The 144,179-nt window shown below is 41.0% G+C and overlaps 1 protein-coding gene and 2 pseudogenes across 3 annotated transcripts; 2 read left to right on the forward strand and 1 right to left on the reverse strand.

The window, feature by feature from the left end:
- Positions 1-8,819: 8,819 nt before the first annotated feature.
- On the reverse strand, positions 8,820-9,796 carry LOC100355554 (folate receptor alpha-like; annotated as a pseudogene).
- A 49,898-nt stretch (positions 9,797-59,694) lies between these two features.
- On the forward strand, positions 59,695-120,962 carry GPR63 (G protein-coupled receptor 63). Of its 3 annotated transcripts, XM_051855448.2 has the most exons (3): positions 59,877-60,072; positions 85,602-85,713; positions 115,982-120,817. In XM_051855448.2, the coding sequence occupies exon 3, from the start codon at positions 116,129-116,131 to the stop codon at positions 117,386-117,388; it is 1,260 nt and encodes a 419-aa protein (XP_051711408.1). In that variant the 5' UTR covers positions 59,877-60,072; positions 85,602-85,713; positions 115,982-116,128; the 3' UTR covers positions 117,389-120,817. The 3 variants fall into 3 exon arrangements, with proteins under 3 accessions (XP_008261512.2, XP_017200779.1, XP_051711408.1); XM_008263290.4 differs by lacking the exon at positions 85,602-85,713 and having other exon boundaries at positions 59,695-60,072; positions 115,982-120,962; XM_017345290.3 differs by lacking the exon at positions 85,602-85,713 and having other exon boundaries at positions 59,812-60,102.
- Positions 120,963-137,683: 16,721 nt separating this feature from the next.
- On the forward strand, positions 137,684-139,377 carry LOC100355299 (vasculin-like protein 1 pseudogene; annotated as a pseudogene).
- Positions 139,378-144,179: the final 4,802 nt, after the last annotated feature.

A 144,179-nucleotide genomic window follows, 5' to 3' on the forward strand; every position in this document is an offset into this window, starting at 1 on the left:
ACTCCCCTTTGAAAGTGAATTAAAGCCTGGGACACGGTGTGCCTGTCCCTCCTTTCCTTGGCCTTTTGCCAGGAGGGGGCTTGCTGTAGCCCTGTGCCTCCAGGGTGCATGGCCTTCAGGCCACCAGCCCAAGGCTTCCTGGCCTAGATGCTCCTCCATGTGGCTGGTTCCTGGTGCTCAGTATGAACCCAGATTTACCTCTCTCTCTTTGACAGGCAGAGTTAGACAGTGGGGGAGAGAGAGAGAGAGAGAGAGAGAGAGAGAGGTCTTCCTTCCATTGGTTCACCCCCCAAATGGCCACCACGGCCGGCGCGCTGAGCCGATCCAATCCGAAGCCAGGAGCCAGGTACTTCCTCCTGGTCTCCCATGCTGGTGCAGGGCCCAATTACTTGAGCCATCCACCACTGCACTCCTGGGCCATAGCAGAGAGCTGGTCTGGAAAAGGAGCAACCGGGACAGAATCCGGCACCCCAACCAGGACTACAACCTGGAGTACTGGTGCTGCAGGTGGAGGAATTAGCCAAGTGAGCCACGGCACAGGCTCTCTCTCTCCCTCCCTCCCTCTCTCTCTCTCTCCTTCTCTCCCTCTCTCTCTTTCCCTCCCTCCCTCCCTCTCTGTCTCCCTCTTCCTCCCCGCCCCCCCGGCTTAAATAAAGCTCTCACCCTCCTATGCATCTTTCTCACTATATAAAAGCCTAAAATGTACCATGCTGCCTTATTTATTTATGCCAGTGTATTTAGAATTCTTCTCTAAATATTAGGCAAGAACCCTCTCAGGCTTATTAATATTGGGGATTTATTAATAAGTATATGGTGATATCATATGGCACCCCAAATTCCGGTAGCATATGTGGCACCCCAGATGGGATTTCTGGGGAACTTTAAGGGGCCACATTTTGATATATATTTTAGGGGGTCATCTCCGATATCAGTTCCTGGTACTCGGTATGAACCCAGATTTGCCTCTCTCCTATAGATAAAGCCCTCACTCTCCTATGCATTTCTCTCACTGAATAAAAGCTTAAAATTGTACCATGCTGCCTTGTTTATCTATGCCAGTATTTAGAATTCTTCTCTAATATTAGGCAAGAACCCACACAGGCTAATTAATATTGGGAATTTATTAATAAACACACGGTGGTATCATATGGCACCCCATATTCCAATTTCAATAGCAGAGAGCTGGATCATAAGAGGAGCAGCCGGGACACGAACCGGTGACCATATGAAATGCTGGTGCCCCTCCTGATATTTTATAGATTGGAAGTGCTAAAGGATTTGTGAAGTTCTTTCCATTCGATTCTGTGCATACAAGCAAGTGAATTGCTGAACTTTCTAGGAAGGCTGTGAATTCTGCAGCTTTAAGAGATGGAGACTACTGAGATGTTTTATGACAATCTCCTCCAAACATTATTTTCTGGGTAGATTCAGCAAGTAATTTAGTTACATTTGCAATAGCTCATTTTCAACTTCAATTTTGCTAAACTTGTGCTGGCGCCGCGGCTCACTAGGCTAATCCTTTGCCTTGCGGCGCCAGCACACCAGGTTCTAGTCCCGGTCGGGGTGCCGGATTCTGTCCCGGTTGCCCCTCTTCCAGGCCAGCTCTCTGCTGTGGCCAGGGAGTGCAGTGGGGGATGGCCCAAGTACTTGGGCCCTGCACCCCATGGGAGATCAGGATAAGTACCTGGCTCCTGCCATGGGATCAGCGCAGTGTGCCGGCCATAGCGCGCTGGCCGCGGTGGCTTTGGAGGGTGAACCAACGGCAAAGGAAGACCTTTCTCTCTGTCTCTCTCTCTCTCATTGTCCACTTTGCCTGTCCAAAAAAAAAAAAAAAATTTGCTAAACTTAAAACAGATAATTTCATTCCATGTTTAGGTAGTGAGAAGCTAGTGATGGAAGAAAACTTTTGCTGAATTTACAAAGTAAAAATATGTGTTCTGTAAAGTCTTGAATATACCAAATTATACCCCTGATATTAATATGAGATATAGTTTTAAAATATGAACATTTAGTGATTTTATAAAACCTCCCATAGAAACATGGTTACAGAAAATAAATAAGCATACAAATAGTGACCTGTGACTTGGGTCTCTGTTCCATACGATAAATTAATATGAATAAATATTTGGTATACAATGTACCTTCAAAATTATTTTTAAAAAATTTAGAAAAAAATAATGTGAATGACTCATGGGCATTTTACTTGAATGCATAATGTATGTTTTCAATGTGAAATATTTACTATTTAATATGAATAAAAATACATCCTAAACCCAAATTTTTCTTGCAATCAAAGTGCAGTGTCAGGTGTTGGAAAGGATGCTTCCTTCTTTATAATTGTCTCCCAAGAGTTTTCCATGAGAGGGAGGACCTGGTCAAATCCTCTGACAAGCCAGAGTATCTCTGGAACACGGACATACACCTTTCCTGCTCTATCACTTCTCTCAGTGTTATAATGTTCAGGCTGTACAATTTGGTGGCAGTGGAGCTACTGAACAGCCAAAGCAGGACTCACTCTTGGATAAAGAATGCTAAGCCTGAGCATCACCACTGACCCCTTCCAGGGCAAGAGGATTCTTCTTTCCCCTTTTCTGTCTCAACTCCCCATGAGATGATCAGTCCCTAGTAAGGAGAATTCAGTTTCTGAGTTTCATCAGGGTGTGAGGAGTCAGATGTGTGAAGAGGTAGTCAGGGTGGTTCCAATAGAATTTGGGATGTAAAATATTTGCTTCCTCCCCTAAACCATTATCTTTAGCAAGAGCAAATAGACTGCTCTCCTTCTTTTGCAATCTCCAAATTTACCATGAAAATAGCAAGGGAGCTCTTCCTGAGCCCACAGCTTATTGTGAAAACAGGTTACCTATCCCACTCTGGTGTTTTTTTCTTTTATCATAAGCAGGCCAGACAGAATGGAAAATCCTAAATCAGGTCTTTTGATGGGTTTTGTCCCTGCCTGGTAACTGAATGCCAATCTGATTGTCAAGTTTTTTTTTTTTTTTTTTTTTTTTTTACTTAAAAACCCCAGTGCAACAACGTTGTTTGGGTTTTTTCCTCTCTGTTGTTGGTAAATTTCTATATGTAAGCCATTTTAACCGGGGTGATGTAAAACCTCATTGTGGTTTTGATTTGTATTTCCCTGATGGCTAGTGATCCTGAACATTTTTTCATGTGCCTGTTGGCCATTTGGATTTCCTCTTTTGAACAATGTCTATGGAGGTCCTTGGCCCATCTCTGAAGTGGGTTGTTGGTTTTGTTGTTGTGGAGTTTCTTGATCTCTTTGTAGATTCTGGTTATTAAACCTTTATCTGTTGCATAGTTTGCAAATATTTTTTCCCATTCTGTTGGTTGCCTCTTCACTTTCCTGTTTCTTTTGCAGTACAGAAACTTCTCAATTTGAATAATACCAATTGTTAATTTTGGCTTTGACTGCCTGTGCCTCTGCCTTTTTTTCCAAAAAGTCTTTGCCTGTGCCTATATCTTGCAGGGTTTCCCCGATGTTTTCTAATAATGTGATGGTGTCAGGTCGTAGATTTAGATCTTTAATCCACGTTGAGTGGATTTTTGTGTAAGGTGTAAGGTAGGGGTCTTGCTTCATGCTTCTGCACATGGAAATCCAGTTTTCCCAGCACCATTTGTTGAATAGACTGTCCTTGCTCCAGGAATTGGTTTTAGATCCTTGATCAAATGTGAGTTGGCTGTAATGTTTGGATTGATTTCTGGTGTTTCTATTCTGTTCCATTGGTCTATCCATATTAAACAATGAACTTAATTTCCACGAGCAATTTCATATCAAAGCATTTAGTGGGGTTCAAACAACTTTACACAACATATATTCTAAGTAATTTGCTATTAAGAACAGAGCATTAAAATATATAATTTATATTCTAATCTGTGCTTTATGTAAGGAGATGAAACCTTTATGTTCCTTTTACCCTTTAAAATACAGCTCTTTAAAAACGTAACAGAATAGACACATTCTATTATTAATCGCCAATGTTCCCTTTTGTGTTAAAAGTATCAGATTTGTTGATCACTGCTTAGGAGACCTTGTTGGCCCCACGTGTCTTTAAAATGGCCAATTAGTGGCCCTGCCCAGATGCAGCTTATTACCAGCTACAAATGAGGAACGTTATTTAAAAACACGCCACTTATTTATTCAGTGATTGGGTTAAAAACACGTCAGTAGGACTACATGAAATGCAGGATGTGTTTGAGGTTGCATAAATCATTCTAACACCAAGAATCATAGCTGCAAGTTTTTAGTGTTGCTTCAGTACCTGTCCTCTGAGTACAAACACCCTGGAGACTGCAGGTGTTGTTTTGCTTCACTCAGTGCAAACTGCTTTGAGACTCTCTGACATCATTAAGTCAAATGTTAGTCCAGATGTTTTGTTCAGATCTGAATGACACTTGCCCAGTTGATTAAGAGAGATGCAAATGCCAAAGTGTGCAACTTGGGCTTTTGTTTCTGTGGATTTAAATATGTATGAATTTAATTATATATAACCTATATTGCATGTGACAAATCCAAGAAATGCATGAGCTCTTGATGTTTTGTACCCTGCTGTGAGGATGTTATTTTTTTCTCCTTCTTATACACCATGGCCTCGTGAAGGGTGTCTCAGGTTATTGCAAGATTTTTTGGGAAGTACGTATGTTGTTTTTCTTCTACATGTTCTCTCCCACTTCAACTTCCCATCTCCTTTTATCTCCAAAGAAATATTTGCTTTTTCATCTGTAATCTTTGATGTTCCATTATTTTCACAGTGTTTGTTGAGTATGAGCTTATATAAAAATTGTCAGCAGAAAATAGTACTGTCGCTCCCCCTCTTCGTGGAGGAGCAACACAGGACCCTGCGCTGTTCTCTCGTCTGCTCGGCCCTCCCCGGGTTTGCTGCTGGTTCTTCCCGGGTTGGCTACTATCCCTTCCACCTCCGTGGAAGGGCAGTTCCCCCTGGCCGCATTCCCCACTTCCGCAGGGGAGCGGCACACCGCCGGCCGGCTCTCTCGGGGGCTGCACGGGTTCCCTTAGATGTTCCCCATAGATGTTCCTGGTGCATGCCGTCTCTCTCCTCCTTTATAGTCCTCCTCCGCCAATCCCAACTCGGCTGAGTACGCTGCTCTCCAATCAGGAGCAAGTCCTACAGTTAATTGGTTGAACTGGAGGCAGCTGTGCGGAAGCTGTTTACTTCTCTCCCAGCGCCATATTGTGGGAGAGCAGATGCATAGAATAAGTCCTAATTCGAGCAACTTAGTCTAGTCCGGATTGCTCCCCACAGATCCCCCTTTCTTTTTATTTTTTGGCGTTGATACGCGCCTGTCTTCGGTGTCCCGCAGCACACACTCTGCTGTACTTGCTAGAGTTGCCACAGGCTCTTACAAGTCCTATCAATCAGGAAAACCGAATCCGGGTCCTCTCTTCGCCATTGTGAGGAGGTTTTTAGGCGCTGATGCGTGCCTGTGTTCGGTGCCCTGCAGCGCATGCTCTGCTCTGCTAGAACTGCCTGCAGGTGTTTACAAAACCTATCAGGCAAACCGAATCCAAGCCTTCTCATTGCCGTATTGTGGGGGAGACTTATTAGTGTTGGTTTGTGCCTATCTTCGGTGACCTGCAGCTCATACTCTGGTCGAGCTTTGCTGGCGCTTACCGCCTTAAATCAGGCAGACCGAATCCAAGCCTTCTAATTGGCATGTTGAGGGGAGGCCTTATTTCTCTCTATTTCTCTATCTCCGGGCATTCCTACCTCTCCCATTTTACTTCTATCTGCCAACATTCCCATTTCTCTCACTCCACTTCCAAACTTCTGTTGCTCTTATCCCCGCAGCTTCCCGCTCTCATTCCATTTCTAAACTTCTGTTTTCTCTTATCCCCGCGGCTTCCCGGCGCCTCGCCCTGCCGGCAGCTTCACGGCTCCGCGCAGCTTCCCGGCGCCTCGCCCCGCCAGCGGGCTCCGCCCCGAGGCTGCTTCTCCGCGCCTCGCCGGCTCTGAGCCGCTTCAGCCCGCGCCTCATCTGCGCGGCTTCCCGGCTTTGCGCGGTCCGCGGTCTCCACGCTTAACCCTTTCGCGTCTGAACCACGGCCTACGCCAGCGTTCCCTATCTATTCACGCCCCGTGCTCTCTCTGCACGCGGCGGCTTCCGCGAGTAACACAGCGTAGCTTGCGTCTCCGCCACTAGGATTCAATCTAAGTTCCCCGGGCTAGCCTGGCGAATTCAACCCAGCGTACGTCTCCGCCCCACGATTTGGCTTCCCGTCCTTTGCTCCCCGGGCTAATCAGACGGATCCCAATCTGGCTTACGTCTCAGCTTCTGGTTTCAACTTTTCGCCCCCTATTCCCGGGCTAACCTGAGAACCCCAAAGTGGCTTTCGTTTCCGCCTTGGCCTGCCCCCCGCGGCTTCAATTTCCCTAACAGTTTTCTCTACCTGGTATGTTTTCCCAAACTTTCCTCCAACGATACTCCTCCCTCATTTCTCCTGGCCTCTCCCCACAGTCCGCATCCGAGTCTGTTTGTTCTAGCTTTCACTTTCGCTTTCGACCTTAGAGATTTCTCCCAACTTCCCCCCGCAGTCCGTATCCGAGTCTATGCCTAGGCTTTCAATAGCTTCTTCCGGCACCCTTTTCGTCCGGCTTTTCCCTAGGCTGTTTGCTAATCTCTCTCTCCGGTAATTTCCCAGTTCTTCCCGTTTCTTCCCTCCTAAGTTTCATATCCGTCCTAGGTTTCCTATCCGAGTCAGGTTTCCTATCCGAGTCACGGCACCATTATGTCGCTCCCCCTCTTCGTGGAGGAGCAACACAGGACCCTGCGCTGTTCTCTCGTCTGCTCGGCCCTCCCCGGGTTTGCTGCTGGTTCTTCCCGGGTTGGCTACTATCCCTTCCACCTCCGTGGAAGGGCAGTTCCCCCTGGCCGCATTCCCCACTTCCGCAGGGGAGCGGCACACCGCCGGCCGGCTCTCTCGGGGGCTGCACGGGTTCCCTTAGATGTTCCCCATAGATGTTCCTGGTGCATGCCGTCTCTCTCCTCCTTTATAGTCCTCCTCCGCCAATCCCAACTCGGCTGAGTACGCTGCTCTCCAATCAGGAGCAAGTCCTACAGTTAATTGGTTGAACTGGAGGCAGCTGTGCGGAAGCTGTTTACTTCTCTCCCAGCGCCATATTGTGGGAGAGCAGATGCATAGAATAAGTCCTAATTCGAGCAACTTAGTCTAGTCCGGATTGCTCCCCACAAGTACAGAGCCAAATTTATAAAATATATAGATGAATGTATTTAGAAGTATTCTATATAGAATCTGATAAGGATAAGATCTAGTCACTACATTTAAGGAGCATATTGTGAGTAGTTCAAAAAGTTCATGGAAAAATGGAATCGTTTTGGTGCAAAAATCCATGCATATCAGTGGTCTTCAAAAGGTTAATTAGGGGCTAGCACTGTGGCATAACGGGCAAGGCCCCTGCCTACAGTGCCATTGTCCCATGTGGGCGCCAGTTTGAGTCCTGGCTGCTCTACTTCCAATCCAACTCTATGCAGTGGCCTGGGAAAGCAGTGGAGGATGGCTCAAGTCCTTGGGATCCTGTGCCCATGTGGGAGACCCAGAGGAAGCTCCTGGCTCCTGGCTTTGGATCAGCGCAGCTTTGGCCATTGCGGCCATCTGGGGAGTGAACCAGTGGATGGAAGACCTCTCTCTCTCTGCCTCTGCCTCTCTGTAACTCTGTCTTTCAAATAAGATCAATATTTGAAAAAAAAAAAGTTAATTAAAATACATATTATGATAAAGTACATGGCTTTCAAAAAATTTTTGCACTAAAATAAACTACTTGAATTTAAGTTTTGATGAACTTTTTGAAGTACTCTGCATTCTAATAGTAGAAATAATGTTAACAGTAACATGTTAATAATATTGCAATCTTATTTTGTTGCAGGCATCGTGTAAGGTACTTTGCATTTCTAACCTTGTAAGATAAATTCAAGTGCCTCCATTTTTCAGATAAAGAAATCAAGGCTCATAGAGGTTAAATAACTAGCCTAAGATTAAACAGGTTAAATGGGTAGGCAGCAACTTGGAGCAAAGCTGTGTAACTCAAAGCTGACATAAATGTATCATGCATTAAAATAACTGAGTGAGTGTTCAGGTGTACTGAAGAATGAAAGGAAAGGAACCCAATCCCAGACTAGGTGGTTAGGATAACTCTTATGGCCAAGGTGAGCACTCTTGGGAGTGGTAGGTTGAAATTATTGAGAAAAAGGTGGTTCTGAGATCTCTTGGGGGAAAACACACCCTGTGCAGATTTGTGCACATGGTCCATAACTGCCTGCGATCCCCACGTGTGCCAACATCGTCAGACAGTCTGTGCGCAGAGCACAAACTGCTCCGTTAACTGGGCCTCTGGTTGGTTTCTAATGTCCCAAATCCAGTGAGTTTGGCCTGTAGTATACTGTTGATTTAGGGGTTTTGGGGAAATGTCAGTAGTGGTTTCAATTAAGGAATCTTATACTTAATCAGAAACTTTATAGTTTACTTTTTTCATGAATATAATTTTTTCCTAACAAATGAATATGGACACTGTTATTCTCATTTTATTAGTGAAGAAACAAAAGCTCAGAAAGGTTTCATAAGAACAGTATCATATTACATATTTTTTGCAACTTTTCCCTTAACACTATGAGTATTATTATTATTATTATTATTATATTATTATCATTGAGTTTCTGATTTATTTGAACTGGCTGTCAGTGGCCCTGCCGTGGAGCAGGAACCCAATAGTTGGGAGCCATGGGGCTGAACAGGGGAGGGATATCCAAGTATGAGATACAAAAGGCACTCAGCTGAGCAGAAAGAACAGCACTGGGGCCAGGCTGGACAGGAGAGGCCAGGCCCCATGGAGCGCAGCCCTACTAATGGCCTCAGCATAGAACCTGGCCACCTCCTCACTGGGGCTGCCCTGGGCTGGGTTGAACCACATCTGAATGCAGTGGTCCTGCTCCCTCTGCTGTAGTAGCTAGCCTTGAAGGAATGACTTCAGATCTCTTCGCACAGAGCAGCAGGTGTAGGGAAGCAGAAATGAAAGGGTGGCAGGCAGCTCCCACTTGGGCACTAGTTAAATCCTGAGGTCCATTTCCAGCCCTTGTGCCAGTTGCTCTTGCAGGTGCTGGAGATGTGACAGTTCTCCTGCCAGCGCTGACAATCCTCTTTGCACAGGGACACATTCAGGACCTGCTCTTTGAGCCAGCTCTGGTCCACCTGCTGGATCCAGGGCCCCAGATCAGGGAAACCAGGTGTCCTGGATGAAGTGACGCTTGCAGGCGGGCTCCACCTTGCCACAGTGGTCCCATTGAATCTGTATAGGTAGGAAGTGTCCGTTTGGCTTCCTGGCTGGTGTTGATGGAGCAATAGGCCCTGTTTCTCCAGGGGCTACGCAGAAAGAATTTACCGAATGGAAGGAGTGGTGCAATTGGCCTAGGAAAATTCTCCAGTAATTAACATCTCAATGATCAGTATTGGTTCACAGGGTCTTGCTTCAGTGCAATTTTTGCCCAGGTGAGAAGGCAATAGCCAACTGCATGTGGCTGCCAGACTGACTGAAGCCCCCTTAGCCATCCTCAAATTCCCTGAAGAACACTGCATGGCTGACCAGAGGAAGGCCACGAGTGATGGAACAAGGACATATCCTCAGCCATTCTAGCTCCTACTCCTAATCCCTGTGTTCTTTCAGAGACATTCAGTCTCATACCCTGTGGTGGTCCCCGCCCCATCCTCTGCATTTTTTTCCAAGTTCAAAAGCTGGTGCCAAACATGCATGGTAGAATTCACCTCTTTCTTCGCCCCCCACCTTCCCTTTGGATCCCTAGCCCACCTAAGATGTAAAAAGGCCCAGCCTGCTGAGGTCTGGGCCCTAAGCCAGGTTCTCAGTATGTGTGCACACTGGCAGTTGATTATCCACATCTGAGAATAAATTTTGTTCTAGCTGCAAGTTCATATCCCATCTCCTTTCTATTCTGTGGCCCCTTCCCTACAATGGGCACCACTGACCAACCAGGAACCAGAACAGGAGTGGAACATGCACCTCTCAACCCCAACTTCATTCAATAAACACCTTTACCTCAACTCCTCAGGAGCCTGAGAATGAAACATTAACTTCCTGGCTCTTGTTCTGCACTTGGCACATAATTACCTACTATTTTCCACCACCCCAACCCAATGTCGGTGATTGGCTTTCTGCTCATTAGACAAGTGAACCCAGGTTTGGGGGGAAGGTGTATATAGCAGTTCCTCCAAATAGTCTTGTTTTGTTGTTGTTGTTGTTTTTTTTTTTTTTTTCCTGCAAGAAAACTTTAATTGAGCTTCTACTTACTCTAACCCAGGCACTGCACTGGGTGTAAGGAAAAGGGATGCAGATTGGTGCTGCCTTGCATGGAGCACCACATGTAAGGAAGAAGAGTGCAGAACAGAGAGGAAACAGAGCACGAACTCACAGCCAGACTGAATGTATTCAGAGAAAATAAACTTGCAGAGGTCGACCAACTGCCAGTGTGCACACAGACTGAACATGTGGCAGAGGTCCTGTGATCATTCTTTTACACAATAATTTTATTGAAGATATATTTTTATTATTTGAAAGGCAGAGTTACAGAGAGAGAGAGAGAGAGAGAGAGAGAGAGATCATCCATCCTCTGGTTCACTTCCCAAATGGCTGCATCGGCTGGGGATATGTCAGACTGAAGCCAGGAGGCAGAAGCCTCCTCTGGGTCTCCCATGAGGGTGCAGGAGTTCAAGGACTTGGGCCATCTTCTACTGCCTTCCCGGGTGCATTAGCAGCAAGCTGAATCAGAAGTGGAGTGGCTGGGACACGAGCAGGCACCCACATGGGATGCTGGCACTGCAGGCAGCAGCTTTACCTGCTACACCACAATGCTGGCTCCCTGCACTATCATTTTAAATAGCTGTGTGTATTTCCTCATATAGTTGTAGCATGCTTGCTTTGAGCAGTATTCTGCTGTTAGACATTTAAGTTAATGATCTTCAGTACAGCCAATGTGTGGGAATTGCTCTCCTAAATTGTGGGAAGGAAAATGAATTTGACAATATCTCAATTGCAATTAAAAATATGCATGCTCTAAGCAAATGACTCTATTGTAGAAATTCATCCATTAACAATATATCACATACACTCATATGTGTATTGTTTATATTTGAAGAAACAGTGATAACAATTTAAACATTCATAAATTAGAAATTAGTTATATTATGGTAATTCTTATAATGGTATACTTGTCTACATCCAGGAAAAGGATTGGAATTTGCTATAGTGAAAAGCTATCCAAAATAGATTTAAAATAAAGCATCGGATTTCAGAATAGTATGAGCCCATTTATTTTATGAGTACAAATTTACACCTTCATGAAACATGCTTGGAGTAATATAAACCAGACTATGAAAATTATCTTTGGAAATTTCATTGGGTAGGTATACATGTATGTTGGGCAATGAGTTGGAGGAGACTTTTGTTTTATATGTATCTGATTTTCCTTTATTTCATATTGCTTTTATTTAAACAAATAAGAATTTTCTTGTGGGAAAAAATAAACATGCGTCACAATTTCATGCACTCTATTTGGCTTCTGGCTCCTCGACATAGCTTGGTTCCAATATTAGCTGGGTTTCAGCCACTTTGTACAATCTCATTGCACTGCTGGCTCTTGGCTCAGTGAAGCAGCCCTTACTCTGAAGTACCTCTTTCTCCCCACAACTGCCCTCTTCCCACAGTGAAAGGAACCTTCCCTCCTCCTCCACACAACCATCTCATGGCCTGCTTTTGCCTTTACAACCTAAGAGTAATTTGTGGTATTTTTCCCCTTTAATCTTCTGAGAGATCATGCTTCCTTCCCAATATGATGCGTTGCATATCCAGACTGCCGTTCTTCAATGTGAACTTGCCTGCACTGTATCCAGCAGATATTTCTTGAACTTTCTGGTAATCCCATGGCTTGTTTTCAGTTCTGTTGTGTGCTTTGTCCCAATTTTGCATTTCCCTAATTGTTTTGTTCAGGATCAGAAAGAGGAGGATTATCTGTCTCCAGTCACACTTCTGTCATTACTGATACTGAGAACTCAAAGAGTGACTCAGCAGTGCAGCCAGGCTCAGGAGGGCATGCTGGGGGAGGAGCCAGCACAAGCCAAGGCTCAGAGAGTAGAAAAAAAGACAGGATTCATTGAAGAAACTGTGGGCGATCAGGCATAGCCTTCTGCCTTCTCCGTTGGTGCCTGTAGGCCATATCACTACCGTTCTGCCAAACATTCGCAGCCACCCTGTGCTCTTGGCAGGCATCATTGATACATTATGGAGGTGACCTCATAATTCCTCTCAGCAGCGTCTTCCAGCAGCCGTCAACTGTGGGCACTGCGTGAGAGGAAACTCATTCTCCATCTCATCTATAAGGTCTTCCCTCGGGTCCCAGGCACAGCTGCTCATTATCTTTGCAGTGTGACACTGCCAATTTCAATCATGACAATAACATACAGATCAAATCCAGGGGCTGGCTCTGTGGCATAGTGGGTAAAAGACGCCGCCTGCAATTCTAACAGCCCATGTGGGCGCTGGTTTGAGTCCTGGCTGCTCTACTTCCAATCCAGCTTTCTGCTGTGGCCTGGGAAAGCAGTGGAAGATGGCCCAAGTCTTTGGGACCCTGCACCAGTGTGTGAGACCTAGAAGAAGCTCTTGGTTCCTGACTTCAGATTGGTGCAGCTCTGGTGGTTGTGGCCATCTGAGGAGTGAACCAGTGGATGGAAGACCTCTCTCTGTCTCTGTCTCTCTCTCTGTCTCTCTTTCTCTCTCTGTGTAACTATTGCAGATAAATAATTTTAAAAAAATCCAATGGGTAAGATTTATTCTATTGTGATTAGTAATGTTTTCACTAATATTTGCATTCATTCCTAGCAAATAATGGCTGTATCAGGTGAAGATTGCTTGAGACTCTTCGCTGTGTGGATGAGGGGAAGCCCAGGGTGCCCAATTCTTCATTTGGATGGAAGAGACAGAGTTGGAGCCACATTTTTGTGCTGGTATATGATTTATTTGCTGAATGTTTCCCATGCTTTCCAGTGGATTGGTATTTCTTACATCTTGATGTATTCATTCTCAATGCTTATTTACTAAGATCAGCTTTGACTAATGATGTTGAAGTTTGGAGCATGTAGAATAGATGCTTCACACATTTCCACTGAGATCTGGTACCAGACAGGGATGCCACTCTCACCACTGCTATTCAATATTGTCCTGGAAGTTTTAGCCAGAGCCATTAGGCAAGAAAAAGAAATTAAAGGGATACAAATTGGGAAGGAAGAAGTTAAACTATCCCTCTTTGCAGATGATATGATTTTTTATTTAGGGGATTCAAAGAACTCTACTAAGAGACTATTGGAACTCATAGAAGATTTTGGCAAAGTAGCAGGGTATAAAATCAATGCACAAAAATCAACAGCCTTTGCATACACAGGCAATGCCCTGGCTAAGAAAGACTTCTAATATCAATCCCATTCACAATAGCAACAAAAACAATCAAATACCTTGGAATAAACTTAACCAAGGATGTCAAAGATCTCTACAATGAGAATTATAAGACCTTAAAGAAAGAAATAGAAGAGGATACCAAAAAATGGAAAACTCTTCCATGTTCATGGAATGGAAGAATCAATATCATCAAAATGTCCATTCTCCCAAAAGCAGTTATATATTCAAGGTGATGCCAATCACCAAAGGGACAAATACCACTTGTTCTCCTTGATAAGTGACAACTAACTGAGCACCAAAAAGGAAACCTGTTAAAGTGAAATGAACACTATGAGAAACGGTGACTTGATCAGCCCTCACCCTGACTGTTGATGAGCAACTTAATATGTTATCCCTCTTAGAATTTTTTTTGTTTGTTCTACTTAATACTTTTGGTTGAATACTGTAATCAATACACAATTCTTCTTAAGTGCTGAAACAACTGAAAAGTAATTGCTGTTAAATATAAGAGTGGGAATAAGAGAGGGAAGAGATGTGCAATTCGGGACATGCTCAAGCTGACTTACCTCAAACAGTAGAGTTAGAAACATACCAGGGTATTCGAATTCAATCCCATCGAGGTGGCATATACCAATGCCATCTCACTAGTCCCAGTGATCAATTTCTGTTCACAATTGATCATAATGATAGGACTAAGAACCAAAGGGATCACATAAACAAGAATAGTGTCTGCAAATACTAGCTGATAGAATAAAAAAGGGAGAGAATGGTCCAACATGGGAAGTGAGATACACAGCAGACCCATAGAATGGCAAATGTCCTAACAGCACTCTGGCCTCATAATCAGCCCTTAAGACATGCGGATCCGGCTGAAATGCCCATGAGAGTATTTCAGGCATGGAAAGCCAAGACACTCTGGAGGAAAAAAAAAAAAAAAAACCTAAATGAAAGATCTCCACGAGTGAGATCCCAGTGGAAAGAATGGGTCATCAAAGAAGGAGGTACCTTTCTCTGAAGGGAGGAGAGAACTTCCACTTTGACCATGGCCTTGTCTAAAAATGATCAGAGTCAGTGAACCCAGGGGGCTTCCATAGCCTTGGCAGCTCATGACAAGAGCCTCTGGTGATTACTGATGCCATAAACAAGAGTGTCGATTTGTTAAGTCAACAACAGGAGTCACTGTGCACTTACTCCTCATGTAGGATCTCTGTCCTTAGTGTGCTGTACATTGAGATTTAATGCTATAACCAGTACTCAAACAGTATTTTTCACTTTGTGTTTCTATGAGGGTGCAAACTGTTGAAATCTTTACTTAATGTATACTAAACTGATCTTCTGTATATAAAGAGAATTGAAAATGAATCTTGACATGAATGGAAGGGGAGAGGGAGTGGATAAGGGGAGGGTTACGGGTTGGAGGGACGTTATGGGGGGGAAGTTATTGTAATCAATATTCTGTACTTTGGAAATTAATATTCATTAAATAAAAGTTAAAAAAATAAAAAAAATAATAATCAGCAACAAAAGTCCTTAACTTTAAAAAAAAAAAGATACCAGACATTCTTATCAGATCTGGAAAAAATTATACTGAAATTCATATGAAGGCACAGGAGACCTCGCATAGCTAAAGTAATCTTGTACAATAAAAACAAACTGGAGGTATCACAATACCAGATTTCAAGACATACTACAGGGCAGTGATAATCAAAACAGCATAGTTCTGGTAAAGAAACAGATGGATAGACCAATGGAACAGAATTGAAACACCACAAGTCAATCAAAACATCTACAGTCAACTTATATTTGATCAAGGATCTAAAACCAATTCCTGGAGAAAGGACAGTCTATTCAACAAATGGTGCTGGGAAAACTGGATTTCCATGTGCAGAAGCATGAAGCAAGACCTCTACCTTACACCTTACACAAAAATCCACTCAACGTGGATTAAAGACCTAAATCTACATCCCGACACCATCAAATTATTAGAGAACATCGGAGAAACCCTGCAAGATATAGGCACAGGCAAAGGTTTCTTGGAACAGATCGCAGAGGCACAGGCAGTCAAAGCCAAAATTAACAATTGGGATTACATCAAATTGAGAAGTTTTTGTACTGCAAAGAAACAGTCAGGTAAGTGAAGAGGCAACCGACAGAATGGGAAAAAATGTTTGCAAATTTTGCAACTGATAAAGTTTTTTTTTTTTTTTTTTTTTTTTTTTTTTACAGGCAGAGTGGATAGTGAGAGAGACAGAGAGAAAGGTCTTCCTTTTCTGTTGGTTCACCCTCCAATGGCTGCCATGGCTGGCACGCTGCGGCCGGCGCACCGCGCTGATCCGAAGGCAGGAGCCAGGTAGTTATCCAGGTCTCCCATGGGGTGCAGGGCCCAAGCACTTGGGCCATCACTCCCTGGCCACAGCAGAGAGCTGGCCTGGAAGAGGGGCAACCGGGACAGAATCCGGCACCCGGACCGGGACTAGAACCTGGTGTGCCGGCGCCGCTATGTGGAGGATTAGTCTAGTGAGCTGCGGCGCCGGCCTGATAAAGGTTTAATAACCAGAATCTACAAAGAGATCATGAAACTACACAACAACAAAACAACCCACTTCAGAGATGGGCCAAGGACCTCCATAGACATTTTTTCAAGAGGAAATCCAAAGGGCCAACAGACACATGAAAAAATGTTCAAGATCACTAGCCATCAGGGAAATACAAATCAAAACCACAATGAGGTTTCACCTCACCCTGGCTAGAATGGCTCACATTCAGAAATCTACCAACAACAGATTCTGATGAGGACGTGGGGAAAAATGGACACTAACCCACTGTTAGTGGGAATACAAACTGGTAAAGCCACTATGGAAGTCAGTTTGTAGATTCCTCAGAAACCTAAATATAACCCTAGAATACAACCAGCCATCCCACTCCTAGGAATTTACCCAAAGGAAATGAAATTGGCAAACAACAAAGCTGTCTGCACCTTAAAGTTTATTGCAGCTCAATTCACAATAGCTAAGACTTGGAATCAACCTAAATGCCCATCAACAGAAGACTGGATAAAAAAGTTATGGGATATGTACTCTGTAGAATTCTATACAGCAGCAAAAACAAAACAAAACAAAACAAAAAATGAAATATGGTCATTTGCAACAAAGTGGAGAAATCTGGCAAGCATCATGCTGAGTGAAATAAGCCAGTCCCAAAGGGACAAATATCATATGTTCTTCCTGATCTGTGACAACTAACTGAGCACCTAAAAGGAAATCTGTAGAAGTGAAACAGATGCTATGAGAAACAATGACTTGATCAGCCCTTGTCCTGTCTGTCTAGGAACAACTTACTATTTTATTCCTTTTAGTATTTTTTTGTTCTACTTAATACTATTGGTTGAACTGTTTAATTGACACACAATTATTCTTAGGTGTTTACATTTAACTGAAAAGTGATCCCTGTTAAATATAAGAGTGGGAATAAGAGAGGGAGGAGATGTACAGTTCAGCACATGCTCACTCGGACTTACCACTAATGGTAGAGCTAAAAAGGTGTCAGGGGATTCCAATTCAATCCCATCAAGGTGGCATGTACCAATGCCATCTTACTAGTCAAAGTGATCAGTTTCAGTCCATAATTGATCATGATAGGATTAAGTGTCAAATGGTTCACATAAACAAGACTAGTGTCTGCTAATACTAACTGATAGAATTAAAAAGAAGAGAACAATCCAACATGGCAAGTGGGATACACAGCAGACTCATAAAATACCAGATGTCCTAAACAGCACTCTGGCCTCAGAATCAGCCCTTAAGGCATTCAGATCTGGCTAAAAAGCCCATGAGAGTTTCCCAGGCATGGAAAGCCAAGAAACTCTGGCAAACAAACAAACAATGACCTAAATGAAAAATCTCTGTGAGTGAGATCCTGGCGGAAAGAACAGGCCATCAAAGAAGGAGATACCTTTCTGTGAAGGGAGGAGAGAACTTCCACTTTGACTATTGCCTTGTCTAAATAAGATTGGAGTTGGTGAACTCAAGAGGCTTCCATAGCCTTGGCAGCGCATGACAAGAACCTCAGGTGATTACTGATGTCATAAATAAGATTGTCAATTGTTAAATCAACAACAGGTGTCACTGTGCACTTACTCCCCATGTAGGATCTTTGTCCTTAATGTGTTGTACTATGATAATTAACGGTAAAACTAGTACTCAAACAGTACTTTACACTTTGTGTTTTTGTGTGGGTGCAAACTGTAGAAATCTTTACTTAGTATATACTAAGTTGATCTTCTGTATATAAAATTAGTTGAAAATGAATCTTGATGAAGAATGGGATGGGAGAGGGAGTAGGAGATGGGATGGTTGCGGGTGGGAGGAAGGTTATGGGAGGAAAAGCCTCTATAATCCAAAAGTTGTACTTTGGAAATTTATATTTATTACATAAAAGTTTAAAAACATAAAATAAAAATTTAATTTTAGAACACAATATCATTAAAAACAAAAAACGAGACTGGAAGACACCTCTCCAAGATGTCCTCAGTTTTTGCTATTTCTAAAACTAATATTTACTGAGATATAACTCGTATACTTATATGAGATGTAATCAACCTTTAAGGTATACAATTCAGTCAATGGTTTTTAGTCCATCCGTAGAGTTGTGCAAACATCATCATTATCTCCTTTTAGAACATTTCCTCAACACAAAAAGAAACTGTGTGCCCTTTAGCTGTTACTCAACATCCCTATGCTCCCCTCATCCCTGCCCACCTTTAGTCTACTGTCTTTCCCTATGGATTTGCCTATTCCAGACATGTCCAAAATCATGCCACATGAGTATAATGTGTTGTCTTTTGTATCTTGTATTTTTCAGTCAGAACAATGATTTCAAGACCTATCTTTGTTGTAGCATGTATGAGTTTCATTCCCTTTCATGGTCAAATGATAGTCCATTGTATGGATGTACTATGTTTTGTTTATCCATTCAGCAGTTGCTGGACATTTGGATTATTTCCACTTTTTGGCTATTTTGCTGCTATCAATATTAGTGTTCAAGGGCATGGACATACATTTTCCATCATCTTGAGACGTAGGAATGGAAATGCTGTGTCATTTTGTAGCTCTATGCTTAATATTTTGAGGAACATCCAGACTGTTTTCCAGAGTGCCTTTGCTATCTCTATATTCTTAGAATTGTATCTTAAGCAATTAAGTTGCCCCCCCCCCCCTTTTTTTTTGACAGGCAGAGTGGACAGGGAGAGAGACAGAGAGAAAGGTCTTCCTTTTTGCCATTGGTTCACCCTCCAATGGCCGCCGCTGCAGCCGGCGCACCGCGCTGATCCGATGGCAGGAGCCCGGTACTTATCCTGGTCTCCCATGGGGTGCAGGGCCCAAGGACTTGGGCCATCCTCCACTGCACTCCCTGGCCACAGCAGAGAGCTGGCCTGGAAGAGAAGCAACCGGGACAGAATCCGGCGCCCCAACTGGAACTAGAACCTGGTGTGCTGGCGCCGCAAGGCGTAGGATTAGCCTAGTGAGCTGCGGCGCCGGCCACCCCTCTGTTTTTAATAGTACACATTTATTTCCTTTAATGAATAAGCTTTTGGAGGGACTTGTCTAAAGAGAAACTGAAATTATGGGGTAGATTTATGGGGGTACTTTCTGAACTCAGTACTTTTTCAAGTTCTCAGTTCTGTTTTCCTTTTTTTTTTTTTTAATTTTATTTTAGACAGGCAGAGTGGACAGTGAGAGAGAGAGACAGAGAGAGAAAGGTCTTCCTTTGCCGTTGGTTCACCCTCCAATGGCCGCCGCTGCAGCCGGCGCACCGCGCTGATCTGATGGCAGGAGCCAGGAGCCAGGTGCTTTTCCTGGTCTCCCATGGGGTGCAGGGCCCAAGCACCTGGGCCATCCTCCACTGCACTCCCTGGCCACAGCAGAGAGCTGGCCTGGAAGAGGGGCAACCGGGACAGAATCCGGCGCCCCGACCGGGACTAGAACCCGGTGTGCCGGCGCCGCAAGGTGGAGGATTAGCCTATTGAGCCACGGCGCCGGCCTTCAGTTCTGTTTTCAATTAGAAAGACTTTAATGATCATTGTTAAAATGTTTATAATTAAATTTTAATTTAATTCATTATAATGAAATACCTCTGGCAACATTATAATGAATAGAGAGGAAACCATACTTTCTTTTTTTAAAAAAGATTTATTTTATTTATTTGAAAGACTGAGTTACAGAGAGAGATGGAGAGAGGTCTTCCATCTGCTGGTTCACTCCCTAATTAGCCATGACAGCCGGAGCTGCGCTGATCCGAAGCCAGGAGCCAGGAGCTTCTTCTGGGTCTCCCACATGGGTGCTAGGGGCCCAAGCACCTGGGCCATCTTCTACTGCTATCCCAGGCCATAGCAGAGAGCTGGATCAGAAGAGGAGCAGCCGGGACTAGAACCAGTGCCTGTATAGGATGCTGGCATTTCAGGCCAGAGCTTTAACCTACTGTGCCACAGAGCCAGTCCCCAAAATCATATTTTCTGTTATATTTTTTAAACATTTGTTTATTTATTTATTTGAAAGGCAGAGTGACAGAGAGAGGGAGAGAAAGTCTGGAATGGGGGAGAGAGAGAGACATAGATCTTCCATCCCTTGGTTCATTCCCCAAATGGCCACACCAGCCAGGAGCCAGAAACTCTATTCTGGTCTCCCACATGGGTGGCAGAGCCCCAAGTATTTGGGGTATCTTCTACTGTCTTTCCAGGCAAATTAGCAGGAAGCGGAACTGAAAGCAAAGCAGCTATTTTATCCAGTGCTCCAGTATGAAATGTTGGCATCACTGGTGTCAGCTTAATACACTCCACCACAGCTGGCGCCGCAGCTCCATAGGCTAATCCTCCACCTTGCGGCGCTGGCACACTGGGTTCTAGTCCCGGTCGGGGCGCCGGATTCTGTCCCGGTTGCCCCTCTTCCAGGCCAGCTCTCTGCTGTGGCCCGGGAGTGCAGTGGAGGATGGCCCAAGTGCTTGGGCCCTGCACCCCATGGGAGACCAGGAGAAGCACCTGGCTCCTGCCTTTGGATCAGCGTGGTGCGCCGGCTGCGGCGGCCATTGGAGGGTGAACCAATGGCAAAGGAAGACCTTTCTCTCTGTCTCTCTCTCACTGTCCACTCTGCCTGTAAAAAAAAAAAAAAAAAAAAAAAAACACACCACACACTCCACCACAATGCTGGACTCAAATTTATGCTTTAAAAATTTATTGTCCAAATCAGATCAGATAAAATAAAAATACAGAAAAATGTCCTTTCATAATTTTACCCTCCTACATATCAATCTGTTTTAATTTTTCACTTCTTTTCTATACAAAATAAAAAAATTTTAAAATTGCATGAAATAAAACAATGTTCATTTTTAATATTCAGAATTACATATTAGATTTCACGAACAAAATGCAAATCTTTGTAAATACCATTTTCTTTCATGGTCTTATTTTTTTCATACTGAGCTTTCTTGTATTCTCTCCAGTTATTTTTTGGGTATTTTGTCTTTCTGAATTTACATATCACATAGACTCATAACTCATAAAAATATTCTTATTAATCCTGTAAAATAAATTGCAAGAGAGCGCTCAAATTTTGAATTTGTAAGCTTTTGGATAGCCAAGAGTAGTTGGAACTTCTTTTCTGATATGGTAACTTGATATTTACTGAATTTCTGCTTTGAAAACATGCTATTTATACTCTTGGAAGTCTAAAGTAATTGATACTGATGAAGTTGAAATGTTATAGACTATCAGAATAGCAGATGTGTGCTAGCTAGGAAGCGGGGGAAGAAGGCAGCCAGCTGAAGACCAGCTGCCGAAGGGGGTTACTCTTCCCGGGACCCAGGATAGCTGATGAAGGAGCAAGCTTTGTCTTGTCTTTCATGGCTACAAGAAATTGTGACCCTGGAAAGGCATGAAATCAAGGTTTGTTTTTCTAAAATATAATGTCCTTGCAAGCAGGACAGGAGTTGCTGCCTTCTTTAAGAAGGCCCCAAATGTGTCCAAATATTAATTTGACCAAGTTTGTTCTCCAGAGTAACTTGTGGAAGTCTATTTTTAGGGACCAGTGCTGTGTTGTAGCTGGTAAAGCCGCTGCCTACAGTGCTGGTATCCCATATAGGCACCTGTTTGAGTACTGGCTGCTCCACTTCCGATCCAGCTGTCTGCTATGGCCTGGGAAAGCAGTAGAAGATGGCCCAAGTGCTTGGGCTCCTGCACCCATGTTGGGGACCTGGAAGAAGCTCCTGGCTCCTGGCCTTGGATCAGCTCAGCTCTGGCCATTTTGGCTATCTAGGGAATGAACCAGGTGTTAGAAGACCTCTCTCTCTCTCTCTCTCTCTCTCTCTGACTCTCTGTAACTCTGCCTTTCAAACAATTTTTTTAAAAGTCTATTTTTAGTTTTAAAAATCAAGATTTAATTTTTTTAATAGCTTGAGAGGGAGATAGAAAGCTGCCATCCCCAAATGCCTGCAAAATGGGGTTCATGTATTCAATTCAGTTCTCCCAGGTGAGTGGCAGGGATCTAACCAGTTAGGTTGTTTCCTGCTACTTCCTAGAGTCCTCAATAACAGGAAGCTGGAATCAGCAGTGGAGCCAGTACTAGAACCCAGGCAATTTGCTATGGGACACAGTACTAGAACCCAGGCAATTTCCTAATCATTAGCAAAATGCCTGCTTCTAAAAGTTTTCTGTATCATCCAGGCTTTAGATTGTTCCCATGGATGTCAAGTTCCCAGTGATTTTAACAGATAAGTAACAGCAATGTCCAAGTCCATTGGTGCCTTACAATATGCTAGGCACTTGTCTAAAAATTTTTAAGTCACTTGATTGTCTTGTGAACTAGGCACTGGTATTGTTCCCACTTTTGAGATGACATGACTGTCACAAGAACAGATAACTTGTCCTGCTTATGTGGGGGAAATGAGGGGATGAATCAGGTGGCTATGTTACAGATCCTGCGGACCTAACCATTGGCTAAGCAGCCTCCCACATGCAACAGGGCAATGGGAGAGCTGTTTACATGTTGAGAAGCCTGTAAGTACTTGTTCTGGAAATCTTGGCTGCAGGAAAAGGAAATGGGCATTGATAGAAATATCTAATATGCATTGATTTAGAATGTTTTCGAAGCTGGAATTCTAAATTACTTGTGAATATAGCAAAGCTGTCCCTATTTCATAACCTTGCTGAAGATGCAAAAGAACTGCCTGACAACTTTCAACTTCAGTGGAAAAATGGGCACATCATGTGATGTGAAAGCCACTGTGGAGAGTTTGAGTGAAAGCCCTTCCTGGCTGAGTTTCAAACTCGGGTTCCATATCAGTCCTTTGGTCTTTTCAGGCAATGTCATGACCTAGATTCTTTCCCCTTGTCTTCTCTTTCCTACATAAATCATCTTACCTTGTCTGTCTCTCCAGTTAATGATCATGAGATAATGTGTTCCTCATTATCATGCTACGCATCAACACCTTTGCTTCAGGAGGCTAGCGAAAGCTGGCCCAAGAAGAGCTCATTAGGAAAGATAGGGGTGAATTTAAATTCCAGACCCCGAAGCAAATTTCAGGTTCTGAAGTAGTCGTGTGAAGAAACAACAAGGAACCTGGGAACAGTAGTTCAATATCAGGAAGAAAAATAATCTTCCTTAAGATTCTGCCCACTGCCCAGGCTGCCCCCTCCTGCTCCAGGCATCATCCTTCTCCTCACTTGGCACGGCTCAGAGGGAACCAGCTTGTTTTAATGGAGAATTGGCTTCCCTCTGATTCAGCTGTTTGGATCCCTTGAACTAATCAGAGATGCCAATGAAAGCTAGATTCCTTTTATCCAGCTGGGATCATTTCACTTCTTTATGCCCTTTTATAAAGGTGAGATTTGTCCTCTCTATTTAATCCACTGTGGAGTTAGCCTGAACAATCCTGTATTGTTTGCTTGGAATCCAGTAAAGGTGGAAGAAACAAATCCACAACTTTTGCTGTAGCATTTGAGGGTTTGCTTGTTTGTTTGTTTTTAGTTTTTATTTCAAAGATCTCAGTGAAAAGTGGAATAAATTATTTAAGATTCCACACTTGAACTCTTGGTTTAATAAATCAAATGCTTGTGAATAATGTGGAAGTTAAACAAGAATCTTTATACAAATAACCCATTATATTCTATTAGTAAAAACAATAGCAGCAGAAAACAGAAAAAAACCTCTTATGATTAGGAACTGCTCTATGAATGGAAGAATGAAAAACTCAGTCTGTACCAAAAGGCAGGTTCACAGATTGCCAAAGCCGAGAAGAGATTTTTGTGAGTGGTTGATGATTCTTGGCTTCTGTCCTGCCCCTGTGTTAGTTTCTGTTACTTGCAGCTACAGTAGTCTTAGTGTTATAACTAATGTGAAAAGCTACAAAATACTAAGCATGTAATCTATGATGCACCCTTTGCAGAAAGGCGTATATTGGAAACACCTAAATACTGAGATTTGTTTGCCTTTACAGTTGAACAGAGAGTGGCCTCAGGAGATGGAAAAGCTACTACTCAGCTGAAGGAGTGTTCTAAGGGGAGGGAGAGATCAACAGTCCTGGCAGGGTAACAGAAGGTGCATACCTGTGCTTGCCCACTGTTACTTGACCTCATGAGTACAATTAAGGCATCCTGGGGCACCTCAGGAAGAGCCTCTGGGTCTCAAATCCTGGCAAGGAGTGGCTGTCCCTACCAGATCTCTTATCCTGACAGCCCTTCCTAACCCCAGCAGATACTCAGAAGAAACCGGAAGCAAACATCATGTTATACACCACAAACGTAAGCAATGTTTACTTGTTAATTAAAATTCAATTATAAGTAAAGAATAGAAAGAAAATCAAGATTATAGAATGACTTAATAACTGCAGGACTTTAATGGCTAAAATATAAAAGGATGTACCTTCTTTAAGTTGCTTCAGCGGGTAAGCCAGTGAAGAAGCATGAAGGTGTGAATACTTTAGGTACCTGAAAATGGCTTGAAGAAAGAAAGAGTACGAGGGATAAGATCATCCTGTGGAACTGATATCGTGATTGACCCCCTAAATATGATACCGGAATATGGCCCCCTTAAAGTTTCCCAGAAGTCCCATCTGGGGTGCAATTAGAAATTGGAATTTGGGATGCCATAAGACATCACTGAATGCTTGTTAATAAATTCCCAATATTAATAAGCCCATGTGGGTTCTTGCCCAGTATCTAGAGAATTCTGAATACCAGCATAAATGAACAAGGCAGCATGGTACATTTTAAGCTTTTATTCAGTGTGAAAGATGCATAGGAGAGTAAGGGCCCTGTCTAAAGGAGAGAGGGAAATCTGGGTTCATACCAAGTACCAGGAACCAGCCACGTGGAGGAGCATCCAGGATAGGAAGCATGGGGCAGGGTGGCCCCAAAGGCCACGTGCTCTGGAGGCACAGGGCCACAGCGAGCCCCGTACTGGCAAGGGGCCTGGGAAAGGAAGGGAGGGCCGGACACACTGTGTCCCAGGCTTTTAATTCACTTTCAAAGGGGAGTGGTTTATTAACCTGATTGGCTGGTGAGTGCTCAGGTGTGGCCAGGTAGTGGCATGAGGTCACACAGGGGCGTGGTGAAGGCATGGTCTTCCAGCTCACAAACCTGATCAATTTTATTCTGTATGCCTGCCTACATCAGAACCAGTGTGCATGTGAGAAAATGAGATTTTTAAAATAAAGATTTATTTATTTGAGAGGTAGAATTACAGAGAGAGAGGGAGAGACAGAGAGAGAGGTTTTCCATCCGCTGGTTCAATCCCCAGATAGCTGCAATGACTGGAGCTGGGTCAATCTGAAGCCAGGAGCCAGGAGCTTCTTCCAGGTCTCCCATGTGGGCGCAGGGGCCCAAGCACTTGGGCCATCCTCCACTGCTTTCCCAGGCCATAGCAGAGAGCTGGATCAGAAGAGCAGCTGGGACAGGAGCCAGCGTCTATATGGGATTCTGACACCTCAGGCGGAGGCTTAGCCTACTACGCCACAGCACTGACCCCTGAGAAAATGAGATTTAAGAAATTAAAATGAATAGGGAAAGATGTGAATGTTGACTTCTTCAATTTAATACATCATGTTTTGCTTTGTCTTCTCTTGGCTACCTTAGAAATAATAATTGAAATAATTCCTTCACCATCCAGGAGAGTTTCATGAGTCAATCCTTACTGCGCACTAGGAAAGGGAAGCCTAGCTTTAAGATTTAGGTGCTGGATGTAATGGGCATTCACAACTGATTGTGAAAGAATGGGAGGTAATATAGGGTGGTGCAGGGAGGCATGGAGAAGTTGAGACAGAAAGAGAGTTCCCTGGCCTGGAATGAGATTCCCCGGGAGTAGGGGTTCAGAAGGGCTCCGAACATTTGGGATTTGCTGGCAGGAAATGGCTGTAAGGTGAGCCTGTGGAGCCTCCTGGAAGATCCCATGCAGGCAGAGAGCGTGAGAGACCAAGTCAGCTTGAGGAGTTAGGATGCCTGCAGCACCCGTGACCAGAGAGCTGCTAGAGGTCTTCCTCCTTCTCCAGACACCATGAATGCTCTTTGGTTTCTTTTATTTATTTATCTTCACTTTCCAGTTGAAAGGCAGAGAGACAGAGACAGAGATCTTCCAGCAACTGGTTCACTCCCCAAAGGCCCATAACAGCCAGAACTGGGCCAGGCGAAAACCATGAGCCGGGGCTTCCCATGTGGGTGACAGAGAGCCATCACTGCTGCCTCCCAGTGTGCACACATTAGCAGGAAGCTGGAATCAGGTGGAGCCTGCACATGAATCCAGGCATTCTGATGTGGGATGCAGGCATCCCAAGCTACACCCCTAACTACCGCACTAAATACCGGGCCCTCAAGTGGCTCTTAACCACCGGACCAAACTCCCGCCCCAGCCCTCTGATTTCTGATGCAGCTTGGGGATGGTATTAGAGCCTAGAAATGACCCTAATTTACCTCCAGTGGGACAGGACCTAGGGCAGAAACTGGGTTCAATTAATGAAAATTAAATAATGTTTCTTTTATAGTTGAGATTGTAGACTGAGTTTTCTTTAGCCAGCTTTATAGTTTTAACCAATATTGACCTCTGTCCAAACACAGACAATGTGCCTACTCTTCTTTTCTTGGAGAGTAATATAATTCAGGTACACCCTTCAAGTTATCTTCCTTTTGTAAGCTAACATCTGCTTTTTCTTCCTCATAGAATGTAGCTGAAATTATATTTTTTAAAAGATTTATTTATTTGAAAGTCAGAGTTACACAGAGAGAAGGAGGGGCAGAGAGAGAGAGAGAGAGAGAGAGAGAGAGAGAGAGGTCTTCTAACACCTGGTTCACTCCCCAATTGGCTGCAATGGCTGGAGCTGTGCCAATCCGAAGGCAGGAGCTTATTCTGGGTCTCCCACATGGGTACAGGGGCCCAAGGACTTGGGTCATCTTCTACTGCTTTCCCAGGCCATAGCAGAGAGCTGGATTGGAAGTGGAGCAGCCAGGACTCGAACAGGTGCCTATATGGGATGCCGGCACTGCAGGTGGCAGCTTTACCTGCTACACCACAACACCAGCCCCTGAAATTATCATAGTGAATAAGATCACCCTGGCTTTACAAGAGACGGTGTTTCCCCAAATAGATGAAAATATTTCCTACTTATCATTTCTTTATTTTAGTTTAAAAGGGCTTGGTATTGTTATATATGATGAGGGTCCATTTAATACAGTCAGACTTCAGTGTATTTGGTTACAAATTTTAGAAATCTTTTCTTCTAAGTAGCTTGGATATACAGAACTCAGATTTATAGAAACAACTGATTTGTTTTGTATAAATGAAAGATTAGAATTTAATGAGAGATTATAATTGAAAGAAAACATTTTGAGCAGAGATACTTCCTCACTAAAAAATGTTAATCTTTATGTTAATTCTCAGACAAAACGTCTAGAATGCAGAAGAATAAAGGCTTGAATCTGTGATAATAAATCATGGCTCTTGCCTGGGGAGAAATTTCTGTGACGTAGCAGCAGCAGAAGGCAGATTTGGATTTGATTTGGGCCAGTGCTACTGCAAAGTGCTACCTGCCTTGTAAAGGAAGAGCAAATGCGGGGGTGGGGGGGGACCAGTAATGCTGTATGTAGGTAGTGCTTCTTTTGAGTTTATTGGATCAGATGTGGAAGGACAAAGGAAAGAAAGTGACTAAGTGGGTTTGAAAATAATGATTTTCCTAATGATGAAAGTAGTATGTATTCAAGTGAAGAAGAGGCGGCATTATGCCCATTGGTTAAGATTCTGTACTGGGATTCCAGAGCTGACTCTAACCCCTACTTCAGTTTCCTGCTAATGCAGACCCTGGGAGGCAGTGGTGATGGCTCAAAGGTTTATGTTCCTGCTACCCACATGGGTGACCTAGATTGAGTTTGTTGCTCCTAGCTTCAGCCTGCCTGCATCCTGGCCATTATCAGCATTTGGGTAGTGAACCAAAAGATAAGCACTCATTGTCTCTCTCTTGTCTCTCTCTCTCTTCTAATAAGTATCATCTATTTCTGTATCTATCACCTATCTCTTTAAAAGATTTACTTATTTATTTTTTTATTTGAAAGTCAGAGAGAGAGAGAGAGAGAGAGAGGCAGAGAGAGAGAAAGGCAGAGAGAGAGATATATCTTTCATCCACTGGTTCACTCTTCAGGTGGCTGTAATGGCTGGGATTGGGCCAGGCCAAAGCCAGAAGCCAGGAGCTTCTTCCAGATGTCTCGGGTGGGTCTTGGGCCTATCTATTTGTCTTCTATCTTTCTCAAATAATTAAATACAAGTTTTAAAAAAGAAAAGAGCTAACTAATCCTTTAAAAATATGGAAAAATGAAACACTAAGAAGAAAAAGCAACCGCAGTTCTATCCAGAAATAACTAATAGAATAACTATTACAAGTATTTTAATGCATTTCTATAAACCTTTCCATATATACAAGTATACACACACATATATATCCAGATATATTCCAGATACATTCTTGAAAATGCTGTATGGGCTGGCGCTGTGGCTTAGTGGGTAAAGCCACAGCTGCAGTGCTGGCATCCCACATGGGCGCCAGTTTGAGTCTCAGTGCTGCACTTCAGACCCAGCTCTCTGCTATGGCCTGTGAAAGCAGTAGAAGATGGCCCAAGTTCCTGGGCTCCTGCACCCGCATAGGAGACCTGGAAGAGGCTCCTGGCTTCTGGCTTCAGATTGGTTCAGCTCTGGCCGTCACGGCCATTTGAGTAGTGAACCAGCAGATGGAAGACCTCTCTCTCTCTCTCTCTCTCTCTCTGTCTGCCTCTCTGTAACTCTGCCTTTCAAATAAAATAAATCTTAAAAAAAGAAAATGCTGTTGATACTATCTTGTATCTTGTTTTATTCACTCACTAGTGAATTATTAGCTTTCTCCCATTTCTAAAAATTCTTAACAAATTTCATGTTTGAAGACTGTATTTTTTTTTTTTTTTTGACAGGCAGAGTGGACAGTGAGAGAGAGAGAGACAGAGAGAAAGGTCTTCCTTTTGCCGTTGGTTCACCCCACAATGGCCGCTTCGGAGCCAGGTGCTTCTCCTGGTCTCCCATGTGGGTGCAGGGCCCAAACACTTGGGCCATCCTCCACTGCACTCTTGGGCTACAGCAGAGAGCTGGACTGGAAGAGGAGCAACCAGGACAGAATCTGGTGACCTAACCGGGACTAGAACCCAGGGTGCCGGCGCCGCAGGTGGAGGATTAGCCTATTGAGCCGCGGCGCTGGCCGAAGACTATATATTTCATCAAAGGAATCTATCATAACATTTAGCCAATCTGCTTTTTTCAAGAATATTTTTTTGCTGAAAATAATCTCACATAAAAATTACATGTACGTCAATTATTTCTTCATGACAAATTCCTAGTTGCAAAATTACTTTGGGAAACAAAGGTGATATTTTCTATTGCTCTTAATTTACAACATAAAATTATTTTCCAGAGGGGTTATGACAATTTATGGGGAAATAAACATTTTATTATATTTTGAAAGTCCTAAACAGTATCCTCTAGAAGTGTTTGTTATTTGAGATGGTTAAAAAATTGTAACTGTTGGCGCTGGAGCTGTGGTGTAGTGGGTAAAGCTGCTGCCTGCAGTGGCACATCCCATGTGGGCACTGATTCAAGTCCTGGCTACTCCACTTCTCATCCAGCTCCCTGCTAATGCACCTGGGAAAGCAGCAGAGGATGGCCCAAGTCCTTGGGCCCCTGCACCTGTGTGGAAGACCCACAGGAAGCTCCTGGCTCCTTGTTTCAGATTGGCCCAGCTCTGTCCATTGTGGCCATTTAGGAGTAAGCTAGCGGATAGAAGACTTATCTTTCTCTCTGCCTCTCTGTAATTTTAAAAATAATTATGCCTTTCAAATAAACGGATAAATCTTTAAAAAAATTGTAACTGTTGGAATTTGCATTTCTTTGATTACTAGTGAGCTTGAACATATTTCTTGTTTAGTGATCACATGCATTTCCTCTCCTGTAAGTGTGTGTCTTTTATTTGTTTTTATGTTGGGGATTTTAGTGTTTTGTTGTTGTTGTTGTTAAACTGTATAACCTTATCATATATTAAAGATATTAATCACTGTTACATTTGTGATATGTATTATGAACTATCTGGTTTATATATGCTTCCATATTAAGAATATTATCTTTTTACTTTATTTATTTATTTTTGGCCCACATTTGTATCCTCTTGTGATGGTCTTTTCAGTCTTCAAGGGACAGGTCAAATTTTCCTTCCTCTTACAAGCCTTCCATGCTTCTCCTCTCTTCACACAGCCACCATGTTTAGTTTTGTTACTCAATAGCACTTGCTTCCAACTGTTTCGGAAGAACATGTCCCTCTTTGGTAGGCAGCCATCCTGTTTTACTCAGTTTTATATCTCTTATAATGCTTGGCACAGTGCTTTGCACAAAACAAGTGCCTAATAAATGCTTGTGTGTTAGATGAAATTAAATAAAAATTATGATAGCTTAACTTCCAAAGACAACAGACCCCTATGACCTTGCAATCAGTTACATGATCAATCACATGAATCAGAAAAAACTCACAATGATTTTTTCCCTTCATAACTCAGTTTTTAATACAGGCTTTAGGGATTTATGACTCTTGCAGTAATTTGGTTGAAGTTAGTCACTCATATGAGCTTTTTCTAAACTATAACCTTGAGCTCATGTAATTAAATTTCACTGAGAGAAATATATCAGAAAATCCACTCTAAGTGACACAGTTATAAAAAAAAAGACACATAAAAGCTAGACAGGCACATTTAATCACAAATTCTAATGGAATTAGAAATATGAAAACAACAACCAAAATAACAAAACATCCAGGAATGCGAAGTTAAAATCACTAGCAGTGATTCTGAGTGGAATAATTTTGTTTTATTGGTGCCCAGGGCCTCTAAGGATACAGAATAGAATGAAAAAACAACCAATAAATAGGACAGTATCTGGTGTAACAGCAGACTATTCACTAGGAATGCATGTGGAAAAGGCTTTGACTACTCCGTTTTAAAACTCAGGCCCTTGATTTTCTTTGAGAAGAAAGGGTTGATGTCCTGGTTTTTAGGAAATACATATGAATGTTGGTCTGCTAGATGGGCCACAGGTGGAGCTGGGGTACCAACGTGCCAATTAACAGCAGAATAACTGATGCCCCCGTCCTTCCGGTGAAACAGGGATTCACCTTGTGCCTGGGTGTGCTTACCCAGACTGTCAGAATCTCCCCCGAGGCCGGCGCCATTGCTCTCGTGGTAGAAATGATTTCAGGATGTGTGGATATGGCAGAACTTGGAAGCAAAAAAGAAGGAACCCTTCATGTAGGGTGTGCTATTTTTGAAGCTTTGAAGTTCAAAGTGTATAATCTCAGCATGAAGTAGAAGAGGTCTTGAACAGGCCATGAGTTGTTCTGCCAACAAGATAAAAGGGTTCTCATCTTGAGTCATCGAGATGGAAGAGCAGGAGAGTTAATGCAGCATTCCACCTTGCCAGCCCTCGCTCCTGTCTGTCTCCACTCTCTCAGGAGCAAGCATTTTTGACAGGAGACACAACAGGGGCCACAGAGGACTGTTGCCTCATTTCTCTGGGGAGCCCCCAATGTAAAGGGGACTTTCTTCCAGTAGATATCCCAGAGCTACCAAGTGTGGAAGTCCAATAGAGACGGTGGCAAATGCACAGTGCACCCGAGTTGAGTCCTCACAAAGAGACAATAGAAATTATAATCAATAGCTAAACACTACTGAAGTTATTGTGGAAATTTTGAATTTTAGGACTAGAATGCACTTTATGATGAGCTATTCAGACTGCAAATGAGGTGGTCTCTCAAGTTAGCTATACCACTTACCCAGAGCAACCCAGTCTGTTGATAGCAAAGTCAAGATTAGCTTGGCCTCCAAGTCTTCAGTTCTTGGGTCTTCCTTTCTCCAGAATCCCAATCACCCAGAAGTTTCTAAACTCTAATCCTGAATGTTGCTTTTATAAATTTTTTGCATTTTGTTTTTGTATAATTATTTTATTTTATTATTATTTTTTTGTCATCTTTTTTTTTTAAACTTTTATTTAATGAATATAAATTTCCAAAGTACGACTTATGGATTACAGTGGCTTCCCCCCATACCGTCCTTCCCACCCACAACCCTCCCCTTTCCCACTCCCTCTCCCCTTCCATTCACATAAAGATTCATTTTCGATTATCTTAATATACAGAAGATCAGCTTAGTATACATCAAGTATGGATTTCAACAGTTTGCTCCCACACAGAAACATAAAGTGAAAAATAATAGATGATTTTTTTTAAATGATGATGAAATCAGAGCAGACCTATTGTCATGTTTAATCCCAGTGAGAGTCAAGTTGGGAATTGATAATTTTTTTTTTTTTTTTTTTTTTACAGAGGATCAGTTTAGTATGCATTAAGTAAGGATTTCAACAGTTTGCACCCCCATAGAAACACAAAGTGAAATATATTGTTTGAGTACTCGTTATAGCATTAAATCTCAATGTACAGCACATTAAGGATAGAGATCCTACATGAGGAGTAAGTGCACAGTGACTCCTCTGGTTGACTTTACCAATTGACACTCCTGTTTATGGCATCAGTAATCTCCCTATGCTCCAGTCATGAGTTTCCAAGGCTATGGAAGCCCTCTGAGTTCTCCGACTCTTATCTTGTTTAGACAAGGTCATAGTCAAAGTGGAGGTTCTCTCCTCCCTTCAGAGAAAGGTACCTCCTTCTTTGATGACCTGTTCTTTCCACTGGGATCTCACTCACAGAGATCTTTTGCCAGAGTGTCTTGGCTTTCCATGCCTGAAATACTCTCATGAGCTTTTCAGCCAGCTCCGAATGCCTTTAGGGCTGATTCTGAGGCCAGAGTGCTATTTAGGACATCTGCCATTCTATGAGTCTGCTGAGTATCTCACTTCCCATGTTGGATCACTCTCCCCTTTATTTACTCCATCGGTTAGTGTTAGCAGGTACTAGACTTGTCTATGTGCTCCCTTTGACTCCCAGTCCCTCCACCATGACCAACTGTGAACTGAAACTGATCACCTGGAACAGTGAGATGGCATTGGTACATGCCACCTTGATGGGATTGAATTGGGATCCCCTGGCATGATTCTAACTCCACCATTATTTTATTATTTTTTAAAAGATTTATTTATTTATTTGAAAGGCAGACTTACAGAGAAGCAGAGGCAGAAAGGGAGAGAGGTCTTCTATCCACTGGTTCATTCCCCAAATGGCCACAATGGTCGGAGCTGGGCTGATCTGAAGCCAGGAGCCAGGAACCTCCTCTGAGTCTCTCATGTGGGTGCAGGGGCCCAAGGACTGGGTCTCGCACATGGGTGAAAGGGACCCACTGCTTGGGCCATCTTCTATTGCTTTCTCAGGTGCATCAGTAGGGAGTTGGATTAGAAGTGGAGCAGTCAGGACTCAATTCAGTGCTCATTTAGGATGCTGTTGTTGCAGGCAGTTTAATTCATTGTGTCACAGTTAATAAATTTTAGGCCAGGACAAGTCTATCCAGAGCCACAGTCACTTGGATGCACTTACCTTGTCTTTGTAGAAACTGCCTCTGGTAATTGCTGAGTAATGAGGACGCAGGAGCTATCCCAGTTTTCAGTAAAGTGTGGATACAAAAGCTCCGCATTCATTTGCTCATCATGCTTTCTAAGGAATTAGGGACAGATTTCCTTGGTAGAGGGAGTGAATGAAGAGCTTTGATTACTGTGGTCATTTTGCAAAGTAACCTATGATTAATTTTTCTGAGAAACAGGTATAAGATACTTAGTGTATAGCCCATTTTCTGTTACCTTTTTTAAAAAGTTGAAAAAATTAGAATTTTCTGATTTCATCAATTATTCTTAGAAATAAATGTAAACTACACAGATGGTAATGAAAAGTATAACACCTATGTTCCAACAATCCATGATTTGTGGTTGCTACCATTTTGTCAAATTTGCTTCAAATTTGCATTTTTAAGAAAAAAAATAGATAAGGTTGAAGTGCATTTGACTTATCTTTCTAATCATATCTTTTTTCCATTTTCACAGTGTTAAGCACTAATATGAATTTTTCCTCTATCCCATGTTTTCATAGATTCACACATACCTATCTATGTATCTATGAATAATATCTACTACATTTGTTATTGTATATGTTCTTATAAATAATGTCATATGATAAACCCTATATATCATTAAAATTATTTAATTAAAATTAAAGCAGAGATTTGAAAACAAGGATCTGAATTTCCTTCTCTCCAAACTTCAATACACTAAACAGAAGTAGAGATATGTTGCAATTAAAAAAAATCGTGATGATAGTATAGTAGTATGGTAACAATAAGAGATGTACTAGAAGCCTGATTCCCAAAAATTCATCAATTTTAGATTTTATTTTTGGATTTAATAGAGAATTTTATTGATTATACCCAACAACCTTCCCCCCTTCTTTTTCACTATCAAATAATCCACTCCATTTTTTTTAGAAAATTGTATTATTTATTTTTATTTGAAAGGCAGAGGGAGGGAGAGAGGGAGAGATGGAGAGATAAGAGAGGATTTATTTAAGCCAGAGACCTCCAGCCAGAGTGGGCTGGAGTGGGGCTCCAAGAGAGGCAAAACCCAAAGGGGCTGGTGGTAGTGGGGTTTTTAAGCACCATGTTGGGAAAAAAACCTGTCAATCAGTACAAGACAGAGACAAACCCATCTGAAGACCTGATTTGTAAGACTATGAGTTTTTAGCTGAGGACATGCATGGAGAATCAAAATGCCTCCATGACAGCTTGACAGAGATCCTACTCTTGTAGGTGCAGTGTAGATATGATGAGGCTGCAGGCCCATGGCTTGATTTAAAGGCAGGGTTGCAATATCAATAAATGCCCCATTCTACTAGATCTCTTATACTAATGTGAGAATGCCGATGGGAAATGTCGCTCCCCCTCTTCGTGGAGGAACGACACAGGACCCTGCGCTGTTCTTTTGTCTGCTCGGCCCTCCCCGGGTTTGCTGCTGGTTCTTCCCGGGTTGGCTACTATCCCTTCCACCTCCGTGGAAGGGCGGTTCCCCCTGCCACTTTCCCCACTTCCGCAGGGGAGCGGCACACCGCCGGCCGGCTCTCTCGGGGGCTGCACAGGTGTTCCTTCAGCTAGATGTTCCCCTTAGATGTTCCTGGTGCATGCCGTCTCTCTCCTCCTTTATAGTCCTCCTCCGCCAATCCTAACTCGGCTGCCCACACGCCGAGTACGCTGCTCTCCTCCAATCAGGAGCAAGTCCTACAGTTTATTGGTTGAACTGGAGGCAGCTGTGCGGAAGCTGTTTACTTCTCTCCCAGCGCCATATTGTGGGAGAGCAGATGCATAGAATAAGTCTTAATTCCAGTAACTCAGTCTAGTCCGGATTGCTCCCCACAGATCCCCCTTTCTTTTTATTTTTGGCGTTGATACGCGCCTGTCTTCGGTGCCCCGTGGCACACACTCTGCTCTGCTTGCTAGAGTTGCCACAGGTTCTTACAAGTCCTATCAATCAGGCAAACCGAATCCGGGTCCTCTCTTCACCATGTTGTGAGGAGGTTTTTAGGCGCTGATGCGTGCCTGTGTTCGGTGCCCTGCAGCGCATGCTCTGCTCTGCCTGCAGGGGCTTACAAGCCCTAACAATCAGGCAAACCGAATCCAAGCCTTCTCATTGCCGTATTGTGGGGGAGACTTATTAGTGTTGGTTCGTGCCTATCTTCGGTGACCTGCAGCTCATACTCTGGTCGAGCTGCTTGCTGGTGCTTACCGCCTTAATCAGGCAGACCGAATCCAAGCCTCCTAATTGCTGTGTTGTGGGGAGGCCTTACTGATGTTAATTTGTGCCTGTCTTCGGTGACCTGCGGCGCATAAACTGCTAGCCGCCCGCAGGTGCTCATCGCCTCACTTAATCAGGCAGACCGAATCCAAGCTTTCTCATTGCCATGTTGAGGGGAGGCCTTTCTATTTCTCTATTTCTCTATCTCCGGGCATTCCTATTTCCCCCATTTTACTTCTATCTTCCAGCATTCCTATTTCTCTCATTTTACTTCTGAACTTCTGTTTCTCTTATCCCCGCGGCCTCCCGGTGCCTCGCCCTGCCGGCAGCTTCACGGCTCCGCGCGGCTTCCCGGCGCCTTGCCCCGCCGGCGGGCTCCGCCCCGAGGCTGCTTCTCGGCGCCTCGCCGGCTCTGAGCCGCTTCAGCCCGCGCCTCTCTCATCTGCGCGGCTCGGCTTTGCGCGCACACTCCGCGGTTACTCACTAGCCCTTTCGCGTCTGAACCACGGCCTCGCGCCAGCCCCGCGTTCCCTATCTATTCACGCCCCGTGTTCTCTCTGCACGCGGCGGCTTCCGCGAGTCACACAGCGTAGCTTGCGTCTCCACCACTAGCATTCAATCCAAGTTCCCCGGGCTAGCCTGGCGAATTCAACCCAGCTTACGTCTCCGCCCCATGGTTTGGCTTCCTGTCCTTTGCTCCCCGGGCTAATCAGACGGATCCCAATCTGGCTTACGTTTCAGCTTCTGGTTTCAACTTTTCGCCCCCTATTCCTGGGCTAACTTGAGAATCCCAAAGTGGCTTTCGTTTCCGCCTTGGCCTGCCCCCCGCGGCTTCAATTTCCCTAACATTTTTCTCTACCCGGTATGTTTCCCCAAACTTTCCTCCAACGATATTCCTCCCTCATTTCTCCTGGCCTCTCCCCACAGTCCGCGTCCGAGTCTGTTTGTTCTAGCTTTCACTTTCGCTTTCGACCTTAGAGATTTCTCCCAGCTTCCCCCCGTAGTCCATATCTGAGTCTATGCCTAGGCTTTCAATAGCTTCTTCCGGCACCTTTTTCGTCCGGCTTTTCCCTAGGCTGTTTGCTAGACTCTCTCTCCGGGAATTTCCCTAGGCTGTTTGCTAGTCTCTCTCTCCGATATTTTCCCAGTTCTTCCCGTTTCTTCCCTCCTAAGTTTGCTATCCGACCTAGGTTTCCTAATCCGAGTCATTTCTTCCCTCCTAAGTTTCCTATCCGTCCTAGGTTTCCTATCCGAGTCACGTTTCCTATCCGAGTCATGGCACCATTATGTCGCTCCCCCTCTTCGTGGAGGAATGACACAGGACCCTGCGCTGTTCTTTTGTCTGCTCGGCCCTCCCCGGGTTTGCTGCTGGTTCTTCCCGGGTTGGCTACTATCCCTTCCACCTCCGTGGAAGGGCGGTTCCCCCTGCCACTTTCCCCACTTCCGCAGGGGAGCGGCACACCGCCGGCCGGCTCTCTCGGGGGCTGCACAGGTGTTCCTTCAGCTAGATGTTCCCCTTAGATGTTCCTGGTGCATGCCGTCTCTCTCCTCCTTTATAGTCCTCCTCCGCCAATCCTAACTCGGCTGCCCACACGCCGAGTACGCTGCTCTCCTCCAATCAGGAGCAAGTCCTACAGTTTATTGGTTGAACTGGAGGCAGCTGTGCAGAAGCTGTTTACTTCTCTCCCAGCGCCATATTGTGGGAGAGCAGATGCATAGAATAAGTCTTAATTCCAGTAACTCAGTCTAGTCCGGATTGCTCCCCACAGGAAAGAAGTTGAAGTTATTTGGACAAACATATTAAGAGCTGAGAAATTTGAACCCCTCAGTTTTGGGGAATCTCTCTTGGAAGATGAGCCCCCTGTGCCTTCCAGGAAGTCAGCTGTCCTCTGAATCCAGCTTTTTCTATGACTGCCCTGTGTGCAGCCATCTCACAGCTGATTCTCATTCTTCTCAGGATCCATCCTCTCACTATCTTTTATTTGTCTCCAGGTTCATCTATAAGAGTTATATCACAGCATGATTTAGGTTTTATTTTACTATTAGTTTAATCTTTAAACTGATCCTTTTTTTTTTTTTTCTTTTTTGACAGGCAGAGTGGACAATGAGAGAGAGAGACAGAGAGAAAGGTCTTCCTTTTCCGTTGGTTCACCCCACAACGGCCGCTGCGGCTGGCGTGTTGAGGCCGGCGCACTGCGCTGATCTGAAGCCAGGAGCCAGGTGCTTCTCCTGGTCTCCCATAGGGTGCAGTGCCCAAAGACTTGGGCCATCCTCCACTGCACTCCCAGGCCACAGCAGAGAGCTGGACTGGAAGAGGAGCAACTGGGACAGAATCCGGCGCCCCAACAGGGACTAGAGCCCTGTGTGCTGGCACCACAGGCGGAGGATTAGCCTAGTGAGCCACAGTGCTGGCCTTAAACTGATCCTTTTTAATTTCCATTTTTGTTTTATTATTTTTAAAATTTTAAAGACACAAAAATCCGGGCATATTTATGGAGTACTATATGACATTTTGTTACATGTATACATGACATTTTGTTACATGTATACATGTGTAACACTCAAACATTTAACATTTCTTTATAGTGAAATCACCCAAAATCCTATCTTCCAGATTTTTAAAAAATAGAGAAGTATGTAGTACCACAGAAATTCTTACTATGATCTAACTGTAATTTAGTACCCATCAGTCAACCTTTCCTCAATCTCCCTCCCCATCCTCTTGTAACTACCATTTAATATAAATTATATATCTATATATATATAATTAACATTTGTTATAACAAAGGTCTGGTGGTGGTAAATTTTCTCAGAATTTGTTTATCTGGGAATATCTTTATCTCTCCTTCATATCTAAAGAGTAACATTGCTGGGAGTGGCACTGTGGTGCAATAGGTAAAGCCACTGCCTGCAGTGCCAGCATCCCATATGGGCACCAGTTTGAGTCCTAGCTACTCCACTTCTGATCCAGCTCTCTATTTTGGCCTGGGAAAGCAGTAGAAGATGGCCCAGATGCTTGGGCCCCTGCATCCACGTGGGAGACTTGGAAGAAGCCCCTGGCTCCTGGCTTTAGATTGGCACAGCTCCAGCTGTTACGCCCATTTGAGGAGTGAACGAGAGGATGCAAGACCTCTCTCTTTGCCTCTGCCTTTATGTAACTCTGTCTTTCAAATAAATAAATTGATCTTAAAAAAAGAAGAAAATATATGATTTTATTCATAGTTTTTAGATTTAAGCCAGTTTATAGCCCTAGAGCCTTTGAGGAGAGAGAAGCCAGGCCCTGAGGTTATGATCACAGATTTGTGTTTTGACTGTCCTTCAAAGCCTTCAAAGTCTCTTCTCCAAAGGAATTTGGCCCTTTAAGAGTGTGACTGCACAGTGGAGAAAGGAAAATATTCAGACATATCAGGGGTTATTGGATAGTGGTTTATTTTATTTATTTACTTATGAGAGAGCAAAGAGAGAGATCTCCCCACCCACTGGTTTACTCTCCAGTTGCCTACAACGGCTTGGGCTGGTCCAGTGCTGAATCTGCTGAAATCCAGACTTCTCATGTAGGTGGCAAATACCCACTTGAGCTATCACTGCTGCCTTCCAGGGTCTGCCTTAGCAGAACACTGGAGTCAGGAAGCCAGAGCCAGCTTTTGAACCCAGGCATACCAATATGGGGTATGGGAGTCCTAACCAGCATCTTAACTGCTGGACCAGATACGTGTTCCTGAATACAGATGCTTAATCCCTTAAGATCCAAGATGCCAGAGTCGTCCACTAATGGGTGGAGCTATTGGTGAAGATCAAACGCTAGACAAAATTTTGCCCAAGTGCGTCTCATTTCAAGGGGGGAGGGGGGAGAAAGGGAGAAAGGGAATATCATTATGTTCTTAGAGTTCCAGCTACAAATCACATGGAATCTGTTAAAAACTAATTAAAAATTAAAATCAAATGAAGAAAGTAATAAGAGAAAAATCACATTGTACCCCATAAATAAAAATGATTAATTTTTTTATCTATTAAAAAATTTAAAAGTAGGAATAAAAAGTATATGGGAGGATATTGGAGCCATTCTATTCTATGCTTATTTTCCTGGCCTTAGGAAGTATAGTAGAACAGATGCACTTAGAAAATGGTAGCATTCTCACATTTGTTCTCTGACTCATCAGTGATGTTTACCATGTCAGGGAAGGCCCAGGGCAAGTCTCTAAAAGTGTGCTGTGTAAGTTCAATCATTCTGAAGAAACTACATAGATATAGAGACAGATGGTCAAAATAGATATAGAGAAAGACCGCCAAAGGTCCCCTGCTGATCCAGCCATAGGCTGCTTGACTTTTCTTCTAATGTTTATTTTTCTAAAAAGAGAGATCCTTCAACCGCTGATTCAGTCCCCAGATGCTCACAACATCCAGGACTGGGCCAAGCTGAAGCCAGGAACCAGAAACAGCAAGTAAGTTTAAACAGCATATTTAGAGGCCATGAAGTTTATGGAGGGGCAGGCCTTTGGCCTAGCAGTTAAGATACTGGTTGGGTGCCCACATCCCATGTCAGAATGTCTAGGTTCAAGTATTAGCCTTGGCTCCTGATTCCAAATTCCTGCTGATGTGGACTCTGGGAAGTAGTAGTGATGGCTCAAATAGTTGGGTCCTTGCCACCTACTAGGGGGAACCTAGAGTAGGTTCGAGTTTCCTGGCTCTGGTCTGGCCTAGTCCAGTTATTGTGGACAACTGAGGAGTGAACCAGCAGATGGAAGTTCTCTTACTGTCTGTTTTTCTATCTCTCAAAAAATTTTAAAATTTCAAAATGAAATTAGCGGTATGAAAAAACCATGCATGCATTTTAGAAATATTTTGCACCAAAATAAATGTATCTTTTAATTCCCTTTTCCATAACATTTTGAAGCACTCTCATGTTTAGTGGTTATAACAAGTCTAAATTTCCTAAAATATACCTTTCTTTGTTTTTTATTTGAAAAATTTATTTACTTTAAAATCAGATTTACAGAGAGAAAGGGAGAGGTGGACCTTCTATCCACTAGTTCACTCCCCGATGGCTACAACGACCAGTGTTGGGCAAGGCTGAGTTCAGGAGCCTGGAGCCTAGCACTCCATCTGGGTTTCCCATAAGGGTGGAGGGGGCCCAAACATTTGGGCCACTGCTTTTCTCAGGCCACCATCAGGGACCTGGATCAGCAGTAGAGCAACCAGGACAGGAATCAATATGCATATGGGAGGCCTGCATCTCAGGCAGTGGCTTAACCAGCTAGGTCACAATGCTAGCTCCCAAAATACACTCTTCTTAACTCTTCTTAGAACGGATCTTGGACTCGGCTGACAAACTACATTTCCAACCATGCTTGCTCATAGGAGTGACCAGTGGGTTATAAAAAGAAGAAACAGCTTACATTTCATTGCAGTTTCATTAAATCACCCATTTTCCTACACATGTTCCAAACTTGATGTTATTAATCTTTATTTTTCCCAGTGTGAGGCATAAAATTTGATTTTCTTTGATGTAGAGAGGTAGATATATTTTTTATGTTTATTGCATTTTTATAGCAATGACAGTGAAATATGTCTTGTTTATTTTACTAGTGTATACTGTGTATGTATGTCTACTCCTTTTCAACTTGTGGGAAGTTAATGTATATTAATCATGGCAGACCGTCCGTATTTTTCAAAAATGGCCATGACAATATTTACAGACCCACATGCTCTTCCCGAATATTGCCTCTCCTTAAACCTGTTTCTCCTTGGCTTGCCTTGGAGACTGCTACGATGGATCACGTGCAGAGAAAGTGATGCTACATGAATTCAGGCCACCTCATACAGGGTGACCCAGCTCATAGGAGGTGACGCTGGCTCCTTTGTATTTGGATCATTCACCTTTGATCCACTGTGAAGGAAAGTCCAGCTCCTCTGTTACTGGGAGGCCAGAGAAACAGAGTACAGAGAGGAGGAATAAGAGAGAGGGAAGGAGACAGGGAGAGTGAGGGAGAGGAGGGAGGGAGGGAGGGAGGGAGGGAGAGAGAAAGAAAGAGAGAGAGAGATAGAGAGAGAGAGAGACCCATATTTCCCTGCCTTAGCTGGTTGAGACTTTCCAGTCCATCTGTCAAGTAGGAGAATGAGCCAAGCATGTGAGAGATGAGAGACTTCTTGTGAAGAGACCTAGCTGGGTCCAATATATCCTTATAGCTGTGAGAGAAAAGAAAACAAAAATGTTGTGGTCTTAAGACACTACATTTAGGGTGAGTTTTATATAGCAACATGTAACTGGAATATTAATATTAATATACTTTCTTTTATATATGTTCAAATACTTCCATATTCAAGAAATTTCCTGTCATTTGAATTTAACATAAAAATATATTTTTTCTATGTTTATTTTTTAACAATTTATTTATTTATTTGAGTGGCAGAGTTAGAGAGAGAGAGGTAGAGACAGAGATAGAGATCTTCCATTTACAGGTTCACTCCCCAAATGGCTGCAACAGTCAGGGCTAGGCCAGGCCCAGGCTCCAGGAACCAGGAGCTTCATCTGGGTTCCCTACATGGGAATGGGGGTCCAAGACTTGGGCCATCTTCCACTGCCTTCCCAGGCCATTAGCAGAGAGCTGGATTGGAAGAGAAGCAGCCAGGGCACAAACTGGCAACCATATGAGATGCTGGTGCTGCAGGTGGAGGCTTAGCCTACTACGCCACAGTGCTGTCCCCGTGTGTTTTATTTTTTAGGATAGTTTTAGACTTACAGAAAAAAAAAACCTACTAAGATGATAAAACACAGCCCCAGGGCTGGGATTGTGATGCAGCGGGCTAAGTCGCCACCTGCGATACCTGCATCCGGTATCAGCGTGCTGCTTCAAGTCCTGGCTGCTCTGCATCTGATTTAGTTCCCTACATGGGCCCCTGCCACCCATGTGGGAGACCCGGATGGAACTCCAGGTGTGGCTTCAGCCTGGCCCAGACTCCACCTTTGTTCCTATTTGGGGAGTGAACCAGTGGATGGAAGACCTTTCTCTCTCTCTCTCTCTCTCTCTCTCTTTCTCTCTCTCTCTCTCTTTCTCTCTCTCTCTCTTACACACACACACACACACACACACACACACAAAGATTTTCCACCTTCTGGTTCACTCCCCAGCAGAAGTTCCTCCCTGAAGCCAGGAGCCCAGAATTCTACCTCAGTTTCCTACCTGGGTGGCAGGAATCCAATCACCTGAGCATCACCTGTGGCCTGCCAGAATGCATTAGCAGGAAGCTGGCTCAGAACGGAAGAAGGAAGGACTAGAACAGGCACTTCTATATGCAATGTGGGTGCCCCAAGCAGCAGCTTAATCTTCTGCATCACAGTACTGGTCTTAGCTTTCCTATTTTCTTTCTTAGGGAGGCTTCTGCCACCAAAGCTACATGGAAATTTTCTCAAATTTGTTTGAACATTCTATAGTGTTTTAATATTTTAGTTCATCTGGAACTACTTTTATGTTGCTGTTCATCTCATGGGTAGACTTTTAAAAGTTTACCTTCTGTGTAGGCCTCCTCCTTCCAAATAAAGAATTTTTTTCATTTTTTATTTCATTAAGTTGAAAGCTCAAGAGTAAATGATTCTTGCACAGTTTGTTCTGAAATTCAGACGTCTAGCAGTGGCTGACAAGAGAAAAGAGCCTGGTGATTTATAAATGCTCCTGGAGTGTGAAAAATTATACCCACCTGCTTCCAGTAGACTGCATAGTGGTATGAGCACTACAATTTCTGTGCATTTACAGTTTTCAGAGTATATCCTAGAAGCATGGTTTTGTTTATAAATGCATAAAAATATGTGGGTGAACTTAGGATTTTTTTAAAAAGATGTATTTATTTATTTGAAAGGCAGAGTTACAGAGAGGCAGAGGCAGAGCGACACAGAGAGGTCTTTCATCCGCTGGTTCACTCCCCAGATGGCCGCAAAGGTTGAAGCTGTGCTGATCCGAAACCAGGAGCCAGGAGCTTCTTTCTGGTCTACCATACGGGTGCAGGGGCCCAAAGACTTGAGCCATCTTCTACTGCTTTCCCAGGCCATAGCGGAGAGCTGGATCAGAAGTGGAGCAGCTGGGACTCAAGCCGGTGCCCATATGGGATGCTGGCACTTCAAGCGATGGCTTTACCTGCTACGCCACAGTGCCGGCTCCGAATTTAGGATTCTTAGTCTTGCCAGAATACAAATACAAATAAATACTTTTTAATGCAGTTATTTCACTTTAAAATTATGTATTGTCCCGAATCTCTTTCTTTACCTCTGCCTCTTTTATATACACACACAATCCCCAGAAGATCTGACAATTATGTGTAGGTAATTTTAAGTCTGAAGTTCTCAAATTTAGTCTGTTTTAAAAGATGCAACACTAATATTTAAATCATAAATCTGTTAGAGAGAAATATAATAATGGTAAATTTTTGTTAAAATGTGATCACAGGGCAGGCATTTGGCACAGCAGTTAGGACCCTGCTTGAGATGCCCACATCTCATATGGGAGTGGTTGCTCTGCATCCTGGCTCTGCTTGTAATCCGGCTTCCTGCCGGGTCCCTGCCACGCATGTGGGAGAACCAGACTGAGTTTCTGGCTGCTGCTACTTCTGGGCCAGCTTCTGCTGCTGCCTTCTGCTGCTGGCATTTGTGAAGTGAACCAGCAGATGGAAGATCTTTCTCTTTCTGTCTCTCTCTGTTTCAAATAAAATGAAAAGAAATAAAAATTCATCTCAATGTATATGCCCATTATCTGCTTTATTGTAACAATTGTCTTTAAAATTATTTATTTATTTGAGAGGCTGAGAGATGGAGGAGGAGAGAGAGCAAGAGCGAGAGATCACAATCCCATTTGCTGGTTCACTCCTCAAATGTCTACAGTGTTGCGGGGCTGAAGCTGGGAGCCAGGTGCTGAGTTCAGGTCTCCCACTGGGTGGCAGGACTCCAACTACTTGAATCATCACCACTGCCTCCCGGGGTCTGCCTTAGCATGAAGCTGGAATCAGAAGCTGGAGCTGGGGATTCCACACGCAACACTGGCAACTCAACTGGCATCTTAACCATTAGGCCAAACACCCACTCCTGTAGCAATTTGCTTACTTAAAAAAAGCAGCAAACTTCTTTCTCCATCAATTATTTTCAATTTACATCACAAACACTAAAATTCTTGACAACTTTCTAATTCACCTATAAATTTGAGTATATTGTCAATTGAAGAAGAGGTACTAGAATCCAAACATAGAAGAATTGCCAATAGGATTTTGAGTGTGTTATATTTTTGAGAGGTGGTCAAATAAAATTTCAAAAATTTATTTTAAGAGGGTGAAGATTAATTTGGGTAGAATTTCCTTCTATCATTCTGATTATTCATTCTTCTTTCTCTTTTTGATCTCCATACTCTTAGTTTGGGTTAAACAAATGAAAAGTTTATACAAATGATAAGTTGGTAACAATATTTTCTAATGTATATTTTCTAATGAAGCCTGTACTAATTGATGCTTTTCTTATAAACTACACATGAAACCAGCTAAAGACTGTGGTTCCCCATGGGAACATTAATTCCCTAGATGGTTGACAATAGCATAGTCTTAGCAAATATATAACCATTTATCAGTGAAGAAGCCCTGGGCTAGCATTAGATGCTATAACAATTGTCATGGATTTCATTGCTATCTTACCAACAGAATCTTCTTCAGTACTTATTTTATTTTTTGAAAAGTTCAGAAACAAATGCTGTTGTAATATATTGTAAGTGTATTTTGAAATAAAAACAGTATATATATACTCCTAGACCTTTTGGAAACACCTCTAGTTTTATTATGAATTATTTAAAATGCTGATATCTTGTACATGTAAGTCAACCTTTTTAAAAATATTTATTTACTTAAAAGGAAGAGTTAGAGAAAAAGAGAGAGAGAGAGAAAGAGGAGAGAGGGAGGGAGAGAGAGAAAGGCAGAGAGAGATCTATCTACTGGTTCTTCCCCAAATGGCTGGAATGGCTGGAGCTGGGCCCATCCAAAGCCAGTAGCCAGGAGCTTCTTGCTGGTCTCCTATGTGGGTACAGGTGCTCAAGCACTTAGGCCTTCTTCAGCTGCTTCCCCATGTGAATTAGCAGAGAGCTGGATTGGAAGTGAAGCAACCAGACTCAAACTGGCGCCCATATGAGATGCTGGTGCCACAGATGGCAGCTTTACCTGCTATGCCACAGCATTGACCCCATAAGTTAACCTTCTATTACCATACCTTCAAGGGAAAGAATGAAGGGTGATTGTTGTTTGAGAGAAGGTTCCTCAAGTTCTACTACTCAGCCCTCTCCCTCTGGGGTTTCATTGCTGATAGAGCAGTATGTACAAGGACCAAGCCAAGTGAAAGTAACAACTGGGCTCATTTATTAAAAACTAGGAGCATGGTGCAGGCATTGACCTAGAAGTGAAGATGCTAGCGTCCTATATTGGAGTGCCTGGGTTCGATATCCAGCTCCAGTTCCTGCCTCCAGCTTCCTACTAATACAAACCCTGGGAGGCAGCAGGGATGGTTTAAGTAATATGGGATACCTGGATTGAGTTCCCAGCTCTCAGCTCTGGCCCAGTCCAGTCCTGGGCTGTTGGGACAGTTCAGTAGTGAACCAGTGGATGAGAGCTCTGTCTGTTTGTATATCTCTTTCTATCTCTCAGTATAAAGACAAAAACACAAACTAGGAACATTTCTGATGTTTCAGAACAAGATTGCAGTAAAAACAGAATTGACTGTGCCGTAAAGGAAACTACTAAGCACCTGAATTTAGTGTATCCAGGCTGCTGGGCCTCTTAACTTGCTCAGTCAGAAGAGAACAGAGGATTGAAGAGGAGGATGTCCAGATTTCACTCAGGAGGCTGAATGCTAACCCGCTTCACACAGGCACAGGAACTATAAGAAATGATTGAATTGGTCCCCTCTATGGCACAATAACCTCATGCATTAGATAATTGTGTCCTAAAATGAGATGATCTATTCAACAAATATTTATCTTAAAATGTACTTAACCAGATACAAAATAAAAATAAATAAATAAATAAAAATAAAACACACTTGACCTTCCTTCTAAGAGTTTGCAAGCTAGAAATGTCTTTCTCAAATTGTATATTCTGGAAAAGAGACACTTCAGGCAGGAGAGAACTGTGGTCAAGAAAGTATGAGAAATGCTAGCTTATCAACGTTAGGACTTCTCAGAGTATTTAATGTGTGAATGGCATTGCTATTCCCCAAGAGGGGAGGGACTATTGTTCTGTTGGGATACACTCCAAGAAACACTGCTCTGATCAGCTCTTCCCCTTCCACCGGCCCCACAGGTGGTCTTCTATATAGTAGTTATCACATCCTAACATGCCATGTATTTCACTTATGAGTTATGTATTTTGTTTATGGCATATCTCTCCACACCAGAATGTAGGCTCCTGAAGGCATGGATATTGACTGTTTCGTTTTTTGCTGACTTGGGCAAAACTGAAGGCTTGGCCATAACTGAAGGAAGAATTGGTCCAGAAACATTGCTGTCAGAAATCATGTGCAATAACTTTAAAATTCTGAACAATTTTATTATTCTTACCTGTATTTCATGTTGTCCCTCCACAGTTTTCAGGGATCTATTATTTTTTGTTATTGTTGTTAAAATTTTTATTTATTGTTTTTATTTTATTTGAAAGGGGGAAGAGAGAGAAGGAGAGAGAGAGAGAGAGAGAGAGAGAGAGTTCTTCCATCTGCAAGTTCACTCTCCAGATGCCCCCAGTAGCTAGACCTGGGCCAGACAGAAGCTAGGAGTCTGGAACTCAATCCTGGTCCCTCACATGAGTTCATAGGGGACCTAATATTTGAGCCATCATCTGCTGCCTCCCAGGGTGAGCATTTGCAAGAAGCTGGCTCAGAATCAGAGGAACTAGAACTTGAACCAGGTACTCTGATATGGGATGTCGGCATCCCAAGCAGCATCTTAGGTGCTATGCTAAAAACCTGCCCCAGGGATCTATTATTTCAGTGCTAGTTATCAATGACTTAATTTTCAAAAGGAAAATTGCTATTTGATTCTAAAACTTTTCTCATCAAGAGTCTGTTGATGATAATGGAATGGTTGGTGTAAATGGAAAAGAGGTGGACCTGGCTCTAACAGTATTTTATTTTAAGGATTTATTTTATTTATGTGAAAGGCAGAGTTACAGAGAGAGAGAGAGAGGGAGAGACATAGGAAGATCTTCCATCTACTGGTTCACTCCCTAAATGACCACAACAGCCAGGACTGGGCCAAGCTGAAGCCAAGTGCCTGAAACATCTGGATCTTCTACGTGGGTGGCAGGGGCCCAAGTTATTGGGCTATCGTCTGCTGATTTCCCAGGCATACTAACAGGGAACTGGATCAGAAGTGGAGCAGCCGGGATTCAAAATGTAATTTAATTTTTTTCATTTATGCGTACATTCATACATGTTATAACTAATTTATTACAAAAATCAACCAAAATAAGAAAGAATAAATAATACAAATTTTAGTTTTCTCCCCCTTAAAAATAAACTTATCAAAATCTGCATCTAACTTTTCTAAGTTCTGACTTTAGAAAGCATTGGGTATGAATTCAAAATTTTAATTGGAGTGCATTAAATGTTAATACATGTTTGTATTATGAAAGTTTTAAAGCATACACAAAAATAAAGAGAATAATGCATAAACCTCATATACCATTCCACTAGTGTCAACATCTGTCAACACTACATCTTTGGATTTTACTTAAATATATGAAAAATGATCTTGATTGCCAAAATGAATTCTATTTTCAGTGCTTTATCTAATGTAAGATTTAATAGATTTTGTGATGTATCTTGATTTCATTCCAATCTAAGAATTAGTGAGAAGTGTCAGTAATGAAAGTGAGCAAAGAACAAAGGCTTGTCTTGACACCCTGTCCAGGGATGGTGAGGAGGGACACTAGTTCAGTGTTGTCCCTCATCCTGACTCTGTGACTTGCTTCTCTGTGATACTCCTGGAAAGTCTCTTTACCTTCATTCAGCGTATGCTGTCATTGCCCTTCCTAGTCTCCATGGCATGTAATACACACAGGAATGCTCACCACACTTCCAATTATTAGAACCTAAATCTCTGCCTGAGAGCTCTCTTCCACCTCTGGAGCCAGTGGCCATCACTGCCTCAGCACAAGGCAGGTAGGGTGTCCTGGATAATTAGCATCCTCAAGGAGCAGACCTCACTTGTGATTGATGGGAACTGATGGATAAATACCCAGTTCCCTTGTCTGCATGCAGGATAACTCTAAAGTGCTTGCTGCACACTGTCTCCAGAATTCCCAGCCGCATTAAATTCCAATGAAATTTACTTGACAATAAGCTTTTTCTTTACTTCCTGTCTCATTTTCTCACCTCCAAAATTAACTTCATGCACTCAAATTCTTGTTAGAATCTGCTTTTAAAGGAGCTAGGGCTGTTCATATACTTCATGTTCCTAACTGTAAAAAGTGAAGGTGTGAATGAGATGAGTTAGAAGGATTCTATAATTCTATCGTACGATACTAAGTATAAACCAGACATCAACTGGGACCTTCTTTTCTGTTATGGGCCAGATAAAATAGGCTCAACACTGTCATCCTGAAATTCATGGGTACGGAAGTCCAATGTGTCCTCAACAATTCTTGAGCAGGTGCCACCTGGGACATCAGTATCCCATATCAGAGTGTTGGCTCATGTCCTTCATCCTCTGCCTCTAATCCAGCTTCCTGCTAATGTGCCTGAGAAGGCAGCAGATGACGACCCAAGATATCTGCTACACTTATGGGAGACTTGGATGGAGTTCTTGGATCCTGGATTCAACTATGCCCAGCTCCAGCACTTGTAACCATTTGGGAAGTGAACTAGTGGATGGAAAATTCTCTCTTCCCCATCCCTCCCCCCTTCCTCTCTCTCTTTCTCTTTCTGCCACTCTTCCTTTCAAATAAAATAAATAAATCTTTTGAATAAAAGTATTGTGAAAATTCCTAAAGGTCTTTTTTTCTTCAGTAACCTTAATTATAAAAATCTTCCATGTTTCCAAAAAATGAAGACTAGAAGGCAACATTCTGGCAATACAAAAATATGCAACTGGAAGAGATTACCACCAATTAGACTTGACAACTAAATCCCAGTCCACATCCTGGAAATAAAAGCACATTTAGATAGAGTACTAAACCAGCAGTTCTTATATGCTCAGGGATGCTCATCACCTAGAACTCTTCAAAATTCACAGAGCGAAGCCATCCTGGAAAGCTACCTAATGATCCTGGAATCTGGCTGTGCTTTGAAACATCTCTGTGTTCAACTTCATAAGTGATTAAGCAGCACTACACTAAAATGAACTAGAGCTCTACAATAAGAGTTACCAAAACTTCTCATTCAGATTATGGTTTGAGTGTGAACCACAACTGATTGCAATCTAATAGGTAGAGGTGCCATCTATAGATCACATGATCTTTTTAACATGATCTGTAAGATGTTCAAGTATACAAATGGTAGATAAAGGCTATCTACATATACTAAAAAATTTATCTGGCTAATTTGTTTTCAGCTTTGTGCTAAAGATGTAGATCTCAGAAGCCACCCACAATGGAATGGAGAACCATAAAAAAATACTCTCAAAACAAAAATTCCTTAGATGTTTAGTTAAATTATCATCAAGTAATGGTGACCTCCAGTGAACACCTGTAATCATTATACACTACATTCAAATGATTCCTCTTTCAGCATTATTATTCCTCAATTCAGAAGACGGCTAACATAACCTGTGATTTCTAAAATCAGAGGAGCTTTAAAACATCAGCCAATCTAAATATTCAATTCAAAGTTTCAACAGTTTTCATATTCCATATTTACCTAACATAAGCCATAAAATTGTATTAGGCCTTCTGTAACTACCCTGAAGGTCTTAAGCACTCTGTCACATCTGCTTTCTGAGATCTGTTTCTTTGAATTCACTTAAAGTAAACAAACAACATACTAAAACAACAATCACAACAACTTGCAAAAGTATTTGTAGCTTAGTCAGACCTTAATGATTTCTGGAGAGAAGATGAAGGAGTGGATTGGGATACAATAACTTAAGTAGGCATAAGTATAACAATTATCACAATTCATCTTATCACAATTGTTTTGCTTTAAAAAATTATTTATTCATTCGTTTACTTATCTGAATGAAGAAGAGAGAGAAAGAGAGAGAGAGTAGAGTGTTCTTCCATTCACTGGTTCACCTCCCAGATAGCCACAATGGCTGGGGCTGGGCCAGGCAGAAGCCAGGACCTCCACTGAGGCAAGGGTCTAGGTACTTGGGCCATCTTCCATTGCTTCCCTAGCACATTAGCAGGGAGTTGGATTGGAAGTGGAGCAGCCAGGATGTGAACTAGTATCCCCCTTGGGATGCTGGATTGCAGGTGACAGCTTATGAAGGCCACAAAACTGGCCCTTCATAATGCCTACAGTGTACTTGACAATCCCACCACTCAGGTGCTTCATTGATTTCTCCCCTCTCTTGGTCTAATGCCCTCTCCCTCTCTTTCTTCCTCCTCTATTTGACTCTTCACTCTACTCTTCCCTGTTACTCTCAGAAGCATTAAAACACCTTCCCCAGTCTGTGCAGCTCAGTTTCTCCCTTAAGGCATGTTTGGACACAAGGTAGTTATGTAAGTTTTCACACTCTGCTACTCTCAGGTGGTCTAAACGATGATACTTTCCTACTCAAGAAGAATTCTGTTGGTATTGTTCAGCTAAGCGTACCTTCCTTCTCCTCCAACCACTTCTCATATAAGTTGGAAATAGTTTTTTTTTTATCTTTTATTTAATGAATATAAATTTCCAAAGTACGACTTATGGATTACAATGGCTTCCCCCCCCATACCGTCCCTCCCACCCACAACCCTCCCCTTTCCCACTCCCTCTTCCCTTCCATTCACATCAAGATTCATTTTCGATTATCTTAATATACAGAAGATCAGCTTAGTATACCTTAAGTAAGGATTTCAACAGTTTGCTCCCACACAGAGACATAAAGTGAAAAATAATAGATGATTTTTTTTTTAAATGATGATGAAATCAGATCAGACCTATTGTCATGTTTAATCCCAGTGAGAGTCAAGTTGGGAATTGATAATTTCTTTTTTTTTTTTTTTTTTTTTTTTTTACAGAAGATCAGTTTAGTGTACATTAAGTAAAGATTTCAACCTTTTGCACCCCCATAGAAACACAAAGTGAAATATACTGTTTGAGTACTCGTTATAGCATTAAGCCTTAATGAACAGCACATTAAGGACAGAGATCCTACATGAGGAGTAAGTGCACAGTGACTCCTGTTGTTGACTTTACAAATTGACACTCCTGTTTATGGCATCAGTAATCTCCCTATGCACCAGTCATGAGTTTCCAAGGCTATGGAAGCCCCTTGAGTTCTCCGACTCTTATCTTGTTTAGACACGGTCATAGTCAAAGTGGAGGTTCTCTCCTCCCTTCAGAGAAAGGCACCTCCCTCTTTGAAGACCTGTTCTTTCCACTGGGATCTCACTCACAGAGATCTTTTTGCCAGAGTGTCTTGGCTTTCCATGCCTGAAATACTCTCATGGGCTTTTCAGCCAGATCCGAGTGCCTTTAGGGCTGATTCTGAGGCCAGAGTGCTATTTAGGACATCCGCCATTCTATGAGTCTGCTGAGTATCTCACTTCCCATGTTGGATCACTCTCCCCTTTATTTATTCGATCGGTTAGTGTTAGCAGGTACTAGACTTGTTTATGTGCTCCCTTTGACTCTTAGTCCTTTCATTATGATCAATTGTGAACTGAAATTGATCACTTGGAATAGTGAGATGGCATTGGCACATGCCACCTTGATGGGATTGAACTGGAATCCCTTGGTATGTTTCCAACTCTACCAATTGGGGCAAGTCAGCCCGAGCATGCCCCAAGTTATACATCTCTTCCCTCTCTTATTCCCACTCTTATGTTTAACAGGGATCACATTTCAGTTAATTTTCAACACTTAAGAATAACTGTGTGATAATTGCAGAATTAAACCAGTCATATTAAGTAGAACAGACAAAAAAAATACTAGGAGGGATAATGTATTAAGTTGTCCATTAACAGTCAGGGCTATGCTGATCAAGTCACCATTTCTCATAGTGTCCAGGAAATAGTTTTCTTTTCCCTTCCTTTAGTGTGTTGCTGTTCTCTTTTGTTTCACAAAAATGGGTATCCTAAATTAGTTTTCACTTTTTCTGTTTCAAACTGTTTTCTTTCTCTCTCCATGTGGCTAATATCCTTAGTCCTCTCACATAGGTGTCTTTCCTGCTGCTATATGCCTCATTGTAACCATGCCATGCCTTTCTTAAGTTGCAGATGGCTTCTCACTGTTCCACAGGTAATGTACACTAGAGTCCTTCAAGAAGTCTTCCTGAATTGAGAAAAAGAAGTATACAGTAACTCCCACAGTTTCCTTTGCCTGGCTTTGCTACAACTTCCCTACAGTTTCTGATCAAATCCTACCTATGCTTATATCTTTATTTCCCACCTGTCACATTCATGTTGCCTGGATTTGTTAATCTGCACCCACCATTTCTTTTTTTAAAAAAAGTTTATTTTATTAATTTGAAAAGCAGAGTTAAAGGAAGAGAGAGAGAATGACAGAGAGAAAGAGAGAGAGAGAGAGAGAAAGAGAGAGAGAGAAAGAGAGAGATAGATACTACCTGCTTGCTTACCCCTAAATGGCCACAATGGCCATGGATGGACCAGATGGAAGCCAGGAGCAAGGAGCTTTTCCCTGGGTGCAGGGGCCCAAGGACTTGGATCATCTTCTGCTGCTTTCTTGGGAGGAGTAGCAGGGAGATGGATTTCAAGTGGAGTAACCGGAATTCGCACCTATGCCCATATGGAATGCTTGTGTTGGCAGGTGGTGGCTTTTCCTACTATGCCACAATGCCGGCCTCTGCTTTCTTGCATTTCTAGTTAAGCTCCCGCTGAACTGGTGTAGCAGGGTATAAAATATGAAACCTCTCTGCTGTTATAAATAAATAAAGAGTTTTGAAATCCCAAGACAAATATGAAACACCTTCATGAATTTTTGCATATCCTCAAACTATTGGAATTGTTATTCACTTAATATTTTTTTTAAAATTGACTCATTTAAAAAGCAGCCTCATCTTAAGAAGTAATATCCATGAACTAGATTTATGTGCTATACTTTCTAAATCATAATAAATTAAATAGACATATCAAATGTTATCCTCTCCTTGGTCTCCTATCCATGTGCCGACAGTGGTCCATATATAAGTGTTGGAAAATCACCCGGCTAAGACATGGACTAAAAGGAAGCAGAATGGCTGTTTCCCATCTCCTCTTATTGGTCTTGGCCTAGAAAATAGTGGGACAAGATAGGATAAAGGAAGGGAAGGGAAACTGCCAAAAAGAGCATCTGTCCACTAAGACTTATAAAAATATCAAAACATCCAGCCTATTTGTCCCTATAGACTCACCTCTTGACTTCACCATGGCTATGCCAAGGTGGAGGCAGCCAAAGCTAGTGATAGGATAAAAAGTAATTGAAGAGTGAGTGCCTGCAGCACAGAGAGCCAGTCTTGAGGGGTGGTGTGTGCTCTCCCCATTTAGAACCTCACTGATCACTTTCAGCCCAATCTGAGGCCATTGAGTGTGCTCTTATCAAAAAATACTGGAATTAAAGCCTTGTCACTATGTGTACTGAATCCAAAGATGCCTTGAATGTGAACAGGAAATGTTGGCCAAAAATTAAAAATAAAAGCACATCTGAGCTTAAAGGCTTGCTTTGATTCCTGATGCACAACCAGGGCTAGACTCATGTATGTTTATCATTGTTTTATTAGCAAAACCAAGAAAAAAGTCTATTAAAAACACAGGGATGGGCATGAAGCCTAGATTTTAAGATACTGATTAAGATGCTATTGCTTTACATGTGTTTGATTTCTGGCCCTAGCTCCTTACTCCCTACTGCCAATGTAGACTCCAGGAAGCAGCAGTGAGGGCTCAAGTAATTGGGTTCCTGCCACATATGTGAAGACCTGAATTGAGTTCCTAACTGCTGACTTTCGCCAGGGCTAGTCCTGCTCTCATCAGGTGTGGAGAGTGAACAAGCAGATGGGAGCTCTTTCTCTCTGTGCTCTCTCTCTAGTATATATATATACACACACATACACACACACATATATAATTTGTGTGTATGTTTATCTTTCTCTTTGCATCTCAAATAAGTAAAAAAATGTTTAAGTCAACGTCAAACAGAAGTGCTTTTTTTAAAAAAACTTATGTTATGGAACTTTCCATACACAATAATAGGGAGTATAGGATAATATGCCTCCACATATCCATCTCCTGTCTTCAAAAATGATCATTTTCTCATCTATTCCTCCTTCCATTTTTTCACTATTATAAATTCTTTAGTATATATCTCTGATAACACTTATATATAAGACATGCCATTATCACGTCTAACAAAATCACCATACATTATCATCTAACAATTCATTTATAGTGTCTAATACTTATTTCATAATCTGTTTTTTCTGATTGCATCAAGGGTTCTTTTCAGAGGTCGTTTATTCAAAATAAGACACAATGTCTGCACAGTGCACTTAATTACTGCTTTTTTTTCAGGATTTATTTATTTGAAAGGCAGAGTTACAGAGTGCAGAGGCAGAAAGAGAGAGAGAGATATCGTCCATCCACTGGTTCACTCTCCAAATGGCAGCAACAGCTGGAGCTGGGCCAATCTGAAGCCAGGAGCCAGAAGCTTCTTCCAGGACTTGCATAAAAGTGTAGGAGCCCAAGGGCTTGAGCCATCTTTTACTGCTTTCCTAGGTCATAGAAGAGAGCTGGATCAGAAATGGAGCAGGCCAGACTCGAATGGATGCCCCTATGGGATTCCGGCATTTCAGGTGGCAGCTTTACCCACCATGCCACAGCTCTGGCCCCTACTGTGATTTTTAGAACTCTTACTCTTTCAGAATCTGACCTGTTTTTTCATGACATTGCTTTGGTAGATAAACTGGGTCATTTTTTTTTTAATTGAATGTTTGACATTCTGGATTTGACTGATTGCTTCCTTGGGGTGGTTTTGAACTTGATCCTCTGTCCCTTGTGTTTCGTGTTGGGTCTAGAGGCTTGATTAGATTCAGACTCAGTTGATTAGGCAAGGAGATCTATAATAGTTCTGAGTACCTTTGATTTGGTCATATCATGAAGCACACAATGTCTGGTTATTGGACTTGCTGTCTTAGTGTTTCTTTCCTTTGCTTGGTTGTCATGTCTCTTTGGGGTGATTCAAAATTATGCTACTTTTATTATCTTTCTGTAACCAAAGTCCAAAAAAGTCTAAATTTACATAGACAAAACAAACAGATAAAATACCAGTGATTCTGTGTTCTGAATCTTGGGTAAGTTGAATCCGAAAATGTTTCTCCTGCAAAGGGATGGACTGGATGTGGAAAAATGTAAATTATGAACACTTAAGAAGGATTACTGAATGCAACATTAATGAAAACACATCACAAATTACTAGATTTAGAATCTGCTCTATTTATATTATATTTAGAATCTTTTGGAGAGGATGAAAATGGCTGAAATTTAATGAACTCTTGGTTAATTACTCAGTTTATGGGTTTCCAATGACATTTGCATCTTCATGAGAGAGTTTTTGGCAGTATTGTACTGCCTTTTGGTAACTCCAGAAATTACTATATGCTGCTAATTGACCACAAATTGAACATGTGGAGAGACATATAAGAGCTTCTGACTCATGTTGTTACTGATATATACTGTAAGTAGTTTCCACCACAGTTGAAGACTCTTCAGATGCAGAGCACAGAGCTGTTCAAATTCTGTTTTAACTTCCTAGCTTGCTGTCTGAGGCCTGCTGAAGAAACTGAAGCATAGATCACGGAATCACATACCAGGTGAAGGAAGTATCCCCATGCTCCTTGAGGGCTGGATGTGTTGTGCTATGGGGCCTACCCAAGGCTTCTCAGTTATTATTGCACAGTAGAATCACCTAGTACTGTGATTTGAATGTGTCTCCCAAAAGTTCATGTGTTGGAAACTTGGTCCCTAGATTCACCTGTTAAGTGTATTTTGAGGTGGGAATTTATATCATAATTCAGAATATGCGTGATAATGAAATGTAAGTTTAACAAATAATGTTACAAAGTATGAAGCACTCTGATTTTTATTTAATGAAAATAATACAGGTTATGAATGGTTAATTGGCCTAGTGCTTAAAACACCCGTATTCCATATCAAAGTGCCTAGGTTGAAGTCCTGGCTCTGCTTCTGATGCTACTTTCTGTTAATGTGTACCCTGGGAGGAAGCAAATGATGATTTAAGTAGCTGGGTCCCTGCCTTCCACATGGGAGACTCAGATTGAGTTCTAGGCTCCTGGCTTTGGCCTGATTGAATGCGGGCTGCTGTAGGCATTTGGAGAGTGAACCAGTGAATGGGAGCTCCATTTGTCTCTCCTCTATTTTCCTCTTGAAAAAATAAAGATACTGGCCAACAGTTAGTAAATGATTTCGTGACTTGCATTTTGAATCACTCTTCTAAACCAGGCCATTACAGATTTCTTTTCTGTTCCAACAAATGACAATATCCTTTCCCTCATCAATGCCTTCACATTTTGTTCTGTCACCTGGAAAACACCTTTCTTTTTGTCCACAAGGCCATAAATTTGTACTCTCAGTGAAAAGCATTTCCAAGAGTACTCTAGTCCTCAGTGTCTCTTATTCTGATGCTTACTTTTAACACATAGAGCTCATCCCATTTTTTTACATGGCATTATAAGATATATTGTGATGCTTTGCAATTGCCTTCTGTTTTATATGGTTATGTCTCCTGGACTATTTTTAATCTCTGTGAAGACAGTGGCCATGTTCTATGCTTCTGCTTCTGTACTCTTCAAAATGTCTAACATTGGTTAGGTGCATCACAGATGCTAAATAGGGCTACGTTAGATCTCAGAGCTGTAATTTCTTTATTCCTGAAATGAGGGGGATCTTTTAGGTTATCCTCTTCTAGGTTCATAAAGCTATCTTTTAATGATATATAAGGATTTCTAGAAGATGCACAACTGAAGGAAGAAAAATAGGACTCCTTTATCGGTAACTACAAGAAAAGTTCTGAAGTGGGAGGAAAATGGCTGAACCTGGCATTTTTGGTAGGTAAAGTATAAACTGCTCCATGCTATCAGTAAAAAGATAAAGAAGCTACTGAATCTTAAATGAACCTGGGCACTCTGGATACTAAAATGTGATTACTCATGGGCCACATTTTTAAGAAAAGTTCCATACATATATATCAAGGAATTCCTGTGGATGTTTTGAAATTGAATATACAACAAAAAAAAAGGCCTAATAATAAATGTGGAGTTGAGGTGCATGGATGCAGAGTTATCATAATTCAGGGAAAACCATTAATACACTTATATTTTGGATATTGTTCGCTTGCAAGAGATTTGTTAAATATCATTGAGATCCTGGTTCAGTGACTTGCAACTCCACGACAATCAGTGTTCTTATTCTCCTGATCTGGAAGCTACTGGTAAACAGCCAAGGAGGTAGTTAGCCCTCGTCTCACCGAGTAGGTGGTCATGGGGGTGGTGGTGGTGTGTGTGTAAGTTTGGGAAAAGGGGGTGTAGTGGGCATCTGTGACCTTCCTGAACTTGACATTCCTTCCCCCTCTTTGTTGAAAACAATTGACCGTTCCTTTGGGGAACCTCTTCCCTTCTTGGTTGTCCATGTGGTCTAAGTATGAACAGAGTGCAGGACACTGAAGCTACTTTGACCTTTTTCAGGCATAGGCACATGAGAGCACAGGTTTGAGTCCTAGCTGCTCTGCTTCTGATCCAGTTCCATGCTGATATGCCTGGGAAGATGACCCAAGTATTTGCTACCAGTTACCCATGTGGTAGAGCCAGATGAAGTTTCTAGCTCCCAGCCTCTGCATGGCCCACCCCCCACAGTCAGAGACATGACAGCACCATCTGGGGAGTGATCCAACGAATGGGAATCTCTCTTTCTCTCTCTCCCTTTCCTTGTCACTCTACTTTTCAAATAAAATTAAAAAATACGTCTTTAAAATTAAAAAAATAATAAAAAAACCAGTGGACAGTGGCTGACCCTCTGCCCACTGTTACTGTGATCTGTTCCTAAGCTGGTGAGAGTTGCTGATGCTGTGAGTCTCCTGGGCATTCCCAGGCTGTGGTCCCAGGAATGAGCACAAATGGTAAGGAAAGCTGGAGAAACAACATCACTGTCACTGACAGCTGCATTCATTTCCCAGTATCATTTAGATATGAAGAGGTTACTTCTCTGGAAGGCCTTCTGAGTACGCTCAGGTGATCTTTACAGACAATCCTTGCTGACAAATGGTCCTGGAAACCCAGCTGGAGGCCAGCTGGCACCTGGCCATTGGAAGAGAACACAGCACCGGGTAATGCAGGACATCTGGTTCAAGGCTTCCATGCCACGCCCTAGGGACACTTTCAGGGGTCGGTCCAGAGGCCCCAGTTGCACTTCGGTTATTTGAAACCCCTGCGCTCCGGGGAGAGCCCCTCACCACTGCGTTAGGGGGAACACAGAATGGCCGGGGAGCAAAAGGCAGCCACCAGCGGAGCCTGCAGACTTTGGGGACGCGGCGAGAGGGCAGGGCGATGGGGGTCGGAGTGGGGCCAGCGGCGAAGTCCTGGGAACCTCCGTGGGGCCCAACCGCAAGGGCGGCGCCGGCGTCGGGCCGGAGCACTCGCTCTGCTATGGTCGGGGCCTTTTCTTGGGCGACCCCACCGTGGGTGGAGAGAGGAGGCGGGCAGCCCCGGAACAGAGCGGGCGGTGGCCTCCCAGGATGTATCCGTCTCTACTTGCTCTCTGCTCCTCTCCTCTTACCTCCCCTTCCTTACCTCCGCGCCTAAAACGGGGCCGGCGCCTTTAAGAGGGAGCGTCGGTTCCCCGGGGGCGGGAACCCCTCGGCAGCTCGCGAGGCGGCGGCGCTCGGCCGCGATGCTCCTCACTTTCTGCTCCAGCTCCTGCCCTCGCCGCCGCCGCCGCCGCCGCCGCCGCCTCCTCCTCCAGTTTCTCCTCCGCTGCCTGGAAGCCTCATTCTGGGCCGTGGAGGAGAGAAGTGCAATGTCAGGAAAGTTCCGGGAGGGACTGGATGGGGCCATGCTCCCTGCTCTCTTCCGTCGGCGCCCGCGCGCTGCGCTTTGTATGAGGTGAGCCCGGCGTGCGGGCCCCCGGGACAGGTAGGCGGCCCGGGTGGGGACGCCCGGATCCGCCGCGTGGGGAAGCAAGGGTGTGCGGTTGGGCGGAGTGCGGGAGGGAGATGAGGCGGGTGAGGCTGAAGTTGTGTGGGAAAAGCTCGGGGTTTCGGAAAGGTTTCTGCAGCTGGAATGGAGTGATTTCAGCAGCCGGCGCCGCACGAAGTGGCCCGGCAGGGACTCGTTGTCTCCGGTGCCGCCTCGCCTATCGCCGCCCCGGCCCCGGCCCCGGCCCCGGCGCGAAAGCAGCTGGGCCTTCTAGGAAAGCGTCGCGCCGTGGGCGCCCGTGCCGGGTCTCCCCGCCCGCGGCGCCCGGGGGGCACACTCGGTGCTGGGGGGCAGAGGACAGAGCCGGAGCCTCCTGAACTTTCCCTCGGGGGTCTCGTGGTTCCTGAGGGTCCGGCTTGCGCCGGGGGCATGAAGGCTGGATTTGAGCCCCAGCTGTTCCGAGTGGGTCTCCGCTCACGGCGCGGCGCCTTTTAGCTTTGGGAGCTTCTCAGCTTTGCCGAGATTTTACTTCTCCTTCCTCCTCCCATTTTTGGAAACCGTCTTTTCCTTAAAAGAAGCAGCAGCTGTAACGTATATATCCTAGAGGCTCCGGGTGCTTAAACATCCCCGCCCCCAACAGCCTAGCTTTATAAAGATCTGCCCCCCAGCACTGGCTCACGTTTAAAAGTGATCGTTTAGTCTTTGATGAAATCTTTAGCCTCAGTTTCAACACTTAAGAAATCCAGGTATTCCCCCAAGTAGGATGCAGTTTGTTTTCAGCGAGGTAGGACGCGTTTTAACCACGGTTTTTAAAAATAGGACTTTCTCTTTGTTTATGGTGAATTTGTTTTTCATTATGTCTTAGATTAAGAAGGGCCCAGCCAATTTCAGGAGTAGTATTTCTAAGACTCATAAATGAAACCCTGATGTTTCTTGCATAATCTGACATTGCTCCAGTTTTATCCATGGATGAGGTTTGTGATACGTACAGTTACTTGATAGAACCTAATATATAACTTCATTGATTACACAAATGAATTTTTTTCGTGTACTCCCGGGCAAGGGAAGCCCTATCTTCTCACTTCGCAAGTCTCTGCCACTCTTGTCCATTCCCGGTTCTGCCTTCTCACGTAGTGGACATCGGATGTCAGCTAGGAATCAAAGGTGCTGATGAAAAGTCCCAGTGTTTTGTGAAGTGTTGCATAATCAAAATTTCAACGATAGTATTGATTATATTATCCAGGTCAGTTTGAACAGCAAAAATAGAAGTGGAAGCTTATTTAAAGAAAAGAATGTTATTAAGTATCTGAAGTATAGTGTTAGGTATATTCTTTACATGGAATTTTGTGTGTGAAAAATGCAGTTACCAATATAGAAGACAGTGTAGCAAACATCTTATCTGCAGTGGGGAAGTTTGGAAAGAAAATCATTCCAGAGTAACCATTACTATGGTAAAGTTTTATTTGGGATACTGATTTTCACCTTTGAGTACATCTTTGCTACTTTGCTTTCATATGTACAAGAAAGGAAACTTTTAAAAAGAAAACATCTTGGACATTTTCTGAAAATGCAGCAAACTGAACATTTTTGGAGAAAAAAATCTTAGAAAAATCACATACTTAAGACTCCTAGACAATTGCTGTTTTACCATAAGTTTGCCTAACTCAATTCAAGAAAGCAAGGATTGGGAGATCTCAGGGGAATGTGACTTAGTTCCTGGAATTGAATTGGTTAATGTTGAATACCTTGAGATCTTTGATTTGGGATGATTGTTTTGTGAATGATTCATTTTTTTAAAAAAATAAATGTATCAGTTTAATTTTCCATGAGTTTTTTTTTTTTTTTAGATTTATTTATTTATTTGAAAGGCAGAGTTGCAGAGAGGCAAAAGAGAAAGGGGGGGGGGTGGTCTTCTATCTGTTGGTTTACTCCCCAAATGGCTGCAACTGGGCAGATCCAAAGCCAGGAGCCAGGAACTTCTTCCAGGTCTCCCACGTGTGTGCAGGGACCCAAGGACTTGGGCCGTCCTGTGCTGCTTTCCCAAGCCATAACAGAGAGCTGGATGAGAAGTGGAGCAGCTGGGACTGGAACCGGCACCCATATAGGATTCTGGCACTGTAATGGCGGCTTTACCTGCTACACCACGGTACCGGCCCTGTGAATGATTCTTTTTGAAGTTATGTGTTGACACACATGGATTTATATATGTATAGATCTGTACCTATCTGTTTGCCTGTCGTCTGCCTATTTATTGTCTATCCATCCATCCATTTGAGGAAAGCCATTACAGATATTGATAATACAGGTGCTCTAAGAACAGCAGGTCTAAAAGATCAGAAACAAAATAATTCTTAGAACATGTCATCTTTTCCACATTTTAGTTGATTCTCTTAAGTTAAAAAATACTGTTTGCCATATATTCTTGAACTCTTATGAGGCTTAGAACTGGGAGCTGTTTGCCAATGATCCTATCCATATGTTTATCTATTAAAATGGGTTGAATTACAGCACCAGTGGAGGATTGAACCAGGTATTCCTTAAACTTCAATAGTTTATCTTCAGTAAGTGAACCTCTAGGTAAAAGTTATCTTGTCAGTGTAGCGTTTTATTTATTTATTTTTTAAAATTTATTTTCACACTTGAAAGGCAGAGAGTAAGAGAGAGCTAGAGAGAGCAAGTGAGCACCTGGAGCTTCATCTTTGTCTCCCACGGGGGTGGCAGGGACCCAAGTTCTTGAGCCATTATCTGCTGCCTCTCATAGTATGCATTAGCAGGAAGCTGAATCAGAGTAGCTGGGATAAACTGGCACTCAGATATAGGGTGCAAGCCTCCCAAGCTGCAGTATAACACATCAAAAATGACTTGAGGGCTAATGTTGTGGCACATCAGGTTAGGCTGCCACCTGCAATGCCAGCATCCTATATGAGCGCCAGTTCAAGTCTGGGCTGCTCCACTTCTGATCCCAGCTTGCTTCACCTGGGAAAGCAACAGAAGATGGCTCAAGTGCTTGGGTGTTTGCTACCCATGTAGGAGACTCAGGTGGAGTTCCTGGATTCTGGCTTTAGCCAGACCCAGCCTTGACCGATGAGGGCATTTGGGGAGTGTGCCAACAGAGGGAAGGTACCTCTCTTTTTTTCTAATGGTCTTTCAAATAAATAAAATAAATATTTAAAAAAAATGACCTTTAGGTCCACAGGTCTGGGACTTAAGAGTAGATCTCAGAGGCATGGGAGGCAAACTTTGGGGAAGTTTTGTTAAGCATTTAAGAGAGGGACTCATTAATGCTTGGGAAAAATAATACCTATAATACAATGCTCCAGTTATTACAAGGTAAACCATCTTATTCAACTTTGGAATGTGTCTTAAATTTCATAACTGAAGAATTACATTTCAGCATATGTATGAAAATTAGAAATGAAATATTTTAGACTGATGGTTGCTCTAATTTACTTATATTTATATGTGATTTATATGTGTCATCTTTGGTATAGATGTCCTTTGTTGCATGTAGCAATTCTACCCCCATTTTTGCAAATATGATGTGTGTATTTAGGGTGAGTTCTTGGTGTTTACTTGCAATCATATTAACAGGTTTCATGGAGTTTGCATTATGTTCCTTTAGTTTTCAAAAAAGAACATTTGAGACATTTTACTATGCACCTGAGATCACAGATTTTCAGCGTTGTTGGGATCTTGGTCAATTGTCGTTTCAGTTTCGTGGGAATTTTCTGTTGAAGATCAGATGTGCCCTTAATTTGAACTGGATGATCCATCAAATTGGTACTTTTACAACCACAAAACATGGAGAACATTCCAAATAATTTGCAGTGTGGGCAGCCCGACATGCTTTAGTGTTTAGTTGGCTTGAGGCAGTGTGCCATGCTTATAAAAATGGTTGCTGAAACTGACAGCAAGCTGTTTCAGTTTTTTAGCTTGATACACAGGGTAAAACACCTTTTAGCCTTTATGCCAGTAAATGTGGACACGATTGGTGAAAGTAATTTGTGCTATTTCTGTTTGTGTGATGGAAAATTCAGGAAACTTAAGTGTGAAACTCTAGCTTAATGTGCTAGAAAGCTAATGCATGTCTTTTATAAATGTAATAGTTAGAAAGGTTTGACTTTAACATGACTCTCAGGTCTTGGGCAAAAGAGTATACTAAACATTTGCAATTAATGTGGTAATTTGATGGTTACTTAATTAATAGCACTATTATTATCTGTTTTTCTTTTGAGTGATAGTATTAAAGAAATTACATCCTTCCAGGCCCAATTAGATTGAAAATATCCCCAGCCAAATACTATAGCAGTCATAAAAACATTCATGAAAAATAAGTCTGTGTGTTTTCTACCTCTCAAGTAAATATAAGAGTGGGAATAAGAGAGGGAGGAGATGTACAGTTTGGGACATGCTCAATCGAACTTGCCCCAAATGGTGGAGTTAGAATCATGTCAGGGGATCCCAATACAATCCCATCAAGGTGGCATGTACCAATGCCATCTCACTAGTCCCAGTGATCAATTTCTGTTCACAATTGATCACACTGATAGGTCTAAGAGTCAAAGGGATCACACAAACAAGTCTAGTGTCTGCAAATATTAGCTGATAGAATCAAAAAGGGAGAGAACGATCCATCATGGGAAGCGGGATACACAGTAGACTCATAGAATGGCAGATGTCCTAAATAGCACTCTGGCCTCAGAATCAGCCCTTAAGGCATTTGGATCTGGCTGAAGAGCCCATGAGAGTATTTTAGGCATGGAAAGCCAAGACACCCTGGAAAAAAAAAAAAAAAAAAAGACCTAAATGGTTTCTCCGCAAGTGAGATCCCAGTGGAAAGAATAGGGCCATCAAAGAAGGAGGTACGTTTCTCTGAAGGGAGGAGAGAACTTCCACTTTGACTATGACCCTGTCGGAATAAGATCAAAGTCAGTGAACTCAGAAGGCTTCCATAGCCTTGGCAACTCATGACTAGAGCCTAGGGAGATTACTGACGCCATACACAAGAGTGTCAATTTGTTAAGTCAACAACAGGAGTCACTGTGTACTTACTTCTCATGTGGGATCTGTCCTCAGTGTGTTGTCCAATGTGAAGTAATGCTATAACTAGTACTGAAACAATATTTTACACTTTGTGTTTCTGTGTGGGTGCAAACTGATGAAATCTTTACTTACTGTATGCTAAATTGATCTTCTGTATATAAAGAGAATTGAAACTGAATCTTGATGTGAATGGAATGGGAGAGGGAGCGGGAGATGGGAGGGGTGTGAGTGGGAGGGAAATTATTGGGGGGGGGAAGCCATTGTAATCCATTAACTGTACTTTGAAAATTTTTATTTACTAAATAAAAAATAAATAAAAAATATTTTATTTTTATACCAAAATAAACTTTATCTTTTAATTCCATTTTTACATGAACCTTTTATAGTAACCACATGTATTGCTTTGTGATTTTCACATAAAAATGAACCACTTTCCATGTCATGGAATGATCTGTAACGTTTTGAATACTAAATAGAATTTTTCTATGTATATACCATAATTTATTTAGGATATGCCCTAAAGTTAGACAGGTTGTTTCAATTATTATTTTTTTTCTGCCATACAGCAATGACTACTGTATGGCACAATTTTTGTACACATCTATGGTTTTTCACCTTTGGGAAAAGACTTAGATATAGAATTTTTTGGGAGGGATAAAAGACACTGATTTTTTTTTTTATTGACCTCAAGGCATTTTATTATTTCCAATATAAAATCTATAAACCTAATCATAGTCTTCCTTGTTTATCCTCTTCAGATCTTTTTTATTTCAGTCAATGTAATATAAAGGACTCAAGTCAAAGGATCTGAATCCAGGCTGACTGACTAGTGCTTTTTCTTAACGAAATAATCCTAGATGTTTATAAAGATTGAGTTTCATCTGCAAACCAGCCATTAGTGCGCAATTATCGCTGTAAATTCTATTTCCAACTAAATAGATACAGCAGTTGATGGTGTACCCTAAGAATGTTCTTCCTTTTTCAATTTCAGTTGCCGTCTCACCTCCTGTCCACATGTATTGATGCATACGAAATGGCTATAAGATAGGGTGAATGAATATTGTTTCCTGTGTAATCATCTATAAAATTTTAAAATATCCTGTTTTATACCTTTTGCTGTCATACTCCTGGGTGCTTTAATTTTTAAACTATATTTGGAAGGTTTAAATGTACAGAAATTAGCTTTAATCTTACATATGTGTGCATGAACATGTGTTTATCTCTATATTTTACACATATTTCATCTCCTTTCTGTCAACAATACAAAACTTCATCTTAGGCAGAAACTACTCTTGAAACCATGTAAGTATAACTCTGGCTATCACATATAGTCACTTTTAGGAATAAAACTAGAATTATGAAATGAGAAAAACCAGGAAGCAGAAATACTTGTATGTAGAAACTTAAAGCTAAATGTAGAGGGGCTGGTGCTGTGGTATAGCAGGTAAAGCTGCTGCCTGCAGAGCCAGCATCCCATCTGGGCGCTGGTTTGTGTCCTGGCTGTTCTCTGCTATGGCCTGGGAAAGCAGTAGAAGATGGCCCAAGTCCTTGGGCTCCTGCACTCCGAAGTTTCTGGCTCCCGGCTTCAGATCAGCTCCATTCCAGCCATTGTGGTTGGCTATCTGGGTAGTGAACCAGTGGTTGGAAGACCTGTCTCTTTCCTTGCCTCTTCCTCTCTGTAACTCTGCCTTTCAAATAAGTAAATAAATCTTAAAAAACAACAACAACAACAACAACAACAAAAAAACAAAAGCTAAATGTAGAGATTACCCTCTATTTACTATTAGCTATCAACAAGACTCTACTAAGTGTAGTCATATTTGTATTTTTCATGTACATTTTTCTTTTTTTTTTTTTTTTTGACAAGCAGAGTTAGACAGTGAGAGACAGAGAGAAAGGTCTTCCTTTTTCCGTTGGTTCACCCCCCAAGTGGCCGTTATGGCCAGCACGTTGTGGTTTGCGTGCTGCATGGATCTGAAGCCAGGAGCCATGTGCTTCCTCCTGGTCTCCCATGCAGGTGCAGGGCCCAAGGACCTGGGCCATCCTCCACTGCACTCCTGGGCCACAGCAGAGAGCTGGACTGGAAGAGGAGCAACCAGGACAGAATCTGGCACCCCAACTGGGACTAGAACCTGGGGTGCTGGCACCACAGGTGGAGGATTAGCCTATTGAGCCACAGCGCTGACCCATTTTTCATTTTTAGAATTTGGTGCTGGCTATAAGAGGTAAGAGAAACATACACATCCAAATATAATTTGTGGGCCAGTTGTTCTTTCCAACATTATCTTCTTCACTTGTGTATCAGTCTTTCTCCTTCCTTAAGTGAGATGAATGTTCTTGGCTCCTTTAGTAGCTGGGACTTAACCCCTGTTTTAGTGCTTCAGATAAGTCTTCTGTTTAGTTAAGTATCAGACCCCACTTTTCTTTAGTATAGAAAGAAACAGGAATCGTATCTTTGTATTTTGGCATGGTTTATCACAATTATGAGTGGATTGAATAGGTAAACTTCTTCATTAGGTCTTGTAGGTGTTATAGCAAAGTTCAGAATATTCTTTTGAAACTCATTCTGCTGCACAATTTTTCATTTAAAAATATTAGTTGTATGGGGCCAGTGTTGTGGTGTAGGGGGTGTTATATAGGACCAGTGTTGTGGTGTAGCGGGTGAAGCTGCAGCCTGCAACACCAGCATCCCACTTGGGTGCCAGTTCAAGTCCTGGCTGCTCCACTTCCAATCCAGCTCCCTGCCAATGCACCTGAGAAAGCAGCAGAGGATGGCCTCAGTGCTTGGGCCCCTGCACCATGTGGGAGACCTGGTAGAATCTCCTGGCTCCTGGTTTCAGTCTCGCCCAGCCCTGGCTGTTGTGGCCACTTGGGGAGTGAATCATCAGATGGAAGATCTCTCTTATCTCCCTCTCTCTCTCTCTCTGTAACCCTGCCTTTCCTATAAATAAAATAAATATTAAAACATTAGTTGTAAAGTACATTGCAAATAAAACATACTTGTAAGTTAAAAAATTGACTACTCGTGGACCTACAACTAAGGTTAAAAATACAGTACTCTCATAGCTAGTATCTCTGTTCATTCCTCAACTAGAGACAACTCTTGCTGTATCCTTAAAGCAATATGTGTTTTTAGTTTTGATTGCTTTTAGTATTTACATAAATTATACTATTTATATACTTTTATGTTTGCTTTATGTGCTCATTATCATGTTACTGAGATTCATCAATGTAGTTTGTATCTGTCATTTGTTTTTGTTGCTTAGTGTTTTATTGTATGAACACTCCAATTTATCCATTTCATAATTTACCCGTTTTATTGTTAAGGTGTATTTGTTATTTTAAGTAGTTTCTTAAAAGAATAAGCATAAAGTTTTCCATGTTGTATTTTTAATGTTTAATCATTACTGTATTATATTTCTCTCCTGATGCTGTTAATTTGTATTCTTTCTTTCCCTTTCCTTCTTCAGTCCTGAAGTATTTTTTTTCTCAGTCTTTTCAAAGAACCAACTTTTGCCTTTATTAGTTTGTTTCTAACTCATTCATATTTACTCTTATTTCTTTCTTCCATTTCTTCATGTTTATTCTACCTTTCTTCTAATTTCTTCAGTTAGGCACCTAGTCCCTTAATTGTGACTCTTGCTTCATTCAAGGACTATAAATTTGCCTTAAATTATCACTTTAGTTATTCTTGCTGATTTCTAACCAACTTGTGATGTGGTCAGAGCGTGTGATATGTAGCATACCAGTTCTTTGATGCTTCTTGAGGTTAGCTATAGGGGCCATGGAAAATGTTCTCTTTTAATAAGTATTCTATATGTAGCTTGAAAACAGTGTGTATTCTCTAGTGTTTCTGAGTGAGGTGTCCATAAAATGTACACCCATAAGATGAAAAAAATTTTTAATGATTTATTTATTTACTTGAAAGACAGAATGACAGAGACACACGTAGACACACACACACAGATTTTCTATTCACTGGCTCACTCCCCAAATAGATGCAAAGTCCGGGTCAGGGCTAGGCCAAAGCCACAAGCCTGGAGCTCCATGTGGTCTCCCATGTGAGTGGCAGGGACCCAAGCACTTGGGCCATCTTTCTCTGCTTTCCCAGGTACATTAGCAGGGAGCTGGATTGGAAGTGGAACAGCCAGGACACGAACCTGCACCCATATTGGTTGCCAGAACATAGGCAATGGCTCAACCTGTTGTGCCACAGTGCCTGCATCCAAGATGAACATTTTAATTGTGCTATTTAAATCTTCTTTACCCATATTGATGTTTTTGTCTGTCTGACCATTCCATCACTGAGAGATGATGGATTTATCATTTTCAACTGCACAATTCAAATTTGTTTTACATGTTTTGCAATTTATTATTAGATTTACCCAAGTTTAGATTTTTTAATATCTTTGTGATAAATTAAAGCGTTCATATGTAATGATCTGTTTCTAGTAACGCTTTACTTAAACTCTTTTTCTTGAAATTAATAGAACAATATAGGGTTCTCTGTGGATTACGATTGACTTGCTATACCTTTCTCTACTGTGGTTTTCAAGTTATATCTGTATGTTTTTATGGATCTTTCATTTTTAGATGTGTTTCTGGTAAACAGCATATAGCTGGGTCTTCGCTTTTAACTGGAGAGTTTAATCTCTATATTTAAAAGGGAGATTGAAATATTTGGATTTATTTATTATTATGTGTTTTCTGTCCTGCTTTTTCTGTGTCTTTTCTTCTCTCCTTTCTTGCCTTCTTTTGAGTAGATTGATTCTTCTTCCCCCTTTTTACTCATTTTGAGAGATTTGGGGACTGGTAAGCTCTATGTTTATGCTTTCTAGTGATTACCCAGTCAATTGTAGTATGTATACTTCACTCCCTCTAATTTAAAGTTAATTGGTATCTTTGCCCTCTGTTATGAAATTGAATCGTGTCCCTCTAAAGAAGCTCTAAGCCTGAGTGCAATTATGTTTGGAGGTAGGACCTATAAGTAGGTGATTAAAGCTAAATGAGATCATATGCATGGGGCCCTGATCTAGTGAGATCTCTGGAAGAGATATCTCTCTCTGCATGTGCAGAGGAAAGGTCATATGGCAACATACATATAGGAAGACACATGTGTCTGCAGGCCAGAAAGAGGCCTAACCCATCCTGATGGAACATTCATGCTGTGCTTCCAGCCTCCAGACTGTGAGAAATAAGTTTCTGTGGTTTAGGTCACCTAGCCTGTGATTTTTTTTTTTTTTTTAATGAAAGCCTTATCTGACTAATACATACTCATTTAAAAAAAAAAAAAAAAAACCAGACACATTCCAGCAGTGCTGGTTGTAGTGCAGTAGGTTAAGCTGCTTCCTGGAATGCCTGCATTCTGTATCAGAGTGCCTGGGATGGAGTCCTGCCTGCACTGTTAATCCAGCTTCTTGCTAATGTGCACCCTGGAAGGCAGCAGGTTATGCCTCAAGTGTTTGGGTTCCTGTTATCCACATGGGAGACCCAGATAGAGTTCCTAGCTCCAGTCTTCAGCCTGACTCAACTCTGGCTGTTGCAGCATTTAGGGAATGAATCTGTGGATAGAAAATCTCTCTGTCCCTCTCTGTGGCTCTCTCTCTGTTGCTCTACCTTTCAAAGAAAAATAAATACATGCATACAAATTTCTAAGAATGTTTTAACTGTTATGATACCAGTTACAACTTATGTGTCACTGTTCTACACTGCTTTTTTCCAAGTTAGACATTTTATTGTTGTATATAGTATCCGTGGTATTTAACCACTTATTTATCAGTATCCTGTTTCACCATTCCTTCTTATGTATCAGATCTTCTGTTGGGGATAACTTTTCTTTTACCTGGTGTATATTTTTTTCCTTTTATTGGTTGTGTGTGTGTGTGTATGTGTGTGTGTGTGTGTGTGTGTGTGTGTGTGAGAGAGAGAGAGAGAGAGAGAGAGAAGGAAAGATTTGATTTTTGCTTATTTGTGACAATCTTTTTCATTCACCTTCTTTCTTGAGAGAGTGATTCCCTGGTATTAAATTCTATTTGTCAGTTCATTTCTTTCAACACATCAAAAAATGCCTTTCAGTTATCTTCCGAATTTTGCTGTCTCCACTGACAAATAAGCAGCCAAGCCCATTCCTTTTCCTTTCTTGGGCAATCTGCCTTTTCCAAACTCTGGTTCCTCCTTTTTTTTTTTTTTTTTCTATCTTTGAAACTTATTTATTTCATGCTCTAATGCATTGGTTTCTAGAAGACGCAGGTTATAGATGAGTACAAGGCAATGTTTGCTACCTGAAATTTTTTGTCCATGTTATTTTCATATTTAAATTTTTGAACAATTTTGATTAGTTTTTAACAGATTCAATGTGCCTTGTAGATACAATTCTGTTGAAGAATTCTAAGAATTCTTCCTCCCTGTTTCCCTAAGATATTTTGAAAGTATTCCCTCTCTCCTTAAAGATAAAGCCAGTTTCTATCTTTCTCTCTGTTTTGAGTTTTCAATCTCATATTTCATCTGGATATGAATTTTAAAGAAAAATTCCCTTTGGTATTAAATGGGCTACATTTGAGAACTAGCATTTTTCAGGAGCTCTGTAAACTTCTACTTATAAATATTTTTATTACTTTATTATCTTATACTGGAGCTCCAGTTGCATTTGTGTTAGCTATTCTGTAACCTTGTTTGTCCTGATCTCTTTTCCCCCTTACCTTTCATTGTTTTCTCTATTGCATTCAGGAGAATTTCTTCTATTTTAACTCATTGTTTATTCATTCACTTTAGATATATCTAATAAACCCCTGTGCTGATTTAATTTGTTATATCAGTTATTATATTTTTCATTTCTGAACTTTATTTGCTACTTTTTCAAACTCACTTGTCTCCTGCTCATAATTTCTAATGTTTATAATTTTTTTATTTTGTATTTTTTGTTTAGTAATTCTCATAAACAAAGTCTTAATTTAGATTTGCTTCTGTCTTTCATTCCCCTCTCTTTTACATTTAATGTTTTGAAATTTTGTGATTTTTTTATCCCTTTCCTTGGATTCTTGTAATTCTTTAAAGTCTGGGTTGAAGGTGAGTTCCTCAACTGGGGAAATGTGTTTGCTTCTGTAACTAGCTGGGCTGTTGTACTGACCTGTACACATCTAACATTTCTGCTTGAGAATTTTTTTTTTTTTTTTTTTTTGACAGGCAGAGTGGACTGTGAGAGAGAGAGACAGAGAGAAAGGTCTTCCTTTTGCCGTTGGTTCACCCTCCAATGGCTGCCGCGGACCGCGCGCTGTGGCCGGCGCACCGCGCTGATCCGATGGCAGGAGCCAGGAGCCAGGTGCTTTTCCTGGTCTCCCATGGGGTGCAGGGCCCAAGTACTTGGGCCATCCTCCACTGCACTCCCTGGCCACAGCAGAGAGCTGGCCTGGAAGAGGGGCAACCGGGACAGAATCCGGCGCCCCTACCGGGACTAGAACCTGGTGTGCCGGCGCTGCTAGGCGGAGGATTAGCCTAGTGAGCCGCGGCGCCGGCTGAGAATTTTTTTTAATAATTATCAGGGCTAGCTTATGATTTTAAATCCTCTGTGGATATTATTTTTCCTCATCTATTGAGCCCACAGATCAATAACTACAGTTTTCATTTCTGTTCCTTTTAGCATGGTGGAGTTTATTTCTTGTTCACCTGTAACAAATATGATCAAAATGGCAAATATGGTCCTTTGAAGTGCCTGGTTGTTGTAGGGGTCTCTGACAAATTAAGTCCTGTAATCCCAAATCTCAAATGATTTGTAGAAAGAAACTTTTATTTCTGAGATTGTAGACATGTATAAAATAGATTATCTTTGTTATTGAGGTTAGAAGCAATTTGTAACTAACTACTATAGGTGTTTGCTTTTGAAAATAAAAAGCAGATGTGAATGTTTAAAGATATGATAGTAAAATGCTTACTTTTCTAATTTGAATTTTTAAAAGATTTATTTATTTATTGAGAGTCAGAGATACACACAGAGAGAAAGAGAGGCAGAGGCAGAGAGAGAGAGGTTTTCCATCCGCTAGTTCACTCCACGTTTGGCCGCAACGGTGGAGCTGTGCCAATCTGGAGCTAGGAGCCAGGAGCTTCTTCTTGGTCTCCCACGTGGGTACAGGGACCCAAGGACTTGGGCCATCTTCCACGGCTTTCCCAGGCCATAGCAGAGAGCTGGATGGGAATTGGAGCAGCTGGGGCTCGAACTGGCACTCATATAGGATGCCAGCACTGCAGGTGGCAGCTTTACCTGCTATGTTACAGTGCTGGCCCCTCTAATTTAAATTTTATAGTTTGTAATTTTCCTCCATTGATAAATTTGAAATTATTTTTTTCTTTTCTTTTTTTTTTTTTTTTTTTTGACAGGCAGAGTTAGACAGTGAGAGGGAAAGACAGAGAGAAAGGTCTTCCTTCTGTTGGTTCACCCCCCCAAATGGCCACTACGGCTGGGCGCTGTGTCGATCCGAAGCCAGGAGCCAGGTGCTTCCTCCTGGTCTCCCATTTGGGTGCAGGGCCCAAGTACTTGGGCCATCCTCCACTGCCCTCCTAGGTTATAGCAGAGAGCTGGCCTGGAAGAGGGGCAACTGGGACAGAACTGGCGCCCTGACCGGGACTAGAACCCAGAGTGCTGGTGCCGCAGGTGGAGGATTAGCCTAGTGAGCCATGGCACCGGCCAAATTTGAAATTCTATATAGAATACTGGTATTGGGCCGGCGCCGTGGCTCACTAGGCTAATCCTCCGCCTTGCGGTGCCGGCACACCGGGTTCTAGTCCCGGTTGGGGCACCGGATTCTGTCCTGGTTGCCCCTCTTCAGGCCAGCTCTCTGCTGTGGCCAGGGAGTGCAGTGGAGGATGGCCCAAGTACTTGGGCCCTGCACCCCATGGGAGACCAGGAAAAGCACCTGGCTCCTGGCTCCTGCCTTCGGATAGGCGCGGTGTGCTGGCCGCAGTGCTCTGGCTGCGGTGGCCATTGGAGGGTGAACCAACGGCAAAAGGAAAACCTTTCTCTCTCTCTCTCACACTGTCTACTCTGCCTGTAAAAAAAAAAAAAAAAGAATACTGGTATTGGCAGTTTCTCTTCCTGAGCCCCAAGCTTCGTTTTGCTTATAGTCATTTTACCTTTTGTTCTCTCAGTAGTTAGTACCAGTACCTTATTTTAAACTATGTGGTTTGATCTTCCCGCTTGAAAGATACTTCTGGTTATGTGTAGTTTTCTGTTTCCTCCAGTTTTTTGAGTTTTGACTGCAAAATGGTAGTAGACAAAATTAAATTAATGGGGAGATAGGGATGCTCATGTTAAAAACCACACTATATAAAGTTTTCATTTAGTTTGTACCCCTTGTAAGAATGGAAATTTTCTTAGAACCATGTTAAATTCCTTTTTTTAAGCTCAATGCTAGCATCATAAATATTTTGCATATGAAAAGGAATTTACATTTGTTTCATCAGCCATTAAACAAACTATATTTTGGCCATGAAGTGCACTGGTTCTTAACATTGTTGAATATGTATTGAGTGCACACACACATACACGCACATGCTTATATGCACTGCTTTGTGGTGTTGGTCACTCTGTCATGGGCCATGTCTGCTAGAAGAAATCAAATGGAAACTGTGCATGAGTGAGGTATAATAAAACAGAAAATGCCACAAAAGTGTATGCAGTGATATTTGTATAGCAGGATTTAATGCTTTTCTTTCCCTTTTTTCGTGTGTAGATGAAAAGCAGGAATTGCTGTTCTCACTATTGTGTGTACAGTTGACACTGGGTCACTGAGTTCCCTGTAGGTCCTTGTTCTTACCAGTGGTCAGTTGCATCAGCACTTTGTGAACTTGCCAAGCTTTTACTGATCCATTATTCTTGGTTTATGGGACCAGAGGGCTGATGGCAGTGATCATAGTGAGTGGTAGTAACTCATGATACGATAAGTTGGAAATTCAGTAACAAATAAACTCTGCAACCTCCCCCTGGACCGTGTCTCCCTTGTGAGTTTTGTGATGCATGATGAGAAATTGTTCTCAATAACCACGTGGATAACCCAGTGGTTATTGTGTGTGTAGGTTAAGTCTCCCCACTTACCTTGTAACTTACATAAAATCAGGAGATCTGTTTTGTTTTTTATTGTGTGAGTGCTTAGTGAGAAGCTAACTTAGATCAGGTTCTTAGGAACTGTTAAAGGCAGGAAAGAAGGGAATGAATTTAAAGAAGTATATAACTTAATTTAAAGGCCATATGTCAAGGATTTATATAATATTCCTGAATAGCTTGGTGGAAGACTGGGTTTCAGGGCAAGGTATGAAAGTGAAGGTGATTTCAGATGACTTTTCACATTTCCTTTGTCTTTGTCTTGTGGCCACTTTGAATATTTAAACTAATGTCTCAATTCTTAGAGTTTCAAGTATTTAAAGTACGAGCTTTACATTTTTCAGAATTTTCCCAAGTTAACCAGAATTGTTTTGATCATGCTATTGAATCAAGGTCAAAACAGTTCTGCCATTATTTCTGAGAATGAGTCAGTGTTGCTGTCTTCAGCAGTCCTATTTTGAAGTGATGTACAAAGAGCAGAATGATCTTTAATTCTGTTGTGTTATTTTCTTGCTTCCCACTCAGGATTAGTGGTTGCAAGTTTCCTTTGTCTTCTTTATTGAAATTTTCTATGGTGACAAATTGCATTTACATACTGGAAGACCAAAGGACCAAGGATCCATCCTTTGATTTATTTGCATTTATTCAAGTGGGAGAGAAAGATCTCCCTACTGGTTCACTCTCAAAATACCTGTAATAGTCAGGACTGGCCTAGGCCAAATGCAGGAACTGGAACTCAATCCAGATCTCCTATATGGGTGATAGGGAAACAACCATTTGAGCCATCTCCTGCTGTCTCCTAGGATGTGTGTTAGAGGGAAGCTGGAATTGGGAGTGGAGCTGGGACTTCAAACCAGGCACTGTGTTACAGGATGCAATATCCCAAGCAACAGCTTAACTACTGAACCATTTGCCTGGCTTCATGCCTTTTTTTTTTTTTTTAATTATATAAAGGGAACAGATTTCTTATATACAGTTTTAGGCACATAATGATACTTACCACTCTACTCTCCTTCCCTCTGTCACTCCTACCTTTCCTCCTCCTTCCTTTCTTATTTTCTTTTTAATTTTTGCAATGACATACTTTCAATTTGTTTTATAATCACAAACTTAATTCTCCACAAAATAAATAATTCTACAAGTAGTAAGTAGAAAAACCACTATTCCTCAGGCGTTATAGACAAGGGCTGTAAAGAATAATCAAATATCAAAATGTCAGTTTCACTCTTATACATTGCTTTTGTGTGCTCTTTATATTAGTTACCACAAATCAGGGAAAACACATGCTATTTGTCTTTTTTTGGGACTGGCTTATTTCACTATGCATAATCTATCCTTTGATTTTTTTAACAGAACATGTATATGTTTTATATCTTTGTTTTATATACAATAATTGTTTGAAGTTTCTGGTGATGTTGTTAAGGTTTTCTGATTCTGTATTCTATGAAAATTCTATTATATTGTAGGAGAAAATGTGCCTCCTTGATGGTGGTAAGGTGGGTGGTAGCATACGGAGTCTACCAGACGCGTCTGTGTTAGGCCTAGAGATTATGTCTGAACCATTTCAGGCAGTGACATTGTTCATGAGTAAGAAGAAAGAAGAGATCATGGGGTCTACATAAGTGCCACCTACTTGTTTTTAATAGATAACATGTCATATATGGATCTCAAACAGCTAGCTTAGTGTCTCATACGTGATTGATGCTTTAGATATATTTATTTGACTTAGCTGGAACTCATAGGGATAATTACAACAAAAAGTATTGTTCTGAAAACCAGTAAGCTACACTTTAATTGCATCTTGAGATATAGGAGTAAACCAGACATGGTTATTGTACCTGGTTTGTAAAGTCTAGATAATAATATATAGACTTTACCCATATTTAAAGCTATGGAAAGAAAAAGAACACCTGCATCATTTTTGCTTTGGAAAGAGATTATTGAAAGTAATTTTTATGAAGTAAAGGAAGTTAGAGGAAGGAAAGCAGAGGTATCATGTCAAAATCACAGAATCTTGAGGTGAGGAATAGGTTTAAATTCCCTTTGGAGTGAAATATAGAAAAATAGTCATTTTGAGTAGAATCCTGGATGTCACTGAAGTGTTGGTGTCATGAGAACATGGCTGTCATTTCTGTCCTAAGTAAAGCTTCTAGTTCATATTTTCTGAGCACTATGTCAGTACTTCACATTTGCTGTCGCATTTTTATTTATTTATTAATTAAGATTTATTTATTTATTTGAAAGAGTTACACAGAGAGAGGTGGAGGCAGAGAGACAGAGAGAGAGAGAGAGAGAGAGGGCGAGAGAGGTCTTCCATCCACTAGTTCACTCCTCAGTTGGCCTTCAGCTGTGCCGATCTGAAGCCAGAAGCCAGGAGCTTCTTCCAGGTTTCCCACATGGGTGCAGGGGCCCAAGGACTTGGGCCATCTTCTACTGCTTTCCTGGGCCATAGCAGAGAGCTGGATGGGAAGTAGAGTAGCTGGGTCTTGAACTGGCGCTGGCTGCTGGAGCTTCAGGCCAGGGTGTCAACCCATTGAACCACAGCACCAGCCCCTGCCATCACATTTAAACCTTACACCGGCTTCATGTGCTAAGTCACACTGCAATCATCTCTGTTTTTCTGATGAGGAACCTGAAGTTAAGTAACGTGCCCAATGGTACACTTCAAAAATGGCAGCCAAATACTCTGGTCACGGCCAGGGTGGTCATAGTGAGTGTCTGCAGGAAGAGTGTGCTCAATAGATAGGTTATTTTGGCCTGAGGGACTTTTTATTCCCTCCAGAGAACACGCCCAAATTATTTGTATTGAGATGCAGTGGAGAAGAGAGTACCCGCGTTTTTAAAGAAATACCACATTGGGCATCATATTCTCATCAAGACTTCCCTGCCCATGGTGGTAGACACACCCAGTTTACTTAGATAAACTAATTTTTAAGGGCTTGGATATGTGTACTGACTTTGTTTCTATTAAAGAAAATTAAATATCCAATATTCCTTTAGATAGGAATATGGGACCAGATGGGTTACATAGTTGCTAAGGGAACAGGTTAAGAAAGTAGAATGGAAAACTGAACTTTACCCAGAAATTCAGATTAACTTCAAAGTTGGATTAAAATAACCAAAACTAAAAGCTACTCTTGTGAAATAGCATGAAAATAACAAAAACAAGTGGAGTATTTTATTCGTTTTGTTTTTGCTTTTGTTCTATAAAATTGAGTTGATTTTGAAGGAGTGTTTGTGGGAAACAGGAAGATGATCGAGAGATCAGTAAGAGGATAGGCACACTTTTCTAGATTACTTGGTAAATAATTGCAGGAAATATGGAGTTGTATTAGTTGGATGTTTTTGTTAACTATAATGAAATACCTGAGGCAGGCTACTTTATAAATAAAAGGAAATTATTTTGGCTCTTGGTTGGGAGGTACAAGTCTAAGGGCTTTCTCTGCTAAGGGTTTTCTTGTTGGTAGTGTCCTGAGGCAGCACAGAGTATCGTATGACAAGAGACAGGGAGTGTGCATGAGTGTGCCTCTTTGCTTAAAGCCACCAGCATTCAATTATGGGGGTTTCAACCTAATGCCTCGCCCAATCCTAATCACTTTACACAGCATAGTTAAATTAAGTTTCTACTCTCTTACTACATCTCACAATAGAGATAAACATTTCAACATCTGAAACCTTGGGGAACACTCAAACTGTAGTTTATCTAAACCAGAGCAGGAGTGGAGGAAATAGGCAGAAGAATGCTTACTTTGCTTCTCTCATGTCTTGTAAGGAGTAGAGATCTTTTTTAAGAATATATATTATGGTTTTTGATAGGAAATATGAATGTACGTGAGGGATCTTCAGAAAGTTCATGGAAGATACATATTATCTTTTATTTATTTTATTTTATTTATATTTTTTTGACAGGCAGAGTGGACAATGAGAGAGAGAGAGACAGAGAGAAAGGTCTTCCTTTTGCCGTTTGTTCACTCTCCAATGGCCGCCACAGCCGGCGCGCTGCGGCCAGCGCACCGCGCTGATCTGATGGCAGGAGTCAGGTGCTTCTCCTGGTCTCCCATGCGGGTGCAGGGCCCAAGGACTTAGGCCATCCTCCACTGCACTCCCTGGCCACAGCAGAGAGCTGGCCTGGAAGAGGGGCAACTGGGACAGAATCCGGCACCCCGACCAGGACTGGAACCCAGTGTGCCGGCGCAGGAAGGCGGAGGATTAGCCTAGTGAGCTGCAGCGCTGGCCCATATTATCTTTTAATTCCATTTCACATGGACTTTTTGCAGTACTCATGTTTTTATAATATATGAAAATGTTCAAGGTGATTTTTTTCTAAGTATCAGAAAACTTGGTACTCATTTTCAAGATTTGGAAAAGACAGAAATCAGAAAAGATGTACTACTGATAATCTTACTGGTCAGAAATATTGGTTAATATTTTAATGTTTCCTTCTAATCCTTTTAATTAAAAAAACACATAGTAAAAACATAGTAATATGCAGTTTTGAAACTGTTTTATTCACTCAGTGTGCTACCATAATATTTTATGTCACTTTATGTGCTTCAAAAGTAGTTTTAATGCTATATTGCATTTTGTTATATAAATCACAGAACTTAATATGCTTTCTTGAATGTGAACCTTCAGAGTAATTCCAGTTTCTTGCAATCATGCACATGAATTTTTAAAAACAGCTTTATTGTGATGTATTTTACATATCTTAAAATTTAGCCATTTTGAGCATATAAAATTTAGCCATTTCGAGTATATAAGTCAGTAGTATTTAGTAATTTTACCAAGTGGTACAATCACCACTATATTCAGTTTTAAAACATTTTCTTTCCCCTAGTAAGATCCCTGTATGTATTTATAGCTAATCCTCATTCCTTCCCCTATCCCCAGGCAACTGCTAACCAACTGTCTGTCTCTAGATAATTGCATTTCCTGTATACTTCCTATAAATGGAATTATATAATATATCATGACTTATTGTGATTTCTTTTGCTTACCATAATATTTTTGAAGCTCATCCATGATTTAACAAATATCTGTACTTTATTCTTTTTATTGTTGAATGGTATTCCATTATACAGGTACACTATATTTTGTCCATTCACAGTTTATGAATATTTAGGTTGTTTCTGGCTTTAAGCTTATGACTAATGCTGCTATGTCCATTCTTGTGTGGACATAAATTTTAATTCTCTTAATTAGGCACCTAAGAGTGATATTTCTAGGTTGTATTGGTAGTCTTATATTTATGTTTGAGAAACTATCAGTGTTTTCCAAAGTCATTCTACCATTTTACATTTCCACCAGCAAAGTATAAGGGTTCCCATTTCTCCGTATCCTCACTGGTACTTCTTATTGTCTCTTACTTATGGTGGCCATTCTAGAGGGCATAGTAGTTCATTGTGGTTTTATTATCTATTTATTTATTTGTATTGTGGTGAGATCCACATAGCATACATTTCTTTCTTTCTTTATATTTGAAAGACAAAGCGATGGAGAGAGAGACAGAGACATAGACAGACAGTGAGAAATCTTCATCCTCTGATTCACTCCCCAATTGTCTGCAATGGCCAGAGCTGGGCCAGGCTGAAGCCAGGCACCTGGAATTCAATCCAGAGCTCCCATATGGATGGCAGGCACACAGCTACTTGAGCCATCACCTGCTGCTTCCTAGGGTACATAAAACCAGGATGCTGGAATTGAAGTAGGGTGGGTATTCTAACTCAGGCCCCCCGATATGGGATGTAAGTGTTCCAAATGGCATCTCAGCCACTAAACCAAATGCCCATTCCTCATCATGGTACATTTCTTTATGACAATGATATTGAATATTCTTTCTGTGTTCTTATTTATCATTTATATATATCATCTTTTTTGAAATGTCACTATCTTTCATTCTTTCCGGTTAGGTTGTTCAAGTATTATTGAGTTACAAGTGTAACTTTTAATTCTCGATACAAGCTTTTTATTTGGGGTGTGTTTTGCAAATATGAAGGGACTTTTAAAAGTGTGAAAAATGAGATTGAAAGATGTTTATTTTGCTGTAAAAATTTTTCTACATTTTTTTCAGATAACCTCATACTTTCAGTCTGTTGTTTGGCTTTTCATTTTTCTTAATGTATTTTGAAGTACAAAATGTTGAATTTTGATGAGGTTCAAGTTACTCATGTTTTCTTTTCTTTTTTAATTTTTTTTTTTTTTTTTGACAGGCAGAGTGGACAGTGAGAGAGAGAAACAGAGAGAAAGGTCTTCCTTTTCCGTTGGTTCACCCTCCAATGGCTGCTGCGGCCGGCGCACCGCGCTGATCCGAAGCCAGGAGCCAGGTGCTTCTCCTGGTCTCCCATGGGGTGCAGGACCATCCTCCACTGCCTTCCCGGGCCACAGCAGAGAGCTGGCCTGGAAGAGGAGCAACTGGGACAGAATCCGGTGCCCCGACCGGGACAAGAACCCGGTGTGCAGGCGCCACAGGTGGAGGATTAGCCTATTGAGCCACGGTGCCGGCCTCCCATGTTTTCTTTTATAGACTATTTTAAAGATTTATTTTATTTATTTGAAAGTCAGAGTTACACAGAGAGAAGAGAGGCAGAGAGAGAGAGACATAGAGGTCTTCCATCCGTTGGTTCACTCCCCAGATGGCTGCAATGGCCGGAGCTGTGCCAATTGGAAGCCAGGAGCCAGGAGCTTCTTCTGGGTCTCTCATGCGGGTGCAGGGGCCCAAGGACTTGGGCCATCTTCTACTGCTATCGCAGCCATAGCAGAGAGCTAGATTGGAAGAGGAGCAGCCGGGACTGGAACCGGCGCCTATATGGGGTGCTGGCGCTTCAGGCCAGGGCTTTAACCCAATGTGCCACAGCGCCGGTCTCTAGACTATTCTTTTGGTGTTATTAACCCAAGGTCTTAAAGGTTTTATATATATTTTAATTACATAAACTTCTAAATAACATTTAAAAATACTTCTTGAGTAGACCCTTAAAACTAAAATTTCCAGAAAGTTTCTTTTAAAAAATTTATTTTTTGTTTATTTGAAAGCCATAGTTTCAGAGAGAGAGAGATGGAGAGACAGAGAGAGTGAGTGAGCGAGCGAGCGAGAGAGAGCACTTCTATCTGTTGGCTCACTTCCCAAATGGCCATTCTGGAGCTTCTTCTGGGTCTCCCATGTGAGTACAGGGGCCCAAACACGTGGGCCATCTTACCCTGCTTTCCCAGCTGTGTTAGCAGGAAGATGGATTGGAAGCGGAGCAGCCAGGTCTCGAAATGGCATATAGAATGCTGGCATTGCAGGCAGAGGCTTAATCTGCTATGCTACAATGCTGGCTCCCAGAAAATTTTAAAATGCTTATTATGCTTAATAAACTTTTCGGAGTTTTATATACAAATACGAAGATGCACAAATTGTAAAGGCATAACAGTGAAATCTGAAAAAAAGTAGTACACAGAGGTGGGTGCTGGATACAGTGGTTAAGATTATGCTTAGGGGCCCAAGCACTTGGGCCAATTTCCACTGCTTTCCCAGGTGTATTAGCAGGAAGCTGGATTGGAAGTGGAGCAGCCGGGATGCCAGCTGGTGCCCATATGGTATGCTGGTGTTGCATGTACCCACTGAACCACAATGCTGGCCCCTGAGTATTTCTACTTTTGATGGATATTTTTTGCTAATCAATTATTTGGTTGTTTCAAATAGTGCTGCAGACATGACAATACATTTACTGTAAATAGCAAACTACTTCCTGTAGTTATTAATTTTTCCAATAGCAATGTATGGAAGTTCCATTTTCACCATATTTTCACTGACATTTGGTATTTTCCTTTTTTAAAGTTTTTCTGCTGGATTTGTGTCATGTGATTTTTATTTGTATTTTCCTAATGAGTGGTGAGGGAGAACACCTTTATATATGCTGTGGAAATTTCTTTTTTGGATATCTTTATGAACATTTGTTTAACTCCTTTGTTCATCTTTCAAGTGGGTGGTCTTTTTCTTATGCATATATCAGCATACATACACACACACATACATTCAAGGTGTAAATCTTTATCAGCTATGTGATTCTGCCTTCTGACTTATCTTTGCCTTCTCATGATTATGCCTTTTGGTCAACTTTATAAATCTCTATCTCTAGTGCCTTTTTAAAAAAGATTTATTTATTTATTTGAAAGGCAGTGACAGAGAGAAAGAGAGAAAGGGGAGACAAGGGATCCGTCCGGTTCACTCCTTGAATGCCTTCAACAGCCAAGACTGGGACTGAAACCAGGAGCCCAGAACTCCATCCGGGTCTCCCATGAGGGTGGTGGGAACCCAAGTGCTTAGGTGCCTCCCAGGTGAATTGGCAGGATGGTTAATTGGAAGTGAGGAGTCCCTTGGACTTGAACAGGCACTCTGATATGGGATGCAGGTATCCTAAGCAACTGCTGAACCTGCTGTGACATGCCTGCTACTTTATTTGCATCTTAAAAATAAATGTGATTTGGGGTTTGTGCTGTGGGATAGTGGGTAAAGTCTCCACCTGCAGTTTGAGCATCCCATGTGGGTGCCAGTTTGAGTCCCGGCTGCTGCACTTCCTATCCAGCTCTCTGCTGTGGCCTAGAAAGGCGGGGAAGATAGCTCAAGTCCTTTGGCCCCTGCACCTGCCTGGGAGACCCACAGGAAGCTCCTGGCTTCAAATTGGCCCACTTCCAGCATTGTGACCATTAGGGGAATGAACCAGTGGATGGAAGACTTTCTCTCTCTTTCCCTCTTTCTCTCTGCTTCTCTGTAACTCTGCCTTTCAAAAAAATAATAAATAAATCTTTGAAAAAAAAAAAAAGTGGTTTGGAAACCTAATGAAGATTAAGAAACTTGAAGTTGAGCTAATCAGAGGCTGGTATTCCATTATGAGGACTCTAATTTCTGTCCTAGCCTCTTCTAAGAGCGAAGTCTTTAGAAGTAATCTCTTACTCTTCTGTGGACCCTGAATGCCAGCTTCCTGCCCCTTAAGGCTGTGCTCTGCTCAGCTTTTCAACCTCCCAGCTGCCTCTTTTACTCAACTTTCAAGCATCTCAGCTGCCTTTAAGACTTTCAGCTGCCACTTTCCAGGCTCTCAGCTTTTCAGCTGCTTTGAGAAGCGCTCTGAGCCTGCTTTTTAGAATTGGCTCCTGCCTTCAGGGAAAAAGTATCCCAGAGTGTAGAGCTGCGTCACTTTTCCATGCTTTCCTTCTTTCTGAGATCTTGGCTTTGAAGTCCTCCCTACTTTGTTAGCTCTTAGAAATAAAAAGCCATTGTAATCCATAAACTGTACTTTGGAAAATTATATTTACTAAATAAAAGTGTTTATAGTAAAAAAAGAAATCTTCAGAGGTTTAAAATAATTACCCACCTTATTTGGTGTTCTTGGTGGGGGTGTTGGTCTGGGGCAGCTTGTCTTGCCCTGAAGTTCCTGGGCATTATACAGCTTCCTGAATTTCTGTAATATTTCATTTCTGTTGGTGGAGCATCAGCTTGAATTATTTCCATCTTCTTTAAACCTTTGAAAATGTACTAGGGAAAGCGTAACGTTGCATTTTTGTTTCAATTTAAACTTCTATTTTAGTGAGATTGAACATTGTTTCAAAGGATAGTCTTTTGCATCTTCTATTTGTGATTTTCCTCTAAATATAGATTATTTTTTTCATTGATTTTAAAGTGTAACATTGACTGTATTGACAAATGAGAATTCAAGCATCTGATATTAAAGGCTTATTACAGTAATAGGTGTAAAGATAATTGTTTTATCTATCGATGTTTACAGAGTTGTTTCAGGAATTTTAGAAGCAAAGGTTTTGTCTCTTTTTTATATGTTTTCTTGGTATCTGATTAACATGAAGCAGATCACATTAAAAATAAGTAAAGATAGGAGCGGAAAGCCCTTGAAGATATTTCCATATGTCATACTGTGTTCAGGTGATTTATCAGTATGCAAAGTTGGTCTAGTTATTGATCTATATTTTTGTTTTAGTAGGATGGCTTCAAATCTAAAGTCATCAGGCATCTTCCTGCCTCTTTTTAGCTTATGTGTGTGTACGTGTGTATGTATATGTATAACATTGCATAGATTTAATGTATATGTCTTACTGATTTTGTATGTATGTATACACCTGTGATTCTATCTCTACAACCAAGGCACTAAACATAATCCATTAGTTCCCAAAAGTTTCTTCAGTGTTTGTGGTGTGTGTATGTGTCATGTGTGTGTGTGTTCAGAAGACCATTTAACATGACAGATATCTCCTTATTTTAGTATACAATACTATTTGTTAACGTTAGATATTACATTGTTCAACAGATAACTAGAACTTATAGAACATATATATATATATATTTAAAAGATTTATTTATTTATTTGAGAGTCAGAGTTACACAGAGAGAGGACTTGCATCTGATGGTTTGCTCCCCAATTGACCGCAATGGCTGGAGCTGCGCTGATCCGAAGCCAGGAGCCAGGAGCTTCCTCTGGGTCTCTCACGTGAGTGCAGGTGCCCAAGGACTTGGGCTATCTTCTATCTTCTACTGCTTTCCCAGGCCATAGCAGAGAGCTGGAATGGAAGTGGAGCAGCTGGGTCTCGAACCGGCGCCCAAATAGGATGCTGGTGCTTCAGGCCAGGGCGTCAACCCACTGTGCCACAGTGCCGGACCCAGAACATATATGTCTTATATGACACACTTTATTCACTGATGAGCAACCTTCTTTTTCTTCTTACCCCAGCTCCAGGCAGCCACCATTGTAGTCTCTGCTTGCATGAATATGACTTTTTTTTGAAATTTTATTTTATTGTTATTTTTTATCTATAAACCTTTTATTTAAGGTCTACAAACTTCATTCATTTCATATATAAAACTTTAGGAATGTAGTGATTCTTCCCACCCTGCACCCTGCCTGCACTCCCACCCTTCTTCCTCTTCCCTCTCCTATTCCAGTTCTTATTTTTTACAAAGATCTATTTTCAATTAACTTTATAAACATAAGATTTTTTTTTAAAGATTCATTTTATTTATTTGAAAGAGTTATAGAGAAAGGTAGAGACAGAGAGAAAGGTCTTCCATCGCTGAGCTGAGCTGATCTGAAGCCAGGAGCCAGGAGCTTCTTCTGGGTCTCCCATGTGAGTACAGGGGCCCAAAGATTTGGGCCATCTTCTACTGCTTTCTCAGGCCATAGCAGAGAGCTGGATCGAAATGGAGCAGCCAGGGCTTGAACCAGTGTCCGTATGGGATGCTGGTGCTGCAGGCGGTGGCTTTTACCTGCTGTGCCACAGCCAGCCCCACAATTGTTTGGTTTAAAAAAATCATCCAGTTTAATTTTTAGTCAGCATTATGAAAATAGTTATGAAGGAAGGTGGAATTTTCCTCATGTTAGGCATACTTTGGCTCTTTTACTTGTGAAAGTATAATGCTGCTCACAGAAATGTCCTTGTTTTAGTCACTGCCCTACATTTTATTTTTTTGATCATTTCATCTTTATTACACACGATGTTTGTTCTTATACTGCCTGAGGCCCTCAGGGAATTGTGTGAAGAAAAGTTGAAGCCTTTGGGGAAGGCTAGTCTAAAAATAAAACCCTCAAGGTGCTAGACCATGGGTATAGCTTAGATCTTGGGGCTGCATTTTTAATATTGTAAGTTGTTACATTACAAGTAATATAGTCCACTTCTCTTCCATAGGGAGATAAGAAAGGTTGCAAAGCATTTTGGCAAGAGCACAGCCTTTGATGCTGAGGTTCCTTGAGTTCTAGTTCCAGCTCTCACCAGTTGTGCTACTGGAAGCATGTCACTCTTTGGGCCTTTGTTAATTTATCTTCAAAATGGGGAAAAGAGCTTCTACATTAGGTTGGCTTGTCAGTGTTAATTATATGTTAAGGTGAATATTTAGGAAATAGTAACTATTATTACAAATTTAGATTTTTTTTCTTATTCTCGAGTAAGACTTTGTTTTCTCCTGCATGTGATTCACAAACTAGAGCCAACCTACCTAGGTTCTAACTCTACCTCTACTAAGTGTGACATTGGGTAAGGTACTTAATTTCTTTGTTGTTCAGCTTCCTCATTTATAAATGAGGATAGTTATGATGTCTGCATTCTAAAGCTGTTGATTTGTTAATATTTATGAACTCAGAATAACATCTGGATAATATGAAAGTACTAAGTAAGAATTTGGTAAATAAAACTAAGCACTCAGCCAGTGTAATTGGCCATTGTTATTAAAAAAAGAACAAAAACCATATGATTATCTCAATAGATGCAGAGAAAGCATTTGATAAAATACAGCACCCTTTCATGATGAAAACATTAAGCAAATTGGGTATAGAAGGAACATTCCTCAACACAATCAGCACAATCTATGACAAACCTAATGGTGTACTATTGAATGGGGAAAAGTTGGAAGCATTCCCATTTAGCTCTGGAACCAGACAAGGATGTTTACTCTCACCATTGCTATTCAATATAGTCCTGGAAGTTTTAGCCAAAGCCATTAGGCAAGAAAACAAAATCAAAGGGATACAAATTGGGAAGGAGGAAGTCAAACTATCCCTATTTAAAGATGACATGATTCTATATACAGGGCATTCAAAAGACTCCACTAAGAGACTATTGGAACTCAGAAGAATTTGGTAAAGTAGCAGGATATAAAATCAATGCACAAAAATCCAGCAGCCTTTGTATGCACAGACAATGCTATGGCTGAGAAAGAACTTCAAAATCAATCCCATTCACACACACACACACACACACACACACAATCAAATACCTTGGAATGAATTTAACCATGGATGTCAAAGATCTCTATGATGAGAATTACAAAACATTAAAGAAATAAAAGAAGATACAAAAAAATGGAAAAATCTCCCATGTTCATGGATTGGAAGAATCAATATCATCAAAATGTTGTTTCTTCCAAAAGTGATTTACAGATTCAACGCGATACCAATCAAAATACCAAAGACCTTCTTCTCAGATATGGCAAAAATGATACTGAAATTCATATGGAGGCACAAGAGACCTAGAATAGCTAAAGTAATCTTGTACAACAAAAACACAGCTGGAGGCATCACAATGCCAGATTGTAAGACATACTACAGGGCAGTTATAACCAAAACAACCTGGTACTGGCCCAAAAATTGATGGATAGACCAATGAACAGAATAGAAACACTAGAAATCAATCCAAGCATCTACAACCAACTTATATTTGACAAAGGAGTAAAATCAATCCCTGGAGCAAGGATAATCTCTTCAACAGGTGGTGCTGGGAAAATTGGATTTCCACATGCAGAAAGATGAAGCAAGACCCCTTAAACAAAGACCGACTCAATGTGGATTAAAGACCTAAATCTATGACCTGATACCTTCCAATTATTAGAGAACATGGGGGAAATCCAGCAAGATATTGGCATCAGCAAAGAATTCTTAGAAAAGACCCCAGAGGCACAAGCAGTCAAAGCCAAAATTAACAGTTGGGATTGCATCAAATTGAGAAGCTTCGGTACTGCAAAAGAAACAGTCAGAAAAGTGAAAAGCCAATCAACAGAATGGGAGAAATTATTTGCAAACTTTTCAGCTGATAAAGGATTAATAACCTGAATATATAAAGAAACTCAACAACAGCAAAGCAAGCAACCCAGTGAAGTAATGGGTAAAGTACTTAAACAGACATTTTTCAAAAGAGGAAATCCAGTTGGCTGACAGACACATGAAAAAATGCTCAGGGTCACTAGCCATCAGGGAAATGCAAATCAAAACTACCATGAGGTTTCACCTCACCCCGGTTAAAATGGGCTTCATACAGAAATCAGCAAACAGTTGTAATTGCTGGTGAAGATGTGGGGGAAAAGGTACCCTAATCCACTGTTGGTGGAAATGTAAATTGGTAAAGCCACTATGGAAGACAGTATGGAGATACCTCAGAAATCTGAATGTAGACCTGACATATGACTCAGCCATCCCACTCCTGGGAATATACCCAAGTGAAATGAAATTATCATATGAAAGAGTTATTTGCACCCCATGTTTATTGCAGCTCAATTCACAATAGGTTAAGACATGGAATCAACCCAAATGCCCATCAACTGAAGATTAGATAAAGAAATTATGGGATATATACACTATGAAACACTACACAGCATTAAAAATAACAAAAGAAATCTGTCACTTACAACAAAATGGATGGAACTGGAAAACATCATACTTAGTGAAATAAGCCAATCTCAGAGGGACAGATACCATATTTTCTCCCTGATCTGTGATAACTAATAGAGCATCTTAAAAGGCAATCTGTAGAAGTGAAATTGACACTGAGAAGCAATGACTTGAACAGCCCTTGTCTTTGAAACAGTTTTTTTTGTAATATACTATTTGCTGAACTCTACTTAACATGGAGTTAAACATATGTTTATGAAGTAATTGAAAATAGATCTCAGTAAAAAGTAAGAGTGGGAGGAGGAAATGAGGGGGTAAAGGTGGGAGGGCAGGCACGGTGGGAAGAATCACCATGTTCCTGAAGTTGTAATTTTGAAGTGTATAAAGTTTGTAACCGTAAAACTGTATAGTTCTGAATACATTGTTACTTATAAGGGTATAGTTTAAAAACCTGCCATGGGACCTCCAAATCCCCTTAGGTTGGGTGATAAAAATACCATCTTAAGTGTTAAAGTGATCATATGGATAGGATTGAGTGTCTGGTAATAATGACTAAATTAAAAAGGAGTCAGTGGGCCTGCGCCGTGGCCCAATAGGCTAATCCTCTGCCTTGCGGCACTGGCACACCGGGTTCTAGTCCCTGTCGGGGCGCCGGATTCTGTCCCGGTTGCCCCTCTTCCAGGCCAGCTCTCTGCTGTGGCCAGGGAGTGCAGTGGAGGATGGCGCAAGTACTTGGGCCCTGCACCCCATGGGAGACCAGGATAAGTACCTGGCTCCTGCCATCAGATCAGCATGGTACGCCGGCCGTGGTGGCCATTGGAGGGTGAACCAACGGCAAAAGGAAGACCTTTCTCTCTGTCTCTCTCACTGTCCACTCTGCCTGTCAAAAAAAAAAAAAAAAAAAAAAAAAAAAAGGAGTCAGTGATCCAACAGCAGGCTCATAGACTAGGCAGCTCATATCTGGATCCTTGAGTGATCACTGATGTCATACATGAGTGTTAATTGTTAAATAAACAAGAGTCTCTGTGCACTAACTTCCCATGCAGGACCTCTGTCCTCAAAGAGTTGTATTATAATAATGTATAAGTGCTTGCAAAAGATGTATCCTTCTAGGGTGCTTCTTTAATGTTAATTGTTTCTAAAAAAAAAAAAAAGTGAAATTAACTTTCAGATGCAATGACTTTGAACAGCCCTTGTCTCAACTGTTGAACATTTTTGTTGTTTTGTTTTGTTTCTTCATGCAAATTGTTGAACTCTTTACTTAGCATAGTACTTAGTGTTGGTCTTCTGTGTATAAATTTAATTGAAAATGGATCTTAGTGGAGAATGGGACTGGGAGTGGGAGAGGGAGAAGGAGGAGGATTGGGAGAGTGGATGGGATGGTGGGTACGATGGGAAGATGGGAAGGTACTATATTCCTGAAGTTGTACTTATGAAATGCATTAAGTTTGAATTCCTTAAATAAAATATTTCTTTGGGGACAAAAAAAAGCACCAGTGGGCTTAAAAATGGATCCAGAGACAGCATTACTGTGTATCAAATGATGGAATTCAGGTAAGAGATTGAGTGGAAGATGTTTAATGAGGTCAAAATTAGTAACTCTGAAGGTGGAGCAATTTTAAATGGTGACTGAGTGATATAGATTTTTACTTATAGCTCACTCTTATGAAAAGTTGGGGAGAAATCTTACAGGAATGTTTTTTTGTTGTGTTCTCCACTGTTAGGAAAGAGGCAATAGGAAAAGAAGCATGATTTGACTGGAAAATACTTTCATGTAGCACCTAATTAGCATTCAATGATACCTTACATTTTCTCTTTTGGTTGAAAAGTTACTAAGATTTTGTATGTCTCTCCCTCTTTCTTGCTCTTTATATATATATATATATATATATTACATATATGTATATATGTATACATATATATATGTATACATATATATGTATGTATATTACATATATAAACATAGTAAATATTAGTATGTTTTAGCTATAAAGTAAGAAGTGAGCAAGGCTGGATTATTTTAAGTACCATTGTGCATAAAATATTTTTTCTTTTCCCTTTGAATTAGCATAAAGAATGATAGAGATGTCCTCTCTTTTGTTGGATTTTATAATTTCTTTTGTATCCTACATTTCAGGTAGTGACAGTCTTCACATCAGGGTTTTGTTTCAGTCCAAATGTAGTATCTGGTAGACTCATGCAGATGTTCATATGTCATCATGTGGCTCACCCTTATTTAAATAAACCATACTACTGCTCAGAGATAAAAATCAAAGAATAGAAAACATCTCAAAAGTAAAATATACTTGTAGGGAGACTCACGAATGTATGTACATCTGTCAGAGGAGAAATGAAATGCCTTTTATGGCAGAGTTATTTTCTCTCCTTAAATTTTTTTTTTTTTTTTTTTTTTTTTTTTTTTTTACAGGCAGAGTGGACAGTGAGAGAGAGAGACAGAGAGAAAGGTCTTCCTTTGCCGTTGGTTCACCCTCCAATGGCCGCTGCGGCTGGCGCGCTGCGGCTGGCGCGCTGCGGCCGGCGCACTGCGCTGATCCGATGGCAGGAGCCAGGAGCCAGGTGCTTTTCCTGGTCTCCCATGGGGTGCAGGGCCCAAGCACCTGGGCTATCCTCCACTGCACTCCCTGGCCACAGCAGAGAGCTGGCCTGGAAGAGGGGCAACCGGGACAGAATCCGGTGCCCCGACCGGGACTAGAACCCGGTGTGCCGGCGCCGCAAGGCGGAGGATTAGCCTAGTGAGCCGCGGCGCCGGCCCTCTCCTTAAATATTACAGAGTTTCTTTAAAAACAAAGTGTAAGCCAGTTGGGTTCAACAATTTCTCTCTCTCTCTCTCTCTCTCTCTCTCTCTCTCTCTCTCTCTCTCTCTCTCTCTTTCTTCCTTTCTTTTCCCTCCTTCCCTTCCTTCCTTCTTTCTTTCTTTCGATTTACTTATTTATTTGAGAGGCAGAGTTACAGAGAAAGAGAGAGAGAGAGAGAGAGGAAGAGACAGAGAGGCCTTCCATCCACTGGTTCACTGCCCAAATGACTGCAACGGCTGGAGCTGGGCTGATCCGTAGGTAGGAGATAGGAGCTTCTTCCAGGTCTCCTACATGAGTGCAAGGGCCCAAGTACTTGAGCCATCTTCCACTGCTTTCCTGGCCAATAGCAGAGAGCTGGATTGGAAGAGGAGTAGCTGGAGCAGGAACCAGTGCCCATATTGGATGCTGGCACTTCAGAGGCAGCTTAATATGCTATGCCACAGTGCTGGTCCTTCAACAATTTCTGAACATAAACTTTGAGAATACTTTTACAACTGAGGATTTTAAAAAAATGTTTATCATGCCTTGTTTTCCACAGATTTCCATTGGGCATAGTAGATGTTTTAGGTGAAGAGAAGGATTCACAGTGATATCCAAGTGCCATGAATGGAGGAGATAAAATGAATAGCTGACCTGTGCCCCACACTTGCACTGTTTCCCTCTGCTTGCACTCCTGGTCTGTAAAATAGAGCAGCCTCCCATTTAATCCCTTTGTTAAAAACTAGAGACTCCTCACGAAATCAGAGGAACTGCCTGAGGAGAATTGGGGCTGATGAGGTAAGTGCCTGTGCACCCAAATATGCCTTTATCTTCTTGGTATTTGGAACCCCATCCTCTGCGTACTGTAAAATGAAACCTGTCTTTTGAAAAGTCTGACATCTTTACACACACAGCTCCCTGCCGGCTGCTTTGTGATAGGAGAGCTAAGCAGAAAATCAGTGTGGGCTTCACATAGAGTTTAGTAACTCCCAGAGAAAGTCTTGTGTCGCATTGGGTAAAACTAGCCATTCAGAAGATCCCTGGGAGCTCTAGATGTACAGGACTAGGCCAGCCTTGACTTTCAGTCCTTCAGCCGTGTCCCATACTTCTGATCTGCATCTATAACAACGTCCCAGCATGATTTAAAGTGGCTTACACAGTGATCAGTGCATGTAGAAATACGTTCATCAGAGAGATGGCTAGGTTCATGCATTAACCTCAGTGATGGCTGGGTCATTCAGCTATAAAGCATAATTCTTATACACTGAGGTTTTACTATATTAGATTTTCATTTAGGCATGTTTTTATGTTTCCTTTCAAATACATTGAAAATATTCCTTGGGATTCAAGTTAATGATTTTTGTCCTCCAATAAAAATAATAAAAGCATATTAGAAACATAGGAAAAAAGAGACCCCCACATTCTAACTACCATTAACATATTATTTTCAGCATTTGGATTATTATTTCCCTTGAGTGTACATGCACATAAAATGAAATTATAATTATACTACATGTTCAGTAGTCTACCCTGTCTTTTATGACCTAAAATTACATTATAAGCTTTTCCCTATGTTTTTATATTCATCTTAATTAACACAGCAGTTCAGACATGTCTTATTGAGATAATTGGACTCCTAAGTATTGGTCATTTGGGTTGAAACATTGTTGCAGAGCTGTTGGTACTTGGAATATATGTGGAGAAACAGGCAATAGAAATTGATGGTTAGGAAAAGGAAATATTCTTTCCTTTTGGAAGACTTTCCTTCTCTTAGTTTAAAATTATCTCTAAATCTTGAAAAATGTGAGACAGTTTTTTTACTTCATTAAAGATATTCATAGTGATGTGTGTATTTTCTTAGGTAGATAGTTGTATTTAACAGAATATATGTAATCCCAAGGAATCCTGTGTTGCTGGACTTTTAAAGAAATTGGTCTTCTCACTACCTTATTTGAGAGACCTAATAACAATTTCATGACATGTGCCTTGCCTCTTGGGAGATTGTGTCATTGTACCACAATGACAACCTGGAGGTGTGCTTAGAGTATACTAGCAGCACACACACACAAATGCACACACACAAACACACACACTCACACACTTTCATTCAGCTGACCCTAGAAGATTCCTGGAAAGAATGTCTTAAAGGAAGTGTAAGAGTAAGAGTGATCTGAAAGAAATGAGAAAGAATCTTGAAATAGAGGGACCAGCCAGTGTCATGGTCCCATCCCTGGACCACTCACTGCCTGGACATGGGATAATTGGCAGTCACGTTGTTATGAAGGAGTTGACTCCTAGCTAGGTTTGTTCCAAGTTCTTATGAGAAAAGAATCTGGTGAGGAGACATGAAAGTGTGCTGGAAAGGAAGATTTATTGAAAGGAATAATATACACACAGGTGTGAGTACTAGCAATCTTTATTCATGAGGAAGGAAGGGCTGATCTCCCCACCAAAGTTGGGATTGTCCTTTTGTAGGATAGGAGTATCTTAATGGAATATTCAGAGAGGGTGGTGTTTGGATGGGGGCTGTGGTGCATGTGTTGAAATTTAGGAAGTGTCAGGGTATCTGTTGCATAATGGTGAGGGTCCCGTGCATGATGGGGAGTGGGTGTGCTGAGCCTGCAGTCCCATGTTGGATACTTCTAGCCAGTGTTAATGGAAGCAAGTAGGATTTAGATCGCATATGTGCACAGGTGCTGCTGGCAGTTCTCAGTTTCTTTCACTAGCTACCTACCTGCCCCCATCAACATGACTATTGCCATGGCCAGTGGACTCTATCCACAATACAAAATAGGTAGGCAAATTATAATCTGAGAGACAAGAGTGGGGAACAGCTTTTCCCAGATATATATGCGTCCATCCCAAACTCAGCCCCTGAATTCTTACCAATTAGGAGCATGTTGAAACCCTCAGGTTTGTTGAGGCTAAAAAGAGAAACTAGGCCGGCACTGTGGCTCAATAGGCTAATCCTCCGCCGGCACACCGGGTTCTAGTCTCGGTCGGGGCGCTGGATTCTGTCCTGGTTGTTCCTCTTCCAGTCCAGCTCTCTGCTGTGGCCTGGGAAAGCAGTGGAGGATGGCCCAAATGCTTGGGTGCCTGCACCCGTGTGGGAGACCAGGAAGAAGTACCTGGCTCCTGGCTCCAGATCAGTGTAGCTCCGGCTATAGTGGCCATTTGTGGGGTGAACCAATGGAAGGAAGACCTTTCTGTCTCTCTCCCTCACTGTCTAACTCTATCTGTCAAATAAAAAAAAAAAAAAAGAAAAGAAAAATAAGAAAGGAAATAGGAGGGAGGGTGGGAGTGAGAGAGGGAAGATGGGGCAAGAAGTGTCATTATGTTCTTAAAACTGTATGTATGAGATACATGAAATTTGTTCCATTTATATAAATAAAAAATTTAAATAAAAAAGCATCTCTTTTCCATTGGTTTTATGTTTCTTAGCTGGGGTTTCCTAGAAACCGTAGCCTGAGGCAATGCTTATATAGTAGAAGGCTGTATCAGGAGTTTCAGTCCAGGGACAGCAAGAATAAGGGTGAAAAGGGAAGTGAGGCAGAGAAGAAGGAAAAATAAATGCAAAGTGATGTGTTACTGATCTGGTGGCAGCTTCAAGTGAGTTGTTTTCCAGACAGAGCTCTCCATGGGCCTGGTAGGCAGTTATTGGGCAGAAAGGAGAGACATTCTTTCTGATTGTTATGTCTAGATGTCAAAATTCTCTCCATGGTGTGTTGTTTAACCTTCACTCCTCCGGGTTAAGGAGCCAGTCTGGGCAGGCAGTGGAAAACAAATCCTCTACCCTACAATGTGGTGAGCAATATGAGTTGAGAAGTGGTTGGAGGAACTAACACTTTTGTGGGTTCTGTAGGATCAGATTTGGGCAAGGAGCTGAGGTCCATGATGTTTATGGAGTCCCAGGTGGCAGGTGGGGCTGAGCATGTAAACAGCCAAAAGTAGGTGCTCAATTTCTGTCAACACTGTTCTCTTTCCTTAGTTTCTCATCTGCAATATCTTTCAAATATTCTGATTTTTATTATACTGTTTTATTTTGTTATGTCAGGTTTTCATTTTAGATCCGTATCCCTCTAGTTTCTATGATCCTGATATCTTCATTTACATAATTTCTAGACTGTGGGTTTAATAGAATTGTATTCCTCTGTTTACTTTCTGCCTCATTACTTGGAGGACAGAAAACTGCCCTGACAGGGAGGTCCCATGAGCCATTTGATTTAATCTATTCCCTAAGTATTATTACTGTGCTTATCTCTCCAGCTTACTTTCCAATTGGATGAGCTATAGCAAATGTTTTAATATAGAACTATTGAAAACTCAACAGTGAGTCAGAAAAGTAGCATTTCTAAAAGCAATGCTGTGTAAAAAACTGTTCTTTTAAGGATTTCTAATAGGAAACAAAAGAAGGAGAGATTGGATTATGAATATGATGACAGAAAATTTTTAGTTAATTTCTCAGTGGCCTTTGGTTGAGTGTATACTATATGCTGAATTCTCAACTGAGTTTAAGGATACGGTGCAGGCAAAAGTGTGAGATTCTTCTTTCCTGGAGTGTAATCTCCAGTGACGGTAAGCAGGCATGCACATGGGCATGAGCATTAATCGGAAAATGACATGCATACCTTTAAAATAAGTACTGACGAAGTTTTATGGAGAAGTACATGTTGAATTGATACAGTAGATTGGGGGTTGAGATAAAGTTGACTTAGTCATGGCACAGGGAGAATTCCTATAGTAATGGAAGAATAAGAATTCAAGAGTTAAAGGAGTGATGGGTAAAGGTGGATATTTATTCATGACAAATATTTATTAAATATAAACTCTGTGGGGGCAGGTATAACTGTACCTCATGACCATTGTTGGTAGTTTGGACCAGTGTGATGACAGAGAAATTGGCAAAAAGTAGCCTGAGCAGAATTCAGGAGTTAAAATGAGCAGTTTTTGGAGAATAGGATGAATTGTAGTTGAGAAGAGTATGTGAAGGTCACTCTGGTTTATAATTTGTATAGCCTGATGGATAGCAACACAGTTACTGAAGGTAGGAACACTGGAGGAGGGGTAATGAATAAGGTTCTATGGAGAAACAGCCAATAGGCTATATCTCTCTGTTAGTATACATATAGATATAGTATAGATATACATTCAGATTTAGGTAATAGAAGCGGGGATTTATTATGAGAATTGGCTCATACAGTAACAGAGACCAATAAGTCTCATGATACACTGTCTACAAGTTGGATGGCCAGGAAGTCAGTGGTGTAGCTCTCAGTCCGAAGTGGAAGGCCTGAGAGGGGGCTGTTGGTATAAGTCCTGAAGTCTAACTGTCTGAAAACCTGGAGTTCCAATGTTCAAAGGAAGAAGACAATGGATATCTCAGTATCAGAAGAGAGAGTAAAACAGACTTTCCTCTGTCTTGTTCTTCTTGGGCTCTTGGAAGATTAGTGTCTACTTGTGTGAGGGTGGATCTTTCTTACTCAATTCACTGATTCGAATTCCATTTTTTTCTGGAAAAAAACTTTCACAGGCATACCCAGAAATATTGCTATATCAGTTATCTGGAGTTCCTTAGTCCAGTCAAATTAACGCCTAAAATTAACCATCACAGACAGCTTGGAGTAGAGTGGGACATCCCCTCCCTCTTCCTTTTGTAGAATTTGAAGTGCTGTAAGATAGCTAAGTGGAGATGTTTAATAAGAATTGGGTATAGGAAACTAGAACTCAGAAGTTAGGTTTGGACTAGTGAAACACATTTGCGAAGTATCTGCATATAGGTGTTAATCAAAAGCATAAGAAGAAAAGAGCTAAGTTTTTTTAAATAATTAATTTATTTGAAAGGAAGACTTACAGAGACAGATCTTCTTCCCACTGGTTCACTCCGTAAATGGCTGTAACAGCCAGGGCTGGGCCAGGCTGAAGCCAAAAACCTGGAGCTTCATCCAGGTCTCCCATGTGAGTAGCTGGGGCCCAAATACTGGGGCCATCTTCCGCTGATTTTCCCAGGTCATTAGCAGGGAGCTAAATTAAAGTGGAGAAGCTGGGACATGAACTGTTACCCATATGGGATGCCTATATCACAGGCAATGGCTTTACCTGCTAACCACAACATTGGCCCGTGAGAACTAAGCTTTTGAACTGTTTTTTCCCCTTAGGTGTATTTCTTAAAATCAGCCTGAGTTTGTATCACTTTTAATTAGCATGTGGATTTTAGTGTGAATGTCCATATGTACTCTAGGTGTAAAAACAAAACTTTATACCCTTGGTCTATGCAGGTAGTTTATAGGCAATGAAATGAGACACTCAAGTAATTACAGCAGTTATAGATCTAGGCAGCCTATGATTTGTTGTAAGATTTTGGATACATTATTCAGTAAGACCTGTGATTTCCCACCAAATGTTGAATTTACAAATACCATTATGAGAAATGTCAATTGTGGGTAAGTAATGTTTCTGTGAACCATTAAGAATGGCTGAGGAAATTGGCTTGCATTTTCCCCAATAAAAGTTTCAAGTCAGTAAAGAGTCTCAGTAGAATATCAACCTACTGAATGTGAGCCTAAGAGTGAGAAATAGAAATAGGAGACAAAGGGACATAAACAAAACCTATCACAGGGCTCATGCTTTGTTTCTATTCTATAAAGTTTCCAGAAGGTTAGTCTTCTATTAATCACTTTTATTTTTTTAGTTATTATTAATATTATTTTAAATTTTGTAAGATTCACTTTAATGCAATGTTTAGTAATGTTCATCCTACATAGACATATTTTTTTCTTTTCTTTTTTTTCAACTTTTATTTAATAAATATAAATTTCCAAAGTACAACTTTTGGATTATAGTGGCTTTCCCCCCATAACCTCCCTCCCACCCGCAACCATCCCATCTCCCACTCCCTCTCCCATCCCATTCTTCATCAAGATTCGTTTTCAACTAATTTTATATACAGAAGATCAACTTAGTATATACTAAGTAAAGATTTCAACAGACTGCACCCACACAGTCATACAAAGTATAGAGTACTGTTTGAGTAGTAGTTTTACCGCTAATTTGCATAGTACAACACATTAAGGATAGAGATCCTACATGGGAAGCAGGTGCACAGTGACTCCCATTGTTGATTTAACAATTGACATTCTTATTTATGATGTCAGTAATCACCTAAGGCTCTTGTCATGAACTGCTAAGGCTATGGAAGCCTCGAGTTCACCAACTCTGATCTTATTTAGACAAGGCCATATTCAAAGTGGAAGTTTGCTCCTCCCTTCAGAGAAAGTACCTCCTTCTTTGATGGCCCATTCTTTCTGCTGGGATGTCACTCACAGAGATCTTTCATTTAGGTCATTTTTTTCTTTTTTCTTTTTCCTTTTTTTTTTTTTTTTGCCACAGTCTCTTGGCCTCTTGGCTTTCCATGCCTGCAAAACTCTCATAACTCTCATGGGCTTTTTAGCCAGATCTGAATGCCTTAAGGGCTGATTCTGAGGCCAGAGTGTTGTTTAGGGCATTTGCCATTCTATGAGTCTGCTGTGTATCCCACTTCCCATGTAGGATCTTTCTCTTCTTTTTAATTCTATCAGTTATTATTTGAAGACACTGGTCTTATTTATGTAATTCCTTTGACACTCAATCCTATCTTTTTGATCAGTTATGAACTTAGACTGATCACTTTAACAAATAAGACGTCGTTGGTACATGCCAACTTGATGGGATTGAATTGGAATCCCCTGGCATGTTTCTAGCTCTGTCATTAGGGGTAAATCTGATTTAGCATGTCCCGAACTGTACATCTCCTCCCTCTCTTAGTCCCACTCTTACATTTAACAGGGATCACTTTTCAGTTAAATTTAAAAGACTAAGAATAATTGTGTGTCAATTAAAGAGTTCAACCAATGGTATTAAGTAGAACAAAAACAATACTAAAAGGAATAAAATAGTAAGTTGTTCCTCAACAGTCAGGACATGGGCTGATCAAGACATTGCTTCTCATAGTGTCCATTTCACTTCAACAGGTTTTCTTTTAGGTGCTCAATTAGTTGTCACCGATCAGGGAGAACATACATTTTCCTAGTTTTTAATTATAATTAATTTAACTCCTTTTTAAAAAAAAAAAAGTTTTATTTATTTGAAAGGTAGAGTTACAGAGAGAGACAATGAAAGAGAGAGATCTTCCATTTTCTGATCCACTCCCCAAATGGCCGCAACTGCCAGGGCTGTGCCAGGCTGATGCCAGGAGCCAGAAACGTCTTCCGGGTCTCTCACGCACGTGGGTACAGGGGCCCAGGGACTTGGGCCATCTTCCGCTGCTTTCCCAGGCACATTAGTAGGGAGCTGGATCAGAAGTGGAGCAGCCAGGACTTGAACTGGTACCCGTATGGGATGCCGGCACTGCAGGCTGTGGCTTAACCTGCTGTGCCAGAGCCCCTGCCCCTTAACCCTTCTATTAAATGCTGACCTTTCAGTTTTAGTTGTCATCAGAAGTCACTTAGGATCTTCTCTGAAACAGAGTTCTTGCTGACGTTTCCTTTAATTTCTTCCTAGTATTCATGGGGGAAAGTAACATGAAGGTAAATAAATCCTCATGCTTAATAATCTAATTTTTAAAATGTCCATGGAAGAACTAAATGTTCCTTTCAACATTAGTGAGAAGATTCTTCTTTTTTTGTGGTGGATATTCTGGTTTGAATTAGAAATATATTAGGAATGGAACAGTGTTAAAAATAGAACATTGCTTAGGGTTCATATTTAAAATATGCACATAGCATTTCCCCTTTACTTTAGCTTTATTGAGTATAGGTTTTAACACCTTAGAAATAAGTGGAATCTTGATGCAATGATGATTTTCTGTTTATAAAAATAGCTTTAAATAAACCACCCCTACCCCATCCCACTCAATTGATTATTGCATGCTCTTTTTTGATTAGTTTGATGAAAGCTTTCTCTTACTGTAGTTATAGATAAACCAAAAAATATGTAGACATTGAGCTGGCGCCGTGGCTCACTAGGCTAATCCTCCGCCTTGCGGCGCCGGCACACTGGGTTCTAGTCCCGGTCAGGGCGCCGGATTCTGTCCCGGTTGCCCCTCTTCCAGGCCAGCTCTCTGCTATGGCCAGGGAGTGCAGTGGAGGATGGCCCAGGTGCTTGGGCCCTGCACCCCATGGGAGACCAGGAAAAGCACCTGGATCCTGGCTCCTGCCATCGGATCAGCGCGGTGCGCCGGCTGCAGCGGCGGCCATTGGAGGGTGAACCAACGGCAAAAAGGAAGACCTTTCTCTCTGTCTCTCTCTCACACTGTCCACACTGCCTGTCAAAAAAAAAAAAAAATATGTAGACATTGATATAGTAATATAAATTTATTTGTATGGACTCTTCCTTTATCAAAATTTTACTTTTTTTTTTTATTTGAAAGGTAGGCAGGCAGAGATGAGCTGTCCACTCGTTCACTCCCTAAATGACCACAACAGTTGGGGCTGGGCCAGGTCAAAGGTGTGGGCTGGGAGCTCAGTCTCAGCATCCCACATGAGAGGTAGGGACCCAGCTACTTGAACCGTCACCTACTGTTTCCCCAGGAGCACGTGAACAGGAAGCTGGCATTGCTAGGCACTCCAGTGTGGTATCCTAAGTGGTGTCTTAACCACTATACCAAATGCCCACCCCTATTTGTGGACTATTCTTTTTAATTGTAGAGCAGGTTGCTTAGTGAAAGCGATTGATTTTTTATTTTGTTATTTATTTTATTGGAAAGGCAGAGTTAAAGAGAGGCAGAGGCAGAGAGAGAGAGAGAGAGAGAGAGGGGTCTTCCATCTTCCATGCGCTGGTTCATTCCCCAAATGGCTGCAAAGGCCAGAGCTGGTCCAGTCAGGAGCCAGGAGCTTCTTCCAGGTCTCCCTTGCAGGTGAAAGGGCCAAGGACTTGAGTCATTTCCCAGGCCATAGTACAGAGCTGGATTGGAAGTGGAGCAGCCGGACTTGAACTGGTGCTGACGTGAGTTGCCGGCACTGAAGGCGGTGGCTTTACCTGCTATGCCACAGTGCCAGCCCCTTGTTTTGTTTTTAATCAAACAAAGTTGAAGTTTGGATTGCTTCTGAGGTGAAATGCATTTCTTTATTTCTGTTCTTCCTTCGTCATAACAGCACTCAAGAGTGTACTCAGCATAGTTGCTTACACCCTGCTGTGTCCTTTGTCTGCCACTCCCCTTTTCTGATTTGGACATCTAGGCATGTTGTGAGAGCCTAATACAGGCAGGGAATATGGTTTTATGTGGGATACTCCTCCCCTTTCCTCTCCTAATTTTTGATTTTATTTCTTTCCTGAATGGGAGGAAAGATAGGGACGGAGGGAGGAAGCCTTTGAGACAGAGTGAATTCTGTTGTGAACAACAGGGAACAGTGATGTGATCCCTGTTTTCTTCAAACATTGCTTGTGGCCCAGAACAGAGGGGAGATGCTCAGTAAACCAGTTCCGGAGCTCTCCCTTTCTCTTCGGCTTTCACTTTAAGACAAAGCAAAGGGGTGGGTTAAAGCCCCATACTGCAAATGGGCTCCGGTTTGAGTCCTGGCTGCAGCGAATGGAAGACCTCTCTCTCTCTCTGGCTCTACCTCTCTCTGTAACTCTGTCTTTCAAATAAATAAAATAAATCTTAAAAAAAAGAAAGACAAAGCAGATAGTCTGAATAAAGGCTCATATTTTGGATTCCTATCTGTTTTCTTTTACTATGTCAAGAAGAAATTCTCTGGGGAGCCTGTGCTGTGGTGCAGTGGGTTAAAGCCGCCGCCTGCAGTGCTGGCATCCCATATCAGCACCATTTTGAGTCCCGGCTGTTCCACTTCTGATCCAGCTCCCTACTAATGCACCTGGGAAAGCAGCGGAAGATGGCCCAAGTCCCTGGGCCCCTGTACCCACGTGGGAGACCCAGAAGAAGTTTCTGGCTCTTGGCATCAGCCTGGCACAGCCCTGGCAGTTGCAGCCATTTGGGGAGTGAACCAGAGGATGGAAGACCTCTCTCTCTCCCTCTGTCTTTACTTCTCTACATAACTCTTTCAAATAAATAAAATAAATCTTTAAAAAAAGAAATTCACTGGAACACTTGAGGTTATTCCATGAGTCCGCATTTTGTCTTTATCAGCAGTGATTATGCATGTACTTTGCTTGTTAAGAGACTGAAGAGTTCTAGAGCAGCAGTTTCAAAATAGTGCTGCTCCATCCTTCTGAGTACCTGGAATCAGTGGAATCAAGCTAGTTTTTGCTTATTTTAAAAAATTACTTATTTAAGTGGGAAGGAGAGAGAGAGAGAAGGTGAGAGTGAGAGCGAGAGATCTATTCCATTGACCAGGTTATTCCCCAAATGCCTACAATGGCCATGACCAGGCCAGAACTGAAGCCACAAATCAGGAACTTAATCCAGGTCTCTCATGTGGTGGCAAGAACCTATCACCACTGCCTCCCAGGGTCTGCATCGGCAGGAAGCTGAATCAGGAGCTGGAGCGAGGAGTCAAACCCAGGCACTCTGATTTGGGATGTATAACATCTTGACCACTAGGCTGAATGTGAGCCCCAGTGGGCACGATGCTTTAGAGGGTGTTCTGGAACTGGGAGGGGGAAGGTCTCTGCTGGGAGCCCTGAGAGGCTTGGGCCTCAGTTCTTTGCTGGGCTATGTTGTAGAAGGATCTAAAAACTGATTGTCTCTCACCCTCTTCTCCATGATTGAAAGGTAGTGTGAAAGCATCACTAGAGTGCATAGCTTTGTGTTAGGCCTGATAAGTTACAAATAAGATAACTTGTGGCCTGCATTCTCAAGGACTTTTTTTTTTTTTTAATTTTTTGACAGGCAGAGTGGACAGTGAGAGAGAGAGAGAGAAAGGTCTTCCTTTTTCCCTTGGTTCACCCCGCAATGGCTGCTGGGGCCGGCGCACCGCGCTGATCCGAAGCCGGGTGCTTCTCCTGGTCTCCCATGGGGTGCAGGGCCCAAGCACTTGGGCCATCCTCCACTGCACTCCCGGGCCACAGCAGAGAGCTGGCCTGGAAGAGGAGCAACCGGGACAGAATCCGGCGCCCTGACCGGGACTAGAACCCCCTGTGCCGGCACCGCAAGGCAGAGGATTAGCCTATTGAGCTACCGCGGTGCCGGCTACTCAAGGACTTTTATACAGGGAAGAGGAAAAGAAAAATCTAACAATAAAGATCAGTGTTACTTTAATATGAAAAAAATGTTTACAAAACCAGGTAAAGAGGAAAGTGCCTTTTGCTCTATTAATTTCATACTAAAAAAGAAAACTTGGGGTTGGCATTGTGGTGCAGTGGGTTAAAGCCCTGGCCTGCAGCACTGGCATCCCATATGGGCAACAGTTTGAGTCCCGACTGCTTCACTTCCAATCCAGCTCCCTGCTAATGTGCCTGGTAAAGCAGCAGAGAACAGCCCAAGTCCTCGGGCCTCTGCACCCATGTGGGAGACCCAGAAGAAGCTCCTGGCCTCAGATCGGCTCAGCTCTGGCCATTGTGACCAGCAGATGGAAGACCCCTCTCTCGCTCTATCTCTACCTCTCTCTCCCTCAGTCTCTACCTCTTTCTGTAACTCTCTTTCAAATAAATAAAAAATAAATCTTAAAAAAGAGAAAACTTGTATTTTTCAATTTGGTTTACAAGAATACTTCCAAATAATTTTTGGGAAAATGGTATTAAAAGATAAGTGTATTTTGGTGTAAAAATTTTTGAAATCATGCATTTTTTTCATAATATGAATTTTCCAAGAAGTTTTAACAGATCCCAATTATTCGATGTGTTTTATCTGTCTATATATACATGCATGCATGCATACTCGTATGCACACAACTGTATGCATCCAAATAGTGGTACCATTCTGTATATTAGTTTACAAGTTAATATTTTCACTCAGTGTATGATGACTGTTTTCTAATGTCTCTATTGTAGATAATCTACTGTTTGAGGTATTTGTGTGGTATTCCTGTACATGTGTACCACAGTTCATTTAAGTGTTATCTCGTTGAGGGATTCAAGTTTTTCACTATGAAATTATGCTGCAATAAACATTTTTAAGTTTGTCTCACTGTTTGTATATAGAATTATTGATAATTTTTAAATTATTTTTAATATTGAAAATATTAAAACTTCTATCACTGTTGTATAATCAAGATATAAATTGCATCAAAGTTGAAATGTTATAGAAGATAGTGGGGCCGGCGCCGTGGCTCAGTAGGCTAATCCTCCGCCTGTGGCGCCAGCACACCGGGTTCTAGTCCCGGTCGGGGCGCCAGATTCTGTCCCGGTTGCCCCTCTTCCAGTCCAGCTCTCTGCTGTGGCCTGGGAAGACAATGGAGGATGGCCCAAGTCCTTGGGCCCTGCACCTGCATGGAAGACCAGGAGAAGCACCTGGCTCCTGGCTTTGGATTGGAGAGTGAACCAACGGTAAAGGAAGACCTTTTTCTCTGTCTCTCTCTCTCTCTCACTGTCCACTCTCCCTGTGTTAAAAAAAAAGAAGATAGTGGTTATTATGTTGTATTAAAAATTATTTATTTGTTTGAGAGGCAGAAAGAGAGAAGAGCTCCCATCACTGATTCTCTCCTAAGATGCCTGCAATAGCTGAGCCTGAGCTGAGGCCAAAGCCAAGAGCCAGGAATTCAATCCAGGTCTCCCATGTGGATGACAGGAACTCACTTAGTCACACTATTACCTTCAAGGGTCTACATTAGCCAGAGGCTGGAGTCAAGAACTGGAGTCAGTTATTAAGCCCTGATACTCTGATATAGGACACAGATATCTTAAACTCTAGAACAGATGCCTGCCCCATCGTGCTGTATTTTGATAGCACTTTGTAATCCACCTTCACCTATTTTATTTAATTCTCACAAGCATGGTATGGTGTGGTTTCATTTCTTCATTAAGATGAGAATCTTTGAGGCCTGCGCTGTGGCATAGTGGGTAAAGCCGCTGCCTTAGTGCTGGCATCCCCTATGGGCACTGGTTCAAGTCCTGGCTGCTCCAAGTCTGATCCAGCTCTCTGCTATGGCCTGGGAAAGCATTAGAAGATGGCCCAAGTCCTTGGGCCCCTGCACCTGTGTGGGAGACTTGGAAGAAGCTCCTGGCTCCTGGCTTTGGATCGGTCTCTCTCTCTCTCTTTCTCTCTCTCTCTCTCTGTAACTTTTAAGTAAATAAATAAATCTTTTTTTAAAAAAGATGAGAACCTTTGAGAGTTAAAAAAATTCATTGTCTTCCTGAATGTCTCAATTAATAAGTGGAAGGGCAAAGATAATTGATTGCTTTCTCCAAAGTAAACAACATCCATATAATAAGATGAAGTTAAGAAAGGCTTGAGGTGGGCTTTGCTTAAATGATATTTTCTTAGCATTTTGTGGTAGTTGATAGGCTTTGTGTATTAATGGGTTATGATGGATCTGAAAGATAAAAATATAGAAAGTCATTTAAATCAAACTTCATATGAACAGATTTATTGAGCCACAGAATAGTTTTTGTTGCAAATGTGATTACAGTTTTTAAATCAAAAATCAACTTATTTTTTATTTCCATTCTCCGTGAACTTTTTTGAAATATTCTTGTACAAATTGACAACCCTTAGAATTTTTAACATCAGGGCAGAATTTTAAGTAAGTTTCTTCTAAGGATTATACAGTAGTGTTCCTATCCCTTTTGTAAGTTGTTTGTTTGTTTATTTACTTATTTATTGATCTTAACCTGAGCCCTGGTAGAGATAATAGATTTAGACATGTCATTTAGCAAGTGCTTAGAATGTTGAGGTCCCCAATAGGGGGTCTAAATCATTGAGGTAAGAGTAATAGGATGGGGGCTGGTGCTATGGCTCAGTAGGTTAATTCTCTGCCTTAGTGCTGGCATCCCATATGGGTGCCGGTTCTAGTCCCAGCTGCTCCTCTTCCAATCCAGTTCTCTGCTGTGGCCTGGGAAAGCAGAAGAAGATGGCCCAGATCCTTGGGCCCCTGCACCCATGTGGGAGACCAGGAAGAAGCACCTGGCTCCTGGCTTTGAATTGGTGCAGCTTCGGCAGTTGCGGCCATTTGGAGAGTGAACCAATGAATGGAAGACCTTTTTCTCTTTTTTTCTCTTTTCCTCCTTCTCTCTCTCCCTCCCACTCTCCCCTCCCCCTCTCCCTCTTCTTTCTCTCTCTCACTCTCTCTCCCGCTCTCTGCCTCTCCTTCTCTCTGTGTGTAACTCTTCCAAATAAATAAATAAATAAATCTTTTTTAAAAAAACAGAGTAATAGGATTCTGCTAGTGGTGACTGAGGTGGAAGCCATAGAAGAGGGACAGTGATTCTAATGGGTTGGCCAAGCCATAGTCTCCACATGTATGTAAATCCACGTGTGGTTTCTTGTCAATTGCTGGAAATGGAGGTTAATTTAGAAAGTTTTACAGGCAGAGAATAAGATCTTGCAGCAAAGAGAGAGAAAACCTGCAGCAAAGAGAGAGAGAGAGAGAAAACCATCTTGAATAGTTGGAGATGGCAGGAAGAGAGAAAGGCAGGCCCTGTTTAGTTGACTGGAGTAGAGTTCAGCACACATGTCCTACTTTTTGCTGCTTTTCTCTGCAGTCCCACTTTGATGACAGCTGCCTGGCGGAGTTTTATGGAAGCCTTCAGCATTTCAGGCTGTGAAACACTTCTCTGAAAAACAGCCAACATTTATATTACTTCAGCCTCAGGAAATCCTTTTGGGCACTGAAAGAATTGGCGTGAAGAAATCTTTCCTTTTACTCACTAAATACTCAACTTCTATTAGGATTTTAGAATATTCACATTCTCAGATTGTTTCATGTGTAATTGCAGTTGAAAAGTGGCTACTGATTTTAAAGACCGCATGTGAAAACTTATCTCATTACTTGAAATTTTACTGTATTTTTATCAGACATTAGGACCATTTACACTGAGAAACATTAAGCAAATTTAGCACTGTTAAGATTGTTTTTTAATTGAATCTCATTTTGGGGAAAAAAAGAGTATTTGAGTTTCCTATGCATATTTGGATTCCATATGTCATACATTTCTTGGCAGATCTAGACTTACATAATCAAGGCACACAGCCCCGCATTTATATGGATATCTTCATAAAAATAGACATAATCCTGATTCATTTCCCAATCATTTCTAAATTTATTATAACTGCCTTTTAAATTCAGTAGTATGTCTTTGAAAACATAAAAGTAATATGTAAATGAAAACAAACTAGGTGTTATATTTTTCTTGCATCAGTGACATTTCTATATATTCTCAATTTTACAGCATAGCATAGAAGATAAGAGCAATTTTCTTAGGTTGAAATCCCAGCTATGCTGGTTATTAGTTGTGTGACCTTAGGCAAAATTTTGACCCTCCTGTATGTTAGTGTTAGTCTTCTCATGAAAAAATGTGAATTTTAATATTAATAATCTCATCAAATTGCTGTGAAATTTTTAAAAATGAATATGTATTTAAAGAACTTGGGGCTAGAGTGTTGTAGCGTAGTGGGTAAAGCCACTGACTGTGACTCCAATATCCATATGGACCGTGGTTTGTATTCTGGCTGCTCCACTTCTGATCCAGCTCCCTGTTAATAGCCTGAAAAAAGCATCCAGAAGTGGCCAGGTGCTTGGGTCCCTGCTGCCTATGTGGGAGAACTGGATGAAGCTCCTGGCTCCTGGCTTCGGCCTGTCCCAGCCCTGGCCACTGCAACCATCTGAGGAGTGAATTAGCGGATGGAAGATGCCTCTGTCTTGCTTTCACTCTCTCTCTCCCCTTCCCTCTCCCCCTCCCTCTCTCTCCCTCTCTCTTCCTCTCTCTCCCTCTCCCTCCAGTAACTCCGACTTTCAAATAAATAAAATAAATCTTTAAGAAAGAGCTGTAGTGAGTTTTTTGACATTGTGCTTCCTGACGAAACTCAGCAGAAAGGAAGTCACTCTTTAAGAGTATGTATTTCCTCTTTGAGTACTAGGTATCAAGGTATGGTGACCATGTCCATCTGGTTTCTGGTTATATGCTATTACTCAGCCCCTGACACCCTGGGATACTGTCATCCCTGTTCAATTCAGGAACCACATTGCTAAGATGGCAGCTTTGCCCATTGTCACTTCTGGCTTGCAGAGATTAGCTACTACAGAGATCTTTAAGAATGCCAGCAATCTTGTTAACCAGTGTACAAGCACACTTCAGAAAGTTCAGTGTTTATTTTGAAGTCCATGCATGGGTTTTTTTCATTTACATTTACATGATTTTTTTGATGACTACTTGTATACAGAGACTTCCACCTTTTTATTTTTTGGATCAATAAAAACTTTCATTTTTTCATAAACTTTGTGACTCATATTTCTCAGAGCCTGTGCTCTCTGTATCCTCCCAGGTGATGAAAGTGAATGAATAGGTGTTATAAATCTGGTCCAACAGTCAGTTGGTCTAAATCTTTGGATAGCTTCCTTTATACAAAGAAAAGTACAGCATCTCAATTGCACATAGTGTGAGCTGCCTTTGGAAACAGACTTCATTCAGCTAATAAAATCAGCTGTTAGAGACATTTTCAAAAAATGAACCTAACACATGGAATCCAGAGTATTTATGTAATGTACCCATATCAATAAATTTGATCTTATTTGTGTGATCCTTTTGATACTTAATCCTATCTTTATGATCAGTTATGAACTTAAACTGATCACTTTAACTAGTGAGATGGCATCGGTACCTGCCAACTTAATGGGATTTAGAGTCCTTTGGCAAGTTTTTAGCTTTACCTCTAAGGGTAAGTCCGAGGGAGCGTGTGCCAAATTGTATATCTCCTCCCTTTCTTATTCCCACTCTTATTTTTAGTAGGAATCAATTTTCAGTTGGATTTAAGCACAAAAGAATAATTCTGTGTTAATTAACAAGTTTAACCAATGGTATTAAGTAGAAAAAGAAAATACTAAAAAGAATAAAATAGTAAGCTGTTCCTTGACAGAACAAGGGCTGATCAGTGTCTGTGTCTGCTAATAATAATTGATAGAGTTAAAAGGAGAGAACGATTTAACATGGGAAGGGGGATACACAGCAGACTCATAGACTCACAAATGCCCTAAACAGCACTGTGGTCTCAGAATCAGCCCTTAAGGGATTCAATCTGGCTAAAAAGCCCATGAGAGTATTTCAAGCATGGAAAGCCAAGACATTGTGCCAAAAAAAAAAAAAAAAAAAAAAAAATCTGAAGGAAAGATCTCTGTGAGTGAGATCCCAGCAGAAAGAATGCACCATCAAAGAAGGAGGTACTTTCTCTGAAGGGAGGAGAGAACCTCCACTTTGACTATGGCCTTGTCTAAATAAGGTCGGAGTTTATGAACTCAAGAGGCTTCCACAGCTTGGCAACTCATGACAAGAGCCTCGGGTGATTACTGATGTTATAAATAAGAGTGTCAATTTGTTAATCAACAACATGAGTCACTGTGCACTTGCTCCCCATGTAGGACCTCTGTCTTTAATGTGTTGTACTAAGAGAATTAATGGTAAAACTAGTCTTCAAACAGTGCTTTATACTTTGTGTGTATGTGTTGGTGCAAATTGTAGAAATCTTTACTTAGTATAGAGTTGATCTGTATATAAAGATAATTAAAAATTAATCTTAATTAAGGATGGGATGGGAGAGAGAGTAGGAGATGGGATGGTTTGCAGGTGGGAGAGTGGTTATGGGGGAAGAACTGCTATAATCCAGAAGTTGTACTTTCAAAATTTATTAAGGAAGTTTTCTATAAGAAATAAGTTTGATCTAACATTTCTTTTTTTTAACTTTTATTTAATGAATATAAATTTCCAAAGTACAGCTTATGGATTACAATGGCTTCCCCCCAATAACATCCCTCCCACCCGCAACCCTCCCCTTTCCCACTCCCTCTCCCCTTCCACTCACATCAAGATTCATTTTTGATTATATACAGAAGATCAGTTTAGCATACATTAAGTAAAGATTTCAACAGTTTTTCCCACACAGAAACATAAAGTGAAAAATACTGTTTGAGTACTAGTTATAGCATTAAATCTCAATGTACAGCACACTAAGGATAGAGATCCTACATGAGGAGTAAGTGCACAGTGACTCCTGTTGTTGACTTAACCAATTGACACTCTTGTTTATGGCATCAGTAATCACCCTAGGCTCTTGTCATGAGCTGCCAAGGCTATGGAAGCCCCCTGAGTTCACCGACTCTGATCATATTTAGACAAGGCCATGGTCAAAGTGGAAGTTCTCTCCTCCCTTCAGAGAAAGGTACCTCCTTCTTTGATGACCTGTTCTTTCCACTGGGATCTCACTTGCGGAGATCTTTCATTTAGTTTTTTTTTTTTTTTTTTTCCCCCCAGAGTGTCTTGGCTTTCCATGCCTGAAATACTCTCATGGGCTTTTCAGCCGGATCCGCATACCTTAAGGGCTGATTCTGAGGCCAGAGTGCTGTTTAGGACATCTGCCATTCTATGGGTCTGCTGTGTATCTCACTTCCCATGTTGGATCATTCTCTCCCTTTTTGATTCTATCAGCTAGTATTTGCAGACACTATTCTTGTTTCTGTGATCCCTTTGGTTCTTAGTCCTATCATTATGATCAATTGTGAACAGAAATTGATCAGTGGGACTAGTGAGATGGCATTGGTACATGCTACCTTGATGGGATTGAATTGGAATCCCCTGGTATGTTTCTAACTCTACCATTTGGGGCAAGTCAGCTTAAGCATGTCCCAAATTGCACATCTCTTCCCTCTCTTATTCCCACTCTTATATTTAACAGCGATCACTTTTCAGTTAAGTTTCAGCACTTAAGAAGAATTGTGTATTGATTACAGTATTCAACCAAAAGTATTAAGTAGAACAAACAAACAAAAAATACTAAGAGGGATAACATATTAAGTTGCTTATCAACAGGGTGAGGGCTGATCAAGTCATCGTTTCTCATAGTGTTCATTTCACTTTAACAGGTTTCCTTTTTGGTGCTCAGTTGTCACCTATCAGGGAGAACAAGTGGTATTTGTCCCTTTGGGATTGGCTTATTTCACTCAGCATAATGTTTTCTACCACTCTGATCCAACAGCTTTAGATATATATATGTATATGTACTTGTATACACACATATATATTTATATGGGATTCTATGCATAAATTCAGAAAATTTTGCAATTTTCATGTAAATGGTATTTATATAATGCTATGTAAATGTATTATACCCTTTAGTTTCTATTGGGACTTAAGACTGCTTTTATAGATTTAGAAGCAGGGTATGGCAAGGTTCTTAGGAGAAGCTGAGGCTCTTAATGTTTCTTTTAGCAGTGAATATAACTTTATTAGACAGGGAAGGGTTTCCATTGGCAAAGGAAATTCTGCAGAATAAGACCCTCAGAACCGCCATATATCTCCTTTTCAGTTTTCAAGATCCTATTCCATCCTGATCAGTGCCTCAACTAACAGAGAAGAGGCTGTAGGGCTAGGAATTCAGTTGTCGATGTACAGCCACCCACAGAATTAGGTTCCAGGTTCTTGGCTTCTGCCTGGCCCACCCCTGGCTCTTGTAGGCATTTGGGAAGAAAATTAGCATGTAGAAGATCTCTTCTTTGTTCTGTGCTTTTCAAATAAAATGGGAAAACCTCATTTGATTAGTTTTATAATGTGCATATCTCAAAAAGATTAAAATGAGCAAAAAATACTTCCTGATCTCACAAAGCAGTACAAATGATCTTAATTTTCCAAATATTTGTTGGGCTTTTTGCAAAGCATATTAATCATAAGGGACAGTGAGATTAATAAAAGTCAGTCTCTGCCTTCAAGGAGAATATGATCTTTTCTGAGAATAAAGCAATTATCTCAAACCCTATAGTAGCAGAAAAGACTAAGGGAAAGCGCTAGAAGCAGTGACACTTTGCTATATTCCAAATATAGAACATATTGTTTGACACTGACCTAGTACCCACCACCCCATGTTGTTTCTGTAAATGCTTTCTAAGAGAAACAATCATAAATCCATTTCAGCATTGAAAAGCTGAAAGGCATGTTTGTGAGCTGGGTTTGACAGCAGGTGGTCTTCAGTACATAAGGTGATGGGTACCAAGCCTGAATTTTTCTTGGGATATCCTTAATATATTATTTATGAATTTTCCCCCAAGCCTATTCAGTTACTTGAAGAGATGAGCTCTCAGACTTCTGTGTAGGCAGCATATACCTGGCTGCTGGCACTCTGGGAACTTGGAGGAGAGAGGAACTTGGTTCCTACTTTGAGTGTTCAGACATGTAGTGAGACCTGTTTTCAACCCTGCACTGGTATTTTTTGATTTTATTCTTGTCAGATTTCACTGTGCCACAGACTCGGGAGACTGGATTGGAGGTGTGTGCTTTCATTTGATTGCTCAGAGGAGAGAAGACCTGGGTGTGGAGTGAGGTTCTGGTGCCTCTTATTTTTGTAGTCATTTTTCCTGTTTCCAGACTCATCCGTGTTCAACGAAACTCAGTATTTTGAAATGTGTACTATTGCAGGATGATATGTTTATTTAATTTTTCAAACATAATTTTAGCTATTATATTAGGCTTAAGATACACATTTGAATCTTTATAATTTTTGTATTGAGGATGATTGTTGTAGCAAGCACTGTCTTCATTCTTAGTATATACTTACAGTAGTCCTAAAGAGGTGATGATGGTGTAAAGCATTCTGACTCTGCCTCCCTGTTGGTTTCTTTGTGGTTAATATAATTTGAAAACTATTGGTTTAGTGTGGTATTTTATCCAGCTATGTTTTACATTTCACAGCAAATGTGTGAAGATAATTAAAATCTAGTAGGAACCAAATTAAGCTATAAATGTGACAGTAAATTGTAAAGTTGAGAGAGATCTTTCTAACTAAAGATGCTTCCCCTCCAGTAAAGAACTACAGAAGGAAGAACCGATATCACAAAACAATAACATAGCAGGATGAGAAAGCCCCTACAGAAAGCTCTGCAGTTGCAGAAGTTGTTAAGAAGTTGGGACAAGGGTAGGAGAAAGATAATAAGAAACTTTTTAGAGGAAGAAAACTAAATTTCTTTGGACATTTTCTGGAAAAGATTTTTTATCCTGGAATATTTTCCTAGACATTTCTTTTAACATCCCCATCTTTATTTGGTTACCATCTCCTATCAGTTGCTAACACAAGGTAAGATCAGTTTTGGAGAGGAGAAACAGAGAAGATAGAAGTATGAGGGTACTTTTAAAAGCTTGTGAAAAAAAGGAATTAAAAGATAAATTGGGGCAAGGCTTTAAACTAGTGGTTAAGACACCGGTGTTTAAGATGCTCATATCCCATAGCTGGGAGCTTGGGTTTAATTCCTGCTTCCAGCACCCAGTTTCAGCCTCTTTCCACTGTAGATCTTGAGAAGAAGCAGGTAATGGCTTAAGTAGTTGGGTCTCTGCCACTTATATAGGAGACCTGAACTGAGTTCCTGGCTGGCTTCTCTTTCACTGAGGCCTGAAGTTGTTGGCATACGAGCAGTGAACCAGTAGATGGGAGCACTCTCTGTTAATTGATCTCTCTCTCTCTCTCTCTCTCTCTCTCTCTCTTTGTATGTTTGCCTCTCAAATAAATATGCAAAGTTTATTTTGGTGCAAAAAATGTGAAAACTTGCATGGTTTTTTTCATAAGACACATTTTCCATAGACTGTTTTGAAGCCCACTTGGATGCATGGATTTCAGAATTTTTCCACCAAAATAATTTATAATTTTATCTTTTAATTCTATGTTACATAAACTTTTTGAAGTACCCTCATAGCTCTATAAGAAAGGATGAAACTGGGCAGGCTTTGTGAGGAGACAAAATACGAGAAGCAAAGAGAGACTTAGAAAAAGAAAAGGTTTGGGATTGATGCTGTGGTGCAGCAGGTTAAGCCTCTGTCTGCAGCACTGGCATCCCATATGGATACCGGTTCGAGTCCTGGCTGCTTCACTTCAGATCCAGCTCCCTGCCAATGTGCCTGGGAAAGCAGTGGAAGGTGGTCCAAGTGTTTGGGACCTTGCACCCATGTGGGAGACCTGGATGAAGCTCTTGGCTCTGTCTGGCCCAGCCCTGGTCATTGCAGCCAACTGGGGAGTGAACCAGTGGGTGGAAGATCCCTGTCTTTCTTTCTGTCTCTCCCTCTCTTGCTGTGAAATCTTTTTTAAAAATTTATTTATTTATAAATTATTTTATTATTTTATTAAATGTTTTTTTAAAAAAGAAAAGTTTTGGTAATAGGACCAGGAGTTTTTAGTTGCAATTTTTCTTCTCTTGAGTGATTTCTTCAGTATGATTGGTGGTGGATTTCTGGGAAGAAATACTTTTTAAAAAAACCAGAAAATGTTTTAGACCTTCATTGAAAATGACCTAGTGTCCACCTATAAGAATGTTAAACCTAAAGTGTATAACTATTACATTACATAGGAAATTGACTTTCGAATTCTTTACTATCCAGTTTTGTGTTGATGTAAAAAATAGAATAAGAATGTGTACCAAAGAGCCACAGATAGTAAAATCTGTATTAATAGTGACTGTGGCAAGACCATGATGCTGCTGGAAATTTTAAATAAAATGCTAACCAATTATGACTTTTGTCTTCAGGGAAATAATAAAATTTGAGATTCTTTTTGCTTTATATATAAATGTCATGAAATTTCCATCATGGTCAACTAGAAGTAAAACAACACGCCGATATTTTGGTGCTGACTAAGCTATAGATTTCAATACTTTAAAGAGTTAAGAAGAATAAACTGATCCTTCAAGTTGAAAGAAAAGAAGTAAAGTATTTACAAAGCTCATTCTCATTTACTTTTCATGTTTTGGGCTTGTTTTCAGGCAAAAGGACTCCTGTGGAAGATGGAACTCCTTGTCCATTTTCCAGAATGTGTTTCGAAGCCTGTCAATGGAACCTGACACTGCCATTCTGTTTTGAAATGCTTGAAGAACCCCCACATCTCTGCGTGTACCTTCCATCCTGAAGCCATGGTCTTCTCGGCAGTGTTGACCGCATCCCACACTGGGACATCGAACACGACGTTTGTAGTCTATGAGAACACCTACATGAATATCACAATCCCTCCGCCGTTTCAGCACCCCAGCATCAGTCCACTGTTTAGATACAGTTTTGAAACCATGGCTCCCACTGGTTTGAGCTCCTTGACAGTGAATAGCACGGCTGTGCCCCCAACACCAGCAGCTTTTAAGAGCCTCAGCTTGCCTCTCCAGATCATCCTTTCTGCTATAATGATATTTATTCTCTTTGTGTCTTTTCTTGGGAACTTGGTTGTTTGCCTTATGGTTTACCAAAAAGCTGCTATGCGATCTGCAATTAATATCCTCCTTGCCAGCCTGGCTTTTGCAGACATGTTGCTTGCAGTGCTAAACATGCCCTTTGCCCTGATAACTATTCTTACTACCAGATGGATTTTTGGGAAGTTCTTCTGTAGGGTGTCTGCTATGTTTTTCTGGTTGTTTGTGATAGAGGGAGTAGCCATCCTGCTCATCATTAGCATCGATAGATTTCTTATTATAGTCCAGAGGCAGGATAAGCTAAATCCGTATAGGGCTAAGGTTCTGATCGCAGTTTCTTGGGCAACTTCCTTTTGTGTAGCTTTTCCTTTGGCTGTAGGAAATCCTGATCTGCAGATACCTTCCCGAGCCCCCCAGTGTGTGTTTGGGTACACAACCGATGCAGGTTACCAGGCTTATGTGATTTTGATTTCTCTCATTTCTTTCTTTATACCTTTCTTGGTTATACTGTATTCGTTTATGGGCATACTCAACACCCTTCGGCACAATGCCTTGAGGATCCACAGCTACCCTGAAGGGATATGCCTCAGCCAAGCCAGCAAACTGGGTCTCATGAGTCTACAGAGACCCTTCCAGATGAGCATTGACATGGGCTTTAAGACGCGTGCCTTCACCACCATTTTAATTCTCTTTGCTGTCTTCATTGTCTGCTGGGCCCCGTTCACCACTTACAGCCTTGTGGCAACGTTCAGTGAGCACTTTTACCATAAACACAACTTTTTTGAGATTAGCACTTGGCTGCTTTGGCTCTGCTACCTCAAATCGGCATTGAACCCATTGATCTACTACTGGAGGATAAAGAAATTCCATGACGCCTGCCTGGATATGATGCCCAAGTCCTTCAAGTTTTTGCCGCGGCTCCCTGGTCACACAAAGAGAAGAATACGCCCTAGTGCTGTCTACGTGTGTGGGGAACATCGGACGGTGGTGTGAATATTGGAACTAATTGACATTTGGGGTGATGGTTGTTTTTAATTGACTTAGTTTTGTTCCACATGGCTCTCCACTTATATTGTTTCTAATAGAGTTGGTGTGTGTATGTGTGTGTGTGTGCATGGGCAGTGTAAAAAATGGTGATTAGTTACAATTCTGTTAACAATACACAATAAGAAAGTGATCACAAATGATACCTCCAAGATTCAAGAGAAATCCTTGCTTTAGATTGGGGAGATGGGTTTTTGTTATTTGATTGATTTTGGTTTTGTAGTAAGAATCAGGATTGTGCTTTATTGAGCCTGCAGTTACATTGACTTGTAGGTGTTTTGTATGCTGCTAAAATTATGCTTAGTTGAATTATCAATTCTTTTCTGGAAGACATTGCTGCTTTTTGCCATCACATTGGAGCCAAACCCTTCATCTGTCTCAGTTGATAAATAGTTTCATTTTACAAGGTAACCCAAGGAGGTTAGTGACATTTTAAAGGTCATTACTATTTACTTTGGTGCACTTTAAGAAATGATGTATAAATTCAGTCATTTTTCAGAATTGTTTTTATACATGACATACTGTGCTTCAGGAAACATGTGAATTAGCATTTCTAGGAAGATAGTTTTTAAAAACATTTCATCTATGTGTATAGTTTTAAAGGCGAGAACATAAACATATAGAAAATTTTCTGAGCACAATAGTGACTTTTCAGAGCAACAAGTCAAAACTGAGGAGACAGGGAAGCCTTGAAAATTTAAAAGGCGAACGCAGCCACAGGGTGATCAGGCCACGGTGATTCCTCTTTCTTAAGGATTTTTTTTGCCAAGAGTAGTAGAGAGAAGGAGACACTGCTACCACTGGTGGACACCTACCATGTGCCAGGCACTGTATGTTATATTGTCCTCATGGCATCCTGTGAGGTAGGAATTATTTTTTCTTTTTACAGATGAAGAAAGTAAATCTCAGAGGGACTAAAATCTTGCCCAAGATTAACAGTGGAGCTGAAACTCTCTTGTAATTCTGAGACTGTACTGTTGCACTGTGTCACTAGACACTCATTCAGTTTAGCTGTGTATCCTTTAATTTCTTTAGACTAAAATCATATTTTTACCATCTCAAAGTCTGGAAAATAGAAAAGAAAAATCACTAATAAATATCATGTAAAGTGGAACTTTACTTAGATATAAGACTATAAAGGTAATCAGGTTTATTATTTTTTTTTAATTTGCAAAACAAGTGTCTGACAGTTACCGAGAACTTAACTATAATTGTCCGCAGATCTTGCCCTCATGGATTTGGAGGTCTCCAGCTGTCCAGCTGTGTAGGTTCTAAATGTTCTGGGCAGAACAGCATTGCTGCCCTCAGTGCCTGCTCTAACAGAGCTGGAGTTTGTGAATGTGCTCAAGAAGTGTCTCTTACAGGAAGGGAAGATAAACCCTGGTTTCAGCCCACAGCAGGTTTTAATATAGGGCAGGTCTAGGACTTCAAACTACTTTTCTCTGCTGACTATCTGCACCTCAGGTATATCCATGGTGTTTAGTCAGCTTTTCTCTGTCACTACTGGCATAGGGATGGGACTGCAGACGTAGGCCAGATGGCCAGAGAGTATTATCTCTTGGCTACAGCATGGGCCAAATAGGCAAGTGAAATCATGGATTAATAACATCTATTGATGATTTTAATGCTTTGTAGCCAATGGAAGAAAAAAATAACAAGCATTTGCTTCTTCTGTTGTAAAACCAGAGAGTTGGATTAGACGGATCTCCAAGGTCCTGGCCAACTCTAATGTGCTTTCCTCCATATGAGAGTTCAGATTTTTAAAGCGCTCAGCTGTCAGCATCACTCTTTGGTCTCCAGTATTACTTCTTTACATTTTAGTTCATTAGGTTTTTTTTTTTTAATGAATATCTGAAGAGTGGAAAGTTCATGGCAAGTATCAAGAAAGTTTGGTGATACGTGAAAGGCCTAGGAAACTGCTCTCAAGGCAATTGCAATTATGTTGGAACTCCAGCATACTGCTCAACTTGCTGTTGATTGTCACCTACCTCTTTAATTTCCAATTTATATTATTCACAGGTAAAATTGCTTTTGTACATAGGGATCTTATAGGAATAAACACTATCGTAGATACTAGTGGCATGTTATGGTGTGTTTTGCTTTCCATTGTCAATATAAACTGGATTTCAAGCAGATAGTAATAAGGATATTTGAGATTAGACTTTCTCTGAAGAGAGTCAGCATGATCTGTAATTCATCTTACCCTTTGGTAGGTCTTGACTTCTTTTGTGCTTGGATTTGAAACTGAGTTTTGATTCCTCTTGTTTGCTGGATGCTACTACTTTGCTGCTGCTGAGTAGGCAGTGCCTCACTTGGTGAGAACTCCCAAGTGCTTGCTGAATTCTCAGTGCTTGTGAAAGAAGACTAGCAAGGGCTTTTGTGAGGATTCAGCAACAACACTATACACTGGATGATCTTGGTGACAGTTTACAAATCATTTTGGACGTTTTTATTATGTATACACTTTGAAAACTTTTAAAACAAAGCACTACAGTGCACCTTCAAGAAATTTAGGTGCAAAATTGCTTGTTGCCTATTTCTCCATATTTTCTTGATGGAAAATAAATACCACTAATTATCACTGCTGAGTGATAATCAGGAATTTGCTGTTGTTTTTTGCTTTTCCTTCTGGATAATAAGTAAGAAGCATGATAGAGACATATATTTGTGGTTTAAAAAAAAGGCTAGAGAAGTTCCAAACAGTCTGGAATAGAGGTACTTAAACTTTAATGTATTTAAGTGTCTCCAGGGGAGTTTGTTAACAGTACACATCCCTGGTCCCTCAGATGGTCAGCATTTGGGGCGCTCCACCTGATTCTGATTCAGGTATTCCCTTGAGCACACTTCAAGAAACATGCTTGTAGAAAATATATACATTTAAATATTGTCTGTTTTATCCCACAACATTTGTTTTGTGTCAGAAAGCCATTATCTCGTAGTGCATGAGTAATCCATGTTGAAAGGAACATCCACATATATTTGTGCCTTTTGGCTGCCACATATGAGTGCTGGGTCTTGCCAGTGTTAGCTTTACTTTCTTTCAGCTGGCAAAATTCTGATGAACTATACAGTTTCACAGTGGAGCAAAAAAGGTGTCTTCATAATTGAAAGTCATGACTTCTGAGAGTCTAATCACTCTACGATTTTTTTTTTCTCTTAGAGACCTCTTTCTAGGAACCTTCTTTATTGTTTGTAATTTTTCTGAAGAGTCTGAGGGAAATGTAAAGATGCATTTAACTCCTATTGCTCTGTTTATGCCAGTTGTGTTCAATGGAAGCATGAAGTAAAATAAAATAACCTTTTTGCTCTATGTATTTCTGTTGCTGATAAATATATTTAATTTTTTCTTGTTTACATTAAATTATTTGTATCACAGAAGAATTTTCACTTGCTTGATATTTTATTCTTCCATGATTTTAGTTTAAAAATTGCTAAGTTCAAGTTCATTTTCACAACCATAGTCCTGCTAAACTGCCTTCATTGAAAACTCAGTTTTTATAATAAATAAAAATATCAAAGCACATGTTTGTTATTGCAGGTGAATGGTAATAAATTTCTTAAAGATATTTATTGGAATTAGTCCTTTGTAGCTAAAATTAATTTATTTGACAATAGTACCTGATCTGTATACAGAGACAAAAATCCACCTTGAATTTGGGGTTATTATATTTAAATATCAAAAGTATGCTTATCTTTGCACATTGTTATTACAACTAAGAAAGAGCGCCCAATAAAAAAATTTAGTGAGTCACATTTCTAAAATAGAGTTTTAAAAATAGAAAAGCTTGTCATGAATAATAATTTTTTTTTTTTGACAGGCAGAGTTAGACAGTGAGAGAGAGGGAGAGAGAGACTGAGAGAAGGGTCTTCCTTCCGTTGGTTCACCCCCCAAATGGCTGTTACGGCTGGCGCGCTGCGCCGATCTGAAGCCAGGAGCCAGGTGCTTCCTCCTGGTCTCCCATGTGGGTACAGGCGCCCAAGCACTTGGGCCATCCTCCACTGCCTTCCTGGGCCACAGCAGAGAGCTGGACTGGAAGAGGAACAACTGGGACAGATCTGGAACTAGAACCTGGGGTACCGGCACCACAGGTGGAGGATTAGCCTAGTGAGCCGCGGCGCCGGCAAGAAACAGTTTTAAGTAGGACAGCTTTACTGCTGATTTGTTTAAAATTAGACTGCCAACTGACAAAGCAATGGCAATGTCTGCTTCTATTTTGATGAAATGGTTTCATATTGCATTTTCATTTCAGGCTTTCCTACAATCTGCTAATAAATTCATAGGAATCATCACTTATTTGTATATAAGGGTTTTAATTTTGTGCCAATTAAACATGAATTTTATTCTGTTTTTTTTTACATATTCAGTAGGCAAATATATTTTTTCTTGTTAAATTACAAAAGAAAGTTGCTACTGAGTGGATTCCATCTTTCCATCTGAAATGGAAAAGTAAGAAAGATACAGCAAAATGCAACAACACGTTGAACTGAAAGCATGCATCTTCACATCTGCTATGAAAGTAATGAACTTCACTCAATTCTATAATAAAGGGAATGCTAATGAGAAGTTTTTACCTTAAATGTCAAAGTACAGTCCAATTAGATTTAATGCAAAAGGATTATATAAAAATTTCACGGCTGTGTCAGTCAGGGTTTAACCAGAGAATCAGAACTAGTAGGAGAGAACTCTTCAGAGGTTTACTGCAATGGAGTAGCTTCTCCCAAGTTCCCTTCCCTTGTTGGGGGCACCTGCTTAAGCTGTCTGTGGCAGAGGAGCACACAGAAGAACGGACATTAATGAGGACTCCAGCAGTTCCACAGGGAAACTGCTGTGCAAGAGAGCCAACTCTGAGCAGTGCTGTCCCTGCAGGGCCATGAGCCCCTGGAGCCAGTGAACAGTGAGAGCCTCACTGCTGGATCTTCAGGGTTGAGCTTGGTGCTGATCCACAGTAGGCAATCAGTATGGCTAGTAAGTAGGTTTTTTTTTTTTTTTTTTTAAAAAAAAAAAAAAAACCATGGCTGAAGAGGAGAAGACCAACATTTGGGCATTCAGGAGAGACTGAGGATCAGGATGCTATTCGCATCTTCCCATATAAAAGTAGGACTTTTCTCAGTGTCCATATCTATCGGTGTTATACATAAATACAGTAACACCTCAGCAATTTAGCTTTTGTGGTAAGCAGAGGCTTCTTTATAAATGGTTAATCTATTTTAGTAAAGCTGATTAAACCAATTAATAATGTAAATGCTATTGGAGAATATTTAACTGTTAAAAATAACACATCAGATAAGCTTAGAGTACTAAGCTGGGAGTCAGGAGCCTTGGTACCCTCACACTAGCTGTGGAACTACGGCTGTGTCTCCAAAACTGTTTCAACCTATCACAAAAAAGCAGTATTTTAAGATACCTATGAATTCATGATCTGTATAGTAATTAAAATCAATCAATTGAATCATTTGTACATGTATTTAAAAAGCATACCAATAAAACACTAATTTATCATAATTTAAAAATACAAAGTAATTTTAAATTAGGTAATTTGTCTTATTGACTCTGCTTTGTAGCAGCATCTCCATTAGAGATTTATTTTTTTATTTATTTGAAAGTCAGAATTAACAGAGAGAGGGAGAGACAGAGAGAGACAGAGAGAGACAGAGAGAGAGAGAGAGAGAGAGAAAAAATCTTCCATCTTCTGGTTCATTCCAAATGGCTACAATGGCCAGGGCTAGAGCAAAGCCAGGAGCCAGGAACTTCATCCTGTTCTCCAACATAAGTGAAGGGCCTGAGGACTTTGGCCATCCTCCGCTGCTTTCCCATGTGCATTAGGAGGGAGCTGGATTGGAAGTGGAAAAGCTGGAACTCGAACCAGGTGCTGGCACTACAGACAGAGGCTTAGTCCACTGCATCACAGCACCAGCCCTGAAAGATGGATTTCTGTCTATGACTTCCCTCAAAGGTATTTTAGTCTCAAAAGCTGTGACTGAATAATTTTATATTAATCTGTGTGAAGGCCACGTAGTGGGTTCTATTTGATCTCTTAAATCTAAAGGTTTCTATGAAAATATACAGCAAAACAAGATGCATACTGAAAGGAAATAGAGAAATGTAGTCTGACAGATGTGATAACAGCTATGAAGAGAACAAGGAGTCGGAAGAAGAAGGGAATGAAGAAGAAAGACTTCTCAGATGAAAGAGGAGGAAGACGAAGAAGTGGAGAATGGGAGGAGGGGGAGAACTTCTCAAATCTTTATTTCTAGCTCCACTCTATGCTGGAGTTCATGCTTTCTCTTTTTCTAAATCTAAAGTCCCATAGAAGTAGAGCAAGGAGCTTATTTACTGTTTCTCTATCAACTACCATGGTGACTCGCAGGAAGTGTGAAAAGTCTGGAAATGGAGTTTTTAATAATAACATTTTGGTGGTAAAAATCATAATGGACATACCCAAACAAAATAGCTTGTTAATAGCTACAGCTGAGATCAGCACCCAGATCTTAATTGCCCAAGTCCATTTATTCCCTATACTAACCTGCTTCCTTGAGTTAAGGGAGAAACACGATGGAGGTTTTGTGACAGCATGTCTAGGCAAGTTTGAGGACAGAGTTAGATAGCCAAGCTAGAGGATAGAGTGCCTAGATTTTTATTTGTTTAACCTGGTGACAAAACTACAAGCAATGCACATGTGTGTGGCTTTTTTTTTTCTCTCTCCAGTTCACACCATGAAGGAGATTCCACTTACTTATAAAACTAGTCTTGACTATAGTTGTGAAGTTGGCTAAATATGCTTGAGTTCATCCTCTTCAAAAGGTAGATGGTAGACTTGATTTGTTACCTGTCCTCCTGCAAGTACAGATGCAGGTAAAATGGAAACAGCAGCATGTAAAGACGTGTGTGATTGTGTTACTGTTTTTTAAAATCTCATTTTGTTGGTAAGTGAATAAAAATGGTGATATGGGCAAGATATTCAGTAACAACCTCCATCACAGATATTTTGGTTGGGAAAAGTTTTCTGTTGACGGAGTTAGACACCCATATGTCTAGTGCCATTTTGAACACTTGCAGCAGATCTTCAGAGTTTAAATCACTTTACCTTAGATTTGGCAGAACTGTGAACACATTTTTTTCAGCTGTTCTTCCTGATGGGAGCTATAAATAACTTTGGGGAAGTATATAATTATCTCAAAGTAGAAGCTAAAGATAAAAGAGCTGCTTGAGATTTTAAAGGAACATTTAATAGTTATTATTATGCAACATTTATTAAGTATGCTGGTTGTGTTCATTGTCTTTGCCAGGAAGAAACTAGGAATAAAAAGTCAATCCAAAACGTGACATGTATAAATAGACAAAAAGCTACATTAACATAGTGCCAGAATAAAGGTTGGCATAAAAGAAAAAAAAGAAGAAAAATGAGAAAAACAAAAAGACAGCCAAATCAGCCTAGAATTACACAGAAGTGAAGAAAATTTAGTACTAATCTTTAAAACATTGGCAGCTTAAGATGGACAGTCATATAAAAACAGGAAGCATGGTGTGTATATGTGGTAGAGAGTATCATGTTTTGGCAACTAACTTAGACTTTTACATAAAAAGGCATTTAGTTACTCCATTCAATGCATACATAAGTACCAAAATATTTAAACACCACATAAAGTTTCCATTTAGTTGAAGCAAGGTAAATGTTATGAATGATGATTTCAATCATTAGCTCATGCTAAGACTGATATTTCTATTTCAAACCCATAGAAAGTCCACAATGAAATAATATTAGTGGTAGCCATTATTTATTTAGTGTTTGCTAGATGTTGCTTTGTCTGGATAAACACACAATCTCCAGTCCTTGTAATAATTCTTGGAAGTAGGTAGCATTCTACTTGACAAATTCTTCAAGACAAAGAATTTTAAGAGTCCACAGAACTCAAAAGAGAGAAGAATTCAAATGCACATCCACATAGACACCAAAATTCTGGCTTTTTTCTTGTTGTGCTGTCTGTCCAGCTTCTTACCTGTGCTTTCTTGTTTCCTTTACTTTTTTACCGCTATTCCTGGTGAATTTTCCCTTAGGATCTGATTGTCCTGTTCAACCTAGCTTGGACTTCATGACTTGTCCTGTTGCCTCTGGTTCTGCTCTCAGCTTGTCCTCTACTGTTCCATGGTCTCATGGACCTAAGCTTTGGTGATCTGTTTACAATAATGATTCATCACCTCTGCCTCTTGACACATACTAGGTTCTACTTTTTTTTTTTTTTTTTTTTTTTTTTTTTTGACAGAGTGGACAGTGAGAGAGAGAGACAGAGAGAAAGGTCTTCCTTTGCCGTTGGTTCACCCTCCAATGGCCGCTGCGGCCAGTGCGCTGCAGCCGGCGCACCGCGCTGATCCGAAGCCAGCAGCCAGGTGCTTCTCCTGGTCTCCCATGGGGTGCAGGGCCCAAGTACTTGGGCCATCCTCCACTGCACTCCCTGGCCACAGGAGAGAGCTGGCCTGGAAAAGGGGCAACCGGGACAGAATCCGGCACCCTGACCAGGACTAGAACCTGGTGTGCCGGTGCCGCAAGGCAGAGGATTAGCCTATTGAGCCACGGCACCGGCACATACTAGGTTCTAAAGCACAACTCAACACTGGTGATTTGTATAGATGTCCACAAGTTCTGACTTAGATAAAACAAGAAAATCTGCTTGTGGTCTAAAGTCATGCACTTCTCATTTATAATCCAGAGGCACAGGAAATGTACCTGATATCCTTACCCAGTATCATTGGCCTGTGTATCCTCAGAGAACATCTGAATATGGAACAGAAATCTGGGCAGGCCAGATGGGCACACAGTTTGTTCTTTCAAAGAGTCTTTCTTTTAGTATCCAAATCATCCAAAGGATGGTAGTTTCTTTGTGCTGATGTTCTTCTTGGGTGACTAACACATAAGTAGAAAAGATTTAGGTGGTGAAGGGGTGACTCATGCTGGTGAAGTTCCTTTGCAGGCCAGATACCTCCTTCCTGAGGAATTGGCCGCAGGACCATAGAGATCCTAGAGTCCCACGGCTCTGCTTGTGAAGTCCAGATTCTCCGAGATGGGGCCTCCTGGAAATTTGTCCCCATTTACAGTCTGGGTGCTCGTCTGGATACTTCCAGTATCATCCAAGGAGTAGCTGACATTGTGTGGTACTGCAGGAATTCCTAGGGACAGGAATGTCACCAATGTAAAAACAAAACTTCCTCTTCTGAAAGGAACACTTTACCCACACAAGTATACTCAGCCATCACCAGACTGAGAAAAACTAAAATCTGAGGCATGGGGTATGGTGAGGACTAGGAATGCAGTGTGAAAACACTGTCATTGTGTGGCAGCTTATATTGGGGTTTTTCAAATGCTATCCTGACCTAGTTTGGGAATCCTGGTTAAAGCCTGGTCAATAGCCCTTAAAGCAGTTGTAATTCCACACACTTAACCACCTTTCCTAGTGGCTCTTATTCCCTGCTTTTCCTAAACACTCGAGGGCAATGTACTAGACAACCAGGAACAGCTCCTATGCTTAAGAACTTCCTGAAATTGTTCAAAATATGCAGTCTTGTTTGCTCACCCTGTCTCATGTATTCTTTCCAGAGGAAACCACAATAAAAACTTTTGCCCATACCTGCCTTCTGCCCCATTACTGATCACAGTGATTCCTTGTGTGACTCCCTTTCACATAACATTTACCTTCTCTTTTGGCGAGCATTAGCAGAATAACTTTTTTTTTCTGCAATGGTGATAATTTCTTGATCTGTTGACCTTATCAAACTTAAATAATCATAAGAGGTGTTAAGACGCAGGTACAGATCAAGGATATAGAAAAGAAGTTGGGAAATGACCCAACCCCAAGGAATGTGATATGCAAAAATTAGTCTGGCGGTAAAGGCCTCAGTAAGTTAATGGAATGTCAAGCAAGCTATCAAAGATGGGGGCAAAATTGTCTGGATTTTCACAGTTCCATTTACACCTCCAGAGTGCCTATTGTAACTGGAAGAAAATAGGCCTTTGTTGCCCTTACATATTCTTTGCCCTTGTTCTTCTATACCACTTACTTTGATCATGTTCATGCTCTACAACCCTATTCTTTAACAGGTTTCCTGGCACAAACATCATTACTTTCCCTCTTATGAATGGCTTCCTCTGTTAATCCTGATTCAGAAATTCTACCTCTAGTCATGCCTCCTCTGGCCAGCTGGAAAATATCTCTCCTGGTCTGACCATAACTCTGGTGGTTTCCCAAAAATGACATGGGCAACCATCTCAGCATTCATTAAACTAGTGCTATGCTAGCTTTTGTGACAAAAAGCTCCTCAAACCAATTTTTTTGACAAGGAAAACCCCAAGCCAAGAGTAGTTCCTTTCTTTTTCATGTAACAATGTAATTCAGATGTTCCTCATTGGCTCCAAGCAATCGTAAAAGACTCCAGTTTGGTATTTGGATCCCAGTGTCAAGAGGTACTACGCCTGGACACTTGGGAGATTATGACAAGCCAGACCTGGAAATGGCATTCATCGCTTTCACCCATGAAGCCAAGTCTATGGCTTTGTCACTCTGCAAGTGCCTGCTCTCATCTAACTCAAATTCCAGAGGATAGGATTTGGCCATGTGGCTACACCTTCCTGCAAAGGAGACTCAAAAATGTGTTCTGTGTGTCTGAAATGAAGGAGAAATGAATTTTGGTGGAAAAAAAGGAGTGTTTTCTGTCTCCGTAAAGCCAACAGAGACACTTTTGTTTGTGTCACAAGGACAGGAGATCTCCTCCCAAGACTGGATGTCCCTCAGTATTTGGTAGTGGCCCAGGAGGGTTCCCTCTTGTGAAGCCTCAGCTTCCCCTTAGGTACTCTGCCAGATGTCATGCTCCCTGTGTCAAGCTGTGAAATTCATGGATGGGAGACAAAGGAAACAATCTTGATATCTTGGGTGATAAGAGAAACAAATGGGTGAATAATCCTACATTTGTTACCAACGGGACTAATTCTGGATCACCATACAGGGTTTCTGAAGGAATTCCAGGCCATGTCAGCCCATTCTAGTCTGGTAGCAGGTACCTCCACTACCATCGGCTGCTTCTACTGCAACATCAGCTAGGGTATTCCTGTACCTTGAAATTCTGGTTGCTGGTATAGGTTTTTTCCAGGTGCAAAGGGAACTCGAGTGTCTGATAGCAGGAAGACTTTTTGGGTACTTCTGTAATCTCTTGCTGTGGACCACAGGTTAATTGTGTATAGAAGTTCTGCTGTCCAGCCAACCATTTCTTTTCATTGGCTGAGGCTGAAGTTATGAGTGGAGGAGATATGCTACTGCCACAGAAAAGTGCAGTCAGTGGGTAGATTTGCAGCTGTACTACTTCTCCAAAGATTTTCCTCCATTTACTCAGTGATTTGTGAATACTGCGGCCTGCTCTAGTAAGTGCATCTCCTGGCTTTTCTGTTCCCTTCTCTCTTCCTCCCTCTTCTATCTGTTCCAATAAACCAGTGGACCCTGAGTCCTCATGGGATTGAGATGGGCAAGGAAAAACCCCATAGAATGGTAACTAGAATATCCTGTCCCCTGCTGAGCTGCCCCAGTTTTGTTCATGTCTGAATAAATACCACTGATTACCTTTGATGGGTGAGCATTGGGATAAGGCTTATGACTCATGAATGTCTACTTGGAGGATCATGGGGAACTAGTGCTGAAAATCAACTACGAGAAGCACAAGCATTCCATATAGAAGTGCATCTTAAATATTTCCATATGTCTCATGGCCCTCCATTTGTAGCATTTCATGGGTAAGATTCTCCTACCTGTGACCTCATTACTTAATTCTGCCATTAGTGTGTTCTCTTTAGTCTTAGGATCTGATACTTTGTCTCTAATTCCTGTTGTATTGTTCTTCCTAGCATATCTATAATTTTCACTTTTTCCTGATTTTGGGTGGGCCAATTTCAGCCTAAATCAATCTTTTCTGGATATGATCTTACAGAAGACCACAGTCAATAACACTCTCTGAACTCTTAACTCTTTCCTTATTAAGTATTTAATTTAGGGGACTCAGTCCCAAGATACAAGTGAATATTTAATATTTCACTACTCCTTAGCAAGGAATGCCAATTTCCTGGCTAAGGATGGAAAGTGCTTGTTACTTTCCATTACACCCTTGCTGATTCATCTTTTTTATCCATCATGCACATTATCCCAACTCCAGTACATTTAAAAAAAATTCTGGCAGGATTTACTCCATTGTAAATGACTCACCAATCTGTTTTAGGAACATGCTCCTACCTGTACTTCAGAAGTATGTGGGCTAAAGGCGAGAGGAGAAGTGAGTGGTTCCTTAGAGAAAAGTTAAGATACAATGACTAAAATGATGGTCTATGGATATTGGATGGTCAAAAAACACCAATTTCCATTGTACTTGGTTTTTCAACTGAACTGCTAAATGCTGATGCAGACAAAACATTGATGCCTCCTCAAGTCATGCTCTCCAGTTTTATTTGGACTTCAGTACTAGTCAGCAAACTTCACATTGCCATGGTTGTCTCTTTCATGGGCTCCAAAAAGGATTATTCCTAAGCTTCATCCATTTTCCTTAGCCCCAAATCCCCAGTCACCTCCAACAGATAATCTTGCTTCTTCCTACAAAATATTGTGGGTAAAAACTGAGACTTCTCTCCATTCCCTATTCCTACATACACAAATTCATTTGTATTAAAACCACCTGTGCCTCTTCTGCCCTGTGCTTCCCTCCAGTCTTCTCTCCTGTAGGAAGCTCCCAATTGTCATTGTGCCCTCTCCTCTATTTGCAAAGTCTTCCTTTCCATCTGCACTTCTCTCACAGCTGGAGACAAATTTTCTATAAGGCTAACAAAGCTTATTAAAATTTCAAGGCTTTTTATTTGCCCAATCCCCTTTCAAGGTTGTAGGTGTGACATTCATAGTGTATTCAGATGGCCACGTGCATTTACAATATGCAAAGGTAAAACATTTTAATTGTAATATTTCTGTATAGATCTACTTACTCTAGGACCACTCTCTCTTGCTGTATTTACTTGCCTCTCATCCTGTTTCCTTGGTGTTTTGAGTTTGTAGGCAGTTGAAGGTCCTAACTGAAGGGGAGACACAATGAAGGTTTAGTGGGATGCATTTATAGTTCAGTTCGTGCTAACAAGCCCAGTGTAGGAATGGTTTCCAGGAATACTCCCACTACTCGCTGTGCCCATTCATCCTGCACCATAATGGGAAGGTGCACTTGATGTTTGAGGATAGTGGTAGAAAAACAATGTCTGAAGTGCTTGGAGCAAGAAACCCATCTGGTAAATTCTCCCAGTCTTCACATATGTAAAAATGTAAGTGAAGAATTCAGTTCCCATTGAAGCCCAGTTAAAAGAGAAATTCTCTTCCATTAGGAATATTTTTAATAATACAATAATAAATTCAGCTTAAGATGTTTATTTTCAGGATACACATAATGTGAAATAGAATTTATCTTATTTCCTGTTGGGAAACATACATTGTAATATTACAAGCGACAAGAATGCCTACATATGAAGTCTAATGTTTTATGTATTCTGACCATTAAATATGAATACTGACATACCTCGTTTTTATTGTAGCTTACTTTATTGGGATTCACAGATTTTTGCACTGCTCCCAGATTGAAGGACTGTGACAACCCTGCCTCAAGCAAGTCAATTTATCTTTCTAACAGCATAGTCTCACTTCAAGTCTTTGCATTACATTTTGGCAATTTTCACAATATCTCAAACTTTATTATTATTGTATCTGTTACAGTTATCAGTGATCTTTGATGTGACTATTGTCCTTTGCTTTGGGGCACCATGAACTGTGGCCATATAAAATAATGAACTTAAGCCATAAATCCCTGTGTTCTGATTGTTCCAACAACTGGCATTTCCCCTACTTTCCCTCTGTCCTCAAGCCTCCCTCTTCCCTAAAAACAATATTGAATTTGGCCCAACTAATAACTCTACAATGGCTTCTAAGTGTCCAAAGGTAAGAAAGAGTGACACATCTCTCACTTTAAATTAAAAGGCAGAAATGATTAAGCTTACTCAGGAAGGCATGTTGAAAGTCGAGACAAGCCAAAAGCTATGCCTCTTGTGCTGAACAGTAAAATTGTGAATGCAAAGGAAAAGTTCTTGATGGAAATTAAACGTGCTACTCCAGTGAACACAGGAATGACATGGAAGCAAAGCAGCCTTATTGCTGATATGCAGAAAATTTCAGTGATTTGGAGAGAATAGCAAACCAGCCATAACACTTTCTTAAACTAAAGCCTAATCCAGAACAAGGCCCCAACTCTCTTCAATTCTATGAAGGCTGAGAGAGGTGGGGAGGCTGCAGAAGGAGCGTTTGCAGGTGGCAGAGGTTGGTTCCCGAGGTTTAAGGGAAGAAGCCATATCTGTAACAAAAGTGAGAAATGAAGCCACAAGTGATGCTATAGACTCTGCAACAAGAAAGATCTACATTGTTTTTCAGACAGTGCTATTGCTCACAGAAGGGACTATAGTATAAATATAACTTTTGTATGTCCTGAGAAATCCCAGAATTACTGTGATTCGCTTGATTGTGATATTTGCTTTAATTTTATGTGATCACATCAGAGGAATGACTAGGTTATCTTCTTGTTATCTTAGGGAAAATTATACCAGACCATTTTTGTTACTCAAAGAGATAGAGTATACACCGAGAATGTGTAGAAAAAAGGATTCTAGGGGGCTATATCAAGTGTTAATAAAATATATCTTTTTCTGAGTTTTGTGATGTTATTTTTCAGATTTAAAAATGGGTAATCTGGGGAAGACATTTGGCACAGTGGTTAAGAAGTTGCTTGATACTCCTGCATCCCATATCAGAGTACGTGGTTGGAATTTTGGCTCCTTTGCTTCTGTTCCAGCTTCCTGCTAATACATGCCCTAGGAGACAGCAGGTTGTGGGTCAAGTACTTGGGTCCATGCCAACAATGTGGGAGATCCAGATGGAATTCCAGGCTTCGAGGTAAGCCTGGCCTAGCCCTGGTTGTGGGCAATTGGGGGAGTGAACCAGTGGTGATCTCTGTCTCTGTCTCTCTCTCTTCCCTGTCTCTCTGTTTCTCTGACTTTCAAATCAATCAATCATTTTAAAAAATTTCATGAAAAATGGAATCAAAATATGTCTATTTTGGTGCAAAAATTTCAAATCCACTCATCATTATTTCATTATAAATTTTTCCAAGGATTTAAAAATTATTTACTAATTTATCTTATATCTGTGTGTGAAGTCTAATGTTTTGGTGAACCCAGGTGAAGTCAGATGACCATGTAACATAGCTCCTAAAGTCCCCATACCAGAGCTGCAGAACTTGGAGGGTACTGGAGATTATGCATTAGCAGGTACAGGTCTTGAGTAGAGGAATACAGATAGTGTCTTCACCAGCCTCTGGCAGGGAACGCAGGTATCCCTGGGAGTTATAGTACCAACAGTCCCTGTCCCAGTCCCAGAGCTGCAGGATGAAGGGGAGTCTGCACCCAGGTCTCAAAGGTAGAGTACAGGTTATGCCTGGCATTTTGGACTGGCAGTCACCAGCGTGAAGCACACAAATGCAGATAGTCATCCAGGTCCCATTGGTGAGTGCAAGTTGCTCCTAGGGTGTATGTGTGCCACACGTGTTGCTAAGGTCTAAATATTTGCACTCCCTCAGAATTCCCATCTCATAAGATGTTGGATCCAGGAGGTGAAGACTTTAGGAAGTGATTAGGTAATGAGGATGGATCTGTCATGAATGAGACCGGTGGCTCACTAGGTTAATCCTCTGCTTGCAGCGCCAGCACAACTGGGTTGTAGTCCCAGTCGGGGTGCCAGATTCTGTCCCAGTTGCTCCTCTTCCAGTCCAGCTCTCTGCTGTGGCCTGGGAGTGCAGTGGAGGATGGCCCAAGTCCTTGGGCCCTGCACCTGCACGGGAGACAAGGAGGAAGCACCAGGCTCCTGGCTTCAGATCGGCACAGCGCACCGGCCGTAGCGGCCATTTAGGGGGTAAACCAACGGCAAAAGGAAGACCTTTCTCTCTGTCTCTCTCTCTCTGTCCACTCTGCCTGTAAATTTTTTTTTTTTTAATTAAAAGAGGCTGAAGAGAGCTCCCTTGCCCTTTCTCCCACGTGAGAACACAGCAAAAGGACAACCACCTATGTACCAGGAAGTGACCCCTCACCAGACACTGATCTTGTATTTTCCTGTGCAGAACTTTGAAAACTACATTTCTGTTGTTTGTAGCTCTTCAGTTTATAATGTCTTTGTTATAATAGCCTGAATCGAATAGGACATACATTTACTTGGCAAATTCTGATCCATCCATTGAAATAATATCTAATCCCTTATATAGCAATTGAGATATGAACTCTCTCAATAAATATTGAACTAGCTACTGAAATATGGAAGTACATCTACTGGACAATGATAATAATGTGGGATATGGATGTAAAAACTGTGCTTTGGGGAAGTAGCTTAATATAGAGGAAGGAACAAGGATTTTGGATTGTAGCAAATCTGCATTAAAGCCTTGATTTGGCCAGTTAATCCCTGAAGCTTTGTTTTCTTATTTAAGCAGGAAGGAAAATAAAATCTACCTTTCATTATTTTAGAAAGGCTTAGAAATAAAGTAATATTTGCAAGGCCTATGGCACATAAAAACCATTTTGCTAATGGTAATCAAAATGATTAATGATGATCCCACCTGATAGCTCATTTGTCCATCCTATCAACAGTTGCTCCAATAGAATCAAGAACTACCCCTCCCCCATTTCTTTCTCACTTCCCACCAGTTTAATCATAAACAAATATTTACTTTAAAGGAAAAATTTGGGAGGATGGGCATTGTGGGTATTGCTTATAGTTTGCTCATATTTTTCTGTTTGCTGGTTGAACCCTGCTCAGATATTCGGCACTGCCCCCTCCTCAATTCATAGGAGACGGTCTCAAAGGAGACCATCTCACACGAGATTTGTCCTACATCCCACTCTAAGGGCAGTCCGGTTGATCTAAATTAAATATCTCCCTTGTCAATCAGTTTATTAGTATTGGTAATGTGATACAGTTTGGGCTAATGAAGCCTAACAAAAGATTTGCTGAGGGCATTCACTTTGTTTTCCAGGGACACTTCCAAAAAGATGATTTTTTTTTTCTTTTTGATTTGTAATACATCAAGACATGTTAAAAAATGTAGCCTCTTTTTACTATAATATGAAGCTGGCTCACAGAGCAAGAGAAAGCCAAGGAAATCTTAATGATGGAGTTGGAGTTCATGGATTTTGTCGCTACTGAAAACCAATCACAGCTGGACTTCTGGTTACATGTGCAACTGGTTCCCTTATTTGAGTTGGATTTTCTGTTACTTGTAGTCAAGTGCACTGGATCTGAGATATATGCCCAGAACCTAGTATTCAGTAAATACATATTGAATCTAATATTTTCTCATATATGATGCATGTCTTCCTTAGTTTATCATCTTTTTCCATTACATATTTGTTTTATTTAATTATAAAATAATATACTCCTTTTTAGAAAGTCAAAACAATAAACAAATGTGAAAGACTTTGATTTCTGCTTTCTTCTTCCTAATTACACCCTGCTGAGGTAAATAAAGATTAGCTAAGTGTACTTAGCATATTTTCCTCTCTGCTCACAGAAACTTTTAAACTTACATCATGTTTAGTTTTCTTTATTTGTTATTCACTTTACGAAAACGATGTCATCCTATACACTTTATCATACAATATCTGTTTTTTTCAAATTAATAAATCATGGCTATTTTTACAGGCCAGTCTACATAGATATCACTCAATAACTGCACACTATGAATTATCTCTGCATTGTTGCTCTGGTTAAGTGTGTCAGAGAGTTTTAGTCATATTTTTAAGCTATAAATCTGAACCTTTAGCCTTTTCCTTTTTGACTGTTCAGGTTTATGTCTTCAAATTTGGGGTGTTAGAGGAAAGCAATGGTTGATGGAATGCCTAAGGCAGTGTGAAGGATTTGTAAACTTTGCAAGTATTAGGGAATGTAGTTTACCATTTTGAAATTTACATTCATTTTTTTTCTTTCTTGAAAGAAGAGCAGGGCTAGGGCAGGCATTTTGTGGAGCTGATTATTTTTGGACTTTAAAACTGACCTATGAAAACTCTCAAACTCTCATTTTCTTTTAGGAGAGACTGTGATCCTGAGATACTCTTTTGTACTTAAGTTGGGTGTCTGAAGCTAATACAGTCACATTGCCTGTTTGTGAAGTGCTTGGTAATTCTAGCATAACCTCCTCTGACGACATTACAATTTTAGGGCTTTCTTTGTTAAAAGAAGTTTCTTAACCTAATGATAGTGGGGCCCTCATGACTTTGAAGCTCTTGAATAGTACAAATGAAATGGTAATTATCCAGAATACTGGTTCACACATTTGTTTAATGTTATTTGCTTATCACAAAAGATAAGGAACTTGGTTAACACATTTGCATTCTTATCGCTCCATTTAATGATGACACTCAATTCAGTCACCTTCTGGCCATTTCATTGCACATCATCAGCTCCTGTTAAATTCAGCAGTGATATCCATGACAGCAACTTTAAAGGATGATTTGCTGGTTATCTTACTCATTCTCACCACAGCGCTTGACATTACTTGACTCTCCCTCTAAAAATATTCAAAACATACAAAAGTTCAAAAAGAGAAAAGTTCACAAAATATTAAAATAACAGTTCATGTACCAAGTGTCCAGGTTTATTATAGATACACAGTTTGCTATATTTGCTCCTAACCTTTTTCTTGAGGAATAAAATATTATGACTTAAGTTTTCATCATTCCGATAGTTTATGTCTATCATGACCATGCAGATTTTTGTACTTTTATTAAATATGAATACAGGGCCCAGCGCTGTGATGTAGCATGTAAAGCTACTGCCTGCAGTGCTGGCATCCCATAAGGGCACCAGTTTGAGTCCTGGCTGCTCCACTTCTGATCCAGTTCTCTACTATGGCCTGAGAAAGCAGTAGAAGATGACCAAAGTTCTTGGGCCCCTGCACCCACATGGGAGACCCAGAAGAAGCTCCTGGCTCCTGGCTTTGGATTGGCATAGCTTTGGCCATTGCAGCCCACTGGGGAGGGAACCAGCAGATGGAAAACATCTCTCTCTCTCTCTCTGTCTCTCCTTCTCTTTCTGTGTGTGCAACTCTGACTTTCAAATAAATAAATAAATCTTTAAAAAATATGTATCCATGGTATTAGTACATCAAACTCCATAACTGTTTCCCTTGCTCCATATCTTTTTGCTTGTTTTAATTTTGCTCTGAATTTATCAAGACCAAAGTAATAGAATATACCTTTAGGAGTTTTGTACCAAGAAATTTGTCTTGAAAGCTGCTATTCCATAGAAGGAAAAGTATATCAAGTTCCTGTCTGATTTTTAAAAATCTTATAAACAAGATTTTTTATGTCCTTAGATTTTGAAGGTTAAGACAAATATAAACATATATCTGCACAATTCTTAGTAGTTGTGTAAGACTAATGGAATTTATTAAGTGCTTTTTCATGTGGATGTTTTACCACTGCAGATGACTACTCAAATCTCTTATAGTTCTTTAATATTATTTTTTCATTCATCACCTTGATGACAGTATTTGCTCTCATGTGAGCTCACCTGTCTTGTCTTGTCTTTTCTTTTTTAAGATTTATTTTATTTATTTATTTTTTTTCACTTTTCTTTTCTTTTTTTTAAACTTTTATTTAATGAATATAAATTTCCAAAGTACAGAATATGGATTACAATGGCTCCCCCCCCCCCCATAACATCCCTCCAACCCGCAACCCTCCCCTTTCCCACTCCCTCTCCCCTTCCATTCACATCAAGATTCATTTTCGTTTCTCTTTATATACAGAAGATCAGTTTAGCATACATTAAGTAAAGATTTCAACAGTTTGCTTGTCAGGAATCTTCAGGATACTATTAAAAAAACCCAAGATTTATTTTATTTATTTGAAAGACAGAGTTACACAGAGAGGTAGAGACAGAGAGAGAGGTCTTCCATCCATTGGTTCACTCCTCAGATGGCTACAATGGCCGGAGCTGTGCTGATCCGAAGCCAGGAGCCAGGAGCCTCCTCCGGGTTTCCCATGTGGCTGCACGGGCCCAAGGACTTGGGCCATCTTCCACTGCTATCCCAGGCCATAGCAGAGAGCTGGATTGAAAGAGGAGCAGCCGGGACTAGAACTGACGCCCATATGGGATGCTGGCGCTTCAGGCCAGGGCTTTAACCTGCTCCACCACAGCACTGGCCCTGCCACCTGTCTTTTCTAGCTATGACCTTGTATGGACAGTGTTTGTACTCACTGTACAAATGTCCATGTATTACACATTTAAGCAACATAGTTCCATTACTTTTCATGTTCCCCTTCACTCTTTCTCCTTTTTGGGAACATGTCAGCAACTAGATAGTATAAGATGAGCAATGGAGGCTACTGAGAGTGATCCACGTAGAACATGAGTTTTTCTGGGCATTAACACAAGGTGTGCTGCTGGCCAGGCTACTTCAACTCACAAGAAAATCCTGTGGGAGATCCAACCGGCAGACTCAAGGAATTCAGGAAACAGGATCCCAGAGGTGATACTCTGGGATCTTGGCCATGGGGTTGAATGTCTCACCTTGCTAAAAAGAGACACTGGACCTAAATGGCACAGCACGACTTTGCTCCTGCTTTAATCAATTTCTCAACACCTCAGTCAGTTAAATCACCTACAGCTACCTTTGAAAAACACAGAGAACATCTTTCAAGAGGAGAAGGTAGATTGGAGTAAGCAATCATAGACACAATTCCTCTGATGGCTTTTTTAACAATGGCCTCTTGTGTACTCTGGGGGACTCCTGTCACCAGGCCTCCTGGTTCTACCATGATTCTGTGCACTCTGCTGTCTCTAAAGGAGCATCTGCTGAGATCACAGGGAACATGGCTGGTTGGCATAGGTCTTCCCAAGGTCATCGTGGTGGTGTGAGCCAGTGTAGTTGAGGTGGAGCAAGGAACCGTTGACACTGGAATGGCTGCGTGCACACCCAGAAAGGCTGTACATTTCAGGAAAAGATACATTTTTTTTAAAGAAAAGAAAAAGACAAGGTGGGAAAATTGCAATTTGAAGAGGAAAATCAGCCATATAGACCTATTGGGACTCTTTCTGGTGTGTGGGAGAAATCATCTAGTGCCAAGCAAACTTCCAAGATGTGAGTCATCAAAAACGTTCCTGCTTTCTCTGATGCATTCATCAAACCAGAATCTTAGCATGCAAATGGGAACAAAACATCAACCACAGTTCCAAGTGTCTATAAGAACCTCGTTCCTAAGCTTGCATGACCTCCTTTCAACCCCAATGCATGGAAAGCTAGCAGAATTACACACAACGTAGGATCCCTTTCCTCTAGCTAGGAGTCTGCTTTTCCAAGTCCAGTCTGTTACTAAGCCAGTGGTACCAGCTGGCACTGCAGTTTGAAGCTCCCCAAAGAGAGTCCCTCTAGCATCAACCCTCCAGTTGTGATCAGTTGACCTGCTGAACCACTGATAGGAAGAATGAGTTTCTGAAGACTCTGAGGGATGACCAAAATGGATACTTCTCAAAAAACAGAGACACTGACAAACCTGAGGATTTGGAGGACAACAGCACACTGAAGCAAAGGAAAATCAAAGGGAAAGCTGTCATCAAAATGGTCTTTCTCTGGCTGTCATGGAAGAAGGGGAGGGCCTCTCACAGTTTCTGGTAGCAGAGAACAGGTTATAGACAGCGGTGGGATGACAGAAATATGCTGAAAATGATGAGAAATGCCTTCCCTTCAGAGAAGAAGAGATCAAAGACTTGCACATGAAGACAGAGCAGGTGAAAAGAAATGGCTTCAGAAGAATGGCTTCTTGCAGAGCTGCAGTTCTGGCTAAGTGGCATCTTAACTCTTGTGGTAAACATCTGCTCCATGATTGTTGATAGTTTTGGGCAACACGCACACACACACACACACACACACAATGTTTTCTGATTGCAGAGAGGTATTTTTTCTCACTTGATTTTGTAGAGGATTTTAAATCACTGAGCATATTTTCATACATTTTGTCAATTTTGCCCAAGTTTTAGAATTTATTAACATAGTTATTCATTGTATTTTCTTATTTAATACATAGTTATTCATGTATTTTCATGTTGAGTTTACAGATAGATACTACATTTGTTACTATGCTTCTGGTTGTATTCCTAAAATTATTTATTTTTACAATCCCTATCATTTCCTTAATCAGTCTTGCCAATGACTTGTCTGTTTTACAGTCTTGTCCAAGAAATAGCTCTCAGTTTAGGAAATCAAGTCAATTCTTCTTTGTTTTCTTTTCATTACTTTTTCATGTAATTTTTATTTCCAGTTTTATACATTTTGGTGTTTGCTATAAATTTTGTTTCTAGCTACATAAAAATAGTTACCTCACATATTTGCAATCTTTCTTGTTTTCTAACCTACATTTAAATATAAATCATCTTAAAAAGCAAATATAACTGCTCTAAGAAATTTATATACCTAGTGCTTTTTATATTTCAATCTGGTCCAAATTTCTATTATGTCATTTTAAAATTATGAGTTATTTAGAATTATGGTTTTAGTTTTCATCTCTATATTATCTTTTTTTTTTAAATTTGATAGGTGGAGTTATAGACAGTGAGAGAGAGAGACAGAGAGAAGGGTCTTCCTTCCGATGGTTCACTCCCCAAATGGAAGCTATGGCCAGCGCTGCGCCGATCCAAAGCCAGGATCCAGGTGCTTCTTCCTGGTCTCCCTGTGTGGGTGCAGGGACCCAAGCACTTGGGTCATCCTCCACTGCCCTCCTGGGGTACAGCAGAGAGCTGGACTGGAACAGGAGCAACCGGGACTAGAACCTGGTGCCCATATGCGCCGCAGGCAGAGCATTAACCAAGTGAGCTATGGCGCCAGTATCTCTATATTATCTTTTTAAAAGTTTTTAATTTATTGATTTTTATTTAATTTCAAATAAAGTTAAATAGACCATATCACATTGAGTCTTTGATGTTAAATTTTCTTTGTGGTCTTTAACTTTTTTTTTTTGGTAAATACATTACATATGCTTGAAAAGATATTAACCTATGATTCGTTAGCAATGAAATTTTATGTGTGCCTTTTATTTGCTTTGTTTTTCAATATTCCAGTCTCACTGTTTTTTTTTTAAAGATTTATTTTATTTATTTGAAAGAGTTACACAGAGAGGAGAGGCAGAGAGAGAGAGAGAGAGAGAGAGAGAAAGAGAAACAGAGAGACAGAGAGGTCTTCCATCCGATGGTTCACTCCTCAATTGGCCGCAATGGCCAGAACTGCACTGATCCGAAGCCAGGAGCCAGAAGCTTCTTCTGGGTCTCCTACGTGGGTGCAGGGGTCCAAGCACTTGAGCCATCTTCTACTGCTTTCCCAGGCCAAAGCAGAGAGCTGGATTGGAAGTGGAGCACCGGGTCTCGAACTGGTGCCCATATGGAATGCCGGCACTTCAGGCCGGGGTGTTAACGCATTGTGCCACAGCGCCAGCCCCTAAACATTTTTTAATATAAAGCACTGACAGGCATTGTCTATGGGTTGGCTGTGGAGTTTATGAGAAGAAAGGATGAAAATACTTAGGGTGAAGGCCTGTTTACATTATGTCTTACAATATTCTGCTTAGATTTTCTCAAGTGAAGTGCTGTGTTCAGTGAAATATATATTTGTGGGTTAGTTAAGGTAAGAGATCTGACAGAAGCAGTTACTCGTATGCTTTTCCAGTGGGGCACTTCTAGGAATTGATCAGTGCTCTATTTTCTTGTCTAGAAAACTGACTTTGTAATTCTTTTAAAATTAATACATAAGCTTACAAAATAAAGAACGAAACTCTGAGACTGACAGCCCTTCACTCACTACTAACTCCTCACTGTGGTACAAGTGCCAATGTGCCTTTTAATCATTTTCAGTAAATTGAAATTGTATTTTGGGAACTCCTGGTACAAGTTAATGAGATTTAGATTGGTATGATCTGTGAGTCCTAATTGAAGAGTGATTGAGGTCTTATGGTTTCATTATTGTATGAACATATGAAGGAAATGAGATAGAATAGACCTAGGGAATTTGTCAAATGGCATGAACTCTGGAATTGGAAGAAAATTTAAGATGTATGTGACAAACGTTCTTCTGTCTACTTTCTTGATACATAAAAATTTACACAGTGCCTCTGGTGCAAAATGTTTTCTTCAGCTTCTTTGTGTGATCGTACTTCAAATCCAGGTTCTTTTGAAAGGGTTTTGGAAGCTTGGATAAACAAAGGACATTTTAAGAAATGACTAACATTGGGAATTTGAATGGAGCTGAAATACACAGTCTTAAAAATCACTCACTGTGGAATTATTGATGTACTTAAACTGTACTGTTCTCAAAGGGTTTGTTGAAAATTTCCCAGAAGCTATGTGATTAAGAGAGAATTTTGACCCTATAAAATTTAAAATTTCTTACATTTCAAACTTCAAATAAAAAATTGTTATATATAAGAGTGTTTGTGATAGACAATGTGATTTTTGTAATCTATTAATGGTGAAATGACTGAATTAATATCTCTAACAGTTCTTTTTTTTTCATTTGACAAATCTTTATTAGGGAAACTTCAGGGCATGGAGTGGTTCTAATGTTCCAAGATAGGAGAACAAGTATCTTTCTTCAATGACATCTGTTTTTGAAATTGCCTCTCTTATTTATTTTTACACAGAAACCTTTTATTTAAGGTATACACACTTCTGCTTTTCATAAATACAAATTTAGAAACAGTGATTCTTCCCACTCTACCTGTCCTCTTGCCCACACTCCCACCCTTATTCCTCCTCCCTCTCTTATTCCCATCCTTATTTTTTTTTACTAAGATCTATTTTCAATTTACATTATACACATAAGATTAACACTATACTAAGAAAAGAGTTCCATAAATAGTATGAAAAAAAAAAACTGTTCCTCAACAGTTGAGACAAGGGCTGTTCAAAGTCATCACTTTGGAAAATGCCAATTTCACTTCTATAGATTAAATTTTAGGTATTCTATTAGTTACCACAGATCAGGTAGAACATATGACATTTGTCTTTTTGGGACTAGTTTATTTCATTAAATATAATGTTTTCCAGTTACATCCATTTTGTTGCAAATGACAGGATTTCATTCTTTTTAACTGCTGTGCAGTATTCCATGTTATACATATCCCAGTCAGCGGTTGACAGATATTTGAGTTGATTCCATATCTTAGCTATTGTGAATTGAGTTGCCGTAAACATGCGGGTACAGATAACTCTTGCCTATGCTGATTTCATTTCCCTTAGGTAAATAAGCAGGAGTGGGATGGCTGGGTCATATGGTCTATATTCAAATTTCTGAGGTATCTCCATGTTGTCTTCCATAGTGGCTTTACCAGTTTACATTCCCACCAATAGTGGATTAGGGTACCTTTATCCCCAATCTTCATTACTATTTGTTTGTGTGTTGATTTCTCTATGAAGGCCATTCTAACTAGGGTGAGGTGAAACCTCATTATGGTCCTGATTCATATTTCCTTGATGGCTGGGGATCCTGAGCATTTTTTCATGTGTCTGTTGGCCATTTGAATTTCCTCTTTTGAAAAATGCCTCTTTAAGTCCATTGCCCATTTCTTAACTGAGTTTTATGCTTTGCTGCTGAATTCCTTGACCTCTTTATATATTCTGGATATTAATTCTCTGTCAGTTGCATAATTTGCAGATAATTTCTCCCATTCTGTCAATTGCCTCTTCACTTTACTGAGTGTTACTTTTGCAGTGCAGAAGCTTCTCAAGTTGATGTAATCCAATTTGTTATTTTTGACTTGATTGCCTATGCTTTTGGGGTCTTTTCCAAGAACTCTTTGCCTATCCCAATGTCTTTCAGAGTTTCCCCAATGTTTTCTAACAATTTGATGGTATTGGTTCATAGATTTAGGTGTTTTATACATTTTGAATGGATTTTTGTGTAAGATATATGCTTCATCCTTCTGCATGCTGAGATCCAATTTTCCCAGCACCATTGTTGAAAAGGCTGTCCTTTTTCCAGGGATTGTTTTAAGTTTTTTTTTTTTTTGCCAAAAATAAGATAGTTGTAGATGCATGGATTGATTTCTGGAGTTTCTGTTCCATTGGTCTATACATCTCTTTTTGTGCCAGTACTAGGCTGTTTTGATTATAACTGCCCTATAGTATGTCTTGGAATCTGGTATTGTGGTGTCTCATGCTTTGTTTCTGATATATAAGATTACTTTAGTTATTCGGAGTCTCCTGTGTTTCCATATGAACTTCAGCATCATTTTTTCTATATCTGAAAAGAATTCCTTGGTTTTTGATTGGTATTACATTGAACCTAAATTGCTCTCAGTAGTATGGACATTTTGATAATATTGATTCTTCCAATCCATTAACATGGAAGATTTTTTCATTTTTAAAGTCTTCTATTTTTATTTAATATTTTATTATTCTCATCATAGAGATCTTTGATGAACTTGGTTAAATTTATTCCAAGATATTTAATTTTTTTGTAGCTATGGTGAATTGTCTTGATCTTAAAAGTTCTTTTTCAGCCATGGTATTATGTATGTATACAAAGGCTATTGATTTTTGTGTGTTAATTTTATATTCTGCCATGTTTCCAAACTCTTTTATGAATTACAGTAGTCTCTTA

Source organism: Oryctolagus cuniculus, chromosome 5 (assembly GCF_964237555.1).
Source record: "Oryctolagus cuniculus chromosome 5, mOryCun1.1, whole genome shotgun sequence".
NCBI classification, from domain to species: Eukaryota; Metazoa; Chordata; class Mammalia; order Lagomorpha; family Leporidae; genus Oryctolagus; species Oryctolagus cuniculus.

What these genes read in the sequence shown, in the direction of transcription:
- GPR63 (XM_008263290.4), top strand. Translation starts at nt 116,129, where the DNA reads ATGGTCTTCTCGGCAGTGTTGACCGCATCCCACACTGGGACATCGAAC.